Source organism: Myotis myotis, unplaced genomic scaffold (assembly GCF_014108235.1).
Source record: "Myotis myotis isolate mMyoMyo1 unplaced genomic scaffold, mMyoMyo1.p scaffold_m19_p_48, whole genome shotgun sequence".
NCBI classification, from domain to species: domain Eukaryota; kingdom Metazoa; phylum Chordata; class Mammalia; order Chiroptera; family Vespertilionidae; genus Myotis; species Myotis myotis.
Genome location: NW_023416355.1, coordinates 521,827 through 653,101, shown reverse-complemented (window position 1 = coordinate 653,101; position 131,275 = coordinate 521,827). Strand labels below are relative to the sequence as shown.

Below are 131,275 nucleotides of genomic sequence, written 5' to 3'. Positions count from 1 at the left end.
CGTGAGTGGCTTCGCGAGCGGGAAGAGCTCCGGCTCCGAGACTTGTGTGGCTTCTGGGCGGGGTACTTGCAGTCCTTGGACTTGCGATAGCTCCTCACCTTGGAGCCTTTGTAGGGAGCACCTCGGTGCGCTTGTCTCGGGGGCGAGTCACTCCGGCTCCGCGAACGGCTTTGGGACTTGGACCCCCCAGTAGTCGAGCCGCTATCGCTTTTCCTGTGAAGAACAGCAGCACCAAGCAATGACCAAGTACCCCAAACACCTCACCTCCACACCCTGGGAAGAACACCCACCCGCCAGATGCAGGCCCCTCAGGCACACACCTCCTCTTAGGAGAAGCGGATCGCGATGGGGACCTCGAGTAGCTCTGCTCACGGCTCCCGCTCCGACTCTGACTGCCTCGCCCCTTCGGCAACCTGAGAATAGGGAGCAGCAGTTATAGACCTGCGCTCCACCAACCCCCACGGCCACTGGGGCACCCAGGCACTCACCCGTTCACCGGGCTGTCCGCCTTGGCTTTCTTCACACCCTCTGGTTTCCTCTTGGTGGTCTTCACGGAGAGTGGGGAAGCCTTGTTCCCTTTACCTTCTTTGGGAGATTCCGCTAGAACCAAATACAAGAAGTTAAGACCTGACATTCAGAAAACCATTGTTACAAAACAGGTTAGCAGAGCAATGTGACGCCACCTCGATGGAACGCAAGGAGACACATGCGAACGGTAACTTCCTGCTCCCAGCCCGGGACCCAGGACCTGAACATGCACTGGAGAGGCAGAAGGGCTGCCTGTTGGGCGCAGCTCCCCACGGGGACTGGCAAAGGCGTCGTGCTAACGCTAGGGCCTGACGACATAGTGCAGGGCTCCCGATCTCTACACCTGGGTCAGCTGGGTAAACAAAAACGTTTTGGACAGCCCGTCCGCAGCCCTTGCAATGACAGTAAACCGAGGAAAGCCAATCCCTTGAGGAGTCCTGTCTCATCTCCAAGGTCACCAAGTGTCCGTGGCAGACCGATGTCTGAGGGGCTCAGACACGTCTGCAGGAAGGAGGGTCGCCCTGTAGGAAGCAGACTCACCGGGCTTCGGGGCAGGCGAGAACCCTGAGGTGCTGTCCAGGGCAGGGGTGCTGCCGGGCAGCAGGCCCCTGGCTTGCGCCTTTGCCTCGTCCATGGCGTGCTTCCTCTTTTCCACCTCACTTTCCAGGTATGTCAGGTCAACCTGGAAGAGCCAAGATCCATCCATTCAGAAACAGGTGCTTCTAGTCACACACAAACATGTATGTTACATGAAAAACACACAGAACCACCTTTTTCCGAGCGTAAAGCTGCAGGGTCTTTAAGCAGATTTCTTGAATCTCTTCTTCAGTTGCTCCAAACAAAAGAAACCAATGGGGACGATTGGGCAGAGGAATCTGAAAACAAATGCTACTGGTTATGCTTGTCCTCACGCCAACAAGGTGCTCAGCGCAGTCAAGCCACCCTGCTGGTCACCACAAGCACAATCTGAACCCGACAGCTCAGCGTTCTGGAGGCTGGAGAAGGGCCTGGGGGCGCAGCACTGACCTCCAGTGTCCGGGCTGCAAGGTAAATGCAGGCACAGGCGATGCTCTCGGGCTGGAACCTCACAAACACGTCTGTGCGAAGGCTGTCATTCATGTAATTCCTGAAACCAAGTGTAGGAAGAATTGCAACACCCCGGCAACCCAGGACACCCATCGGCCTTATCTAGGGAGGCCACTGCTCCTCTAAGGAGCCTACTGCTAGGACAGGAGATACAGTCCTGTGACTCTTGAGTTCAGGGAAAAAACGTTCTAACTGCTTTCTCTGAACACAGGACAGTTAGATGGGGAAATTGTTGGCAAAAATTTTTTTAAGCTGGCTGAATGTCAATCGGTGTTGCTATGAAAGAGAACCAACTTTAACTTTACTTTTCCCTCTCAACTTTGGCCTGCTCTCATGCAAAGCACAATGCCTCAGAAAGAAAACAGGGGTGAGAAAGTACTTGGTTAAAGAAATCTAAGCGCTCAGAATCCGTAGTGCAGAGAAACATGCAAACTCAATGGACTGCCGAGCACGGAGCCACCAGGCTTTTCCGAGACCAGCCATCCTCTTGCGTTCCTCTTCCTTCAAGAGGTGTCCACAGCCTGGCCCTCCTTCTTCCACGAGGGAGTCCGCTCGGAAAGGGAGCATGGCCCTGGGAGCATGGGAACAGCATGCCGAGGAGGGCTCAGTGCCTGAGGGCAGTCCTCTTCTCAGGCTTATCCAAGAACCATTTCCAAACTGTCCCATTTCAACAAGGAGTCTTAAAATGAATATTCATAAAATCAGACAAGAGCATCAAAATACTACAATTTCACCATAATCAGTACATTTAAAAACTTTATCATAGAAAACAGAGAAATACAAAAATAACTTGCATTTTTAAAAGGTAACATTTTAAAATTGGCTACATTTAACATTTTCTTTCATATGTATTTTCTAAGATTTAACAGAGCAAAATCTGACCTCATATGAAACTTTATAATATTGCACACACAAGGATTAATTTCATGAGAAAACAGTTGAACAGTCATACAGTCACTGCTCCCAACATACCCCAATATGACAAGCCTGAGTCAAGCTGCATCCACAGGCGAGCCAAATCCTGCTGTGATTTGCCTGATCTCCCCCCACCCCCACCCCCACCCCCACTCCCACCCCCACCCAGGTATCGTTGCTCCCAAGCCCTGGAGAAGGCGACAGACAAATCCACTCCAAGGTTTCTCAAGCTCTGCGCGTGCCGACGGGCGGCACCAGGAGGTGACCGAGAACAAGTGTGAGGGCACCGAGACCCGGGAACCAGAGCATTGCAAATGAACAGTTCAAACATTTTATACACATAACCATCGAGAAGTTTTCTGGTCTTAATAAAACATTTTCAATACTCAAATAGTGATGATAATATTAACCTATTAACTTTTAAGTCCTAAAAACAAAACAAATCCCTCAAACATATACTTAAGCTGATTGCTACATTTGAAATGTTACAATATAAAGTGCCCGTGGGATCATCTAAAGATGCATTACCTTTACGCAGCTGCTGAAAAGGGCAGCCCTAGAACCTGCAGAAATGATGCCATAATCCCATACTCAAGTCCCAGTTCCCATCAGCCAATTCTTACAGCTTTCCATAGATTTTTCTCAAAGACGGGTATTGCATCTTTAGTGCACAGGTAGGTACAGCAGTTTTAAAGGGACAAAATTCAAGTCAAGACAGTTATCAAGTCTAATCAATACAATTACCAAAGCACAACAGAGGGTTAACAAGAAGCGCAACCATCAGAACCACAGCAGCGTCGGCCAGCACTAGACTATCGTGAGCATACCACCATCTAGGCCAGCCTTCGGCGGAGCCTGCCCGGGAGTGGCTGAGGACGGCCGCTGTCCCTGCACCGAAGCGCTTGGGCAGCAGAGGAGAGGTCTTAGTCACTTACCCTCAGAGGCTCCCCTTTGATTGAAAGAGTACAGAAAAGAAAAGTCAAAACAGGTTCTCTTGGACACAGCACAGCACCAGACAATTCAGGCAGCAAAATATGACCCTTATAGACTTAACTCTGTGGGAAAAACTCACAAAACACCCAGCACTACCCTGTGACTTCAGGCTTCATTTCTAACATATGCATTAAAACCAGTCCCCAGATTGTATACGAACTTTACACCCCTTCTCCCACAGGACTCTTTAGTGGAGACAGCTGGGAGCAACTGCACAGGAGATCAGGACTAAGTAAGACTCCGCCCGCACCCGTGGCAAAGATCCCGGTCTACAGCCCCCACAGGAAGCCTACCGACTGCTCTCGGGGGTCAGGGGCAGGTGTGGGCCACCTTACCGTTACACCAGTGCCTGATATTTGGGAGGCTGGTTGGAATTTACATGGCAGGAACACTGGGCACTCAGACAACTCCAGCCCACAGCCACGTCATGGGACCGACTACCCACTGCCCAAGTGCCTTAAATCCACATATTCCTGCCTGCCCCGCTGGTCTCATAAAACAAGGAAAATCAACTCACCATGAGGTCTGGACCAGGTGTTGGTTACGCTCACACTCTAACACCTGAAGGTACATAACGATTATCTGGAAGATACGGGTCAGGCAGTTATTACCAAGAACCTTGGAATCCAGATCTCAGATCTTGAGGGCGCCCATGCAGCAAGGAAGTCTCCTGCTAGATCCCAGGGTGGCTCCTGGTCACGCCCCGTGGACAGCTCAGCGGGAGGGCTTTTTGCTGACATCTCCCTGCCTTTGCACCAGGCAGCAAGAAAGCACAAAGCCCAACCTGCACCCACAGGGCAGGCCTTGTTGTTCACACGTGACACCAGCCTGCCCTCAACAGCTCTGTGCCCCATCACCAACTTACACAAAACACGGTGTGAAAATACTTCCAGCAAATGAAGAAAAGCTCGTAAATCTATGGCAATTGACTGAGATTTTGAATTAATGCCAGAAAGTCAAATAAAAAAGAGTATGAGGAAGCCCACCAATAAAAAGGGGATGAAAAAGATGCAAATAGCAATATTTTTTTAAACAAGTTTTGGGCCCTAGCTGGTTTGGCTCAGTGGATAGAGCGTCGGCCTGCAGAATGAAGGTCCCAGGTTCAATTCATGTCAAGGGCACAGGCCCGGGTTGCAGGCTCGATCCCCAGTAGGGGGCATGCAGGAGGCAGCTGATCAATGATTCTCATCATTGATATTTCTATCTCTCCTCTCTCCCTTAATCTCTGAAAGCAATAAAAACATATTTTTAAAATAGGTTAACTTTTAAAAATAAATAAATAAAACAAGCTTTGGGCCCTGGCTGGGTAGCTCAGTTGGTTAGAGCATTGTCCCAATACCCAAAGGCAGGGGTTTCAGGGCACACACAAGCAGCAACCAACGAATGCGTAAGTAAGGGGAGCAACAGGTCCATTCTCTCTCTCCCTCTCCCTCTAAAATCAATGTCAAAATAAACAACAACAAAACAAAGAAGGAACCAGAATATCCTACAGTAGCCACGCTCCTCAGCTAACACTCCCCGCAAAACGGCTGTTATAAGAGGAGATGAAGCCATTACTAAAGCAACTTCAGAAAATTAGCTGTTGAGACCTGGCCAGGTGGCTCAGTGGTGGGAGGTTGTCCTCCAAACCAAAAGGCTGCAGGTTCCTGATCGCCAGCTGGGGCACATACGGGAGGCAAGCAGTCAATATTTCTCTCTTTCTCTCACTAAAATCTTTTTCTTTTTTTAAATATATATTTTATTGATTTTTTACAGAGAGGAAAGGAGAGGGCTAGAGAGCCAGAATCATCGATGAGAGAGAAACATCAATCAGCTGCCTCCCGCACAGTCCCTACTGGGGATGTGCCTGCAACCAAGGCACATGCCCTTGACCGGAATCGAACCCGGGACCTCTCGGTCCGCAGGCCGATGCTCTATCCCCTTAGCCAAACTGGTCAGGGCAAAATCTTTTTTTTTTTCAAAAACGTATCAAGTGAGGACTAAAAAACAATTGTTGAAAAAGAAAAAGGTAAACGGACAGGTGCCATTTTTACAACTTCATCACTATTCCTGAAAGACCAAAAAGGCCACTCCCAAAGCTCTGAGAAACACCTCCTGAGGTGAGCAGGTAACACGAGAGGCTGATGGTAAGGAGCACTTTCAGGTGACGGACAGAACGGAGAGCCCCGCAGGGACACATCCACTCGTCCCCGAGGCCCCGGGGCCCAGACCCACCTTGTGCGGGTGCTTCACGTGGACGCAGAAGCCCAGCTCCTTGAGAACCCGTCTCTCTGCCTTTATGATCTGGTTCTTCAGGTTAACATACTCTTGATCCAGCAGGAGCGGCGCCGGTTTCCTACAGACACCGCACAGCGGAGAGCGTGTCAAACAGGACAAGGCTTTCAAATCCTGTGCCCCCCCCCCCCCCCGCCCCCGGGAATGTACTATAAACACCCAGAACAGACGCGGCAAGTTCCCGTCCTTCGACCACAAGGTCTTCCTACAGCGCCAGCGCCAACCCCCTCAGCAGCCTCCCGTCCCCACCGCGCGGCCAGCGGCTCAGGCCTCCCGCACCGGGGCCATGCTCTCCGGCTGCAGGGACAGGGGCCTGTGATGAGGGTGAACGAGCCAAAGGACGCACCACCTTGATTACTGCTGCTGTTTAAATACATTTTATCGATTGCAGAGAGAGGACGGGAGACAGAGCGATAGACGCATCAGTGATGAGGACTGGCTGCCGCCTGCACGCTCCCTACTGGGTGGCGCCCACAACCCAGGCAAGTGCCCAGATGGGGATGGAGCCGTGACCTCCAGATCCACAGGCCCAGGCTCAACCACTGAGCCACAGGCTGAAGCACAACCTTTAGAAGCCGGGCTGGTTCCCTAAGGACTTCCATCAGCTTCAGGAAACCGGGAACCCCACCCAGCAACCTGGAGGCCAGTGCCCTCTGAACATGCTCCCTAAACACATTCGGCAGCTGTAGGGGACCCCGGGGCACGGGACCCCTTCTGGCCACGCGGCTAAAAACCTCACACCCTGGCCCTAGCCAGCTTGGCTGAGTGGACAGAGCATCGGCCTGCAGACCAAGGGTCCCGGGTTCGATCCCCGTCAAGGGCGCGGACCTCAGGTGCATCCCTGGCCCAGGGCGTGCAGGAGGCAACCATGAATGTGTCTCTCACTCGCTCGCGCTCTTCCCTCTCTAAAGACCAAGGGGAGCCATCCTCGGGTGGGGACCAACAGCAAAAGCAAACACCCCCGCCCTGGGTTCTGCTTCAGGAACGTGTCCCTTACAACCGCGAGGCGGCGGCGGGCAGGGCAGGTGCGACTCACTTCTTCTCCCGCAGCTGCCGGAGGCGGTGGAAGACGTTCATGACATCCCGGATCCGCCGCGGAGCCTCCTCGATCTTGGAGGCCAGGTGCACGCAGGCCATCGACACGTGCTGAACGGCAACAGCAGGTGTTTGCGCCAGAGCCCGGCCTCCAGCGGCTCCAGGGCGAGGAGAGCCCCGAGCGGGCGCCCCAGGAAGAGGCCCCGGGGTCGGGGCGAGGGGCTTCCCGACCCCCCAGGGCGGCGCTGCCCCCCCCCCCCCCCACGGTTCAGGGGAACCGGGCGGAACCCCTACCTCCATGGAATGCTTCACAAAGGACTTGGTGTAGAAGAAGCGCTGGAACAGCACCTGCCCCGTCGCCATGGCCACCTGGAAGACACAACGGGTGCCGTCGCTTGAAACGCGCACGATCCGAGATCCGCAGGGCCCGGGCGGAGCAGAAAAACACACGTTCAACACGTCCACGGGCCTGCGCGTCGGCTGCCTCGCCTCCCTCAGCGCCTGCGGCGAGCCGGTGGCGGTGGCGCTGGGACCGGCCCGGAGCGGCGACAGGACCAGGGTCGGGGGTCGGCACGGGCCCGGCCCCTCCGCCAACAAAGGCCCGGCCGCCTCCCCGCGCCGGCGCGGCGGTTACCTCGGGCCAGGCTCGCGGCGGCGCCTCACCTGCGGCAGGCGGAGCAGGATGCCGGCCGCCTGGATGAGCTCGCAGCCCACGACGCGGAGATCGGTCTCCGTGCCGGTGTCGAGCCCACTCGACATGGATGGCGTGAAGCGGAGCTTGTCGTCGGGCAGGAGACAATTCTCCAAGGTGATGAGCACCCCGGAGTACAGCCGGTCCCCGATCAGCACGCCCTGCGACCCGGGGCCTGGGCCCGCCGAGCCCGGGGTCCCGGCCGCCGCTGCTGCAGGGGCCGCTGGTCCCTGGGCCCCGGCCACGGCCGTCGCAGCCGCTGTCGCCGCCGCCGCCGCCGCCATTTTGTGCCGCCGACTCTTCTTCGGGCCTCTGCCCGGCAGGGCGGCTCCTCGCGACGTTTACGTCCGCGACCGCCCAGCCCTGCCGCGTGTCATTGGCTGGGCCTTCGGGCGGCCCGGCGACCCTTTGCCACTATTGGCTAGGAGACCTGCCTGTCAGCGTCGTGCCCGAAGCCGGAACCCGGCGAGGGCGGGGGGTGGGGGCCTGCTCCTTACCCAGGGGGCCCCGCGGTGCCCGGAAGAGGCTGCGGTCTGGGCCTTAACCCGGAAGCACTCGCTGCAGGTTTCGCCATGGGCCTTCCCGGCGGAACTGCCTCTTCCTCACCAACTCGGGAGGTCGGGAGCCCGCGTTGCAGCCCGAAGACTTCTTGGGGGCCCGGTTGTTCCCGAAGGGGTTTGCGGGCACCGGAAGGCATTGGATGAGGGCCCTGGCTGCGGGCGGTGTGGCTCGGCGGGACGACACCTCCACCAGGGCACGCACCGGGGTCCGCGGCTGCTCTTCCGCTGTGGGCTGCGATCCCGAGCCTGGCGGGACCCCCTGGCGGGCCCCTGGGGGGTGTTTGAGGGTGTCAACATTTAGGTCAGAAAGGGGAGGGGAAGACACAACGGGTGCCGTCGGCGCGGGTGGGGCTCTCGCACCCCTGTCGCCGGGAGGACCCAGCCCCACGGTGGTGACGGGCCCCTGCCCGTAACTTCCCCTTCCGCTCTCGACGGTACTTCGCCCATTTTCCTCCGGACGGAAACCTCCACTTGGCCGGCCTTGACGACACATTTCGGGTTGCAACCTCCCACTCCCCTCCTTACGTCCGGTATATTTGGGGCTCATCCGGGACCCAGAGAAAACCCTTGTCCCCGTAGCTCCAGGTCGGGTGAGCGGGCAGGTGCGGCGCCCACAGGGCCAGCGAAGCTCCGTTTTCCTCCTCGGCTCGGAGCTAAAGGGAAGGTTCTCCCGGACCCGACTTCCCGCCTTTGTGTTGTGAAGCTTTCTGGGTTTTGTTCTTAGAGGGCTCTTGTGTTCTGTTTGCCTGAGTTAACACGTGGCGGCTGGCGTTGTCACTACTCTCCAGTTCTTGGTGAGCCCAGGGTTTGGGGTGCATATAATAGGTCACCAGAGTTCTTGCCCTCAGAATGGAGCCAAAGACAGAACAGAACAGAATTGACTTCACGGGGAAGAGGGTGTAGCTGGAAACACCGAACTCCATGTTTCTCCAAAGCCCATGGCACCCCAAGGAAATGCATCGTGGGCAGGGGCTGTGGTAAAGGCCTCGGACTTCATCCTACCAGCAGTGGAAGCTCTGCGGACTGAAGGGTCCCAGGTTTGATTCCGGTCAAGGGCATGTACCTTGGTTGCGGGCACATCCCCAGTAGGGGGTGTGCAGGAGGCAGCTGATTGAGGTTTCTCTCTCATCGATGTTTCTAACCCTCTGTCCCTCTCCCTTTGTAAGAAATCAATAATATATATTTTTAAAATTATATTTATACTAGAGGCCTGGTGCACAAAAATTCATGCATGGGGGGAGGGTGTCTCTCAGAACGGCTTGCCCCCTCTCACAGCCCGGGAGCCGTCGGGGGATGTCCTACTGACGGCTTAGGCCTGCTCCCCATGGGATAAAGGCAGCTCCTCCACAGCAGTGCTTTGTGCTCACACCACACCAAATCCCATCCCCCCACTGCTGCTGCCGCCACTACTGGCTGCAGCAGCTGCAAGACCTGAGCCCCGCCCTCGTAGCTGATGGGGCTCAGGGCTGTCTGAGCCCTGGGCCTCACAGCCGCTGTGGCTTTGTCTGGCTGGACTTCCAGATGGACGCCCAGAAGACATCTGCCCTAATTAGCATATTGTGCTTTTATTAGTATAGATTTAAAAAAGGTAAATATATTAAAAAAAAAAAGGCCCTAGCCGGTTTGGCTCAGTGGTTAGAGCGTCAGCCTGCGGACTCAAGGGTCCCAGGTTCGATTCCGGTCAAGGGCATGTACCTTGGTTGCAGGCACATCCCCAGTAGGGGGTGTGCAGGAGGCAGCTGATCGATGTTTCCCATCGATGTTTCTAACTCTCTATCCCTCTCCCTTCCTCTCTGTAAACAATCAATTAAAATATATTAAAAAAAAAAAAGTGAAGACAGTCCTGCCATTTTTGCTCAGTGGTTAGAGCATCAGCCCATGGACCAAAGGGTCAAGGGTTTGATTCTCAGTTGCAGGTTCAATCCCTGCCTCTGTCGGAGCGAGGAACCAACCAATCAATGGAAAATATATCTCACTTCTTGGGTAAGGATTTTAAAAAAAAAGTGGGGAAAAATGCAGGAGTCACCAGCAAGCAGTGGATGCTGCTTCGGGCCGGCAGAGCCCTGGAGGGGAGTGAGGGAAGGGGAGTGCATGGTCCTGTGGGGTCCAGGGCTGACAGTATCATTGGATAGGGTTCCAGGCGATGGCTCTGATGAGAGCCATTGGGGCCAATGCACACGGGCCAGAGGTGGCGACCAGAGTGGGACTGAGGAAGAACATGCCCCACAAGGGGAGTGGTCTCGGCACAGAGGCTGAGGCTGAGCCTGGAACCAGCTCCCAGAAGGCGAAGGCCTGGCCCTGAGCAGGTGGGGCACAGCCTGCATCTCCCATGGGATGGTGTGCGGGATGATGGGGGAGGGGCCAGGGCTGGCACAGCTGCTGTGAAGTATCAGTGGGGTGAGCATGCTGAGAACTTATTCCTGGGCTTGCCTCTGGACTCAAGTGGCGTATTTGGGGGAGAGGTCTTCCCAGGTGATCACCCATCCTTAAGGGCTAAAGTGAGTGGGACCAGAAGAGCCCCCTTGCCTGCTGCCCCTCCTGGCCTGGGGAACAAGGGAGACAGCAGGGAAACAGGCTGGCACAGGGTCCATGCTGGGAAGGCAGGAAGGAAGGATAGAGGGCGAAGGCAAGCATAGGTAGTCAGCGGGCTGGGGGCCTGTGTGCTGGATGGGCACCAGGGTCAGACTTCAGAGTCCTGGTGCAAACACCTCACTTTCAGGAGAGGATCCAAGGTTCCCAGAGGAAGGCAGATGCTTAACTGACCCCTCACCCTGGCAGCCTCTCCCACCACATGGAGGGAGAGCACAGAGGTGTCTGCTTGATGCCAGAGGACACAGTGAAAACGCTGACCAGCACACAAGCTTTATTGACACAATCTACAAGCGGCCGCTGGTCTGTCCCAAGGAGGACAGACAGGCCTTTCCTTGACTGAAATGTCAAGTAACACAACTGCAAGTCAAACCTAACACGTTCCTGGCCAAGGATTCTCGCCCGTTTTCACGATGGTCATGGGGAACGCCTTTTCCTACGACGCCGCTGCAGAGGCTGCTGCAGAAGGCCCCTCAGTGGTACTGCACCACTCTGGAAAATATGCCTTCAGGCTCCTTCCCGTCCCCCAAGGCGGCGGCAAATCCTTCCTCTCGCCTCCTTCTGGCCAAAGCAGCCAAGGATTTAAAAGTCTTTGGTTCATAGATGGCCAGATCGGCCAGCACTTTCCGGTTGAGCTCCACCTGGCACTGTGGAGAGAAGCAGAGCCAGTTTCAGCGTCAGAAACGCGTTTCTCTGCAGCAGAAGAGCGTGTGCTGAGCTCCTAGTCCCAGCGCGTGAGCTGGATCCGCTCCTAGGAGCGTGTCTGCCTTCAAAGGACACCGTGTTTGGGGAGGCGAGAGAGGAGGAGGGGGAGAGGGAGGGGAGAGGGAAATCCCTCCCAGCAGGACGCTGGAGGACGAATGTGGACAAGGAAGGGAGGGCTTCCCTGCAGGAGGTGATGGAGAGGAGGCTGGCATCCAGTCCTGATGCCAGAAAACCAAGGATCCTGTTTAGGGTCAGTGATCGTCACCCAGACAGGCGACGACTGTGGGCCTGGGGTAAGCCTTGACGTCAGTTCAGAAGAGGAAATGACAACTCCCATTTACAAACGATGAAATGACACAAAGAGAGGAAGCAGGGACCCACCCTGGCATTCCCAATTCCCACCGGACAGCCAAACCAAGTCGCCGGTCAAGTCAACCTGCAGGCGACTTCAGAAAACTGAGCCCCGGCTGGTGTGGCTTAGTTGGCTGGGCATTGTCCTGTGCCGTGCACCGAAAGGTTGCCAGTCTGACTCCTAGTCCCTTCACAGCCTAAGTGGTGGGCTCGATCCCCAGTAGGGGGCAGGCAGAAGGCTGCCCATCAATGTTCCACTTTCACATTTAGGCCTCTCTCTCCCTCTCCCTTCCTCTCTCTCTCTCTCATAAATCAATAAGCGGGGGATGGGGGGCGGGGGCGAGTGTGGTTCTATGCACCAAAAGGTTGCCAGTTTGATTCCTGGTCAGGGCATGTGCCTGGGTGGTGGGCTCAATCCTCAGTAGGGAATGTGCAGAAGGCTGCCAATCAATGATTCTCATCATTGATGTTTCTATCTATCTCTCCCTCTTCCTTCCTCTCTGAAATCAATAATATTTTTTTTTTAATGGAAAAAATACCCTCAGGTGAGGATTAACCAAAGTAAAGTAATAAAAAGCTTTAAAAAAAGTACCAAAAACAGAAACTGGTACAAGATAGAAGCACAACACCCAACCCCTCAGAAAATAGCATAAAAACCAAACAGAACAATTACCAAGGTTTTGTGACACTTTACCCTCTTCAAGACATTTTCCCTCCAGACAGTACTAGTGGCCTGCGGGATCAGGCTGAAACCGGCTCTCCGACATCCCCACCCCCAGGGGGTTCCCAAATTATGAGATGACACAGGCCAGGCCGAGGGGCCCGCCCGGTACACGATGGGGGCCAGGGAGGGACACGGGAGGACGGCCTCAGGGCGTGTCCAGCCCGCCTCGCCCAGTCCCAATCAGCTGGACCCCAGCAGCAAGCTAACCCACCGGTTGGAGCGTCTGCCCCCTGGAGGTCAGTGCTCGTCATAGCGAGCAGTTGAGCAGCCTTAGCATATCATTAGCATGTTACACTTTGGTTGACTGGAGGACTGGACACTTAGCATATTAAGCTTTTATTATACAGGATGAGTTTCAACTCTCTCTGCTGCCTCATCAGAGCAAAACACTGTGAAATTAAACTTTAAAGTTAAAGCCAAGTGTTTCTGCCCTTTTTCCTGGATGGAGAAATGGGTATTTGTGTCTTGCCTATTTCCAATTCTACCACCAGCAGGACAAGGGCAAAGCTAACATGGGGAGTCCCTGAACTGACAGGACTCCACCCAGATAACGAACCAGCGTTCAGGTGCTAATACTGCGCTGCCAGGCTGTGGGGTCACGCCAGCTGGACCGGTTTCCGCAGACATTCCACATCGCAACAGGACCACGTCCTCAACCATACCTTAATTAAATTGCCAACGAACGCTGGGTAATGCAGGCCGTGCTCCTGGGAGGCAGCTGTGATTCGATTAATCCAGAGCTGAAATAAGAAAACATTGAGATGCTTAAGAACCAATTGTAGCCCTAGTTGGTGTGGCTCAGTGGATAGAGCGTTGGCCTGCAGACTGAAGGGTCCCGGATTTGATTCCAGTGAAGGGCAAGTACCTAGGTCGCAGATGTTTCTGTCTCCCTGCCCCCCTCTTTAAAAATCAACGGAAAAACATCCGAGGGTGAGGATCAACAACAAAAAATAACTAATTAGCCGTAACCGGTTTGGCTCAGTGGATAGAGCGTCGGCCTGCAGACTGAAGGGTCCCAGGTTCGATTCCGGTCAAGGGCATATGCCTTGGTTGTGGGCGCATCCCCAGTAGGGAGTGTGCAGGAGGCAGCTGATTGATGTTTCTCTCTCATCGATGTTTCTAACTCTCTATCTCTCTCCCTTCCTCTCTGTAAAAAATCAATAAAATATATTTTAAAAAATAAATAAATAACTAATTGTGCGTTGCGCCCACACCTCCACGGGGGAGCCAGTGGCGGAAACGCTCCTGAATGGATCTGTTCCGTCAAACGGAAGCAGAGGCTCTCTCAGGCCACCCTTTACTCCAGGGGTCCTCAAACTAAGGCCCGCGGACCACATGCAAATACAAAGATTGTATTTGTTCCCGTTTTGTTTTTTTTACTTCAAAATAAGATATGTGCAGTGTGCATAGGAATTTGTTCATAGATTTTTTTTTAAACTATAGTCCGGCCCTCCAACGGTCTGAGGGACAGTGAACTGGCCCCTGTTTAAAAAGTTTGAGGACCCCTGCTTTACTCGGTGTGAAGGCTCGGGTCCTTCCTTCCCAGCTCAGTGGTGCTCAAGTCTGTGCATCAGAATTGGCCCGGGCTTGTCAGACGCAGGGCCGGGCCACCTCCAGTGCTGCTGCTGCAGGTGCACGCGGGGCCTGAGGCTCTACGCTTCCACCAAGTTCCCACCGGACGCTGCTGCTGTCCGGGAGGGAGCGGCCGGGGCGGAGGGAGCGGGGACCGGGCCACAGGGACCCAGTCGGCTGGGTTCGCCTTCCTAACGAGTGGGGTGGGACGGGAAGCCCCGCGGGGCGGCAGGTGGAGGGGAGCTGAGGAGCGGACACAGGGGGCGGGTTGGGCGGAGCGGGGACCCTGGCCACCGGGTCCCGCGGGGTTTGGGGTGAGAGGCGTGAGAAGAGAGAAACAAAGGCCTGGAGAACGGTGCTGAGGTTTCGGCCTCGGCGGCAGGGGGACGGGGTCTGGCCGAAGCCGCCGTCGGTCCCGCGAGAGCGGAGGGCGGGGGCCAGGCCCCTCTGCCCGCGGTGACACGGCGCCCGAGCCGCGATGGACGCCGGGCCCCGGGCCCCCGGCTCACCGTCCTCAGGATGCCCCTCTTCCGTCTCCGGGCTTTCGTGCATTTCACAAACGCTCTGATCACAGCCCGGACGGCCAGCCGGTAGCAGCGGTTCTTCCTCCCCCGGAAGTGCTGGGTCAAAAAAACGGGAGAGGAGGGTTACCGGCGGGGTCCGCGGGCTCCCGGGCGCGCTGGGGCGCGGGGCGGGCGCGGCCAACTCACCCGCGCGTGCTTCAGCACCTCCTGCACCCGCCAGTAGCGGTCGGTGACGCGGCTCCGCAGCCAGAGCTGCGTGGTGAGGAAGACCATGGTGCCCAGCAGGCGTCCCCGCTGAAAGACGCCCGCGCCGCGCTGCCGAGTGCTTCCGGGTCAGCGGCCCGCCGGGCACTTCCGGGGCACCGCGCATGCTCCCCGGCCCTACCGCCGCCCCGCCTTCGTGCGCATGCTCGGTGCGGCGGGCCCCCGGTGCGCGCGCAGCCTCCTGGGGTCTCCCTCCCCTTCCTCCCCCGCGACTGGGTGTGGGCGTGGACTCCCGCGGTGGGGGCGGTGGAGAAGCAAGAGTCTACCAGCGGTTCTCAACCTGTGGGTCGCGACCCCTTTGGCGGTGGAATGACCCTTTCTCAGGGGTTGCCTCAGACCATCCTGCATATCAGATATTTACATGACGATTCATAACAGGAGCAACATTACAGTTACGAAGTAGCAACGAAAATAATGTTATGGTTGGGTCACAACATGAGGAACTGTATTTAAAGGGCCAGAAGGTTGAGAACCACTATATTAGACCATCCGCCACAAGCGGGGCTGCCGTGTGCCCTGCGGAGGTTGAAGGGCCGGTGCAGGCCCAGGAGCCCCGGCCATGGGCGGGAATCTGCAGGGCACCAAGGCCACGTGTTGTTTGGTTTCATCCCATGAATACCCAGAACGGGTGGGTCCAGGGACATCCACCCATGGGGACAGGGCATGAGGGGCGCGGGGAGTGGCAGCCAGGGACAGGGTTACCTGTGGAGTGATGACACGTTCTGGGTAGTGGGGGCGGTTGCATAAACTGTGAAAGTCCTAAACGCCATAACATTGGACCCTTTGAAATGCTTAAACTGGTAAACTTTGCATTCTGAGTATTTTACCACAAAAAATAGGGGGCAAAAGAGTAAGTGCAATTTAATTTAATAAAAGAGAAACATGCAAATTGACTGCACCTCCAATATGCCCCAAGCCATGCCCACCAGCCAATCAGAGCGACCATATGTAAATTAACCCAACCAAGATGGCAGCAGGTAGCCATGGAGCTGGAGTAAGCAGGAGGCTTGGTTGCCCCGGTGATGGAGGAAGCCAAGCTTCCCGCTTGCCCTGGCCTGCTGTGGACTCAGCTCAAGGCAACAAAGTTTCAATTATAGAAGACAAATAAATCCCAGATACCTGCTTCCAGCCAGCCTCCACTGGGAGCTTGGATAGCTGGGGGTTGAGGCCAGCCTGCAAACAGCCATCAGCCCCTCACCCAGGCTGGCCACAACCTCATGGGGTGAGGGTCCCCTCTGGGGGGCTTGGCCAGCCTGCAAACAGCCATCAGCCACTCACCCAGGCTGGCCACAACCTCATGGGGTGAGGGTCCCCTCTGGGGGGCTTGGCCAGCCTGCAAACAGCCATCAGCCACTCACCCAGGCTGGCCACAACCTCATGGGGTGAGGGTCCCCTCTGGGGGGCTTGGCCAGCCTGCAAACAGCCATCAGCCCCTCACCCAGGCTGGCCACAACCTCATGGGGTGAGGGTCCCCTCTGGGGGGCTTGGCCAGCCTGCAAACAGCCATCAGCCCCTCACCCAGGCTGGCCAGGCGCCCCAGTGGGGACCCCTACCCTGAAGTGGCTGTGGCCAGCGTGCAAACAGCCATCAGCCCTTCACCCAGGCTGGCCAGGTACCCTAGTGGGACCCCCACCCTGATCTGGGACACCCTTCAGGGCAAAACAGCTGGCCCCCACCCATGCACCAGGCCTCTAATAATCCTACATAATAAAAGGATAATATGCAAATTGACCCTAACAGCAGAACGACTGGAAATAACTGGTCACTATGACACACATTGACCACCAGGAGGCAGACACTCGATGCAGGAGCTGCCCCCTGGTGGTCAGTGCACTCCCACAGGAGGAGCTCTGCTCAGCCACAAGCCAGGCTGACGGCTGCCAGTACAGCGGTGGTGGTGGGAGCCTCTCCTGCCTCCTCAGCAGCGCTAAGGATGTCCGACTGCAGCTTAGGCCTGCTCCCCACTGGCAAGTAGACATCCCGCAAGGGCTCCCGGGCTGCCAGAGGGATGTCTGACTGCCAGCTTAGGCCCGATCTCCTGGGGAGCGGACCTAAGCCAGCAGGTGGTCATCCCCCGAGGGGTCCCAGACTGCGAGAGGGCACAGGCCAGGCTGAAGGACCGCCCCCAAGTGCACAAATTTTTGTGCACTGGGTCTCTAGTTTCTTTATAATGTTTTTTTTGGATGTAATTTTAAATTCAAGGAAAGTTGCAACACTATCTGAAAGAATTCTATAATACATTCTCCCCAAATGCACCAACTGCTTACATTTTGTTCCATTTCTTTCCTTTTTAAAAAATATTTTTTTATCGATTTCAGAGAGGAAGGGAGACGGGGAGAGAGAGAGAGAGAAACATCAATGATGAAAATCATTGATTAGCTGAGTCTGAAATCTGGGCATGTGCCCTAATTGGGAATTGAACTGGCGACCTCTTGGTTCCTGGATTGAAGCTCAACTGCTTTGAATAAAGGCAATGACTTTTATTAGGGTACAGGGGTCGACAGTCGGAGACAGCTGTCTGTTTCAACTGTTTGGGGTGGGGGGTGGGGTTTCATTTATGGAGATGGCTGAGTGGCAACAGGGAGAGATTTTTATTACTTACACTAGAGGCCCAGTGCATGAAATTCATGCACGGGGGTAGGGGGGTTGTGTCCCTCAGTCCAGTTTGCACCCTCTCCAATTTGGGACCCCTTGAGGGATGTCCAACTGCCCGTTTAGGCCCGATCCCACCAAACAGGCAGTCGGACTTCCCTCTTATAATCCAGGACTGCTGGCTCCCAACCACTCCCCTGCCTGCCTGCTTGATTGCCCCTAACCGCTTCTGCCTGCCAGCCTGATTACCCCCTAACTACTCCCCTGCCAGCCTGATCGACGCCTAACTGCTCCCCTGCTGGCCCGATTGCCCCCAACTGCCCTCCCTTGCAGGCCTGGTCCCCCCCCAACTGCCCTCCCTTGAAGGCCTGGTCCCCCCCAACTGCCCTCCCCTCTAGTCCCAGGTCCCCCCCAACTGTCCTCCCCTACAGGCCTGGTGCCCCCCAACTGCCCTCCTCTGCCGGCCCGGTCACCCCTAACTGCCCTCCCCTGCTGGCCATCTTGTGGCGGTCATCTTTGACCACATGGGGGCAGCCATTTTGTGTTGGAGTGATGGTCAATTTGCACATTACTCTTTTATTAGATAGGATGTCCTGAGTGGAGGGGACATGCCAGGGGCCGTTGCGCCACAGGGAGACCAGTATCAGTGAGGAGGCAGGAGTGGGGAAGGGGGCTTCAGGCTAGAGCCTTTACTGGGGCTCCAGCAGGAAAGGCAACACAGGGGAGGGAAACCTCTTGGGACTGGCTTGTTGGATCATCCCTGGGGGCCTTGCTGCATAGGAGCCACCTCTAGCTGTCTGGTGCCTGGCCCAGGTGACCTGGGGTGGGGAATATTAGTGGGTGTGTGGGCTCTGGATCGCAGGGGAGCTGTAAACGACTGTGGCCAGGGGTTCAGCCCTGACATGAATGGATGCAAATCCACAAATGCCAAATCAAAGATAGCACAGTAAGAGCACCCCCAGAGACAGAGAGAGCTGAGGGTGACACCCCCACCGTGGACAGACAAAGGGCAGGCCATCAGGCTGTGGTCACATCTACGGCCATGAGTCAGTGTCTACCAGAGAACGTGAAGAAGGCTGGGACTGCGGAGGCGGTGCGCCCCTGGGAGTCAGTGGGGCAGTCCCAGATCAGGCCAGAGGCCCATTGCTGGGCTCGAGCCACTGTCCGCTTCTGTTCCAGGAACTCCTCTCTGTCCTCCCCTCCACCCAGGCAGGCCTCAGCTCAGAAGAGGGAATCCTGGCACACTCCCAAGGCTGTGGGAGCCAGGAGCCTCCCATCCTGTGCTGTATGGCTCAGGCCCCCCGAGCTGTGTGCCCCTGGCAGTCATTCTTGGTTTTTTAATCTACTTTTATTGATTTCAGAGAGGAGAGGAGAGGGAGAAGGATAGAAATATCAGTGATGAGAGAAAATCACTGATCGGCTGTCTCCTGCACACCCCACACTGGGGATCAAGCCCCCAACCCCGGGCATGTGCCCTGACCAGGAATCGAACCGTGTCCTCCTGGTTCTTGGTCGATGCTGAACCACTGAGCCACACCAGCCGGACCTAGCAGTCATTCTGCTCTCTGCAAAGGGGAGGTTGTGCCTGGGCCATGCCCTCTTCTGCCACTTGGTCCTGGGTCACCTCACCCCACTGCGTTCTCAGGGCAGGGCTAGCCCCTCGGCTCAGCAAAAGCTTGGCGGTGGGGCCGTGGCCACGCTCCACAGCGAGGTGCAGGGGTGTTGCGTGGAGCCAGCCAGCAGCGTTGACCTGTGCGCCCCTGTCCAGGAGATGGCTGGCGACTTCCACATGGCCGCTCCGAGCTGCGTGGTGCAGGGGTGTGAGGCCCAGTGCATCTTGAGCATCCACCTCCGCTCCCCGGGCTGCCAGCAGCTGGACGGCAGGCAGGTGTCCGCCAGCGGCAGCCCGGTGGAGTGCAGAGCGTCCGTGCCTGTCCCTGAGGCTGGGATCCGCCCCGTGGTCAAGCAGTGTCTCCATATCCTGGAAGAGGAGGGGAGGACAAGGCAGGGGCCGCCCTGCCATTTGCCTGGCCCCACCTCATCTGGCCCGGGTCGCCTCACGGCCTCCTTCTTGGCCCTGCTTCCCATCTGGTAAGTGTGCCAGCCCCTGTAGGTGCCCGGAGGGCTCTGCTTAGGGACTAACACGTGTCCCCCTCACTGTCCTTAGATACCATTCGCCACCTGGCCCAGCGCCATGGGTCCGTGGGTGAACGATGACCTATGAACCAGGAGGTCAGGGTTCAATGCCTGGGTTGTGGGCTCGATCCCCAGTGTGGGGCGTGCAGGAGGCAGCCCATCAGTGATTCTCTCTCATCATTGATGTTTCTAGCTCTCTCTCCCTTCTTCTCTGAAATCAATAAAATATATATATAATTTTTTTTTTAAATCCTCACCCGAGGATATTTTGCCATTAATTTTTAGAGAGAGTGGAAGACAGGGGGAAAGACAGAAACATCGATGCATCAATTGGCTTGCCTCCTGCACGAGCCCTGACCAGGGACCAGGCCCCAGGGGGAGCCTGCAACCAAGGTACCTGCTCTTGATCGGAATCGAACCCAGGACCCTATGGTCCACAGGCCTACGCTCTATCCACTGAGCCACACCGGCCGGGGCAATAAAAACGTGTTTAGAATAAAGTTGGGGCGCCCGGCCAGGGTCCTCCCCAGTCCTCCCTGAGGTGGTCACAAACCGGAAGCAAACTCCAGGCTGCACTCAGACCCCAGACCCTCCGGGCTCCTCCCCCATCCTCGGCCCTGAAGCCTCCCCCTGCCCCAGGCGTCCACTCGGTCCGCGCCCTCCCCGCACGCACCGGGGCGCATGGAACAGCCAGCCCCTGGGGCGAAGGCCGCTTCCCCACACCGCCCGGCCCTGTCCATCGCGGGTGAGGCCGGCACGTACCTGCCCGCGGCCCGAACCCGCAGCGATGCTCAGCGCGGTGGCCCCCGCGCCGTCCCGGGCGTCCACGTGCGCGCCCGCCGCCAGGAGCAGGCGCAGCGCCTCCGCCCGCCGGGCCGCGGCCGCCACGAGCAGGGCGCCGTCCAGGCCCGCGCCGCGCGAGGCCAGCAGCTCCAGCACCGGCAGCCGCCCGCCCGCAGCCGCCCACTGCGCCGCCGTCCAGCCGCGCGCGTCCGCCGCCTCGGCGCCCGGGCCTGGCGCGCCCAGCAGGAGCCCGGCCAGCAGCGTGCGGCCCCGCGCGGCCGCCTCGTGCAGCGGCGTGAGCCCGGCCCCCGAACGCGCCGCCGCCGGGGCCCCGCGCCGCAGCAGCAGCTCCGCCACCCGCGAGCGCCCGCGCCAGGCGGCCTCGTGCAGCGGCGTGCGCCCCGCAAGGTCGGCGGCCCCCACCTGCGCCCCGCGCTGCAGCAGGAGCCGCACCAGGGGCGCGTGGCCGCGCAGCACCGCCAGATGCAGCGGGGTCCTCCCCGCGCTGTCCCTGTGGGCGTGGGGGCTGCGTGGGCGAGCGTGGGGCGGCCGGGGAGCAAGACCCCGTCCTGCCCAGCCCGGTGGGGGGCCCTGCCCTCCCACCCAGGTCAGCGAAGGGACCCACGAGGGAACCCCCTACATCCTGGCCCGATGCCCGCACCCCTCCCTGCGCTCCAGGGGCTCACCTCTCCTCCACGCTGGCCCCCTGCCGCAGCAGCTGGGTTGCGAGGCCTAAGTGACCCCTCCACGCAGCCTGCAGCAAGCGCCCCCAGGCCTGCGGGACACCGGGCCCCTCTGCCCCTGTTCCCAGGGCCTCCTCTGAGCCCAGCTCTATCCACCTGAGTTCCTGCTCGGCTCCTGCCTCTGGGAGGTCCTGCTGCCCGGGCTCTGAGCGCCCAGGACTCACCTGGGAAGGAAAGGAATCCTGTGTGGACGCTGGAGGCTGAGCCAGTCCCAGCCCACCTGTCCCCAGGCCAGCATGCCCCCCCCCCATCTTCTCCCCGGGGAACCAGGCCACCAGCTAGGCTTGGCTCTCAGTTACCCCCGGAGGGAGCCTGTCCAGGGACTCGGGGGGCCTCTCCATGCGGGTCCTGGCCCAGCCACAGCGTGCTGAGTGGGCCCCTCAAGAAACTCCTCCTGAAGGTGTGAAGGTGGGGTGTGGGCTCCGGAGGGCTGGAGGCTAGAGCTGCAGTTGCTGTGTGTGGGAGGGGGGGGGGGGGGAGCTGCCTCCTGCTGCCTCTGGGCCCAGTGAAGGGCCACTCTCCACACTGTTTATCCAGAAACTTAAGGAGAGGCCCTGCCTGGCGGCCACAGCTCCCTCCCCCCAGCACCCTCCTCCCCTGCCAACTGCCGGGGCCCCCCCCCCCCTCCCAGACAAAGGCCAGGCAAGCAGGAGCACGCCCGTGGACTGAGCTCCTCCAAGGAGCACAGCCTCTGATGTGCCAGGACTTGCCTCCCACCCCCCCGCCCCCCCGCAGGTACCCACATGCCTTCCCCTGGGCCCCTCCCTCAGGCCCTGCCCCTCACCCCCTCCTGTGCTGCTGAACAAGACCACCCACCTCGGGGCTGGAGCTTTGCCTCCTGCCTGATTCCAGGAGGTGGACAGGATGAAGTGGGACCCTTCAAGCCAGGCGACCTGGGTGAAGGCATCTGGGGTAGGAATCGCCTGGAGATGTGGAGGCAGGCAGGTCAGTGGAGGCTGTGATGGCAGACTGCTGGGCAGGAGAGGGAGGGAGCCAGGCTATGGGAGCATTTAAACTATATTTTTATTGTTTTCAGAGAGGAAGGGAGAGAGAGAGAAACATCAATTATGAGAGAGAATCATGGATCGGCTGCCTCCTGCACGCCCCACACTGGGGACTGAGCCCTGAACCTGGGCATGTGCCCTGACCAGAAATCAAACCGTGACCTCCTGGTTCAGAGGTCGACACTCAATCACTGAGCCACATGGGCCGGGCAAGGGAGCATTTTTATGACAGGGGACTAGAAGCATCTGGAACTGGTGCTGCAGGAAGGGGCCTGAGTGAGGCCAGCAGGATGGGTCACTTTGATTCTGGTGCCTAGGGCAGAGTGGGCCCGGTGGGGGCTGGCCCTGCCTTCCCATCCAGGGAAGGCCACCTATGCAGGGTCCTGACGGGAGAAGGAAGTGCTCCAGCTGCTCTGTGACTGTCCACCAGGAGGCAGCACAGCTTTGGGGCTGTTGCTCCTACCCCAGCCCCCACCCTCAGGCTCCCAGGGATGAGGTGTCATGTGGGCCCTGTCCTGCCTCCCCACCCCCAAGAGGAGCAACAGAGTCTTGCCCCTCCCCCACCTCCCTAGAGAGTAGCCCTTGCAGGTACCGGGTCCCCAGGATGGGTCTCCAGCCACATGGTCCCTCCCCCGTGATGCCTAGTCACTCTGCTCAGATGTCACCTCCCCAGAGGGGCCCGCCAGCCTGACCCCGGATCTGACCCTGTTTTATTTTCTTCTGAGCACTTATCACTCCATGAAAGAATCTTTTATTTTAAACTAGAGGCCCGGTGCATGAAATTCGTGCACAGGTAGGGTCCCTAGGCCTGGCCAGTGATCAGGGCTGATCTGTGGGGCAACCGGCGGGGCGATAGGGGGGCCCCTGCTGGCACCTGCCTTGGCTGGCCTGGGGCCTGCGGGCTGCGGGCAGCTCCTGCATTGAGCGCCTGCCCCCTGGTGGTCAGTGTGGGTCATAGCGACCCATCGTTCTGCTGTTTGGTCAATTTGCATATTAGGCTTTTATTATACAGGATACCTGCCTTCCTCTCCCAGGAAAAAAGCCCCATGTGGGCACGTCACCCAGGCTGGCAGGTTCAGGCCCTGATGAAGCTGGCACTCTGGTCTGGGTGGGTTCAGACACTTCACTGCGCGAGTGGCCAGAAAAAGCAAGGGCAGCAAAGGTGTCCTCTGTCTGTGTCCCTGTCCCACAAGGTCACACCGAAAAGAGCCGGCCAGCCCGGCGGGGCTCAGTGGTTGAACGTCGACCTATGAACCAGGAGGTCAGGGTTCAATTCCCAGTCAGGGCACATGCCTGGGTTGCAGGCTCAGTCCCCAGGGGCGTGCAGGAGGCAGCTGATCCATGATTCTCTCTCATCATTGATGTTTCTATCTCCCTCTCCCTTCCTCTCTGAAATCAATTTAAAAAAATGTATTTTAAAAAAAGAACAGGCCAGCCCTGACTGGTTTGGCTCAGTGGATAGAGCGTCGGCCTGCAGACTGAGGGGTCCGGGGTTCGGTTCCGGTCAGGGGCATGTACCTTGGTTGCGGGCATGTACCTTGGTTGCGGGCACGTCCCCAGTGTGTGTGGGGGGGGGATGCGAGAGACAGCTGATCAATGTTTCTCTCTCATCGATATTTCTAATTCTCTATCCCTCTCCCTTCCTCTCTGCAAAAAAAATCAATAAAATGTATTTTTAAAAAAGAAAGAATGAGCCAGATCATGGGCCACACCAGGGGGAGGGAGCGGAGAGAGTGCGCCCTGTTGTTGAGGGTCCATTACTTGCTGCCTGGGGCCCAGCGGGCCGTCCCATACCCGGTCGGAGCCGGGGGAGCCTGGGAGTGCCTCCTGGCAGCCTCCCCACGCTCCGCCACGGCCTCTGTGGGCTCATGCAAGGCCGGCCAGGGCCATTTGCAGCATTTCTAACCCCACAGTCACTGTCTGACGAAATGGGTAGTTACTGTAAGACCCTGAGAGTGTGAGCCGTGCTTGTGCCTGGGGGCAGGGCGTGGCATGAGCTTCTGGGGAGCTGCTGTTGTCCTGACGGGGCCTGTGGCAGGCAGCCTGTGTTCCTCGATGGTGCCCCCACGGTCGGCCACCTCCCCACTCTAAGGCGTCTGAAGGGAGATGGGGAGCCTGGAGGCCTGGCACAGGAAAGCAGAAAAGTTGGCAGGGCAAGGTGGCTGCGGAGGCGGGAAAGGGGGATGTCGGCGCCCGATGCCTGTGGTCTCCGGTTCAGCTCACAGACAGCCTGCTCACTGGCTTAGGTGTCTGCTGGTTATGCGAGGGGACCCTGGGGTTCTGGGAGGCGGTGGGAGTATGTTAGTGATGTTTGGGGACATTCGTTGGGGATTTGGGGGAGGGCAGGGGGTGCTTCTTCTCCACTTGAAATTATGGAATCCAGCCCTAGCCGGTTTGGCTCCTTGGATAGAGCATCGGCCTGCGGACCGACGGGGCCCGGGTTCGATTCTGGTCAAAGGCAGGTGCCTCGGTGTGTGCAGGAGGCAACCAATCAATGTGTTTCTCTCGCAGCGATATTTCTCTCTGTCTTTCCCTCTCTCTTCCACTCTCCCTAAAAGTCGATGGAAAAATATCCTCGGGTCAGGATTTAAAAAAATAAAGAAAGGACGGAATCTGTGGTCCCAGTTTCCTGGAGGGACTGGACTCCGGCAGGAGGACACCTGCCGTGGTGGCTGCTGTCGCTGTGAGCCTCTGTGTTCAAGGTCCCACGCGTCCTCTCACGGGACTAGGGTGCAGGCACCCAGCGTCTTCCATGTTTACTGAGGCTGAGAGGGGCCAGGTTGGGAATGAAGGGACCAGCAGGAACCAGGGCCGGGAAGTGGGGTACCTGGAGACCCCCCCCACCCCCCCACCCCCCCCCCCCGCTCCTGATGGGGCAGTTATCATAGCCAAGACCTATGAAATGACGTCATTGGGGGAGGGGCTGCAGGGGGAGGGCGGGACCAGAAGGGAGGAGGGCCCCAGTGCCACGCCACAGGGTCAGCTGTGCAAGTCCTGAGCAAAGCACAGCACACAGGAGCTGGCCACAGAGGCGGGCCAGGGCCGGAGCTGCAGGCGCCTGGCAGAGAGAGGCCCAGCCTGGCGGTGGGGAAACTGAGGCAGCGGTGCGGCCCTGGAGACGGCTGGTCAGGGCTGGACCTTCCTGGCCCAAGGTTCTGCCTCAGTTGGGTCTCTGGTTGCCGAGGTCTGAGAAGGGGTCGGACCTGAGCACCCAGGGCTGACCCCGGGGTCTCAGTTGCTGTCTGACCACTGCTGGGACCCCACCAGGCCCGCTGCCTGTGAGAGCATGAGTGAGCAGGAGAGGGAGACGGAGGAGGATGAGGGAGGGGGCCCTTCAGACATGGCACCCATGCTGCCCCGAAGGCGCCCGGACCACAGGGCTGGACCACCCACCCTGGGGCTGCCCGGCCGGATGCTGGCTGGGCTCCTGCTCCACCTGCTGCTGCCCGGGACCCTGTTCCTGCTGGTGCTGATGCCGGCAGCCGCCATCATCTACCTGGGATTCCTGTGCCACTCCAGGGTGAGCCGGGCCCTCTGGGGGAGGAGGGGAGGCGCTGGCTGGGCCTCCCGGGGAGTGGGGTCCTGTGGAAGCTCAGGGCACTGGGCCTGAGGGTGAATCGTCCCCCTTGTCGCCAGAGACATGTGTGCCCCTCCCCGGAGAGCCCTTCTCCTGCCAGCCCCTCCCCCACTGGCCACAGCAGAAGGGCCTTTGTTCCCACTATGGGGACAGCTCTCTCCCTCCCCTGAGGCCCCCAGCCTTGTACCAGGGGCCACCAGGGCCTGAGCAGCTGGGCAGGGTGGGAGGAGGAGAGGGCTCCAGGAAGAGAAGATGATGTCTGATTTCACCAGTCCACAGCCCCTCCCCCGCCACACCCACACAGCCCCTGGCAGAACCCTCCTGCCCTGGGCTGGGTTCCCCATGTGCAGTGGGCTGTGGCTTGGTCCAGGGCAGGGAGGGTGTAGGCAGATGGGCCCCTGTGCCCCCTTTCTATAGGCCTAAGGCAAGGAAGGGCGACCGGACGGGGGTCGCTAAAGAGAAGGTGGCACCAGCTGTGACACCCACAGGCTGGGGCTCCTGGTCAGGTGCCAGCAGAGAGAAGGGTCATGGGGAGCAGTGGGCTGGGGAAGCGGGGGTCGGGCAACAGCGGGAGGGGGGGGGATTCTTTGAGTCTCCGCCCAAGAGATCGCTACTCGGGCCGTTTACTGCGTGGACTCCGGTGAATGGGTTCCTGATCTCTGTTCCTTGACGGAGAAATGACAGGCCCTCAGCAGGGACTCCACTAGGCCTCAGGCCCCGCCCCTCGCCCCGCCCCGCCCCTGGCAGTATGCTCCCCAGGCCCCGCCCCGTCCCGTCCCGTCCCCCTGCTGCCTGGCCCCGCCCAGTCAACCCAGGACCCGCCCACCCACCCAGACCAACCCCTCCCCCTGCTGCCTGGCCCCGCCCCGCCCCATCCTGGCCCCGCCCCGCCCCGTCCACCTGCGGTCTGGCCCCGCCCACCCAGACCAGCCCCGCCCCCTGCTGCCTGGCCCCGCCCCGCCCCATCCTGGCCCCGCCCCGTCCCGTCCACCTGCTGCCTGGCCCCGCCCAGTCAACCCAGGACCCGCCCACCCACCCAGACCAACCCTTCCCCCTGCTGCCTGGCCCCGCCCCGCCCCATCCTGGCCCCGCCCCGTCCCGTCCACCTGCGGCCTGGCCCCGCCCCGCCCCTTCCTGGCCCCGCCCCGTCCCATCCACCTGCGGCCAGGCCCCGCCCCGCCCCATCCTGGCCCCGCCCCGTCCCGTCCACCTGCGGCCTGGCCCCGCCCCGCCCCATCCTGGCCCCGCCCCGCCCCGTCCACCTGCGGTCTGGCCCCGCCCCCCCAGACCAGCCCCGCCCCCTGCTGCCTGGCCCCGCCCCGCCCCATCCTGGCCCCGCCCCGTCCCGTCCACCTGCGGCCTGGCCCCGCCCAGTCAACCCAGGGCCCGCCCACCCACCCAGACCCGCCCCTCCCCTTGCTGCCTGGCCCCGCCCTCCCCGCCCCATACAGGCCCCGCCCCCACCCCTGATGCTTGGCCCCGCCCAGCCCCTCCAGGCCCCGCCCCTCCTGAGCTCCCGCCCCGCCCCCAGGTCCACCCGGCGCCCAGCCCCACGTGCCGCGCGCTGCTCACGGACCGCGGCTCTGCGACGCTCATCGTGCTGGGCTTCCTCTCGCTGCCTCTGCTGCTGGTGTTCGCCTCGGCCGCCCGCGCCCGCTTGGCCCGGCGCCTCCGCCCGCTGCTGCCGTCCCCCATTTGGACCCGCGGACCTGGTCGCCATCCAGGCTCCAGCGACGGGGAACGGGAGGAACGCCACCCTGATGGAGAGGAGCAGCTCTGCGCCTGGGTGTGACCCCAGCGGCCCTCCAAAGGACCCGAGACCTCCAAATCCCGGGAGGCCCCCGAACCTCCACATCCTTCGTGACCCCCATAAGTTGGCCCCAGGCCTGCGAGCGCGTGGTCTGCGCCCAGATCCGGCTGGGAAATCGCGGGCATTGCATGCCTCGGGCTCCGGCGCGGTGCTCCGAGCGGCCGCGAGATGGCACTCGACTCCCCGGGACTGGGGTCAGCCCTCCCCACCCACCGCCGCCGGCACCCTCGCTGGCAGCCCTGCCGCACAGGCTGTGCCCCCTCGAGGAGGCGGGGTGGCTCTCAGAGAGGGGCGCGTGGCCGGGCTCGAGAAAGGCGGCCTCCTGGCTTCTGCCACTGGCTGCCCTGGCCGGGCCCTGTGGCCCCGTGACTGGTCAGCCAGGGCCTCCCGCCAGTTTCAGAGGAGGTGAGACCCCCACGGTCCACCAGAGCGCGTGCTTCCAGGAGTCAGCGATGGCCAAGCCCTGCCAGGGCCTGCAAGGCCCAGCCTGTGCCCAGGTTAGAGCTCAAACTGAGACCACGGTCCGGCTCAGCCTGAGACCAGGGTTAGAGCTCGGCCAGTGCCCAGGGTTAGCATCTTCTATTACTATTATTTTACACTTTGTCCTTTATTTGGAATGGTTCCTTTAATATATGACCCTGACCCTTGGCCATGGCCCTTGATACAAACTAGGGTACACATTTTTTTTTTTTGAAAAACAAATATGACAAGTGAGACAGCCCTTATGATTCGTCAGAGCAGGCTCACTGAAGTGGTAGTTTTCTGGCAATAAATGTGTCCTTGAAGTTCTTTCCCTTTGATTCCTAGAACCACCTTCATTTCCTCCTTTCCTGAAACTCTTTTGTTCAGTTCCTCCTGGAACGCCTGGAGGAGCAGCAGCACTCTGCCCACGACTCCGGGGTGGGCGTTCAGATGGGCACCCAGTAAGGGCGCAGCCTGTTCTCCCTGGGTGACGTTAAGGTCCTCAGGGTCTGCTGCATTCTGCCCTGTGCTTTGAGCTTGTTCCTAGTTGCGGCTCTGTTTTTGATGACCTATCCGGCGTCACGGTGTTTCCCGTGCCTGGGGATCAGATAGTTCCTCGTTCTGGAGAATCCTCAGCCGGTATCCCGAGAGCTCTGCCTGTCACTCACTGTACATGTTCTCTCCTTTGACCTCGATGTCAGTTCATCTCTCTTGTATTTTTTTTCAAATATATTTTTATTATTGATTTCAGAGAGGAAGGGAGAGGGAGAGAGAGATAGAAACATCAATGATGAGAGTCACCAATCGGCTGCCTCCTGCACGACCCCCCACTGGGGATCCAGCCCACAACCCGGGCATGTGTCCTTAACCGGAATCGAACCTGGGACCCTTCAGTTCGCAGGCTGATGCTCTATCCACTGAGCCACACCAGTTAGGGCTCTCTTGTACTTTTAAAAAATATTTTTTTTATTGATTTCAGAGAGGAAGGGAGAGGGAGAGATAGAAACAGAAACATCGCCGAAACCGGTTTGGCTCAGTGGATAGAGCGTCGGCCTGCGGACTGAAGGGTCCCAGGTTCGATTCCGGTCAGGGGCATGTACCTGGGTTGCGGGTACATCCCCAGTAGGAGATGTGCAGGAGGCAGCTGATCGGTGTTTCTCTCTCATCGATGTTTCTAACTTTCTATCTCTCTCCCTTCCTCTCTGTGAAAAATCAATAAAATATATTTAAAAAAAAAAAAAAAAGAAACATCAATGATGAGAGAGAATCATGGATCGGCTGCCTCCTGCACGCCCCACACTGGGGATGGAGCCCGCAACCCAGGCGTGTGCCCTGACCGGGGAATCAAACCGTGACCTCCTGGTTCACGGGTTGACGCTCAGCTCCTGAGCCACACCGGCCGGGCTCTCTTGTATTTTCCATCTCCGTGTCTCTCTGTTGCCTCTGGGCAATTCCTCCAGCGCCCTCTTCCCGCTCAGACTCACTGGCTGTGTCTAATCTGCCGATACACTCATCCGTTTAATTCTAAATGACTATTCCTAAAAGTTGCGCTTGCTTCCTTTTGAAGTCTGATCGCTTTTGATGGTCCCTTGGTGGCATGCTTGCTCAACTTCTGGGTTCCAGCTTCGGTCTGTTAGACAGCTGGCAGCCACGTTACAGCCTGTACCTAGCCATGCCGTGTGCTGGTCTTCGGGCTCTACCTTTGTTATGTGTTGTTTCTGCTGCCGCTTCCCTCCAGGGAGGACTCCCTCTGGGCGGCAGGGCCAGCTGGGCCGGTCAGGGTCCCGGTTGGTGGCCCCTGTGCAGTGCCACCCCGGCTCTCCAGCTTCAGGGTGGCTCTCCCGCCCTGTGTCCAGAGAACACGCTGCTTCCCCACTTGTTTTCCTGCATCGTCCTGGGTCTGCTCCCTTTTCTCCTGTTTATCCACTTGCAGTGTTTAATTCTGGAGGGACCTCGGGGATATTTACTTCCTTGTAAGCCCAGCAGTGTATTAAAAATGTGCACTTGTTGTCATCCGTCCAGGGTCTGGTGGTAGCCGAAAGGCCTTTTAAAGGATGGAGCGCACCACACTGCCAGCTGGACTCCGCCTGTGACCAGCAGGGTCAGGCCCCAGAGACCGGGGCTCGCGGTTCAGGCTGTGACCAGAGTCAGGGCTCATTCCGTGGCCTTGAGCGGAGCCCGCTGAGGCTGGCCCGGGTCCAGCAGGAGTCCTCGGGGGGGTTCCAATTGTCTGTGCGCAGCTCTGATGCGGTTCCCAGTCAGACAGGAGCCTGGCCGGCCGCCCGGCTGCCAGAACTTCCCCTGGTCCAAGGCCGCCTTCCTTCCCCTCCTGCCCGGGCTGGGCTGGCGCTGGCCAGGCGGCCAGGAGGAAGACTCTCCTGAGGATAGGCCTGGCCCTGGAGTCACCAAACAACAGCTGGGCCTGGGGGGTGGGGAGCTCAGCTGCCTGAGCCTGGGCTTCCTAAGATGGGTCTCAGTGTCCCAGGCCAGCCCTGAGCCCCAGGGAAGTCTTGCCTCAGCCCCCGTTCTGCCCCACCCGCTCACAAAAGACACCCGTGAGGGGCTGTGAGCGTTCACACGGTCTCGGGCTCTGCTTTTTAAAAAATATATATATTTCTTTGCTTTTTTAGAGAGAGTGGAAGGGAGGGGATAGAGAGATAGAAACACGGTAAGAGAGAAATATCATTGATCGGCTGCCTCCTGCACGCCCCCCACAGGGGATCGAGTCCACAGCCTGGGCATGTGCCCTGACTGGGAATCCATCCGGGGCCTCTTGGCTCCTGGCTCGATGCTCAACCACTGAGCCACGCCGGCCGGGATAGGGGTCTGCTTTTAGAGGGCCAGCTGTCAGGGACATTGGGCACTGGGTGCTGGGGGCCGAGGGCTGGCCCACCAGAGGGAACCAGAAACAGGCCCCGGGCCTGGGGAAGGCTGAGGAGACCATGGTCTCTTCTTTATCCGCCACCATTTAGGTTCCTGGTAAGGGGCTGGGGGGGGGGAGCGGGGGGGGGAGGAGGGGGGCTGGGCTAAGGGGAGGGAAGGTCCTGCCTCCAGCACAAGGCTCCCCCTCCTCAAGGCCCGTCATTCAAACAACCTGTCCTGCCCTTCAATCCCTCTGCCCAGGCAGGACCAACCCCATCTGAATCCCAGAGAGCTCTGCCTCTAACCCAGGGGTGGGCAAACTTTTTGACTCGAGGGCCACACTGGGTTCTTAAACTGGACCGGAGGGCCGGAACAAAAGCATGGATGGAGTGTTTGTGTGAACTAATAGAAATTCAAAGTAAACATCATTACATAAAAGGGTATGGTCTTTTTTTTTTTTAGTTTTATTCATTTCAAGCGGGCCGTAGTTTGCCCACGGCTGCTCTAACCCTTTGCCCAGCACGGTGCCCATGACAGAAGCCTCTCTTTCAGGGTCTCAGCCCCCCAGGCCGAGCCCCCAGCCTCTGCTCCCCTCCTCCCCCCATGAAAACTACTTCAGCCCAGCCGGTGTGGCTGAGTGGTTGAGTGTTGACTTATGAAGCAGGAGGTCACAGCTCGATGCCTGGTCAGGGCACCTGCCCAGGTTGTGGGCTTGGTGCGGAGGGGGGGCCTTGCAGAAAGCAGCCGAACGATGATTCTCTCTTATTGTCGATGTTTCTCTCTTCCTCTCCCTTCCTCTTTGAAATAAATAAAAACACACTTAAAAACAAAAAACAAAAACCCTTCATCCCCACCCAATGCCCCTCAACCCATCCAGGGGCCCAAACTCCACGGGAAGCAAGTGCTCTGCTCCTGGATGGGGCAGGGAGGAGGCCCCTCTGGGACAAGCAAGCTCTTTCCCCACCCAGGTGCCCCTGCCCTGGCTGTGGACGCCTCCACACACCTGTGTGTGTGCGTGTGCACGCATCTGTGCATTGTGTGTGAGTGTGTGTGTGTGTGTGTGTGTGTGTGCATGTTCTGGCTTGTGCCCATGCAAATCTATCCCATCCGCCTCCCCTCACACCCTGAGCTGGGAGATGGGAGCTATTGTCTCGACCCCACAGGGTGGAGACTGTGCAAGATTCCCTGACCTGCCCAAGGTCATGTATTCATGCACAAAGCATTTCCGGGGACCGAGGCGTTGGCAGGCACACCCTCAGACAGCTGAGGCGCGGCCAGGAGGGGTCTGGGACGGGCCAGTTCTGTCCTTCCAGCTTGCATCCAGGTATGAGCCCTACCCTCACCCAGGCATGTGGGCCAGGCAAGGGGTGCTGTGCAGGAAGTGAGCTGGGGTGGGTGGGCTGGGTAGAGTGGGGAGGGACACACTGCCTTCTGCCCGCATGGTGCCTCTGGCTGCTCTAATAATGAAATAGACATGAGACACAGGAGCAATAGAAAATACCCAGATTCGAGACACGCGTGTGCATGAGAAGCCTGCATACGTGCGAGTCAGACCCCACATGCACGAGAGGATCAGAGGCAGAAACGAACGTGGGCATATAAGGCATGCTGAGCCGGCTGGCTTGGCTCAGCGGTTGAGCGTCGACCTCTGAACCAGGAGGTCAGGGCACATGCCCAGGTTGTGGGCTTGGTCCCCAGTGTGGGGCGTGCAGGAAGCAGCAGATCCATAAATCTCTCTCATCGTGGATGTCGCTATCTCACTCTCCCTCTCCCTTCCTCTCTGAATTCAATAAAAACATATTAAAAACACACACGCTTCCTGAGTTAGGGACAAGATAGTGCTGGGCGTCAGGGCCTGGCAGGATGAGAAGAGCGGGTGCTGGGTCAACAGAGACTTGCTCTGCCTACAGATGGGCAGAGGCTACGCTGACCACAGCTCACTCTGGGCGAGGCCCCGGCTCAGTTCCCCGGGCAGTGAAGGGAGGGGCCCAGGTTCCCCTTGAGCCTGAGGCTGCAGGTGCCTTTAGCTCAACACAGTCTGTGTGCCTCGGAGGCGCATCGTGGGGTGCATTGGTCGGGACCCCCTCAGTAGTCACAGGCAGAGTCTGGCGCTGGCTCTGAGGTCTAAGGCCCTGCCCGCTGGGCCCCACTCCCACCTCTGGGGAGTCCCTCCCTGCTCTCTCCTTCCCCAGGCAAGCCTGTCTGGACCCTGCCTGGGGCAGGGGCAGGGGCAGGGGCAGGGGCAGGGTGTGGGGGTCACCTCCCTGTAATAGAAGGTTCCAGCAGAGGGAACCAAAGCGGGGGTGCGGGGGGTGGGGCACCCTGCACAGGCTGAAAACCCAGGAGCCTCTGGATGCCTGCCTTCCTCTCTGCGCTCACCCTTGCCCAGTAGGCCCTACCTCTGGCAGCGGCTCACCAGGCATCTCCTTGGAGGCCTCCCACCAGCCCCACCCTCCCCTGGGCCCTGGCCTGCCCCGTGAAGGCCCTGCACCCCTTGCCCTCCATTTCTGCCCCCCAGCCCTCCTTCCTGCTCTCACACACCTGCCTGCCCCAACCCCAGGGCCTTAGCACTTCCCGTAGCTCCGGCCTCCGGGTCTGACACGGCCGCCCCCCCCAGCGGGAATTTTTGCAGGCACGCCACTGCTTGTCCCCCTTCCAACCCGGAGGTGCTGGGAGGACAGGGACGGTGCCCAGTCCTTGCGTGTCCCTGTTTGTAGGCGGCGGGAACGGCGCCAGGAGTTAGGCCTGTGGAGTCAGGCCGGACCTGGTACTTGAGTTCTGGCTCCGAAAGACTTCAGAACCAAGACTCAAACTGTGAGAGAACATTTATTTGGGAAATCAAAGAGGTAAAAGAAGTAATTTTTAGAAAAAATGGGCTTAGGAAACAACTTACAGAGGTAAAGGAGTCGTGAGGAGGGGAAAGGTAATGTGCCTGAGGGAAGGGGAGAGAAAGGGAAAGGCAGGGGTGGGGTCCTCTGTCCTAAGGACTTGGGGGTGGGGGACGTTAGGGGAGGCCCTGGGGAAGATCTCAGCAGAACACTCAGCAGCCTTCCAGGGGTGGCCTTTCGGGTCCGGTCTCCACGGAGTGCCGGGCGGGCCCCAGGGCCGGGGTCATCACCAGCGTGACGGGTCCTGGGCTTGGCCTTGGGCTTGCTTGTCTGATGTTGCTGCTTTTCTGGGCCTGGAGCTGAAATGCAACTGAGGCCTCTTGGGTGCAAAGGTCAGGGGGTCCAACGGCAGGACACAAGGCCAGTGTGTGCTGGGGGGGCGGGGGGGAGAGGTCACTTGGGGGCGAGGATGTGCACACCTGTCCGTGACTGTCTGCCCCGGTGGCCTCTGAACCTGGCCCCACGTCCTCCCTCCGCTCCTGTCTGCAACTGCCGACCACATCCCCATGCAGAACCTGCCCGTGGCCTGGCTCAGCACCGAGGATGGGTGAACGCAGATGGGGGTGCCCACCCCATGCTCTGGCTGCCCACCCCGCCAGGCAGGGGGACGGAGTTGGGGTCAGTCTAGAGCAGTGATGGCGAACCTTCTGAGCTCGGCGTGTCAGCATTTTGAAAAACCCTAACTTCACTCTGGCGCCGTGTCACATGTAGAAATTTTTTTATATTTGCAACCATAGTAAAACAAAGACTTATATTTTTGGTATTTACTTTATATATTTAAATGCCATTTAACAAAGAAAAATCAACCAAAAAAAATGAGTTCTCGTGTCACCTCTGACACACGTGTCATAGGTTCGCCATCACTGATCTAGGGCCACAGGGAGCAAGGCTGGGCTCCTGGGGAGTGAGAGGCTGGGACCTGCAGACCACGGGGAGGTCCTCAGGCCCTGGCCTGTCCCAGACCACGGACAGGCAGGTGGAGTCTAGAAGAATGTGTGGGTGGGGCAGCTGGGTGGGCTTGGGAGGGGCCTCTGGGCCCTGCTGCTCTCAGCGGCTGCTCCCTGGGCCCCACGGTCCCACTCACTGGTGTGGGGTGAGGTCAGGGGGCCTTGGCTGGCCCCACACCCCAGATCCAGGCCCAGGGCAGCCACCCCCCCTTTGCTGTCTCTATCCCCACCTCGTATGTGTGGGTAGATACAGCAACCGTGATAAACAGCTCAAGGGGGGCACCCCTACAGGGTGGGGCAGCGCCCAGGCCCATCTGCCCAGCAGAGCGCCCTAGGCTGGGGTCAGGGGTGAGGTCAGAGGCCCCGGGAGCTGCCCTTTTCCTTGGGGTCAACATGACCACAGCGCGCTGGGCACAAAAGGCCCTTCTTCTCCCCAGAGGCCTGGACTGTGCGGAGGAGGGAGGCTGTCCGACCGACTGGGAGGGGGCAGGGCGGGCGGCGCCGGCAGAGCAGTGGCCCTGGGTTCCCGGAACCCTGTCCACCTGCCTGTGGGCAGACGGGGTGGGCCAGCTCTGGGAAGTGATGCATGGAGCTCCCGGCTGGGCCAAGGCCATGACATCAGGACTGAGCAGGGCTGGGCTCCAGGCAGGGGAGGCCTGGGGGCCAGGGCCTGCTGGTCTCAGAGCCTCTGATTTCTCTGCCCCTCCGGCCCCAGGCCGCCCGCCTCAGAGAGGAGCCTTCCGGGCCATTCTATTTGTGCTTCCTCCGGCGTCTGCCCTAACCCTGACCACCGACACCCCTGGCTGACCCCTCGCTCCCTGGAGACTCTGTCTGGCCCTGTCTCCCCAGGGCAGGGGTGGGGGCTGCAGGACACAGAAGTGAGACTCGGGGCCAGGGAGCAGGGCCGAGGGGGAGGCAGGGGAGTCTCGGGGCTCAGGCGAGAACTCGACGTGAGCAGACTTGACCCCGGCCAAGCTGAGGAGGAGGTCTGGGCGGGGGCTGGGTAGCGGCCCTGGCGGAGGGCACCTGAGGCAGAGGCTGGAGGAAGGAGGGCAGCTGCTTCCTTGAGGGCTTGAGCCACAGCCAAGAAGACCCGCTCAGATTTTCCAGGAGGGACGGAAACTTCCCCGTCAGCCCTCAGGGCAGGCCTGGCTGCGAGGGCAGGTCCACCCGCTGGCAGGAGTGGGGGACCAGTGGGGAAGCCACTGCCTTGCCACAGGGGGCCCCCATTACAGCCCAGCTCCCTGACCCCAGCAGGTGGGTGCCCAGGGAAATGGAGGATGAACCAAGAAGGGCCTGTATGTGTCTGCATGGGGTGCCACCCCCGGGGCCCCAGGCCTCAGGCCTCCAGCTGTGGCTGCCGCCTGGCCCTGGTCTCCACTCCCGGTCCCATCTCCACAGCCACCTGGTGAGCCTCCCGTGCCGGAGAGCTGGGGGCCAAGCCGGGCTCCTCCGGGCAGCAGCACAGCCTGGACTTCGGGGACCCCAGCCCCCAGCTCCCCTCCTGGGGCCCAGGCGGAAGCACCCGGCAGCCTCCGGTCCCCGCCGAGGCCTGAGGTCCGTGGAGCTGAGCCAGCACGGCCACTGCCAAGATTCCCCGGGAGGGGTGGGTGGGGGCGGCGGGGACACAGCTCTCTTTCTGCTCCTGCCCTGGCTGCTCCTCTGGCTCAGGCTCGGCCGAAGCGCTTCCTTTTTTAGGCAAAGTGGTGCTCGGCCTGTCTGCCGCCTTCTCACCTGCCAGAGGGAGGAAGGAAACCATTGAGTCCCATCCGTCTTCCTCACAGAGCAGCCCTGGGAGGTGGGGAGGGAGGGGACATCCTGGAAGAGTTGCCCTGGGGGACCTGTGCCCCTGCCCCACGGGGAGGAGCGGCTGGGAGAGGGAACCCTCACAGGAAGGCGTCTGAGGAGTGAGGGGTCAGGGCTCTCCCGCCCAGGGGGCACTGCCTCACCCCAGCTAAGGAGAGGGGGCAACAGGGGGGTGCTGGGGGTCTGTCCTTGGGCGTGGAGTCTGACCTCAGCCCAGGCCCTAGGCCCCCCATCGGGCAGGGTGCGTGGGGACAGCAATAGGCCGCATGGTCACCCTGGACAGGGCCTGAACAGCCACCCCCAGCTCCCAGACCTCTTCCTCCAAGAAGCCAGGGGGGTGGGGCTTTTGTGTCCCCCAAGAAGCCCACGTGCTATGTCCAATGGCCTGTGTCCTTTGTAAGTTCAGCGCTTGCAATCCCTGTGGGTCGGTCCTTGGAGACACGTGTCCCAGCCCCCAGACACCTCCCCCTGCCCCAGCCCTGTAACCCAGTGGGGGCCAGGGCGGGGGGGGGGGGGGGGGGGAGGCGGGGACCTTGTTGGGGCACGTTGTTCTTGGTGTCACTCCCACCCCCACCGCCCTGGGTCCTCTTGGGCCCGGCTCCAGGGACTCCCAGCACCGCGGAGACCTGGGCAGTGGGCCTGGGATGACCCAACTTGGGGGCCCCCTGTCTGCTCCTGGCTGGGAGCAGGGGGCAGGGCGGACCCCCTGGTCTCCGGCCAGCCGTAAAGGAAGGCCGCGGTGTCTGTGCGCGAACATGCCCACGAGTGCGCGGCCCGGTCCCTCGGTGCGCGCGCCTCCCCCGCCGAGTGCGCGCATCGGGGCGGGGCCTTTGGGGGCGGGTCCCGGTCCGGCCAGTGCGGGGACGCGCGGTGCCGCCCAGGAGCGAGCCAGCGAGGGGCTGGCGGAGTCCGAGCGCCCGGTCCGCTGCGCGGGATGCTGCCCTGGACGGCGCTCAGCCTGGCCCTGAGCCTGGCGCTGGCGTGGGCGCGGAGCGGCGCGGAACGCGGTGAGTGCGGGGCGCGGGGCCGGACTCGGGCGCCCCCTCCATCCCCCCCGGCCCCACGCGGCCCGCGCTCTCCTCCCGCGGCCGTGGGGCGGGGGCGGCCGGCAGGGCACCCCACCCACCTGCGGCGGACGGACCCAGACGCCCCAGGAGACTCGACCGAGCGCGGGGACGTGGAGGCCGCCATCTGCCCGGTCGGCATCTCCACGGGATCGAGGGGCCTGGATGAGAGGGGGAGGTGTCTGTCCAGGAGGCTGCCCCGGCCTCAGTTTCCCTCTCCTTGGAATGACCCTTCGTAGAGAGATGACAAGCAGGTTGGAGTCGCCCCACCGAATTAGGGAAACCTGAGGCCCCAGGGCCCAAACCAGAACCAAGACACCCCAGTCCCCGTCTGCCCATGGCCCAAGGGTGGAGGGGCCCATGTGTCCCCCGCTCCAGGGGTGAGGGGAGGAAGGGGCGGCCGGGAGGCGCTGGTGGGACCTCAGGCTGCTGCAGCAGGTAACTCGCTTCCGGGGTCCAGATGGAGCAGGGGCTGGGGGCCCGGGGAGGGGTGACATCATCTGTAAGTGGGGTTAGAACTGCAGCCCGGCCATCTGGGCTGTGGGCGGGCCTGCGATCAGTGCTGTCTCCCCATCTCTCCCCTCCTCCCCAGCCTTCCTCTTCTGAGCTGCTTTGCAACCCCCCTCCTGCCCCCGCCATGTCCCACCTGCTGCCTTACCTGGAGGCTGACCTGTGAGGCTGAAGACAAGCCTGAGGGAGCAGCCCCTGACCACCCTGCCCGTCCACTCGCCCCTCCTGAGCTGGGCCAGGACCCATGGCTCCTGCCTGTTTGCAGTTAGCCGTGGGGGCTTGGAGGGGCCGGCTTTGCTTTACAGATGAGATAGGAGCCCAGAGAGTGTCCCAGGGACATGGCCAGGGTGCAGAGCGGGACCCCTGAGACTTGGACCCCTCTGCCCCTGGGGATGCCACCCCAGGACCTTGGCGGGGGGGGGGGGGGGCTGAGCAGGCTTTCAGGCCTCCTGGGGTGAAGCTCCGGCTGGGGGAGCTGCCGTGGGTGTGGGGCTGCCTGGAGTCCCCACCCGGGCTGAACCCTCCCCCTCTCCCCTAGGGCCCCGGGCAGCAGCCCCCCAGGGGGACCTGCTCTTTCTGCTGGACAGCTCAGCCAGCGTGACTCATTATGAGTTCTCCCGGGTCCGGGAGTTCCTGGGGCAGCTGGCAGCCCCACTGCCCCTGGGCCCCGGGGCTGTTCGTGCCAGCCTGGTGCACGTCAGCAGCCGGCCCCACTCGGAGTTCCCCTTCGGCCAGCACAGCTCCGGGGCCGCCGTCCAGGACGCCATCCTCGCCGCTGCCCAGCTCATGGGCAACACCAACACGGGCCTGGCGCTGGCGTACGCCAAGGAGCAGCTGTTTGCCGAGGCTGCGGGGGCCCGGCCGGGGGTCCCCAAGGTGCTGGTGTGGGTGACCGACGGCGGCTCCAGCGACCCCGTGGGGCCCCCCATGCAGGAGCTGAAGGACCTGGGCGTCACCGTCTTCATCGTCAGCACCGGCCGGGGCAACCGCCTGGAGCTGTCGGCCGCTGCCTCGGCCCCTGCGGAGAAGCACCTGCACTTCGTCGACGTGGACGACCTGCCCATCATCGCCCGGGAGCTGAGGGGCTCCATCCTCGGTAGGTGGGCGGGCAGGGGCGGGCTGGGGGTGGCCAGAGCCCAGCCAGAGAGCTGGGGTGGGATTTTAAAATATGTACATTTTTTTATTGATTTCAGAGAGGAAGGGAGAGAGAGGGAGAGAGAAACATCAATGTTGAGAGAGAATCATTGATCCATGGATCGGCTGCCTCCTGCATGCTCCCCACTGGGGACTGAGCCTACCACCCGGGCATGTGTCCTGACCAGGAATCAAACCGTGACCTCCTGGTTCCTAGGTCGGCAACCAACCACTGAGCCGTGGAGGGATGAGGGCAGGCCTGTGTGAACATCTCCACGTGGGGCTCTCTGAGGGGCCCAGCCCCTTGGAGGAGGCCCCGGGGAGTGGGGGGCCCGGTGTGGACCCAGGGGCTGCGCTGGTGGGGTGTGGCTGAGTGAAGAGGAAGAGAAAGGGGCTGCCAAGCCTGAGGGCTGTGCGGGGGGCCGCAGGTACTCCTGTACCTGAGCCAGGGCCCACCATGTCTGGAGCTGGGAGTCAAGTCAGGAGGGGCCGGGACCGCCTCCTTTGGGCTCTGCTTGACCCCAGTGCCCCCAGGGTGAGGACAGCTGGAGGGTTTTCAGCAGGTTCCTTAGCAGGTTAGCAGCTCCTTCTGGACCCCTGATCCCGCCAAACCGCAGAGGGGGTGGGGCTGGAAATGAAGGGCCTGGTCGCTGGCTCGGCCTCCGTAGCCACTGAAAAATGCCACTAACCCCAGGGTTCTGCCCAAGTCTCCGCCTGTGGGTTAATCATCCACCCGAAACCAGAAGAGGTTGGCCTGTGGGTTGCAGGGGGACTGGGTGCCTCTGAGACTTTCCTTCCGGGGACACCTGGCCCCTGGTTGCCCCAGGTCAACCACTCCACTGGCTGAGCCTGGAGGCTGCAGGGCAGCCAGGAGTGTGGGGTGGGGGGCTCCTGGGAAGGGAGTGGGTCTCTGTGTGGGGGATGGCGGGGGGGTGAGTGCCAGGCTGGCAGTAAGGCCCCAGCATCAGAGGAGGAAGCCACAGGATCAGGATCGTGACAGGCTGAACCCTGCCCAGACACGAATCCCCGCACCCGCCAGCTCCGGCCCAGATGGCTCAGGAGGAACGCTCCGTCCTCCGTCAGGGATCCCACTCTGGGGTGACATTCCTCTGGGGGCCTGAGGCAGGCAGCCTGCCCCCCTGTCCGGCTGCTCTTGTCACATCCTCAGCACCCCTCGGGGCGTCCCCTGGTGGCCCCCCATCTCCTGGCTGCACCATGGGCCCCTTTGCCTTGACTACCCAGAACTAAACTGACCCCAGGCCCTGGGTCTCTCTGGCTGGGGGGAGGGGCGGGACAGGGAGGGGAGCTCTCTGTTCTCAGACACCACCTGGGGCCCTGTCACCTTTCAGGGGCCCTTGTCCAGGCCTAGATAGCGTCCCAGCGGGCTGGGGCCGGGGCCGGGGCTGGGGCCGGTGGGATGAGGCAGGGAAGCTCCTGATGGGGCCAGAAGTGGGGGGCTGCATTCCTGTCTCCCCCCAGCCCTGTCCCGGGTTTGCATATTCTTCGCATCTGCTGGGCGTGGTGAGCCTGGCCTGGCTCCCCAGCATTCCTGTTCCTCGCGTCTCCCTGGTGGGGGCCCCCACCCCAGGCCTCTGTCTCCTGGTTCCCGGAGTGGGCAGTTCGGCCCGCGCCTGGGGGAGGGAGCAGGTGGCCTGGCGTCCCTGACCCCCCGCCCGCCCGCCCGCCCCCACCCCCTCCCCGCAGACGCCATGCAGCCGCGGCAGCAGCTCCGCGCCTCTGAGGTCACATCCAGCGGCTTCCGCCTGGCCTGGCCGCCCCTGCTGACCGCCGACTCGGGCTATTACGTGTTGGAACTGGCACCCAGCGCGGAGCCGGCCGCCGCGCGACGCCAGCAGCTGCCGGGCAACGCCACCGGCTGGACCTGGGCCGGCCTGGACCCGGACACGGACTACCACGTGGCGCTGCTGCCCGAGTCCAACCTGCACCCCGTGGGGCCGCAGCACCTGCGCGTGCGCACGCTGCCGGGTGAGGCGGGGGCGCGCGGCCCGGGGCGGGGGCGCGGGGCGCGGGGTCGGAGCGGGCGGCAGGGGCCGGGGGCGCGGCCCCCCACTGACGCGCGCTTCCCCCGCAGAGGAGGCCGGGCCGGAGCGCATCGTCATCTCGCACGTGCGGCCGAGCAGCCTGCGCGTGAGCTGGGCCCCGGCCGGCGCGCTCCGCTACCACGTGCAGGTCGGGCCGCTGCGGGGCGGCGCGGCGCAGCGCGTGGAGGTGCCCGCGGGCCGCAACGGCACCGCCCTGCAGGGCCTGGCGCCGGGCACCGCCTACCTGGTCACCGTGACGGCGGCCTTCCGCTCGGGCCGCGAGCGGGCGCTGTCCGCCAAGGCCTGCACCCCCGACAGCGAGCGCAGCCGTGCCCCGCGCCCCCCGCCGCCGCCGGGGCCCGGGGGCCGGGGGCCGTGACCGGGACGCCCGCGCAGCCCAGGGCCCCTTCTCCCGACCCCGGTGCGGGAGGCGCCCACCGCCGGACCCAGGGTCTCGTTCCGGGGGCTTGGGGGTGCAGACTCGGCCTTTGCGCGCGGCGATCCCGCGTGACCGACCCCCAGTCCTCGTTCCGCGGCCGGAGCCCGACTCCAGGGCCAGACCCTCGGCTGCAGCGACCCTTCCCTGCCCGCCCGGCGCGGGGCCCTCGGTCGTGTCCTTGGGGCTGGAGTCAGCGGGGAGATGGAGGGGGAGTCTGGGCGCGGGGTGAGACCATCAGACCCGGGACAGGCCCGGCCCAGGACCAAGGGCGGTGGGCCGGGTGGGCCTCCCACTGTGAGAAGGGCCAGTGGTCCAGCTGGCCACTCAGGTCCGGGATGTGGCTAGAAGGTGGAGGGGGGGCGGGGTCCGGCCAGGTCCCCACAAGCTTCCAGGAGGAGACAGGACCCGCCAAGGGCGGGGAAGAGTGTTTGGAGGTGCGGTCAGAGGTCAGCGGCTGGAGGGTGGACAGGTGCCCTTCGCCAGGAGGCCACCCAGCTGCAGGGCAGTGCCTGCCCGCCCCTGGGCCCAGCACAGGGAGGCCGGAGCTGGCATTCGGGACCCTGGAGACAGCACTGGCAGGGAGCCTCCTCTTGCTTCTGATGGGGTCCTCCAGGCTGGGGGGGTCAGCAAGGTCCCCCGGGGAAGCACCCCAGCGATTCTCTGCCTCTTCGGACAGCGCCCTCCTCTGTCATTACTCACCCTCGGGGGCCCCAGGCCAGTCCCAAGGGCAGGCAGCGCTGCTGTCCCGGCCGCCAGGCCCCTGATCCTCTGCCTCTTCCCCACTAACATCCCACACCTTCAAGTACAGATTAAACCGGATGTAACCGGAGTCCTGCAGTCTCTCTCCTTAGATACTTCACTCTTCGCCGCACCCAGCCCCTCAGAGGTCCTGGTGGACGGGGCCTTCGGTGACCCCTCTGCACCCCTGTTCAGAGAGCCCCAGCCCGTCCTGTGGGCGCGGATTCCGCGGTTGGGATGGGAGCACCCGCTGGAATGCCAGGGATTGGCTCTCCAGGGGGCTTCCACCCACCTCGGCCTTCTGCCCTCTCCTGGGGCGGCTGTGCCCTTTCTGGCTTCTTGCTCCAACCAAGCTCTGCAGGGTTGAGAGGTGGTCTCCGGGTCTGGCCAGTGTTTTCAGGTTGGCGGTGTGCATGTGCCTGTGTGTGTGCACGCGCGTGTGCATGTGCGTGTGTGTGCCTGTGTGTGTGCATGTGCCTGTGCTGTGTGTGCCTATGCGTGCATGTGCCTGTGTGTGTGTCCGTGCGTGCCTGTGTGCGTGCCTGTGTGTGCGTGTGTGCGTGTGCCTGTGTGTGTGTGCGTGCCTGTGTGCGCGTGTGCGTGTGCCTGTGTGTGTGTGTGCATGTGCGAGCCTTCCCTCTCCAAGCATCACATGCCCCTGCCCAGGCATGGAGACCCCATCACCCACTCATCAGTGTGCCTGTCGTGGGGCAGCCCAGGGTTGCCCTCTGTGATGATGGCAGGAGAGACAATGGCCCCCGCCCCTCCCTCCAGCCCTGGCTGTGTGAGCCGATTGGGAAGGGGGGCTGAGGGGGTGGGTCCAAGGCCCTGGGGACAGAGGGCCATGCCTGGCCAGGCCAGACTTGGTCCGGGGCCCTGTGTCAGGTGGGTGTTGCCCAACCCCTTAAATCTGGCCCGGGGAGCCCTGTGGGACCGTGGCTGTGTGCCCTGCGGTTTCTGCGTCCACTCTGCCTAGTGGTCAGCAGGCAGTGGGCATCAGAACTCCTGTGACCTCCGCAGCTGCCCTGTTCTGAGGCTGGTGGGTGTGAGCAGCAGGGGCCCAGGGCCCCAAGCAGCCAGGGGGACCCTACCCCAGCCGGGCCTGTGCCTTAGGCCCGATCTGCCCCTGAGGGTCAGAATCCCCCCCGTGCAAGCTCGAGTCCCCCATGCTGATCCTCCCAGGTGCTCATGGGTCCAAGACCACGGGCCACCGAGAGCCCCCTTCCGCACGGAGCCCCTGCCCGCCAGCTGGGCCTTGGGGAAGGGCGTGGTCACCCACTCGAGACAAGCTGAGTGGTGAGCTCCTTCCCCCGAAACAAGCCTGCGACCCCCAGGGAGGGCAGAGGCTGAAGACACGGCCACACCCCCCGGAAGGGGCCCGGGTTCCCCTCGTCGAGGCTGGATGCTGAGGCCCAAGGAGGGAGCCCCACTCCCATCTCCCTGCCAAAGGCGGCCTCTCCTGGGCCCTTATCTCGGAAGCACTGCCCTTTCTGTGCATCGTCCCAGGCGGTTCTTACAGGTCTCTGAGTCGGGGCCACAGCTGGGAGCAATCTGGAGGCAACAGCTTTGTCCCGGTTCCTCCCCTCCCCTGACACGCAGGCCCGGACCCCTCTGTCCCCCGGGGCCCACGCCTGCCAGGACTGACACCCTCCACGCACGTCAGGCAGCTATGAGCGTCCCGCACGTCCGTGGAGGCTGTGACGCACACGGCAGGCAGGCGTCTGCAGGGCCCGCGTGGGCCGAGCTGCGAGGGCCCTGCCACTGGGACGGGACCCCAAGGGGAGGCTCCTTTGGCGCATGGGGCACCCGCATGAGTGCTGTTCGCACAGCTGTGCCCATTCTGCGGACGTCCCCAGTTGGATGAGCGATCCGGGCGCTCACAGGGGCTGCACGTCCGTTCGTCCTCCGTGGGGCCTTCCCCGCTGCCCAGGGCTCGCGTGTGGCTGGGGAATGGCTCTCCAGCTTGTGAACTCTTTTAAAAAATTTAAACAAAACCAAAAACAGAGTAGAGTAGAAACCTGCTGCCTCCTGCACGCCCCCTACTGGGGATCAAGCCCAACAAACCCAGGCATGTGCTCTTGACGGAAATTGAACCTGGGACCCTTCAGTCCGCAGGAGAGCGCTCTAACCATTGAGTCACTGGCAGGGCCAGCTCGTCAGCTCTTGGACAAAAGCCGTCTGTGAGGAGACCAGAAAGCATTTGGGGTCTGGAGCCCCCGGCCTCGGCCAGTGAAGTGTCCACCAGTGGGAGGTGCAGCCAGCACAGGACTCCCTCCAGCGGGAGCCATTTCCACGGCGACAGCCCCAGGCCAGTTGCGAGTCCGCAGCCTCCTGCTGGGGAGAGGGGACAGTTCAGGAAAACCAAGTGCACAGTGGTGTCCCCGCTGCTTTTTTCTCTGGGATGAAAAAGTGTGTCCCAACATCCATGAAAACAAACAAGACGCCAGTGGAAGTCGTACCTGCTCCTAGAAGTGAGGGTGCTGAGGTGGGGGCTCGGGGAGACGCTGTCCCGGGCAGGGGGGCTCCTGACCCCATTCTCTGGAAGGGCTGAGATCGTCTGGGCAGGGCTAGGGTTCCCCGGGGCGACCCCGTCCACTGTGTTCTCATTAAAACACCTGCCGCTGCCCTCCCCAGTGGGGCTCAGTGGTTGGCATCGACCTATGAACCAGGAGGCCACCGTTCAATTCCTGGTCAGGGCCCATGTGTGGGGGGCGTGCAGGAGGCAGCCTATCAATGGTTCTCTCTCATCGTTGATGTTTCTATTCTCTCTCTCCCTCTCCCTTCCTCTCTGAAGTCAATAAAAATATATTTGAAAAACAAAGCAAAACACAGGGACTCCTGGGAGTTCCTTCTAATGTTCCCGTAAATAGAAGCATAAATAGAATCAGGCAAGTTTTTGCCTTTATAACTGCTCTGTGGCCTTACAGCTTTAACAAACCCAATGAAAACTCCCTCTGTTCCACATCCATCCTTTATGTCTAGAGATAAAACCTATTCATTTCCTTTAAAAGAATATTTTTATTGATTTTAGAGAAGAAGGGGGGGGGTGAGAGAGGAGAGGAGAGAGAGAGAGAGAGAGAGAGAGAGAGAGAGAGAGAGAGAGAGAGAGAAACATCAAAGATGAGAATCATGGATCGGCTGCCTCCTGCACGCCCCCCACTGGGAATCGAGCCCATAACCCAGGCCTGTGCCCTGACAGGGAATCTAACTGTGGCCTCCTGGCTCACAGGTCAGCGCCCAACCACTGAGCCACGCTGGCGGGCAAATCTATTCCCTTTCAAGGTAGAGTTTACATGTCCATCCTCCTAAATCCACGTTTGAGGAATCATCTCTCAACTGATTTTGGGTTGAGGCCCTCCATCGGTGCACGGAACCAGATCTAAGGTTGGCGTTCCTCACCTGGTCAAGCCCTGCTCATCTCCTCAGGCCAGTTAGACGTGGGCTCCTCCGCAGTTCTGTGTCAGTAAAGCAGGGTGCGGCCCCGGCTGGTGCGGCTCAGGTGGTTGAGCATCGTGTTGTGCACCGAAAGGCCGCCGGTTCCGTTCCAGGTCAGGGCACATGCCCGGGTTGGGGTTCGTTCCCCAGTACGGGAGGCAGCAGACTGATATCTCTCCCTCCCTCCTTTCCTCTTCCTCGCTTTCTAAAATCAATAAAAACACATTTAAAAATATATTTTTATTGATTTCAGAGAGAAAGGGAGAGATAGAAATCCATGATGAGAGAGAATCATTAATCGGCTGCTTCCTGCACACCCCATACTGGGGATCGAACCCGCAACCCAGGAATGTGCCCTAGACCGGAATCGAACCCGGGACCCTTTGGTCCACAGGCCGATGCTCCATGCACTGGGCCAAACTGGCCAGGACAAAACATATTTTTTAAAAGGTGTGGAATTAGCCCTAACCGGTTTGGCTCAGTGGATAGAGCGTCGGCCTGCGGACTCAATGGTTCCAGGTTCGATTCCGGTCAAGGGCATGTACCTGGGTTGCGGGCACATCCCCAGTAGGGGGTGTGCAGGAGGCAGCTGATCGATGTTTCTCTCTCATCGATGTTTCTAACTCTCTATCCCTCTCCCTTCCTCTCTGTAAAAAATCAATAAAATATATTGAAAAAAAATAAAATAAAAGGTGTGGAATTAGCGGATCAATGAAGACCTGTTTTCTCCTCATGCCCATTAGGTGAGGGACTCCGCGTTTAAGGAGACAGACTTCTGCACAGGGGCGGCCCTGGGGGACACCAGGCAGGGGGGTCTGCAGCCCTGGAGCTGGGAAGTCCTGGGCGGGAGTGCAGGGGCCTGGAGCTGGAGTGGAAGGCCGCAGGTCTGGTGTGCTGCGCAGACCCTGGAGGTCTGGCCAGGTTCGGGACACAGAAACCATGCCTGGGCTCCCAAGGCAGCGGGGCCCCCTCTCTGGACCCAAAGTCAGGCCTGAGGCCAAGCTGTCCACCTGCATCTTTTTTTAAAATATATGTTTTTGATGATTTCAGAGAGGAAGGGAGGAGAGAGAGAAACATCAATGATGAGAATCATTGATTGGCTGCCTCCTGCGGGCCCCACACTAGGGGTCCAGCCCACAACCCAGGCAGGTGCCCCGACCGCCTGGGAATCGAACCGTGACCTCCTAGTTCAAAGGTCGACGCTCAACCACTGAGCCAAGCCGGCTGGGCTGAGACTGACCTCTTAAATGTAGAGCTACATTCTCCGTTATTCCTTATTCTATAAAGTACACCGGCTTGCCAAACGCAGGCCTGCGAATGGAGCTGGAGAGGGGCCCGGGGCCAGGCCTGTGTGGGCAGGAGCGTGGGCCTTTTACCCACTTTCCTCCTTGTCCACCAAGCCCTGCCAGGCCGCTGGGGGAGGCATGCTTTGTGGCTGGCCCATGGAAACCTTGAGGATGGCCACTAGGGGGCATCGGGCTGGAAAACTCATTGGGTTTTTTCTTCCGTGGATGGGGGAGATCGCAGAACTGTCCTCGAATTCCCCCCCCCCACACACACCTTTTTGTTAAATTCAGGCTGACAGTTGTTTTCCGTCTAGTGGGGAAACTGACAAAACGTAATTCCAGGAACTCAACCAGTTCTGTAAGGAAAGGACGAAGGGACAACTTGGACCTTGGCCCAAAGGCGAACTTTGCTACCTTGGGACACTGTGGGTCCTAGAGCAACGCTGGCCTGTCTGTGTCCACCCTTCTCTCCCTCTGTCCCAGGGGGGTCCTGCCTGCCCCTTTGGACGTCCCCAGGGAGAAATCCTCACCCGTCTGTGACCGGGAGCCGGGACTCTAGGCTCTCCTGCAGGGAGGGTGGCCTCTGGCGCTGCTCTGCCCCTGCCTGCTTCTCTGGTGGGAGCTCTCTGTCCCCGCCCTGGTGAGCCGCTTCAGAGCGACACAGAGGGTCACCCAGCCACGGACACTGCTTCCCTGAGACAGTGAGAGGGCCCGGAGGGCCTTTCTCCAGTCTGGCCCTTCACCCGGGGAGAGGGGAGACGGGCCTGGGACCGACCTGCTCCTGCCCTTTTATCTCGGCATTGAGTACATGCCCCAGGGCCTGCCCGCCATTGCAGGCCCCATCCCCTCTGCCCCAGCTGGCGCTGTGCCGGGGCCAGGAGGCCACGGGCTGTGGGATCAATGCCTGCCTGCTGCAGTGGGAGGGGCTGCTAGGCCCTGGGAGCTGCCAACATAAGAAACATTCAAACCTGTGAAGAGTTTTTGTGAGTTTATTTGAGCCAAACTGTCAATTGTCAGGAAGCAGAATCTCAAAGAATTAAGATAATGCTCCAGAGAATGGCGGTTTTCCACCTATTTTTATACATTACAATGCGTTATGTAAGTGAGTTACATGAAATCCATTGGTGATAGGTTAGGGGGGCGGGAGAAAGCAAAGCTGGGAAACCCCGGGGATTGGATAAAAAGTAAAATGATAGAAACATGCTTCTTTTATACAGATGGGTACAGGGTAGTTCACAGTCAACAATTAACACGAAAACAATAACAAGGAGGAAATTTGCCACCCGGGCCATTTGGTGTGCCCTGAGGGACGGAAAAGGGGTGACATTCCACAGGTGTGTTATCTTAGATGCAAAAAGACAATAGGTTTAGTAAAGAGAGAAGTTGATCTTTGTTAAGGAAGATACTGGCCTAGAACATGACTGCCCACTACAAACTGCTTTTACTTTAAAAGTTTTTTTTGTTGTTTTTTTTTAAAATATATTTTATTGATTTTTTACAGAGAGGAAGGGAGAGGGATAGAGAGTTAGAAACATCGACCAGCCGCCTCCTGCACACCTCCTACTGGGGATGTGCCCCCAACCAAGGTACATGCCCTTGACTGGAATCGAACCCGGGACCTTTCAGTCCACAGGCCGATGCTCTATCCACTGAGCCAAACCGGTCTGGCTAGTTTAAAAGTTTTAATACCAGACCATCCTCTGTGGTTACTTTAGGTCTCTGAGTTTGCAAGGCCTCTATGCAGGCCTCCCCTGAGTTAGTCAGGTCAGCACGTGGCCCCTTTTCCTCCAGTGTCAGGCTCCCCCTCCCCAACCCCAAACGCCCTGGGTGGGGTTTTCCCCCACAGGTCAGCGGTCTCACACAGGTTCTCTATCTCTGTCTCTCTTTTTATTTTATTTTACTAGAGGCCCGGTGCATGGATTCGTGCACTGGTGGGGTCCCTCGGCCTGGCCTGCAGGGATTGGGCTGAAACTGGCTCTCCGACATCCCCAGAGGGGTCCTAGATTGTGAGAGGGCAGTTCTCAGGTGATGCACCCCAGAATCAACCTCCCTCTTCTCTGGTTCATTGCACATCATAGCTACCGGTTGGAGCATCTGCCCCCTGGTGGTCATTGTGTGTCATAGCTACTGGCTAGTCAACCAGTAGCTTAGGCTTTTATGTATATAGATAATTTTTTTAAAATATTTTTTTTATTTCAGAGAGGAAGAGAGAGAGAGAGAGAGAGGGAGAGAGAGAGAAATCAATGATGAGAGAGAATCATCAATTGGCTGCCTCCTGCATGGCCCACACGGGATCACACCCACAAACCCGGCAAGTGCCCTGACCAGGAACTGAACCTTGACCTCCTGGTTCCTAGGTTGATGCTCAACCACTGAGCCACGTCAGCGGGCTATCTCTGTCTCTTTTTAAGAACATGTTTTTATGATTTTAGAGAGAGGAAAGGAGAGGGATAAGAGACAGAAACAGGGACATGACAATGAAACACCCATGGGCTGCCTCTTGCATGCCCTCCACTGTGGGTAGAGCCCGCGATTGGGCATGTGCCCTACCTCCCTGCGTGGGTGATGCTTAACCAGAGAGCCAGGCCCGCTGGCTCCCACAGGCGTCCTCTCCCAGCCTCTCCGGTCCTGGCGCACATCAAGATCCACCACCGGCCCTATCCGGTTTGGCTCAGTGGATAGAGCATCGGCCTGTGGACAGAAGGGTCCTGGGTCCGATTGCGGGGTACAGGGGGCAGCCAACAGTGATCTCTCTCATCACTGATGTTTCTATCTCTTTCACCCTTTCCATTCCGCTCTGAAATAAATAAAAATATATTTTTTAAAAAAGAAAAAGATCCACCACCGCTCCCTCCCCACCTGCCTCTCCGCCCGCCGCGGAGTCAGGAACTCTGCAGGCGCCCATAGCAACGGGACACGCCGTTGCTATCAGAACGGACGCCGTTTCCTTCGGCACGCACGCTTCCCCCTACAATGAATTATGTCCCCGACCGGACCCCGTAACCAGGCACCTCCTCCCGTCCTCAGTCGGCCCGCCCCAGAGCCAGCTCAGGCAATCGCGTTGCCAGTGCCGATGACGTCACGGTCCGCGCGGCCAATCCGAGGGCCGCGCGGTCCAGGTCCTCAGGCGCTTCCGTCGCCCGGGGAGGAGTGGGCGTGCGTCGCGCCTGCGCCGTGGCTCTGACCGTCGGCTCCAGGCGCGTGGAAGCTACTAGGAGCCGCGCGCGTGCGTCCGCTCGGTCCAGGTCCTGGCGGCGGCGGCACGCGGCGCTCGCGGGCCATGTCCTGGCTCTTCGGCATCAAGGGCCCCAAGGGCGAAGGCGAGGGACCCCCGCTGTCCCTGCCGCCCGTGCAGCCCGGGGCCGAGGGAGGCGGGGACCGCGGCGCGGGAGACCGGCCGGGGCCCAAGGACAAATGGAGCAACTTCGACCCGACGGGCCTGGAGCGCGCGGCCAAGGCGGCGCGGGAGCTGGAGCACTCGCGTGAGTGCGGCGGGGGCGGGGGCGGGGGCGGGGGCGAGGCCGGGCGGGGGCTGCTCCACGGAGGGCCGGTCCACGAGTCCCCGGGCAGCGGGCACCGGCGGCCTCTAGCCCCGCGGGCGTCGGAGCGATAGGGATGCACGTGGCTGTCGGGGGTCCTGCCTGTCAGACGGACACGGGCCTCCGGGGTGGGTCAGCCCAGCTCGCGCGCGTGCAGGGCGGCTCGGGCTCCTGTCGCCCTTGGCGCCGTCCCGGCTGCCACGTGCCCTTCGGGCGAGGAGACCAGCGCCGAGCGGCCTCCCGCGGTGACAGGTCGCGTGGGGCAGGTTCCGGCCGGGCCTGGAGTCCGGTCCCCGCAGTCCCCGCCCGGGCCGGCGCTCCTTCCCCTCTGGCTGCCTCCGCGTGGGTCGGCCGAGGCGTGGTCCGATCGGGGTGGCTGCTAGCAGGTTTCTGCATAAGAGGAGAAGCATGGCTGAGGGCCATTGGTTTCATTTCATTTTCTTTTTAAAATACTTTTGTTGACTTCAGAGAAGTGGCGAGAGGGAGAGAGAGAGAGAGAGAGAGAGAGAGAGAGAGAGAGATAGAGAGATAGAGAGAGAGAAACATCTCTGATGGGAGAGAATCATGGATCGGCTGCCTCCTGCACGCGCCCCACTGGGGATCAGCCGGCAGCCGGGCCTGTGCCCTGACCTCCTGGTTCATAGGTCCACCCTCAGCCACCGAGCCCCGCCGCCGGGCTCAGGAGGCCACAGCGGAGGATTGGGGTCCGTTAGCCTGCAGGTAGGCGAGGTCTGAACAGCCGCAGGGCAGACAGCCCTGGCCCAGCCGGTGACCTGCTGACCAGGCCCTCCAGGCATCAGAGTCCCTAGGCCCACACCCTCCCCAGCTCCTCTTTCTCCTGTGCCTCCGGACGTAGTGCGAGTGTGTAAGAGCCTGGGACGCAGAAGGCGCTGAATAAACATTGGTTGAAAGAACGTAAAGGCTCTCAAACGTTTGTTTAAGCAGCGGGGCCCTGTGTTCCGAGGAGGCCCAGAGAGCAGCCTGTGAACAGGTAGAAGCGGAGCCTCCCGGGCAAAGGCCTCGGGCTGCCTGGCTCTGGGATGGGAGAGGCTCAGTCCAAACACCTAGGCTTTGGGGCGGGGCCAGGGCAGCCGCTGTGCCTGGGACACGCCCCCGGCAGCGAGCGGTACTGTGCTTTCTAGGTAATTCCAAGCATCAGGCTGAGCTGGGAAACCGGGGCTGGCCTCTGAGCATTGGGGTGCTGCAGACTTCTTGATAAGGCTTCGCTGGGGGACGCCTTTCTGCCCCAGCTCCTGGGGGGGTTGCACCCGCTCACCACGTCCAGAACGTCAACGTTTTCCTGCTTTTAGAAGCTGAGCCCTGGCTGTTGGCTCCCCAGCTCCGTGCAGTTACGTGGACCGTGCGAGGGGCCGGCTGCAGGGCCTCCCTCCTGCCTGCTCCTGCCTCTGAGTTGCTCCCACGTCTCCTGCCCCAGAACACTCTCCGCCTGGGTCCCCAGGGGCTGTCTGCTCTCCCGCCACCGAGCCCTCTCCAGGCGGCGTGTCCTCGGGGGCCACCACCTGGAGCTGCGGTCCCCCCACCAGTCTCCACACCCAGCGACTGTCCCAGATGTGGGCTCTGCCCCCTTTTTGTTCCTGCCACCCTTTCTGGCCTCTGCCACCCAGCAGGAGAGGATTCACCCTGGCCGCCCGCCCCTTCCTGTCCCCAAGGCCTTCCCTGTGCCTCACGCCCCTGTCTCCCAGGTCCCTGCTGCAGCCTGTCCTCCCCAGACACCCGGCTCTCACTCAGGCCACCAGGTCCCTGCTGCAGCCTGTCCTCCCCAGACACCCGGCTCTCACTCAGGCCGTAGCCTCTCTCTCGGCCCCTGGAGCCGTCCTCAGTGCTCCTCGCAGCGGGGCGGCCGCCTTGCGCCTCCAGGTCCCTGGTGCGCCCTGGTGTCCCAGGTCTCCGCCCTCGGAGGCCAGAGCAGCACCTTTGGCCTTGAGCTGCCTGGGAGCGCCAGCCCACCTGCCTGTGCACTGCAGGAGGGGGTGCCTGAAGGAGCACCTGCCTGTGTGGCTGCTGCTTGATGCTCTGGAGCACACGGCTCCTGGGGCAGAAAGATGTCAAGGTGAAGAACTGTTGCTGTTGGCACTGAAACCGTAGCCTGTGATCAGCGAGCGACAGGGTGCCAGGCCTGTGCTGAGCTGTTAGCCTGCTTTCTCATTTCTCGCCTCCAGGGGTCAGTTGGGTGGGTGGGGGACTCTATGTGCTCCAGTGTCAGCTGAGGTGCTCAGAGCTGAACCTGGCTTGCCAGAGGTCACAGGAGGAAGCCGCGTGGCTGGGGTTCGGTCCCAGCGTGGTAAGCCCGGCATCCACGTTCTGTCTTGTGCTCTCGGCTCCCCTGCCGTCAGAGTCACTTGTTAAAGGGGCTCCTGTGGTCGGCTCAGCCTTTGGCTTCGTGGCGTCCCATGCTCACCAGCGGGCTGGGGCCCTGGGGCCCTTGTGCTGCCTCAGAGGGGTCCTGGCAGTGGGGCTCCAGGAGGCCCTTGCCCAGCTCGGACTCCATGCCAAACCGCGGGTCCTTGGGCCCATGCAGACGCCCGGCTCCCACCACGTCTGTCCTATGTGTGGGCTGTGCTCACAGTGGCGGTTGAACTCAAAAAACCCCAAACTCTAAACTGACGTTATGCGCAGTCGGAGAGCCCTGTACGGCCCGAGTCGCCCTCCCGTCTGGCGGCTTCCCAACCGCCCAGATAGAAACTTACGTCTGCAGCCGACAGTTGGCTGAATCTGCGGAAGAGAAACCCAGGGGTACTGAGAACCGACTGTTTACCGAGAAAAACAGCGTGTGCGTGGACCCGCGAAGCCCAAACCCACGGAGTTCAGGGGTCAGCCGAGCTGTGCTTGGGGGACTTCCTCAGCCCAGGGGGAGCAGGAGTTGGTTTCCTTTCCAGAACCCAGACATAGACAGGTGTGACCTCCACCTTAGCGAGGAGGCAGGTGGACGGTGTCAGAGCCCCTGTGTTCACGCACCCGCTCTGGGAAGAGCCGCCTCCCGGGCTCACGGCTCATTTCTAGTCTAATTCTCATCCACCTTCTTTTTTTTTTTTTAATATATTTTTTATTGATTAAGATATTACATATGTGTCCTTGTCCCCACGTTACCCTCTACCCCCCACCCCCCCCACCCCCGCTCATGCCCTCACCCCCCCGTTGTCCATGTCCATTGATTAGGCCTATATGCTTGCATATAAGTCCTTTGGTTGATCTTTCCCCCTTACCCCCACCCTCCCCTACCTTCCCTCCAAGTCCCGACAGTCCAATCAATGCCTCTCCGTCTCTGGATCAGTCCTTGTTCATCAGCTTATGTTGTTCATTATATTCCACAAATGAGTGAGATCATGTGGTATTTATCCGCTCTCCAGTTCCATCCATGCTGTGGCAAATGGTAAGAGTTCCTTTTTCTTCTTCCTCTTCTTAAAGAATACCTTTCAGCATTTCATATAATGCTGGTTTGGTGGTGATGAACTCCTTTAGCTTTTTCTTATCTGTGAAGCTCTTTATCTGACCTTCAATTCTGAATGATAGCTTTGCTGGATAAAGTAATCTTGGTTGCAGGTTCTTGCTATTCATCACTTTGAATATTTCTTGCCAGTCTCTTCTGGCCTGCATGGTTTCTGTTGAGAAATCAGCTGACAGTCGTATGGGTACTCCCTTGTAGGTAACTGAGTTTCTTTCTCTTGCTGCTTTTAAGATTCTCTCTTTATCTTTTGCTCTTGGCATTTTAATTATGATGTGTCTTGGTGTGGTCCTCCTTGGATTCCTTTTGTTTGGGGTTCTCTGCGCTTCCTGGACTTGTAAGTCCATTTCTTTCACCAGGTAGGGGAAGTTTTCTGTCATTATTTCTTCAAAAAGGTTTTCAATATCTTGCCCTCTCTCTCCTTCTGGTACCCCTATAATTCTGATGTTGGTACGCTTGACGTTGTCCCAGAGGTTCCTTACACTATCTTCATATTTTTGGAATCTCTTTTCTTTTTTCTTTTTCGGTTGGGTATTTTTTGTTTCTTTGTATTTCAAATCTTTGACTTGATTCTTGGGATCCTCTTGTCTGCTGCTGGATCTCTGTAAATTATTCTTTATTTCAGTCAGTGTATGCTTAATTTCTAGTTGGTCCTTTTTCATGTCCTCCATGGTCTCCCTATACTTATTGAGGGATTCATTAAATTTATCGGCGGTTTCCATAAAATTCTTGAAAAACCTTATAAACGTGGCCTTAAACTCTATATCCAATCGTTTGCTTTCCTCCATTTCTGCCATTTGTGACCTGTTTCTTTGTCTCCGCATTTTGGCAGCTTCCCTGTGTTGATAGAGTGGCCCTGTGCGCCAGGTGTCCTGTAGGGCCCAGTAGCTCAGCCTCCCCAGTTACCTGGGGTGGACACTCTTGGTGCACTCTTGGTGCCTTGGTTGTTGTAGAATCACTGGGAGGAATTGACCTCCAGGCCAATTGGCTGTGAGAATCAGCTGTGTCTAAAGTGGGAGAACTTCTGTGCTGAAGACACCCTTCTGGGGCAAGACTTGCTTCAGTGGGGCTTTGGTGCTCACTGAGTCTGCTCCCTGAGTGCGTCCCTTATGGATCTGAGGAGTTGCAGTCTGGATGGACCCCCTCTGACCACTGGGTACAGTGGCTCCTGGATCTAAGGAGGTGCTAATTCAGCCTCTGCCTGAGGCCACACAGCAGGAGCCACGAAGAGGCTCAGCTGTGAAGCAATGCAAGCCGCTGCGGGGCCTTGGGCCTTCTCTTGGAAGTTCCAGGTCTGCCTGGTTCGGCTGCAGTTAGGTACATTCACATGCAAAAGCCTCTGCCGCAGCCTGGGTGGGGCGGGGTCTCAGGGAGTCAGAGGGCGGAGAAAGCGGCCATGGCCGATTCTCCGCCCGGAGTCGTGCGTCTCAGTGTTCCGGTAACGGCTGCAAGCACCTCTGAGGGAAAGCCGCCCTCAAGTTCGCTCGCTGCCCGACAGACCAGCTTCTCCCCGTATGAGACCTGGGTCCCCAGAGACTTCCCGGAACCGGAGTTCAGAGCCGTGGGGAGTTTGTGATTCAAAAAGACAGCCGCGTCCTCAGGCGCCACCCCCTTTCCTCGCGCGCGCGCACCGCCGTACCTCTGCACTTCACCTCCGCAGCGCCTCTGGCTCTCAGCGTGCTTTTCTTTCCTTCTAGTTGTGGAATTTACACTCAGCCAGCCTTCCTGTTGTTCTGGGTGATGTTTGCTCAGTCCTTTGGGGTAATTTTCAATTGTTGTGTGAGGCGATAATTTCCCAGTGTTTACCTATGCCGCCATCTTAGTTGCTCCTCCTCATCCACCTTCTTGCCTGCATGTGCTTGATGGCAGTTCCGTCACCTGTTGGAGGCCTAAGAGAAATGTACGGCCCGTGAGAAACAAAGGACATTGGCTGCGGGCTTGCTTTTGGTTTCATTGGGAAAGGACCGTGTGTTGACCTCAGGGGGCGAGGTCCGCCTTCTGATGGAACCCTCCGGAATGTGGTGGCCCCGGGGGACGAGCCCTCGCAGGAGGTGGGGGTGGAGCAGACATAGGCGACAGTCCCTGACCAGGAGGAGGGTGGGCGAGCTGTGGTCTCCCTGACAGCCTCTCGGCAGCGTGGACTCACCTGGCACCCACGTGTCCTAAGGCCCGGCTCCCGCACTCCTCCGCAGGGCACGCCAAGGAGGCGCTGAGCCTGGCCCAGATGCAGGAGCAGACACTGCAGCTGGAGCAGCAGTCCAAGCTCAAGGTGAGTGGTGGGCTGGTGCTGCCAGGCCGGCCGTGGCCGAAGGGAGAGGAGGTGCCCAGGAGAGGGGTGAGCTCCCGCAGCAGGACCTGTGCCCAGACCTGTCCACTCCGAGCACACGGGGTCCAGCAGGGGGGAAGGGGGGTGGGAGGGGCTTGTCAGGAGTGGGAGCCTCAGCGCTGTGTGTCCGCAGGAGTACGAAGCCGCCGTGGAGCAGCTGAAGAGCGAGCAGATCCGCGTGCAGGCTGAGGAGCGCAGGAAGACGCTGAGCGAGGAGACGCGGCAGCACCAGGCCGTAAGGGCTGCAGGGCCACCCAGGCACCTGGAGGCCTGGGGACCGGGAGGGGGCTGTGGGGCGCCATGGTCCCACATGCGGTCTGGGTCTCTTGTTGACCCTTGAGGACCTGGGGTGGCCTTGCACAGCCCCTAAAGCCCGCGGACCCCTCCGTACTGAGTGTCCGCGCACGTGTCCTTGCAGACAGCCTGCGTGGGGCTCGTGGCTTCTTGGGGCTCCGGTGCTCAGTCGGGTCTGGGGCCACAGGTTGGTTGCAGGTCTCCCCCCAGCTTCCCCAGCTGCGCTGTGTTCACACTGCTCTCTCCCTCCCCAGAGGGCCCAGTACCAGGACAAGCTGGCCCGGCAGCGCTACGACGACCAGCTGAGGCAGCAGGTGAGTCGGCGCCCTGCAGGCGGGAGAGCCTGGTCCTGCTGGTGGGGGACCGAGGCCAGGGCTGTGGACGTGAGGGTTGTGCTGGTTCTGGGGGAGCTGTAGTTGGACTCCCGCACGTGCACACCCATGCCCCGTGGCTCCTGCCACACTGTGCCCCACGGCCTCCACACGCTCTGCAGCCTCCATGCGGCGTTCCGTGGCCTCCACGGCAGAGGCAGGCTCCAGCTGCTCTTAGGTTTCAACCAGGTGGCACGTGACTGGGAACCTGGCTGAAGTGACAGGTTCATGAGGGGCAGTTTCAAATGTTTGTGCCTCTTGTGAGCATTATAGCTTTAAATTTTTAAAATATATATATTTTTTATTGATTTCAGAGAGAGAGAAACATCAACAATGAGAATCATTGATCCGCTGCCTCCGAGCCTGCAATCCACCCGGGCATGTGCCCTGACCGGGAATCGAACCATGACCTCCTGGTTCCTAGGTCACTGCTCAGGCACTGAGCCATGCCAGCTGGGCTATAGCTTTTAAATTTAATGAGCAGAACCCAGAGTGTTTTATGGACACCCGTGACCCCGTGGCCAAGCTGTGCCAGGGGTGGGGGCTCCTGGCCCTGGCCCCTGGGCACCTGCATGTCCAGCCATGTTCAGGCCTGCCTGCCCGGGCTGTGGATGGTGCAGCCCCAGGAGGTCAGCCCCTGGGCGCGTGCGTGTCCTGATGTTGAAAGCTTTTCCTTTTTCTTGTGGCTTCTCAGCAACTTCTCAACGAGGAGAATCTACGGAAGCAGGAGGAGTCGGTGCAGAAGCAGGAGGCCATGAGGCGAGGTAGAGTGGTCAGCTCGCCGGGCGGTGGGGCCCGAGAATGGCTCGTGGGCAGGCGGGGGGTCGGCGCTGCTTGAGGCACTTGGAGCCCCAGTGGGGCTTCCTGAGACCGCGGGGGTCTCTGCTTGAGCCGGCTTTAAAGTGGAAACTTCACCCAGGCTGGGCATCCAGGTTGGTCTTCTCTGCCCGGCACCCAGGGCCTCACATGACTTACTCCTGTGAGAAGTGTCTGGGCCTCAGGTCTGCATCCCGGGCTCCTCTGTCGAGGACCTGCCCGCCGGAGGGCCGGGACCCCAGGCCTGGGGCTGAGTGCGCTCCCTGCCTCCCGTGCAGCCACCGTGGAGCGGGAGATGGAGCTGCGGCACAAGAACGAGATGCTGCGGGTGGAGGCCGAGGCTCGGGCGCGGGCCAAGGCCGAGCGTGAGAACGCGGACATCATCCGGGAGCAGATCCGCCTGCGGGCCGCCGAGCGCCGCCAGACCATCCTGGAGTCCATCAGGTGAGGCCGCCCTGGTCCCGGGCAGCCTGTGCTCGCACGCTGACGGGAGACTGCCTGTCAGGCCCTTGCTCTCTCTCTGGCCACGTGCACGGGCCTGTCCCTCCTGCTCACACCAGTGCCTCCCCGACAGGACGGCTGGCACCCTGTTTGGCGAAGGATTCCGGGGCTTTGTGACCGACTGGGACAAGGTGACCGCCACGGTAAGCACCACTGCCACTGTGGGGCCTGGGCACCTTGCTGGGCCCCGGGCCTGCCCTGCAAGGTGGCGGCTGGTCCTCCCACTGCCCCCACCCAGCTCCTGGCACAGGGTGGCAAGGTGGTGAGGGCGTGGTGGCAATGGGGGGCATCACTTGCCTCCTTCCTGCCGCAGGTGGCTGGGCTGACGCTGCTGGCTGTCGGGATCTACTCCGCCAAGAACGCCACGCTGGTGGCCGGGCGGTACATCGAGGCGCGGCTGGGGAAGCCGTCCCTGGTGCGGGAGACCTCCCGAATCTCACTGCTAGAGGCGCTGCGGCACCCCCTGCAGGTAAGGGCTTGGCTGTCGGGGGACCAGTCCTCCTGGCGCTGTGTCCTGCCCATTCCTGGCCTGACAGCCAAGCTCCCGTGTCCTCCTCCCTCCATCTCCCCACGTACCTCCCCCTCCTGCATGCTGGATTTGCTCTAGGTTTGTCCTCGCTGTGTCCCTGGAGGTCTGTCGGCGCCGGCACAGGGGAGCGGGGGTCCTTGGGGTGGGGGAGCCTCATCCAGTCGGCTCAGTCCCCTGAGGTCGCCTCTGGGTGTTCACAGCAGCTGGGGCTCCCCTGTGCCCTTTTTCTGTAAGAGAAGTTGCTGGAAGTCATGGTGTTGCTGCCTCACCTCCATCCCCCCCACCCCTCCCCCGGAAGTGTTCTTCCCGTCCAGCGTGGATCCCGAGGCCTGTCCTCCCCGGGCTCTGATCTTTGTATCTGTCACGATGTGGGTGATGGAGAAAAGAGAGGTCAACAGCGACCTGTCCGTCACCCAGACCAGCAACACGGACAGCTGGTCAGTCAGCCTTCTGAGCGCTGGCCCGTGTCCTGAGCGTGGGCCCGCAGGGCTGTCCTTGTGGCTGTAGCGCTTGGTGGCTGCCCCAGGGCTGCATTCATGACCCTGACCCCGGCTCCCCTGCAGGTCAGCAGGCGGCTGCTCAGCAAGCCTCAGGACGCGCTGGAGGGAGTGGTCCTCAGTGTGAGTGGGCGGGGCTGGGCAGAGGCGGGTAGGGGGCACTGCCTGGCGAACCCGCCCTGGGATCAGCTGCCTCTTATGCTGCCTGGGTGCCTGGGAGGGACAGACTGACTGGGCAGGGAGCATCCCTCTAACCAGTTGCTTGTCCCCTGGTAGCCCAGCCTGGAGGCCCGAGTGCGGGACATCGCCATAGCGACGCGGAACACCAAGAAGAACCACAGCCTATACAGGAACGTGCTGATGTATGGGCCGCCCGGGACGGGCAAGACGCTGTTTGCCAAGGTGAGAGGCGGCCCATCCCCTAGTGGCGCCTGCCTGGGGCCTGGATGCCATGGGCAGGGGGCAGGGGGTGGACCTTGTCTGCTTTACAGGAAGGAAAAACTGCTTGCCCCGCCCACCCCAACCCCTATTTGCGCCTCCCCGTCCCCTGCCCCTGCTTTCCCCTCTTCCCGCCTCCGCACCCCACCCTCAGCCTCTACCGTCTCCCCAGAAACTGGCGCTGCACTCAGGCATGGACTACGCCATCATGACGGGCGGGGACGTGGCCCCCATGGGGCGGGACGGCGTGACTGCGGTGCACAAGGTCTTTGACTGGGCCAGCACCAGCCGGCGAGGGTGAGCGGCACCTCCTGGCGGCCTGGTTCCTAGCGGCCCCTGGCTGTCTGGGAAGGAAGGGGTCAGGGACTTCCTGCAGCCAGTCCTGCTGCCCTGGTGCCCAGGTGCCCAGGTAGTCCGGCAGCACCGTTCAGGGGACATTCGCCCCGTGCGACTCCCGGCGGCCGGGGCTCACAGGAGCCTCTTGGTGCCGGTGGGTGTTTAATTCAGGGCCAGGTTCTGGCCGCTTTCTCCTGGTGCTGGCACTTGGCACGCCCCGGGGCGAGGTCTGGGTCCCAAAGCTGCTGCGGGCGCGTGGGGTGGGGGCTCCTGAGCACCGGCCATCCCAGGGGCCACGCAATGGGAGGCCCCTCCCTCAGGCAGCCCCTCCCCCCACAGCCTCCTCCTGTTTGTGGACGAAGCAGATGCCTTCCTCAGGAAGCGAGCCACCGTGAGTGTTCTGGAAGCTTCTGGGTGGTGTATTCAGTGGCTTGGGCTACAGCTGTGCTTTCGGGAGGGTCGTGCCTGAGGGCGGCCAGGCCTGCTCCTCAGCTGAGCTTTGCTAAATATTGTTGGACAAGCGGAAGCATCCCTGGCGCTTCTTGGAATCTTCTTGATCAAGTTCAGGTCATAGGCGCCACCGGGAGGAGCAGACACTGCCTTCCACAGGCAGCTCCGCCCAGCTGCTCAGCCAGCCTGGGGCCTGACCCGGCTTCTCTCTGCAGGAGAAGATCAGCGAGGACCTCAGGGCAACCCTGAATGCCTTCCTGCACCGCACGGGCCAGCACAGCAGCAAGTGAGGCGCCTGCAGCTTGGGCTCCGCACAGAGCGCTTGCCGCATCAGCCCACCTGGTCCTCCGCGCCGCCCACTGGGGAGCCGGGCACGGCCTGTTCATGCTGCTGCAGGGCGGGGCAGGGGTAGGGCAGCGCTGCCGACCCAGTGCCCGCGGTGCCCACGTGTCTCCCGCTCTGGGACGTCCCGTGTCCCTTGTGCGGTGTGTCTAGGAAACACTGAGAAAATTTGCTGGGGTGTCTGGGCAGCGGCCCCACAGCTGGGTCCCCTGGGGCGCAGATGCCCCGAGAGTGGGCTGGCCCCTTTTCAGTCCCCTAGTCACACTCTTCTGCATCGGCGTGGCCCTCCTGCCCCGCCCCCCCAACTGGTCACACGGGGCGCCCAGCCCTGCTGGTGGGCATGTCCCTCACAGGCTGTGGCTGCGACCCCGGAGAGGTGGCTGTCCCTGTGAGCTGGCCTCGGCTCAGCCAAACCCTGGCCCTGAGCCCCGGCCTCCTGGTCGGAGGGCAGGGGGCTGTCTCAGACCTGGAGTCTGTCCCTCACAGCAAGGCTTATCCAGCCTCCCCCTGGGCCGTCGGCCAGAGATGCATGGGGTGGGGCAGGGGCAGATCTGCTGGAGGGAGGGTGGACTACAGGGGCCAGTGCTGGGTCTTAAAAAGCCCAGCCCGAATCTGCTAGCCGGGGGCAGGAGGTGGGCAGGATGGGCAGGTGGAGAGGGAGCAATGGGTCGATAGAAGTGGAATCTGCTAGAAAACCACTGGGAGGGTTGGCCTGCGCCCCAGCTGTGAGCACGCGGCTCTGGAGCCCTCAGCTCCTGCTTCTGTCGCTGCAGGTTCATGCTGGTCCTGGCCAGCAACCAGCCCGAGCAGTTCGACTGGGCCATCAATGACCGCATCGACGAGATGGTCAGCTTTGAGCTGCCGCAGCGGGAGGAGCGGGAGCGCCTGGTGAGGATGTATTTTGACAAGTATGTTCTTAAACCAGCCACAGAAGGAAAGCAGTAAGTGTCCTGGAGCCGCCGGTGCTCCCTGCCCTCTCGCTGGCGTCCTCCCAGCAGGGCCTTGGCCCCCAGACTGACCTCTGACCCCTAACGTGTGGCTTCACGAGGGGCTCAGGGCGGGTCATGTGCGACTTTGTCCCTCCCTGGAGGCCCTGCCACCCCCCTGTCCACCTGCCCTCTCCCGTCCACCTGCCCCCTCCCGTCCATCTGTCACTCCTTGTCCACATGCTGGGTCCCCATGTCCCTGTCCAGCTCTATGCCGGGTCTTGGAGTTGACAGCCCATCCTTTTCTGATACACAAAGTGCCTTAAGGAGGCAGATCCAGGCCGCAGTCAGGCCTGGGTGGTGAGGGCTGTGGTGGGCGGTTGCAGACCTAGAGCATCGCTCTGACACCTCCATCCACTGCACCCTGACTCCCAGGAGCCCGGGGCCCTTTGCCAGCATGCAGCAGGCCCGCCTCTGCAAAGCCCGTGTGGGGGTGGCGCCCTCCACACTGTCCAGGCCACGCTCACTCGCCGCGGTGCCTGGCGTGCTCCAGATAAGCAGAGCCCGGCTATTTTAACCGTCTCCAGGGGACGGGTCTCGGCAGCTCTGACCCGAATCCCTCCGTGCTGGCAGCAGGGAGAGCGGCCTCTGTTCCAGACGGACTGTGCCCACTGCCACCCTTGTGCCTGCCCCCCAGCTCCTCCTCCCTTTGCCCCCAGCATCCCGGCCGCATGGGTGGGTTTCTGAGGCTTTTGCCATGAGTGTCTGAGTGGTGCTCCTGGCCCTTCAGCCAGACCCGCCTGGGGAGGCTCGGTGCACGTGAGATGGCGGGAGCTTCACTCCGGTTGAGGCGTTGCTCCCTCCCTCTGATTTCTGCTGCTCTGCCGGTTCCCCAGTTCACCCTGACGCAGCTTCAGATGCTCTGCAGCCTGGGGCTGGGCAGGGCTGGCAGAGAAGGAAGGACATGGTCCCTGGCCCCAGGGGACAGTGGGGCCCCTCCTCGTTTCTCAGCACGGCACTGCCCCTGCAGCAAGCATGCCCCACTGTCCGCACCCCAGCCCCTGCCTGGACCCTCTCGGGCTCCAAGAGGAGAGGAAGTGCCACCAGGGCAGGAAGGCCAGCTGTGCCCTGCCCGGGGGTCCCTGCACAGCCTCCTGCCCCGAGTCCCGCCCTCCCTCGGGAGGGTCATGGGGCCCTCACAGGCCTCTGGTCCTGCTGGGAGTCGGGGCCCCGGGGTCATGTGGGACCCTCTTCGCAGGCGCTTGAAGCTGGCCCAGTTTGACTATGGGAAGAAGTGCTCCGAGATTGCACACCTGACCGAGGGCATGTCGGGCCGGGAGATCTCCCAGCTGGCTGTGGCCTGGCAGGTGAGTGGGCAGGCACCCCCTCCGCCTCTGAGGCATCCCAGCAGCCGCTCCCTGGGTGCCCCATCCTGTAGGCATCTGCTCCTTGGCTGCCCAGCAGGAAAACACCGGCTCTTGCATCTGACAGCCTGACCACCAGAAATTCAGAAATGCTTTTAAATGACTATTTTATTCACTAAGTACCTGTCTACTTCAGTTTGAAGTGTGGCTCAGATATGCAGGGGCTGCATTAGAATGAGCTGGGTTATGCTGCTGTAACAAATAGCCCCAGGTTGCAAACTTGTATCCTGTGGGCCAGTTGGCTCTGCTCTGGGCCTGTGACGGTGCCTGGAGGACAGATGTCTTAGCTCGGGATGCAGTAAGTGTGCTCATCACAGGAGTGGCAGGGGCAGCCCAGGCCGGGCACAGAGCAAGGTGAGCAAAAATGCCTGGTCAGGTGATGGGACTCGCTCTCGATGCCCCACATTGGCCGAGGCTGCTGGGGCAGCTGGACTGGCTCAGGACCCTGCTTGGTGGACACCCATTGCTGTCCACTCAGCAGGCTCAGTCAGAGCCACAGGCTGGTGACAGGAAGCAGGTAGGGTCCTGTGTCATCTGGGAGGGGGTGACCTGCTTGGCAGCTGAAGAGTGGACCACCCTGGGCCTGATTACCAAAACTTTGGTGACCCCACCCAGGTGCCTGCCCCCGTTTGGGGGGGGGAGCCCTGGGCACTGGGAGCAGAGTGGCCGGGCAGTGGCCTGGCTCTCAATGGTCCCTGTTTCTGGAAGGACTGTTTGCAGGTGGTGGGGGTCCTGTGGGGCAGGCCCCGTGGACCACAGTTGCTCAGTGTTCGGGGGCAGTTGGGCCTGGCGGGGCCACTCACCCCATCAGAATTGCTGGGGCTCCTGCCGCCCCTCCATGTCGAGAGGAACTATCCCCCGAATAGCCTGTGGTGGTTCTGTGGTCTGTGCCCTGGCAAAGGGCAGCTCTGCTGTCAGAAGCAAGGCCCTCAGTTCCGCAGGGAGGCTGGGCTGCTTCCCAAACTCGCCTGGGGCTGCCTAATTTTAGAAAGTCACTGAGAAACTCAGGGAGTGCGACCAGGCCGGGGCCAGGCGGGCGGCGCAGGGACGGCACCAAGTCCGGGCTGCAGATCACCTGTGAGCAGGCGTGAGTGGGCACGTGTGTGTGCTGGAGGCAAGGTGTGTGCCATCAGCGGGTAGGAGTGTGTGTTCTGCCCAGGGAGGATGTTGGCCAGCCATCCCCTGGCAAACTGCACCACGACTTGGATCCCACCTGCCCCCAGCCTGAAGGAGGACATCTCCGAGAAACAGGCTCATGGTGGGGAAGCAGCATGGAGGGTGGGCCGGCCAGGCTGTGTTGTTCGGGGCCTGGCCCTGGCCCTGCCTACAGGGTGATGGGCCTGGTGCCTGGGGGTCCCCATGCAGGCAGCTCTGGGCCCCTGCCCTGCCTCAGTGCTCTCTCTCCCTGCCAGGCCATGGCATATGCCTCCGAGGACGGGGTCCTCACCGAGGCCATGATGGACGCCAGGGTCCAGGACGCCATCCAGCAGCACCGGCAGAAGATGCAGTGGGTGAAGGCCGAGCGAGCCAGGCCCGAGGGCAGCCAGCCCCCGCCCCCGAGTGCACAGACGGAGTGAGCTGGGCCTGAACCCGGGGACCCCGGGCGCACTGGCTGGGCAGCACCAGGTGCCAGGTGTCCCGGAGTAGTGGGTGCTGCACAGCCCCGCGCCTCCCCAGGGTTTCCGTCTTCCTCTGGTCAGGCCAGGGCAGCATTCCAGCCTCTGCTGCGGACAGCTGCGGCTCTGGTGTCTGATGGGAACCTGCCCTCCACGCAGTGGTTGTGGCTGGAGAGCCTCAGGCTAGGGCCACGCCTGGGACGTGTGTCTCCAGCCAGGCCCAGAGCAGGGGGAAGGCAGGTCCCTGGCATCTGGCTGCTGAGGCTGTGACCTGCAGGGGGCGGAGCTGGACCTTGCGGGGCCCAACCAGACCAGAACCCGGCCAGGACTGAGCGGAGCAGACCCTGTGGTGCCCTGCACACCGCTTTGTGCCCTTGGGTACCTGGTGGATCTGCACCCGAGACCCCCGACCTGCTGGGGCGCTGCCCCGGCCCAGATGGCCTGCAGCCCTGCCTCTCCTGGAGCTGGGTGTTTCTGTCAGAATCTAATAAAAAACTGACAAGTACTTCGGTGCATCTCCTGGCTGGTGAGGGGCGGGGCTGGAGGGGTCACGTGAAAGAAGAGGCAGAGGCTGGAGCTTTCCGGAGAATTTACTGACCAGCAGGGGCGGGGGTCACAGTGAGGCGCCGACCAGGGATGCCCTGGGCAGGGTGGCCGCACTCGCCACAGCGGGGCTCAGGGGCCTTATTGCTGCTGGGCCGGGGCCTCCCACCCCTCGCTGGGGCCCGCGGACGCACACGCCCCATGCACATGCTCCCGTGTGCAGACGTGGGTGCGGCCGGGGTCCGACCCCCTTCCCAGCCCAGACCCTTTCCCGGCTTCCCCTCCGCCAGGACGGAGAGAAGACAGCCGGCTCGGATGTGGGTAACAGACGTGGTCCCTGGCCAGGCGCAGGGCGTGGGGCCCGCCCCCCAAGCGCCCACACCCTGCCTGGCCCTGGAGACCGGGGTCCTGCCCCCAGACCGGCCCCACCCCGACCCCTTTATAAAAAGAAGAGACAGCACCTTCCGCTGGACACACCCGGCGGCCGGGGCACCCTGGCTCAGGCGGCCGTCCAGTCCGGTGTTCGTGGGCACGGTGGCCAGCGGCCCCCAGAGTCCTGCGCGCGGCCTAAAGGTGCCGCGGGCTCGGGTGGCCGTTGTGGTAGAGTTTCTGCTTCACGTGCACCATGTTCCCGGCCGCCTCCTCGAAGGGCCTGTGCGGCCGTCGGCCCAACTCCCGCAGGTTGCACAGCTTGGGCAGCCAGGTCCACGAGCCATCTGCTGGGCGTGGTCAGCGTCCGGTCAGGGCGGGGCGGCCCGACGCGGGGGACGGGGCGTAACCAGGGAATGACTTTGGAGGGCGCTTGGCTTGAGCTCGGTCTGGGTGAGCATGGCCAGGGGCGTGGCTTTGGTTGTGGGCGTGGTCTAGGGGACTGTGGGCGGGGCTGTGATCCGAGGGGCGTGGTCTCCGAGGGCGGGGCGGTCCGGGCGCGAGGGCCCCAGCGTGGGGGCGTGGTCTGTGGGTGGGGATGCGTTGTGGGCGTGGCGGGGCGTGGTCTGGGTGAACTGGACGAGGCCAGGCGCTTGGGGGAGGAGCCTGGGGCGGGGCGGGCGGCACTCACCGTAGCGCCGGCCGGCCCTCCAGGCGCGCACGGCGCAGTGCAGGACGCCGTCCATCCACACCAGGAACCAGCTGATGCAGAAGCCGAGGAGCAGCCCCAGCATGAGGTCGATCTCCTGCTTGGTGACGTTGTCCGTCACGAAGTAGTTCTCGGAGGCGTCCACCACCGACTGGTCCCCGTCGTACGGGATCACGTAGTGGATGTGGTGCCTGGGGGCGGGGCGGCAGGGCGGGCTGGCACCTCTCCCGCGGGGCCGCCTGGGGCTGCCTGCTGGGGCCTCTGAAGCAGCCCTGGTGGGGTCTGAGGTCCGGAGGGCCCGCGGACCGCCCAGGGCCCCGGTCCCCAGGGGGAGGCTGCCCGTAGGGTGGGGGGTGCAAGACCAGTGGTCGTCAGCGTGAAGTCCAGTCCGGGGCGTCTGCCCACACTGCACCCCCCACCTCTGCCCGGCCTGGGCTGGTGGCTGACCCTGACGGGGTCACGGGCCAGTGCAGGTGGGCCAGTGGTTCCAGGGTGGAGGCCCAGGGCAGGTGTCCCGCTCTGAGGGCAGGTTCAGAGCCCACCTGCCGGACAGGTGCTGACCGCTCCTCTGGGACCGCCCCTCTGGCCTCTCCCTAAGGCGACACTCACTAGCCCTTTCGGCAGCTTCCATCCGGGCACAGCGAGTGGCCACCCCCTTCTCCGTCCTTGAGTCTCTGTCCAGAACCCCTCCCTTCCTCCCCTCTCCCGGGTGCACCCTGGCCTACGCCCTGCGTGGATCTGTAAGTCCTTGGGCCGCTCCGCTGCTCTCAATGGTCGATGGAACTGTCTGGGCTTCTCAGCCCGTGGCCCCTCCTCTGCATCCGGCACCCACCAGGGCCTGTGCATGGCTCTCGGCCTCCCCTGCCTCCACTGGCCAGACTCAGGCTCCTGAACCCCCCAGGCCCTCGCTTGCCCCCGAGGCCACATTACACGCTCCTCACACGTCTCATCAAGCCTCAGAGCTGCCTGGATACCGCCTCCTCCAGGGAGTCCTCTGGCCCCGTGACACCAGGTGCAGTGGCTCTGCCCAGGAGGGTGGACTCTGGGCTGGCCCCACCCTCACCCCCTCACTGTTAAGAGAGCCTAGGAGCCCTGGCCGGTTTGGCTCAGTGGATAGAGCGTCGGCCTGCGGACTCAGGGGTCCCAGGTTCGATTTTGGTCAAGGGCCTGTACCTTGGTTGTGGGCACATCCCCAGTAAGGAGTGTGCAGGAGGCAGCTGATCAATGTTTCTCTCTCATCGATGTTTAATCTCTTTCCCTCTCCCTTCCTCTCTAAAAAAAATCAATTAAAAAAAATCAATAAAAATGAGTGAACGCCTAGGAGCCAAGGCACAGTGGGGTCCATGCACCCTCAGCCCCCAGTCATCTTTGTCCCCGGCTCCTACAGACCCTCCTCTTGCCAGGCAGTGCAGGGGCCACCTGGGGTCCTCCTGCCCAGGGGGCCACCTCTCCAGGCCCACCCCTCTCCGAGTCCCTTTGTTGGCTTCGCCAACTCTCCATCCCCACCCCCCAGAGTCCCTGCCGCCCCATATGGCTGCTCTGAGCTCCAGCTGCCTGCCTGGCGTCTCCATGTGGGATCTACAGACACCTCAAACTCACACCTAAAAATAGCTCCTCCCTCCCAGAACCTGCTCCTCCCGGCGTCCCTCCAGTTAGATGCTGACACCTCCGCCTGGTCTTCCTGGAGACGGGTTCCTCCTTCCCCCACACTTTCCTATGCTCCCCACCCCCCAAAGAGACCGCTGACCTCAGGCCCTGCTGCACCAACACTGGCCACATGGGGTGCCTTCCTCCCCAGGTTCAGGGGAGTCCTGTCTCCTCACACCCTCTCCTGCTCCTCCTGGGGACCCCTGTGCACAGCAGCCCACAGGGCAGGGCCCCCATCCCCCCGCCCTCGGTCAGTCAGCAAGAACTGGCTGACACCTCGTAGCCATTGCTCATCTGATCAGTTTGTCAATAGCCATTAGGAATCATCAATGGGTGATGGAGCCCTAGCCGGCTTGGCTCAGCGGATAGAGCATCGGCCCGCGGACTGGAGGGTCTCAGGTTTGAGTCCGGTCAGGGCACCTACCTCCATTGCAGGCTCAATCCCCCGGCCTCAGTTGGGGCACGTGCAGGAGGCAACCAATCAATGTGTCTCTTTCACATTGATGTTTCTCTCTCTCTCTCTGTCTCTCCCCCTCCCTTCCACTCTCTAAAAATCAATGGAAAAAAATATCCTCAGGTGAGGATGAACAACAACAGAAAGTGATGGAAACGAATGATCACCACCTAGAATGTGCAGCAGCTTCCAGGCCCCTGAGAGGACGCCCCTCACGAGCCGTTAGCAGTCCCATCACCCAGGCACCCCAAGCCTCAGGGTGCTGATACTGAACATCACCACCCTCTTCTGCCTCCCCAGCCTCCTGGGCCTAGGACCTCTGGTGGGTCCTCAAAGGACAACTGCTTCTGACCCCTGGACACGCTGCTGGGCAGGGCAGGACTTGTCAAAGGCTGGGCCACCACAGGAGCCAGACATGCCCCTGGTGCTCTGCAAGGAGGAGGCCAGGCCCAACCACCTGGGAGGCTCAGGACCCCAGAGGCTGGAGGCACAGTCTGTGCCCCCATCACTGTCCTGGCACCAGCAACTCTCCCCCTGTGCTCTGCCCGCTCCTTCCTCCAATGCAGGCCCCTGGGGACAGGGCTCAGGTCTCCCATGTACACACGTATTTCTATGATGGGAACATACATGGGTCCTACCTGGACCATGCATGCTGCATGTGTTTACCTGAGGTCCAATGCATGTTGTGTATACACGCCGGCCACATGCACAGGACATGGCGTATATACCGTGGACTTGGCCCATGAGGTCCGCATGTGTGCATGTGTATGCTTGCCCAGGCACAAGCATGGTGCATGTCACATGGAGATGCACATGCATGTGGCTTTGCACAGAGCCACCTTCTCTGTGGGCGCCGGGGCACATGCATGGATGTGTGTGCACAGACACCACCTGCTGGCACGCACACTGGAGTATGAATGTACATACATGTCCTCTGCATAAAACTTCCCGCAAGGCATGTAGAAGGCATACACGTACGTGCACGCTTATTCTTGTATAGGGTGTGTACACACATGGGTAGAGTCCATTGTGGCAATGCGTGTACATGGCATATACACAAATACTCCATGTGCAAAACTATGCAGGCAGTCACTGGGCCCACATGGAGCACACTGGTCGCTGTATATTGTATCATATACATGTACTGGGCATACACATGTATGTTGTCAATAAACAAGTATATGTTGTACACCATGTCATGTATGTAGTGATGTGTACAAAGCACACACATGTGGACACAAGCATGCAGAAACATTCTTAAGTTCATAGGTGGCTTTCCACAGACACGCTAACCTGTGCACACAAGCCCAGCTGTGCATACCCCATGGACATCTGTTTACATGAGCCCACATGTACTCTGGACACTGCATATGAATCACACACACACCCTGTGCAAATAGACTCTGAAAGCACATCCTGTCCGGCCTCAGTGTGAGGTCACCGGCCCAGAGAGGCTGGTCACAATGCAGCAGCCCACACACATGTAAAATGTGTGTTACCCGTGTTGTGCACACCACAGTCCCAGGGGGGCTCCAGGTCACCCCAGTTCATACCACTCACAGCCCTGGCCGCCCCAGGCAGGAACTCAGGGGTCTCTGGGAGAGTGTGGCCACCAGGAAACCTCTGGGAGGTTCCTGGCCAGCACAGGTGAGGGCTGCTTGCACTGCTGTCTCCACCTGCTCCCAGGCCCAGTTCTGCTTCCACACACCGGTCGGCACCCACGGGCAGGGAGCATGCGGAGTGAGGCCTGAGGCCACCTGCCTCTCCCCAGGCCCACCACGTGTGCACACGTCGGGAGCAGGCGTCCAGGTCAGGAGTGAAGAGCACGGGTTCTGGGGTTCATGCCCCTATCTCTCGCTAGCTGCGTGACCCCCGTCCGCTTTCTCACTGACTCCAGCCCGAGGGTGTCCTGTGGGGTGAGGGTGTGCATGCGGACATGCGTGTGTGCTGCGTACCCACATGTATATGCACAGACGGTACACACACTCGCGTCTCATGAGATGTTTATTTCGTACATGGACGTACAGACATGCATGGCCCGGAGGGCGCCGTCATTACATGTGCACGGGATGCGGGTCACAGTGGGTGGTGTGGCCTGGGCTCTCCAAGCTGAGTGACCTTGAGTAAGCTCCACCCCTGCCTCAGTTCCTCCTCTGCACAGTGAGGGGGTGGGCCCGGCCCACCTTGAGCGGCAGCACCTCCCTGTACCTGGCTCCCAGGAAAGTTCATGGACACCGTGCAGGGTCCAGGGCAGAGGCTGGTGTGCTCCGTGGGCACAGCCCTGGGCAGGATCCCTCCCGGACACCAGGCTGGGCTGCTGCTTCCTTGGCCTCCGGGCCCTGGACCAGGAGGCCTGGGGCCTGTTCTGCCCATCACCCTCTCTGTGAAGGCGTTTTGGGAGGGGGTTCTAACTGACCCAGGCACGCAACCCCCTCCAGAACTCCACTGGCCAACCTCCAGGTGCCTGCAGGCGGCTGGACAGCCCTTCCCCCGCTGGACCTGGTGCCGGATTCAGCGGCCCCATGGGCCTAGCGCGGCCCTTCGCAGGCCTGTTCGGGCTCCCGCACGCCAGTGGGCCCTGAGTCCCATACATGTGAGATCACGCGTGAGCCCCGCCGGGCACAGACTCACCGGCCACAGTTGCAGTGGCAGACGCGGTCCTCGCCCCGCAGGTGCGGGAGGATGTAGTTGTGGAATCGGTCCAGCAGCGCGTTCATGTCCATCAAGCACGCGATGGCCTGGAAGAGCCCATGACCGGTCAGACCCAGGAGCAGCCGGCCGGTGTCCGGGTGGGGGTGGGGCGCTGGGGACCGGGGAGCGCAGGCCGGGGATGGGGGTGCTGAGAGCAGCCCAGGATGGGGAGCAGGCTGGGCAGGGGGAGCGCAGGCTGGGGATGGGGGTGCTGAGGGCAGCCCAGGATGGGGAGCAGGCTGGGCAGGGGGAGCGCAGGCCGCGCGGCCGGTAAACAAGGCGCGGGAGGGGGAGGCGGCCGGCGGCGCGCGGGCGCGGGAGGCAGGCGCGGGTGGGGGAGCGGGCGCGCGGGAAGCCCCTCCGCTCACCATCACGATCGACGCCCCCAGAATCATGAAGATCATGGTGTTCGCGCTCATGGACATCGGGCGGGGCCGGGCCGGGCCGGAGCGCCGCCCCCCGGCCCCGGCGCCCCCCCGGCCCCGGCCCGATGCTGAGCCCCCGGCGCCTCCGCAGAGGTCAGCGCGCCGCGCACCCACCGCCGTGGGCCGGGTAAGAGGCGCGCGTCCGGAGCGCGGGGCAGGGGACTCGGTTGCTTCGGGGTCGTCCAGCCGCCGGGCCACCGTGCTTGCTGCGCTCCGCTCCGCCCTCGGCCCTGCCTCCCTCCCGTCCTCGCTCCGCGCGCTTCGGCCCCCTCTCCCTGCGCGCCCGCCTCCGGGAGGGACCACGCGGCCGCCCCGCCCCGCCCCCTACCCCTCCCTGGGGCATCTGGTCAGTACGGGGCCCTGGTCGCCTGCCCAGCAGCTCTGGAGCCCAGCGCACGTCCCGACCCCAGTGGCGATCCAGGGCCCCGGGCGCAGCTCCCTCCCCATTTGTCAGGGGAAGTATCTGAGCAGCCCAGGCGCCCAGCCCTCCGTGGGGAGGCCGGCAGGGTCGCTGGGGAGCTGCCGGGATGTCACTCCAAAGCCTTGGCCACAGGGCCCAGGACAGCTGAGCAAAAGCCTGAGAATGCCCCCCTCCCCCGGCTGGGGCAGCGCCAGCCTCGGCCTGGCTTCCCGAGGGTCAGTCTCCGGCACCGGACTGGGCAGCCTGGGAGCTCCCTGATGCTGGGGCCTGGGGAGGCTTCCGAGTCCACCCTCCCCCACAGCCCAGGACACGTGGCTGCACTGCCTGCACCACCCCACCCCCCGCAGGACCCAGCTTTTCCTCTGCATGAACCAGGAGGGTCACTGGGAAGCCGGGCTACTTGGGGGGGGGGGGGGGTGTCAATGGTGGGGGGCAGGTGCCGTAGGGAGTAGGGCCCCATTCTGCCAGCAGCCCCCGTGGCCGCAGAAACCCTTGGGTGCCGGGAAGCCGGGCCCTGGACTGTAGCCACAGAGCCCAGCAGAGAACCCCTAAGTGACCATCGGGGGGCATGTCGGGCACCCAGCTCTGCCTCCTCCAGAGGGACCTGTGCGGGGCCAGAGAGACGGGCCAAGCTCAGGACAAAGCAGAGGCGGCAGCAGCTGCTCACTGGACACCTGCAGGCTCTCTCCCAGGTGTCTGACCGCCCAGCCAGGTCAGGGAGGGAACACAGAATGGCAGGCAGACATGGCTTTGCTTAAAGAAAAACACTTTAATTTCACACTAGTAACGAGGGTGGGACACCGAACTTGACAGCTGTGGGGCCAAACTATGTACAGCGCAGGGGCCATCCCTGGGCAGCAGCCCTCGGGGTCAGAACGGGTGGGAAGGAACGAGTATTAACAACAGGCAGCGCAGAGGCCGTCGGGCGGGTGGCGCCGGCTCAGTAGAAGCAGACGGTGTGCAGGAAGGTGCGGCCACTCTTCTCCTCGAACTCCTGCAGCAGCTCCTCGATCTCGTTCTCCATGTCCTCCGTGTGCTGGATCTACGGGCAGAGAGGCGTCTGAGCGGGAGGAGGGGAGTGGGGTGAGGGTCCGAGGCCCCAGCAGCCCCGCAGGTGCTGACCGTGCTTCCCACTCCTCATGCCGGGTGGCCCCAGGCCCTCCCCTGGGAGCGCGCAAAGGGAAGGGGCTGGGCTCTGAAACCAGGGCCTGCTGTCCAGTGTGTCCAGTGTTGCATGGAGCCCGGCCGGCTGGCTCAGCGGTTGAGCGTCGCCCTATGAACCAGGAGCTCAGGGTTCAATTCCCGGTCAGGGCACATGTCCGGGCTGGGGGCTTGATCCCCAGTGTGGGGTGTGCAGGAAGCAGCCAATCAACGGTTCTCTCTCATCATTGATGTTTCTCTCTCTCCCTCTTCCTTCCTCTCTGAATCAATAAAAAATATATTTAAAAAATGGAAAAAAAGTCACATGGATTGCAGCTACGGACCCTCACTCAACGGACACCGGGCACAGAAGGGCAGTCCCTTTCCCCCGAGTGGGGGCGCACCGTCCCATGCAGGGTGCGTGGCAGCATCTGTGGCCTCTCCCCACCGGCTGCCACCAACGTCCCTCCCAGTTGTGAGACCACAAGTGTGCAAACACGGTCAGGCGCCCCGGTGGACAACCACTGCCCTGAAAAGCGTAGGTGCTGCCAGGGGTCAGCCTGGGTGGCCAGCTGGACTGCAGCCAAGGCCTCTGAAGAGCGCCCCCCCCCCCAATAATTCAGCTTCAGCCGGGGTGACCCCAGCCACACGTGTAACCTCGGGGACATGTCTTCCCCCTGCAGCCTTTTCTCGTGCGTGACGGCCGGATCATGGGCACAATTGCTGGAGCTTCAGCAGCCACACTGGACCATGAGGCACACTGGGAATGGAAGCTGTGCTGGGTCCCTCAGAGCAAACCAGCAGGGCCCACCTATCTCTAGACTTCTTGGTTAAACTTTAAAAAAAAAATACTAACCCAAGGATGTTTTTCCCATTGATTTTTGTGTTAAAAAAATATATTTTTATTTTATTTCATAGAGGAAGGGAGAAGGAGAGATACATCAACGATGAGAGAGAACCATTGATCAGCTGCCTCCTGCATGTCCCCCTATTGGGGATCAAGCCTGCAACCTGAGCACATGCCCTTGCCTGGAATCGAACCTGGGACCCTTCAGTCCGCGGGCTGACACTCTATCCACTGAGCCATACCAGCCTGGTTCCAATGATTTATAGATACAGTGGAAGGGAGGGGAGGAGGGGCAAGAGAAAAAGAGAGGAACCATTGACGTGAGACACTCTGATGGGCCGCCTCCCACAGCTGGGGATCAAACCTGGGACCCCTGGGGCGCAGACCGATGCTCCTGCCATGTGTTTCTTCCTGTTTCTGTCACTCACGCCAGCTCACCGAGACCCAGGCACCAGGGGCAGAGCCAGGGCTGTGGGCTCCTCCGTGCTCGGTGCTTTTGTCACGCGTAAGAGAAACACTTTGCTCTGAGCACAGCTGCGGAGGCTGCACAAGCCCTGGCTTTCCACACAAGGGAGGTAGGTGCCCAGGGCCACAGGGGCCGGCTGCCGGAAGGACGAGTGAAGGGGTGTAGAGCCAGCCCCTGGGGCCCTTTGACACCTTGACACACGGCAGCTTCATGGCAGCGAGACCCCCGCAACCACTGCCTTCTGTCAGCTTCACACGCAGGCGAACTGCCCAGAGCCAGCTATGGACTCTCACACCGTGGGCTCCCTCAGGTGCAGGGCCTGGGTCTGGACCCTGAGCACCGCCGCCCGTCCCCAGGTGCCGGCGCAGCCAGAGCAGGCCAGGCGGGCGGATACTCACGCACTGGCACAGCTCGCAGATGAGGAAGGCCCCCAGCGTGGCCTCCTCGTGGTTGTCCTGGATGTCCACGTTGATCACGTGCACTGGCTGGCAGGTCTCCTGCTCCCTGGAATTCAGATCTAAGGGGACAGAAACGGCACGACGTCACCTGCCCTGGCCGAGCACCAAACCTCCTCCTCAAAATGCTGTGATCCAGTGAACACCAGGCCCCACCTCACCCCTCGCCTGTCCTGGGAGAAGCACTCAGCAGGCTCTGCCCTGAACATGACGGGCCAAAGCCCCTTGCCAGGCCCTCCCGGCCGGCTGTGGGCCCCCTGGGGCCGGGGAGAGGGGGAGGATGAGGGACGAATGGCACAAGCAGGCACAGGGCCGGGGCTCACCTTCCACCACCTGGTCGTACACCCTCTCCTCGCAGGTGAGGATCAGGTCGAACAGGTCTCTGCAGTTCTGGAACCGCTCTGGCCGGGGCTTGATCCGCTTGTTCCTGTCCAACATGTGCAAGATGCCGTTCTGCGTGTAGCTGGGCACGGGGTTAAGGAACTTTATTTACTTTATTTTTTGGTTAATCCTCACCAAATGATCTTTTCCCATTGATTTTTAGAGAGTGGAAGGGTAGGGGAGAAACAGAGAGAGAGAGAGACGTCCAGGTGGGAGGCTGGGTCCTGGGATCGAGTCTGCAACAAAAGCACGTGCCCTTCAGTCCAAGGGCCAACGTTCCATCCACGGAGCCCCGCCAGCCAGGACTTCAGGGGAGACGTCATGAACTCAGCTGCGCGGTGTCTGCACAGGCAGAGCTGCCAGGCTCCACGGGCAGGAGCGCCCAGGCCTTGCAGAGGACAAGGCAAACGGCGGCCCTGTCCTGATGGGCGTCAGGACCTGCCCACCTCAGCCGGCCAGGCCACAGCTTCCAGACCAACAGGTTCCAGAAGTGGAGACCTGAGGCAGCCACCTCCAGCCACCGTTCTCGCCGACCCACCAGCTGCCCGACTCGCCCCGCAGCAGCTTTGCTCACGCCGACCCAACCGTCAGCAAGGACACGGCTGACCGTAAAGCCACCCAGCCTGGCTCAGCAACAGCCATGCAATCCCAGAAACCGGGCAGCAAAAAGGGAAGGTGCCGGGATCACTACAGACAGAGTGAAAGGGGCCCCCCCACATGAGGTCCACGCCAAGCAGGTGACCCCTGAGCTGGAGGCCCTCCTTGGGGGTCCTCCAGACAGGGTCACACCCTCACCCAACACAGTGACCGTGTGTTCTTGGGGCCCCAGGGAGAGGGTGTGGCCTGTAAGGGTCATTCCGGACCACTGGAAAGATGCATCTCGTTAACTCCATTTTAGAGGTACAGACTGGCTGATGCGGGAATTCTGAGTGACACATTCAATGTCTCCCAGACAATTTATTTAAATCAGCTCAGATTACTCACAATACATTTCCTCCCTTCCTTTCATAATGTATTTAAGTGGTTTATCGAACAGTTTTAACTTAAAACGACGCTAGACTGTTAGCCATGGTGTTCTGGCTCCTGACACTTTCCAGCTAAGTTAGTGAAGCCAGCGACCTGCAGCTTTGCCACCCAGCCCCACCCCACGGGCTCGGCACGAGGCTGAGGTTCAGCCTGTGGTCAGCCCCTCCCCTGCCCCCCTGCCACCCAACCAGCCCGGCCCTCGGGAAAGGACCACCAGCGCTCAGGTCTGGGTGATGTCACAGGAGGGTGAGGCTCGTTGGCGAACCAGACCCCGGCCCATATTGGCGGGACAGGGAAGTAAAACAGTGGCCTTTCGGGACTATTTTCTGGCAAATTCCAAGGATGTATGGCCTGCGCAGAGCCAAGCAGGACCAAGGGCAGGAGGTGCCCGCGCCAGCCCTTGAGCAGGAAACCACAACCCACCTGCCTTCATTCCCAGAGACCCAGAGCCTCTCGAACCCCCACTTCAGGCCACAAGGGGCAGGAGGGGGATGGGGATGAACTGAGCCTGCCACCTGGACGAAGCCCCAATCAGAGCAAAGCTGGGGCCAGAGGGAGGGGCTGTGAGGGGCGAGCTGCTGGGAGCAGCAGACCCCAGGCCCTTTGTCAGAGGGAAAAGCGTCCACAGCCCAGGAGGCCTCCTGCTGAGCAGGGCTCCGTGTGCAGCGCGTGCCCCTCACGCAGCCCCGAACCCAAGGGCACACCTGGGAGCAGCAGGCACAGGGGGCCGGAGGCCCAGAGCGGCACTGGGAAGCAGGAGGACAGGGCTGACCCCCTCCCTGAGCGAGTGAGCACCCCCCCCCCCCCCCCCAGCACAGGTGCCCCTGTGGCCGGCGGGCAGGACGGGCCTGGCTGGGCCTCCCCTGCAGTGACTCCGTGTGAAACAGGAGCTGCGGTTCCAGAGCTCAGCCTGGGGGACACCTCGGCGGCTTCCTTCCCAGGCCCAGGAGAGAGGACAGAGCAGGTGGGCCCTGGCTCTGAGGGACACCTGCTGAGGGCACGGAGCGGGCAGGAGCACCTGCACCCAGGCCCTGAGGGCCCTTCTGCTTCTCCGTGGCCATCCCTGGAAGCTGCTGGTGCTCACGGTGCAGGGCTCCCAGCTGCGTGGGAGCAGGAGGGCGTGGGCAGCGGGAGCTGGGGGTCAGGCCAGAGACCCCTGTGGGCGCTCGGCTCAAAGCAGAGAGAGCAAGGGAATGTGCCGCAGGAACCCGAGAAAGACCAGGCCGTAGCAGCAGGGCTCCCCCCCTGCCCTCACCGAGGCCCTGATGATGGGCAGGGGCCTGCCATGCCCCCCTGCCCCGCTCCCCAAGTCCCAGTCCTGGGTGGACAGAGCACTTCCCAAGGGCAGGAAGGGAGCACAGTGGGGAGCATGACAAGCGGGTAGGAAGACTCCCTCCAACCTCAGGAAGGGGCAGGGAGGCCGGGGCAGGGACAGCCCTGACCCCAAGCCAGGCAGCACCCCTGGACAGGGCAGGAGTGCAGCCCCCCACGCTCCCTCCTAACCACCAGGGCCCAGAACCTTCACCCCCCCCCCCCCCCCGGTGGGGTCATCTGCTCAAGTCCAGGCTGGACGGGTTGTGGTCGTGGTCGTGCTCTGCTGACAGGATGCTCAGAGCTGCTTCACAGAGGCTTGCTCAGAGCCCAGGACGCCCTGGCCGACACCGACTTCTCTCCGCCCCCAGATGCTGCCACACCCAGCTCAGGGGTCCCCACTTTGTACCTCAGCCTGGGAGGTGACCCCAAATCCTCTGTGGCTGACACTCCCTAAGGGTGGGCCATGTCAGGGAGCCAGCTCTGCACTGGGACCCTGTCACCCAATTTAACTTCTAATCTTAAACTTGATCAAACAAATGTCAGGCACAAACTCTCAAGTGGGGCCCAAGTTTCCTGGGGGGGGGGGGTCCTCAAAGGCACTGTGGCTCAGAAGTGCCCACGGGAACACCCTCCCCAGGGCTCAGGCAGGGCCCTGGGACCACCAAGGCGGTCACAGCAGGTCCAGCTGCACTGGGCTGGGGTGACACTGCAGACTAAGCTGTGCCTGCCCAGCTCAGGCACACTCTCCCTGGAATGGGTCCAGCGCCCGCCCCCCCCCTGCCCCCCCTTGTTTCGAGGGCAGGAGGGCCCTGTGCCACGGGGAAGCCCAGGGCCATGTCCCAATTCCACAGCCACCAGGAGGAGCAGCCCCAGCCAGGAGGTCCGACTCCTGGCCAGTGACCCCTTCTCTGGTGTCTCCACATCCCCTCTGACCCCTGCCTGGTGGGTGTGCCCGTCCAGGGACCCCTCCCCTGCAGCTGGAGCTACTTGGGCACCCAGGGGACAGGCGGTTCCTCAGCAGGGAAGCTGCCCAGCCCATCTCGGGAACAGCTCACTTAGATTTTATGATGCAGTGGCAACATGTCTGCCTTTACCTGTGACCAGCCCCAACTGAATGGGGCAGTGGCCCAACGAGCTCTGGACTTGAGGGCCAGGTGGGCTGGCACCCCTGGTTGCTCAGCCTGGCATCTCCCTCAGGACCCCTCTTTGAACCCCCTCAGAAAGTTTTCCCTGCCATGGGAGGAGGGCCGCACCCCTGAAATCCCATACCCATCCTCCAACGCCAGTTAGAGCCACGGCCATGGCCACCTGGAGCTCAGATGCAGCACAGGCTTAAGGGGCCACATGTGGGAACCATTGCAAAGCACACCCAGTAGGACCAGGGTGAGGAGTGGCTGCCACCCTCTCCTTTCCAATCCTCCCACGACCCAGAGAAGCAACCCACCCTCTCCCATCGCGGATACAGGTGACATCCCCAAGGCCTGTTGCATCCTACATTTTCCTGGCAAAGCGTGGAGTCAGCACGGATACAAGACGTTTCCCATGACCACAGGCCAGGCCCAGCGGCTGCTGGCCAGGTAGGTGCATCCTGGAGCCCATCCCCCACTGGAGGGCCGGCACCAGGGCAGGAGCCTGTGGGGAGCCCTTGGCACATGGGGGAGAGAGAGGAAGAACGGCCAAGAGCAGCTTTAAGCTGGAGAACCTCCCAAAGGGCTGTGGGGCCAGCTGGGAGCCTCAAACCACACTCAGAACCGCTCAACAAAAGCTTTCGAGCAGCACTTTTTATATTAATAAATTCAAACTCATTTCCTAATCAAAGCAATTTCTGCAAAGCATGTAGGCTGCACAAGTGAGAGCGTGGGAACCCCAGTCCACTCGAAGAGGCGCTGCCCTGATGCCCTGAGACGAGGGCGGCCAGCTCTGCCGGGTCTGCAATGGCCCCACCCCCTGGCTTTAGGTCAGGTGACCCACTTTCAACACACCTGGTGTGTGTGTGTGTTGGGGGGAGACCAGGTCCACCCCTTAGGCCCGGGCGAGTATGCACAGTGAGCATGGCCAGGGCACCGCAGATGTCCAGACCCCCAAGTGACCCTTGGCTTCACCTCATTCACCCCAGCCTTTGGCTCTGCTCAGCTTGTTAAATAAACAAACATCATTTAAAAAAACAATGTAAACACAGAGCTGCCGACCAGGGTGAAACGCGACAGGGAGAGCCCAATGCTGCCCGTGCAGGCGCCAGACGCCAGCACAGTGAGCCCGGCCTGGAGGGCGGACCAGGCAGCTGTTCCCACCCACCAAGCACAGCACGAGAAAGCAGGCCAGCTGGGAACACGTCTGACGAGACCCGAAGAAGTTTCTGGAGCAGCCCAGTGGCTGCAGCTACAGTGATGGTGCGGGGGCCTCAGAGAGGACGGGCCCCTCTCGAGCGCTGTGCCCACTAACCGCACACCCAGCACGGAGGTCAGGAGGCTGTGGGATATACAGTGCGAAAAATCATTTTTATTTTTAGCTTTTACCCCCCGATAAGAAAGAAGTACACAGTGAAGTGGTGGGTACACACACAAGTTAAGCCAGGGCCTAAACGACAATGAGACTGAGATGGAGAAGCATAAAGTGACTATGACGGGAGATCGGGAGGCAGAGGTGCTGGACACAGGCTCCTGCGCCATCTACACGCACGTGGACAGGCTCCGGGAAGGGGTTACATTAGAATTTCAAATCCATGTTTAGGGACAACTGGTCACGTGTTCAAAGCCCACTAACATGTTTAGAGGCAGGCTTTCACTTGCTTTTTAAGGCAAGTGGGTTTGTAATTTACAAAGCCGCTATCCACCGAAAGGTTTCAAACAGCCCAGAGCCTCCTGACAGACCAGCCCCTCCTCCCGGGCCCGCGGCGTCCGCGCAGCTCCAGGCTGGCCATTCCACACTAGAAGCAGGCGACCGTCTTTCCACCAAAGGCTCCCCAAGGACGCTCCTGGCTCAGCCGGGCTCCTCAGCAGGAGCTGGGGCTCTTGGGAGGAAGCTCAAGTGTGGAAAATGACCCCCCGGAGCTACACGAGTGCCCACAGGAAACACTACGTTTAAGCCACTCTGTATTCATGTGAACTCGTGGCAAAGGGAAGAAAATTTAAGGTCAAGGGGGAAAATGTGCACTTAAAAACCAACAGTTGGAGGCCAAAGATGTCATCAAGCAATACTTCAAATGCAAGAAATGGAACAAACTTGGCATTTGTTTCTCAAAAAGAAAAAAGACCGTCCGATGCACACTACAACATGGACAACCTCAAACCCCGCTGGTGTGAGCAGCGGCCAGGAGACCATGCGTCATGTCTCCAGCTGTAGACCGCCAGAAGAGGGGCACCCACTGAGAGGGTGGGCAGTGCAGGGCTGGGAGAGCTGGGACGGAAACAATGTCCTGGAAGCTGCCAAGACGGCGGCACAGCCCTGGGAGACGCACGGAAGCCACGGGCTGCCCTTTGGATGGACAAACTGCACACACCACAGACCACCCTTTTCGAGTTCCCTCGTTAACGCAACTCAGAGGAGATTTCGTCTGGAGGGTCAGGTGAACTCGGGTTTCCTGAACTATTAGTAAACAATCCCCAAAAGGAGAATGGTAACGAAACTGTGACTAACCTAATTCCTGCTCCTGCTGGTGGAGAAAACCACACCAGCTATTTAATCAAGTCCTTTGCTCCTAATGGGACAACTGGCCAAACCTTACTGAGGCCAGTCCTTGCGAATACCATGACGCCAGTGCACGCAGGGACCTGAGGCCTGGCTGCACTGGGCAGATGCAGGCCGCCTCCAGAACCTGTCACTCTCTCCATGGAAAAGTCATTTGCCAGCCCTGGCCGGCGTGTCTCAGTGGTTGAGAGCATCAGCCTGCACACCGAAGTGTCTCAATTCCCGGTCAAGGGCATGTACCTGGACTACAGATTCCATCCCCGGCTCCGGTCAGGGTGGGTGTGGGAGGCAACCAATCAATGCGTCTCTTTCTCTCCCCCTCACTCTCTCTAAAAATCAATGGGAAAAATATCCTTGGGTGAGGATCAACAACAAAGAAAATTCATTTGCCCCATGTTACAGCTTAAAACAGCAGTTCTCAACCTGTGGGTCACGACCCCTTTGGGGGTCGAACAACTTTTCACAGGGGTCGCCTAAGACCATCAGAAAACACACACATAATTACATATTGTTTTTGTGATTAATCACTATGCTTTAATTATGTTCAATGTGTAACAATGAAGTTGGGGGTCACCACAACATGAGCAACTGTATTAAAGGGTCATGGCATTAGGAAGGTTGAGAACCACTGTCTTAAAATATTTTTCTAGCTTTCTACTGGTTACTAGAGGCCCGGTGCACAAAATTCATGCATGGGTGTGTGTCCGTCCCTCAGCCCAGCCTGCACCCTCTCCAATCTGGGACCCCTCTCATAATCCAGGACTACTGGCTCCCATCCGCTCGCCTGCCTGCCTGCCCTCTAACCACTCCCCTGCTGGTCCGGTCCCTCCCAACTGCCCTCCCCTGCTGGCCTGGTCCCCACACAAGTGCCTTCCTCTGCTGGCCTGGTCCCCCCCCCCAACTGCCCTCCTCTGCTGGCCCGGTCCCCTCCCCAAGTGCCCTCCCCTGCTGGCCTGGTGCCCCACAAGTGCCCTCCTCTGCTGGCCTGGTCCCCCCCAAGTGCTCTCCCCTGCAGGCCATCTTGTGTCCACATGGGGGCGGCCATCTTGTGTGTTGGAGTGATGGTCAATTTGCATATTCTGCTTTATTATATACGATAACCGCCACTTCTGCAAACACCAACCAGGCATCCTGTCCCAGGCACGGGGCTTAGCTCTTAGCTGCACAAATCAGGAGCAAATGAGTAAGCAAGCAAATCGCTAGCCCCTGAGCTGGATGCTGGTTCCATCACTCATCAAGGATCCCCTTGCGTACGTACTGCCAGGGCGACCCACTGATGCCCCTCCCCTCCCTCACTCTGGGCGTCTGCAGTGTTTAGTGACCCCTGGAGCAGATACTCTCCATTACTGGGCAAGGGCTGCACTTGGGTCACTCTAAGCACCAAGCACAAGGTTGTTCTGCCCCTCCCCCACCCTCCAGGAGACAGAACTTCCACCCACGGGAAGTCAATCAAGCAATGAAGGTGTCCTGTCCCCGCCACATGCCCAGCTTTGTGGGGCAATCAAGAGGGGAGGGGCTTTCCTACACAGGGTGGGTCGCCAGGAGACAAGTACTGTTGGTGACAGTGGGCACAGCACCCCCCCACCCCCCGTTTCCTGACATGGCAGAGGCACGCACGGGGCGGGCTTGCACACGCGCGCGCGTGCGCAGTTGTCTTTGGAACAGATGCTTCAGGGGGGACACCGACTTCTGAAAAGTGGGTTCTGCTCCTGTTGAACTATCAGGGACATGCACATCACCCTCCTGCTCAGAGTCCCTCTGGATTTCGTCTTTTAAAAATGTGTCAGCTGCCGGCCGCTGTGAAAGGGCCTCTGTGAGCACTGAGGGAGTGTGCAAGCACACCACCCCGTTCTCGCTGCTCCTGTGGGTGTGAGCTTAAACGTGAACGCTGCTGACAGAATATCTTCAGAACCAGCCAGGGTCTCACGATAAGCTCCAAGCACATGGAGGCCTGGGGCTAAAACCCAGCACTTTCCAGGAAAAAGGGACCCTGGTTAACGCTGCTGTCAGGCTAAGGGCAGCCTCAGCTCCAAGGACTGGGAGACTGTCCTGAGGCTGCTCCTCGGCCAGCCAGCGCCCGGCCTCCCCTCCTGGCCCAAGAACGTGAGCAGAGCATGCCGAAACCGGTTTGGCTCAGTGGATAGAGCGTCGGCCTGCGGACTGAAGGGTCCCAGGTTCGATTCTGGTCAAGGGCATGTACCTGGGTTGCGGGCACATCCCCAGTGGGAGATGTGCAGGAGGCAGCTGATCGATGTTTCTCTCTCATCGATGTTTCTAACTCTCTATCCCTCTCCCTTCCTCTCTGTAAAAAATCAATAAAATATATATTAAAAAAAAAAAAAAAGAATGTGAGCAGAGCAGTTGCTCCAACATGGAGGGAGCACACAAGTGAGGACTCACCACTGGAAACACTCAGGGAGCTTCCCCCAATGCAGGCTCTGCCTGGGGTTGTGAGAAAGGGCCCGAGAACAGGCACTGCCCCAGTTGCGAGGGCTCCCGCCCGCCCAGCACGCAACCTGGGGGACTGGCTCCAGGTGCCACCCAGACCCCCAAGGCCCACTGCAGTACCGACAGGAAGTGCCTGTTTCTGCCCCAGTGCCCCCGCCCACATCTACCTGGAGCCTGGCAGCAGCAGGGGCTCACACACCAGCTACAAGACCTCCGGGCCACTCCGGCTAACGAATCTAGATGGACAGAGAACACCTGTGGCCTATTAACTCCTGTGCCAACATGAAGACCAAGCGTTCCATTTGGTGCTACATCCCTTTCACCCGAATTCAGCTGGGTTCCACCCTGAGAACTACACGTCACGCATTGACGGCAGAAGCCCAGGAGTCCACAGCAGCACAGGGTGGTAGGTGCCTGGTCAAAACCCCAGCAGCGATCACCTTAACCACACACCGCTCGGTGCCATGTTCACAACACTATATTTAAGAAGTACCTTCCCCTTAAAAACCACGTGAGGACAGAGTGAGCAGATGCCACCTGCAAGCTAAGGAGAGCGGCCCCCGAGAGCCCAACTCTGCCCACACCTTGACGTGGGTTTCTGCCCTCAACGGTGAGAAAATAAATGTGCTATTTAAGCTGAAAAACAAAGCACAAAACCCTTTCTTTCGTGAGTCTGAGGGAGCAGAGCCAGCCTGTTGCCTGTGCCTGATGCAAAGCAAAGTTCCTTCAAATTGTCACTTACTATCAGGCTTCCTTTGCTCACAACGAGGCCTTTCATGGATCTGACCTTCCAGAGACTTCACCAGAGGTGGGTGCGGCAGCCGGCCGGTGTGGGCCAGTGCACGCCCACCGGCACACGCCTGCCTGCCCAGGAAAGCCGGCGGCCCTGCAGTGAGAAAAGCACCAGAGCCTGCGGTTCCCTCCCCTTCTCATCGTGTGATACCATGGCCTTGTCACCACGGACTGCCCGTGTCTGTCTGCGTGCCCTACGTGTCCACGGCCCCAGGGTGCTGACCCTCGCACTGCCCAAGCAGCACCAGAAACGCACTTAGTTCTCTGAGCTGAGAAGACTCAGCACAGCACCCAGCGGCGGCCACGATCCCCCCGCCTCCCAGACGCCCGCCGTGGGTCGGCACGATGCCTGCGCCACAGACCACCACACTGGGGTCTTGAAAAGGGGGACCCGCTGGGATACAGCTCCTTGTCTTTCCTAAGGAGATCGTTGTACATCTGATCATATGTCGTTTTGAAATCATAAACGTTGGGCTTGTCGGGCGCTGGCCCTGGGAGCTTCACGTGAGTCCCTGTTCCGAAGGACCGGACACTGAATCCCCGTTTGCTGAAAGACACAAAGGAGACAAAGATCACAGCTGGGTTAAGTCAGACACGGACCCTGCAAGCAAGGGGCATGCGGTGGGAGCAAACAAATGAGTACCCCTGTTGGTATTCGCGAGCATGCTTTTAAATACTGAACTTTAAGTACTTTATTCAAATTTTAGAGAGTCATGTAGCCTGTTACACAAAAACCGGATGAAACTGAAAATAACGGAGACGCAGGGCTGCCTGCCACGCCGGTTCTCTCCCACAACACGCTCGCACCTCCAGCGGGGCCCAGTGCGCAGCGGGCATGACAAATGGCTGCTAGATGAACGGGACACAGGCCGCACTCAGGCGGAGCTGCTGAGTGACTAGGAAGCCTCTGGATGAGGTGCTGGCATCCGAGTGTCCAGCCGTGAAAGCCGGTGTCACCGCCACCCGACCTCTCACTTCTGGGAGCCCCCCGCCCCCCACATGCACCTGCAACCAGCCCCAGAACTGTCAGCAGCGGCGCTCAACCACCCAAGATGGAACCTGCAGGTCCATCCACACAGCAGGGCACTTCCTGCCACTGAGAAAGGGTGAGGGGCAGCACGTGCGCCGAACCCAGAACTGGTCAGAGAACACGGGGAAACAGATGAGTGGCCAACCAACCGAGGGCCAGGCACTCAGCGGTGACATTCCCCACGGGCCGCCACTGCACATCCCGACGGAGAGGGAGGCCAGGCGTAAGGACGTCCGCAAGTGTGTGCTGTGACCAGAGGGCAACAGGCCCAGCCACCAATCAGACTTGCTGACCACCTCTGCACAGTCCCCTCCCTGCCCCTCACCAATCCAGGTAACATACAAGAAAAGGAGTATTTTCTGTCAAAGCCCCAACCAGCCCGACAAGTCACCTCAACCATGGCGGTGGGAACCAGGCAGCGACAGGAACCCACTGCCTGCTCGATCCCCACAGGGGTCATGGTCATCCAGGCTGGCCGCACCTGCTTCTCTGGAGGTCACGTTCCCCTAAGCTGGCCTCCCAGCTGACCACTGCCCCACAGGAACTGCCCCAACAAGCCACTTCCCCTGCAAGTGCCCTAAAGGCGCTGCCAACGCTCCAGCAACCTGGGGCGTTAATGGCTATTTAACCAAGCCTTTCCGCAGAGTGTGAAACCCATCAGCCCGCACGGCTCCCCGAGGGCAGAGGGACTCATGGGAAAGCAGGGCGCCGAGAAGCCCACAAGCACCAGCTCCCCCACCTCTTCACTGGTTCACCCCTAGGGCACCAGGAGCTGCCTCTCTGGCCAGCGGGAGGGATGTGCTGAGACCCACAGCTCCCCAAGGACCGGTGTGGAGCTGAGGCCTGTGCCCAGCAGAAGGCAGGGTCGTCCCTGTGGAGGGAGCAGCCAGGCCTGGGCCTCAACCGCGAGCTGAGGAGCATGTGGGCCGAAGGTGTGCAGTAACCAGGGAGAACACTTGTGGCCAGGAGAGACCCGAAGTGCAAAAGCAGCTGCTCAACACGTACCTGGACCCACGCTGGGTCTGCCTCCAGAGGCCGCTCGTCTTTCACGAGCCCTGCCTCCTGGCGGTCGTGCTAAACGAGTCACGCGAAACCACATCCAGAAACACCGCTCCACTCAGCTGTGCAGACACTGAAACTGAAGGCCTGTGGCGAGCAAGTCTACGGTGCCGTTTTCTTTTCTTTTTTAAATACATTTTTATTGATTTCAGAGAGGAAGGGAGAGGGAGAGAGACAGAAACATCAATGATGAGACTCACTGACTGGCTGCCTCCTGCACGCCCCCTCCTGGGGACCAAGCCCGCAACCCTGGCATGTGTCCCTGACCAGAATTGAACCTGGGACCTTTCAGTCCACAGGCTGACGTTCTATTCCACCGAGCCAAACCAGCCAGGGCTACGGTGCCATTTTCTAGCAGGCTAAGATGATGATTACCACTTTTTAGCAATAAAGTGTTTTTCCTAGTCCTGTGGTCAGCAAACTGCGTCTCGCGAGCCACATGCGGCTCTTTGGCCCTTGAGTGTGGCTCTTCCTAAGCCTTAGGAGTATCCTAATTAAGTTAATAACAATGTACCTACCTATATTGTTTAAGTTTAAAAAATTTGGCTCTCAAAAGAAATTTCAATCGTTGTACTGTTGATATTTGACTCTGTTGACTAATGAGTTTGCCGACCACTATCCTAAGGATGTACATTATTGGTTTAGACCAGGGGTGGGCAAACTTTTTGACTCGAGGGCCACAATGGGTTCTTAAACTGGACCGGAGGCCGGAACAAAAGCATGGATGGAGTGTTTGTGTGAACTAATATAAATTCAAAGTAAACATCATTACATAAAAGGGTACGGTCTTTTTTTTCTTTTTTTTTTTTTAGTTTTATCCATTTCAAACGGGCCGGATCCGGCCCGCAGGCTGTAGTTTGCCCACGGCTGGTTTAGACAGTGCTACTGCACACTTTAACAGACTGCAGTGCAGCGTGCATATCCATGACTTATGTGCACGGGAAAACAAAACACACAGGACCTGAGGGCGTCTGGAATGCACCCTGCAGTGTCTCAGCTGTGATGCAATGAGGTAACTGGATATTCGGGAGAGAATTTTTGGGGTCGAGGCCAGCTGGCGTAGCTCAGTGTCACTGAGCGTCAACCTATAAACCAGGAGATCATGGTTTGATTCCTGATCGGGGCACATGCCTGGGTTGTAGTCTTGATCCCCAGGAGTGTGTGCAGAAGGCAGCCGATCAATGATTCTCATCATTGATGTTTCTGTCTCTCTCTCCCTTCTCTGAAATCAATTAAAAAATATATACTATAAAAAAAGAAAAGAAAAAAGAGTTGCTTAGGCCCTGGCCGGTTAGCTCATTTGGTTAGAACGTTGTCCTGATACACCAAAGTTCAGGTTCAATCCCCAGTCAGGGCAGGAACCAACCAATGAATGCATAAACAAGTGGAACAGCAAATCAATGTCTCTTTCTCTAAAAGCAACAACAAAAAACAAGTAAGGAATGTATTAAAATGAGCCAACTCTTAAAATGAGCCTAAGCACAGCCACACTTGAAATCGCTGACGAACTATCCAGCGAGTCCATCCGAGCCACAGCAAAGGAGTCAGGAAGCCCCAATGGTGACATTTCAAATGTGAAAAACCACCACTTCTCCTGGCAGCAGGTTCACCTGCCAGTTTGATTCGACAGTATTTCCTGAAGCTCACTAGGTGCTGGGACAGGCAGTGGTCAAAACAGACCCATCTCTCTCCTCAGCTCCTGGGGGGGATGAGAACATAAACAAAACATCCAGGACACAGGACAGTGAGGAGCACGTCCAGAGGCTTCTGGAAGACCCCCTAGAGCAGTGGTTTTCAACCTTCCTAATGCCGCGACCCTTTAATACAGCTCATGTTGTGGTGACCCCCAACTTCATTGTTACAAACTGAACGTAATTAAAGCATAGTGAGTAATCACAAAAACAATATGTAATTATATATGTGTTTTCCGATGGCCTTAGGCAACCCCTGTGAAAGGGTCGTTCGACCCCCAAAGGGGTCGCGACCCACAGGTTGGGAACCGCTGCCCTATAGGGCCTTCCCCTCCACCTGATGCAGCTGTCTGGGTCCGACCTGCGGGGATGCCACCTGGCAGGCCTGTCTCCTGCACTCATCGTGTCATGCTGGGTCTGAGGTTTCACTGGGTGTCCAGATGGAACACTCCCCATAGCCCTGACAGTAACTCATCCCCAAGGTAACCGGGCCCAGCCTTCCCCGCGACCGCCCAGACAAGGCTCCTCGCTGGCTGGGTTTCTCTGAGGAACTGCCTGCTGCCATCCTCACCGCCCTCCAGGCTCTGAGATCGTCACCAACCATGTTTAAAAATAAGATGAATGCAGTTTGTTCCTCCCCCAACAAAATGCTCACAAGTGGCAAAGGCTAATTAGCAGCAAAGCCCTGCTTCTTCTAAGCTGGTGCAACGACATAACAGCCCATCCTGCGTGTGACAGCTGTGCCGTGTGACAATCTGTTTCTTACATAAGAGAACCAAGGGCTAGAATAAAATTCCTGACAACAACAGGCTTTGTTTCAACGGTCAACTATTTTCTATGTTAATCTAACCTTCCAGACAAGTGTTTACCAAACACCTTCACAAGTACAAAAATCTTTCATCAAGAACCTATCTGCCCCGGCCAGTGTGGCTCAGTTGGTTGGGGCATGTCCTCTACACCAGAAGGTGGCGGGTTTGATTCCCAGTCAGGACACAAGCAGAAGACAATTGATCGATGTTTCTCTCCCTCTCTTTCCCCCCTCCCTCTCCCTCTAAGATAAACAAAACCTACCCAAGACAATGTTAAATGTGGGGTATAGAATTGTTTCCCTTGCTATCCAGCAACTACAGGGAAAATGCTACCGTTAAGAAGAACACCAGCCAAAGCCGGTTTGGCTCAGCGGATAGAGCATCGGCCTGCGGACTGAAGGGTCCCGGGTTCGATTCCGGTCAGGGGCATGTACCTGGGTTGCGGGCGCTTCCCCAGTGGGGGATGTGCAGGAGGCAGCTGATCGATGTTTCTCTCTCATCGATGTTTCTGACTATCTATCTCTCTCCCTTCCTCTCCGTAAGAAATCAATAAAATATATTAAAAAAAAAAAAAAAAAGAAGAACACCAGAAGAATCCAGAAGAATCGTAAGAGGGTCACTGCTGCAGTGCGAGCACTAACCTACTGGGAAGCATTCCTCTGGCTAAGAGTGAGCCCAGACCTGCCAGCCTCCTGGGAGCACAGCCTGTGGGGACAGTGCCCTCACCACGTCCCCTCCACAGCTAAGTCACTGCTCCTCAGCCCCATCGCTAGCTACGGGACCTCATGCCCACAGAGCACAACCAGCTGCTCCCAAGCTACCTCACCTACAGTCTGCCTGCAACTTCACTGTGAGCCAGCCAGGACTGGGAAGACACACTCTGAAATGTCAACATTTCAATAAAAGTTATGTTCTCACCAGCAAATTGTGGGCCCTAAACACATTCCAATAAACATTTTCTATGATTTCATTTATGATGATCCCACAGGCCAAGAATGAAACGGTGCAGCTTCTAAGCAGATCTGTGCCTTGAACTTGTGACAAATGTGCCATTTAGACTGCCCGGTTGGTGCCCTGCTTGGACACCCTCCTGCCCCGTCTTCTCACAGGCCACCTTGCTCTGCTGGCCACTGGGGGCTCCCCCTCCACACAGCACCAGCACCACCATCATCCATGTGCTTCCTTCCAGCACCAGCAGAAGGCAGTCCCAGGCAGGGACGCACACCGCCGGCTGCACCGGCTCAGGCGCCAGTCCTCATCTGGAAGGGCCAGAGAAGACCCAAATGCAGGGAAGAATGATCAGCTGTCGGGGCTGTTCCCATGCCTGGTCTCCCTGGTTCTGTCTCAATGTTCACCTTCAAACGGAATTCTCCAACCTGTCCTGCTTCTGAAGACAAAAACCATGTAGCCCCTCAGAGCCCATGAAGGTGGACGTGGTCCTCTGCCATTCCCAGGACCCGACTTCAGACCCAGTCACCTTTCCACATCATTTCCAGTTGGCTTCCTTTTTCCTTTTAAGTTCTCCCAGAGCTGAGATATCAAAGATACAGCCACAGAGGCTGCAGGACCCAGCTGACCCATCCTAGTAAGCAGTTTCTGTAAATGTGCTCAGACCAGAGGTTTTGGGCACCTTGAGTGGGAGCACCCTGAGATGTGCCAGGTGTGTGACCACACCACCTCAGGCAGCCTGAGACACGTCCCCTCTGGGAGGAGGTCCGAGCGCCTTCTCTCCCCTTGTGGCTTGGGGCCCACATGATGTGAAGACCTGAGAGCACCATCCAGATCGGAGAACTGCAGGACCTCAGTTGACTGTGGCACCCCCACCTCCACCCCCCGGATCCCTCCTTCAACCCAGGTTTTCCCACCTTGAGTCTTGGTTGTCACATCTACAATGCCCGGGGCCCCTCGGGTCCCTCACAAGCTGGGGCCTCCTGCTCTGGGCGGCGCCTCCTCCCCTGTGCCTGTGAGCATCTAAGGGTGTCCAGACGCAGTCAGATGGGGCTGGGAAAGCACCTGCTAGAGGAGCTCCAGAGACGGGCTCACCTGTTTGTCCCATGTTTGCAGCCCCTGCTCACCTTCCCAAAACCACACAGCCAGGGAGTTGTGACTGAGAACTCAGCCCAGCAACTCATAGAAGTCTGTCTTTAAAATTTGAGCCCTGGCCGGTTTGGCTCAGTGAATAGAGCATTGGCCTGCAGACTGAAGGGTCCCGGGTTCGATTCTGGCCAAGGGCACATGCCTGGGTTGTGGACTCGATCCCCAGTGTGGGGCGTGCCAGGAGGCAGCCAATCAATGATTCTCTCTCATCATTGATGGTTCTATCTCTCTCTCCCTCTCCCTTCCTCTCTGAAATCAATAAAGATATATATTAAAAAAAATAATAATAAAAATAAAATTTGTTTTGAATTGCTACATGTACAATTAGAAATGTAGCTTCCAAAAATCAACATGCCTCTTAACATCTAGGAGGTAGTTTGGAACAAAAAATGAATTGGCTCTATAGAGAAATCTTAACCCACATAGTACAAAGAACAGGAGTCTCTGTGGAAGCATACAGTCTTCCAACACCTTAAAAACCTAATGCCCCCCCCCCACTGGTATTTGAAAAATTTTAGTCTGAAAAGATAAAAATGATCACCCCAGGGAACATTCTGACTAGCTCTAGAAAGTGCCAACACTCATTATCACTTGTATTCGACCTGTCAAAAAAAAAAAAATGCAGTCCAAGCTGATTTCAAGAGGGCAAAAACAAAACAAAACAGGGTTTCACTGATAACTACCTACAGAGTGTGTTCAGGTAACCACATTCTTTTTGATATTTGTTTGTTTTCCTATGCATACTCTTTTGTATTTGTAACCAGACTGCACACAAGTTTCTTGCTGTTTTCCATCTACCACATCATTTTTCTTTGCTTTCCACAAACAACACCTTTAAGGTCTAAATCTCTAAGTCTGACTTTCATAAGCTCTCCTAATTGTAACAGAAACCTTCAATAAGTTTCTGAAGATGCTTTTAAGCCCTGTAAAAAATCCAAATACATAAAGCCGTAAGTACTTTTTCAACAGTGAGAAAGACATGAAAAATTGTTCAATATCAAAGCAATTTAAAAATAAAGGAAGGTGAGATCCACACTTCTGCCCTGGTAGCATGAAAAGATTGTGAGGAAATGAAAATTTTATAAATAGGTATTTTCTGGAAGGCAGTCTGGCAAAAACGTATCAAAATGTAACTCTACCTCTAGGAATTTATGCCAAGGAAATAACCAGAAAATGTGCAGATACTTAGATGGCACAAGGATGTTGACATTGTACGACTGCACAATAGAACAAGAACACTCAAATGTCTATTAATGGGAGACTGGATACAAGTCACCCTGCCCAAGGTCCCAACCACTGGCTGTCACCACAGGAACAGATGTTCAAACTCAAAGCGTCAAAATGAAAGTGACCCTGGAAAAGTTGCTCAGTTGGTTAGAGTGTCGTCCAGACACACCAAGGGCTTGATTCCTGGTCAGGGCACATACAAGAAGCAACCAATGAATGCATAAATAAGCAGAACAACAAATCGATGTTTCTCTCAAATAAATAAGTAATTTAAAAAAACCACAGAAATGAGTACTGCAACCTGAACATGTTCACATGATGTGAAGAGAGGTTACAGAGCTTCGTTTTGATCTCCCTTTAAGTGTATTAGACACAGAAAAATGGTATTTTGAGTGATCTTCATCTTCCATGTTTTCTTCAGTGAGAATTTTGCAAAGATTACTTTTTTAACAAAGGAAAACACTTCCCAAATAGGCATTTTAGAAATTAAAGAGCCATGTCTAAAAGAACCTTACATTCACCACATGAATAACGTGTTACCCTAAACTTACCTCCTTTGTCCTCATTCTGCCCTTGTGATGAGTAAACTCGAAAGACAGTAAACTCGGTAAAAGCACACAAAAGAATTCCTACTCTGGCTTGTTTTGCCCCCCTTTCCACAGGAGACCCAATGCTGTGCTGGCTCCCACCACTATGAACTACTAAGAACTTGCTATCTTTTTATTTTTCATTTTTATTTATTGACTAGGGGCCCAGTGCATGAATTCGCGCACCTTGAAAGGAACTGTGGGCCGCGAGGCTGCGGTAGGCACAGTGATGGGTCTTGGCCCATCCTCCTCACCCCCACCCGGCCCCTCCCGCCACTGCCCCTGGTACCGTCTGCAGGCAGCCCTGCTCCCGTCGACACCCCACACGCTGAGGGCGCTGTCCCCGCTTGCACCTGCTGACAGTGTGGAGTGACTGGGGCCATGCCGGCAGCGGGTGCTAGCCGGGCCAGTGCTGTCAATGGTGCGAGGAGCAGAGGGAGGTGGAGAAGCACCCAGGGGCGATCCGGGCCAGCAGCCACCACTCACACCCGCTAATGGCGCTGAGGGACCAGGACCAACGCCGGGCACTGGCAGCGGGTGCGAGCGGTGGCTCTGGCGCCAGCAGAGGGTGTGAGTGCCAGCTGGGACTGTGGCGTGTGGGAGCAAAGAATTTTCAGTAACCACCAGAGGCTCACCCCAATGACAGCAAGTGGTGCCCCGCCTTGGTCTGGCACCCCCTCTCACCTGCTCCACCATTACCCCCATGGCCAATGTCTGCCATGTTCTGCACACACCCCCTGGTGGTCAGTGCACATCATAGCGACCGGTTGTTTGGTTGTTCCTATTGTTCCACCGTTTGTTCTATTTGCATATTAGCGTTTTATTATATAGGATGTTAGAGAGAGGGGTAGGGAGGGGGGATTGTGTATCGATCTGTTGTTCCACTTATTTCTGCACTTGGCCTTGGATTCTTGTGTGTGCCCTGACCTGGATCAAACCCACAGCCTTGGTGTTATCTGGCTGACGCTCTAACCAACTGAGCTCCCGGGGCCAGCCCAGGGCATCAGACAAGCATGACTTTGAAACCGATTTCACTCACAAAGTTGCTGCAAGTAATTTTTTAAACTTTTTCTTTTCTAAGATCTCATCCCAACTTTATTACACAAATACTTAGTAGCAGGACTTAAACAAAGGATCACCAGCCAGAACCAGCAGGATGAGGTGGTCTCCACAGCACCTGTTATTATAATTAAAAACATTAAATATCAGTTCCCTTGAGTAGTTTTCCAGGGGTGTGAACGCTGCATTCTTCTGCTTAAATTTACCCAATTTTGCCGAAACGGGTTTGGCTCGGTGGCTAGAGAGTCGGCCTGCGGACTGAAGGGTCCCAGGTTCGATTCCGGTCAAGGGCATGTACCTGGGTTGCGGGCACATCCCCCATGGGGGGTGTGCAAGAGGCAGCTGATCGATGTTTCTCTATCATCGACGTTTCTAACTCTCTATCTCTCCCCCTTCCTCTCTGTAAAAAATCAATAAAATATATTTTAAAAAAATAACAAATAAAAAAATAAATAAATTTACCCAATTTTTAATGACTGGAGACATAATGCAGTTGGGGGGTGAGACCCAGCACAATGTAACTCCAGCATATGTCTAGTTTTAAAATAACTTTACAGTTTAAAAATAACCTGCACATAGACTTCTCAGGTTCAAAGCGAGTGATAACACGCTACCCAAAAATGGCATCCCGTGAATACTGCGGACGGGCCGCCGATGTTGGTTGGGAGGCGTCAAGCTCCTCCTTAGCAGATCATGGCCACGGGACCCTGCCCGCCTCAGCAGGGAAACCCGAGTGCGGGGGCCCCGCTCTCCCCAAGTCACCCGGGGCTCAGGCAGGGCGGGTCACAGCAGCCAGCTCTGCGGTGCTTCACATCCGCACACAGGGGCGCCGGGAGCGAAGGCAGTTCCCACTGTGCTTTACTGTCACAATAATGCGAGTGACCGAGGGGAAAACTCTGTCAGGCAAGAATAAACTCTCACTAAAGACACCAGGGCCCCCGAGGAGGAGTTCCGCTAAAATATCACGCGAGGCGCCCACTCCACTGCCCTCCGGAGACGCCGGGGCCTTTCAATCGGGTTGGGGAGGGTTTCTGACTCGAGACTTGAACGTGTGGCTAGAAGCAAACACACAAATTCCTGACGTTGACAACACGGCTGTTTCCCTATTTTTTTTAAAAGCCTCTTCCTGTGCTGAGGTCACGTCCCGCAGGCTTCCCAACAGGTGGTAAGTGACGCTTCGCCCTGGACCCTAAGCCGGCGTCTGGGCCAGACAGGCCCCCCATTTTCCGATGCGCCGAAGGGCGTGCCAGGCGGGCGGGCCGAGCACCAGCCTCCGGGTCTCCCAGGAGCTCTGCGGTTCCGGGGGCGCGGGAACGTTTTCACTTCGAACCTGGATTTCCCCGCGATGCTGAGCACACGTGGGCGCACCGCGCGGCCGACCGCGCCCTGTCCACCCCTCGCAGAGCTCGGCCACCGGAGTCCAAGAGCCCGGGCCGGGCAGCCCCCCGCGCTTCCTTCAGGGACCGCCCGGCCCCGGACGCGCCGGGGAGAGCAGAGGCAGCCTTCGCCCAGCTCGGGCCGGAGGGACGGCGGACCGGCCGGGGACGGGGCGCGCGGGGCCAGGGCGGAGGCCCACCTACCTAAGGATGTTGTGCGCCTCCATGCTCCGGTTCTGGTTGCTCGAGCAGACCACCGCCACCCGCAGCGGCGACGACGGCATGGCGGTGGCCTCACCGTCCGCTCCCTCCGGCTCGGGACTCCCACCCAGGCGCGGCTCTTCCGCGCGACCAAGATGGCGGCCGCGGCTCCCGGAAGTCATGACGCCAAGCGGCGGCGCCGACGACGTACCGCGTCGGGACGCGCGGCGCGGAAGAGTACCCGGCGTCCAGCAGGCCTCCCCGCGCGGTCTGGAGCCGGGCAGCGGGCGGAGGGAGGCCCACCAACGGGCGCCGGGCGGGCGAGCTCGCCTCTGCTCCGAGGGGGCGCAGCCGAAGCCCGCGTTCCTCACAGGAGCTGCCCACCGACCGCGTCGGCGTGCTGACGTCACAACGCCGCGCCGCCGTCGCCGAGAGTGACGCGAGGCGTCGCGAACGTCCCGCCGCTGTCGCCGGCAGTGACGCCACGCCGGCCCAGACAGGCGTGGGAGGTGGCTGGGCGCGACCCGGCGCCTGTCCGGGCGACTCTACGCGCCCCAGAATCCCCTGGGGCCCCGGGTTCTCCCTCGCTCCCGCGTCGCCGGGAGAAGCCCGCAGGGACGGCTCTGGGGTCGGGACGCAGCTCCACGTGCTTGGTGGCTGGCCCTGCTCTTAACTTCCTCTTCCGCTCTCGGATGTCCTTCCTCCATTTTCTTCCGGGCGGAAACCTCTACCGGGCTGGCGGTGGCTGCTCCTACAGGCTTGCTTTTTTTTCTTTTTTTAACCCCTAAATAAATCCTTTTTGCTGAATGAACACCTGGCCGACTGTTTACTTACTTCCGGCCTATTTGGGGCCCCTTGTCCCGGTCGCTCCAGGTCGGGTGAGCAGGCATAGCGGCGTCCACCGGGCCGGCTGAGCTCCGTGCTCCTCCTCGGCTCGGAGCTGACGGGTAAGTCCTCCCGGACCCGACCTCCCGCCGTGTGTCCTGAAGCTCTGCAGCCCTTATCCGGGACCTGGGGAGTTTTCGGGGTTTTGTCTTTTTTCTTTTTTCCTGTTAGAAGGCCGTGTTTGTCGGGCTCTCAGTTGACACGTTGGCCTGACCCCCGGGGGGCCGGGCTGTGTCTTGGGCGGGTTCTTCGTGCTGGTGGTTGTCAGTCCGCTTCCGTCTGGACGCAGACGGTCCCAGTGACCCTGTCGCTCAGCCACTGGCCAGGCGCGGAGGACGGCGGTAATGTTTGCTCTGAAACAGGCCAGGACCATCCCTGCCTCCTGCCAGGTGCCGGGTCCTGGGCTGTGACCTGCACCCGGGAATGGTCCCGAACCAGCACCGTGACTCCTCCGCGCTGCCCGGTGTTGGGCCCAGTACCTGCCCGGTGGTGCCAGGACCCACTCATCTCGCTGCCACTCAGGGCACGCGGCCCGTGCGCGTGGTTTCCCCTAATAAAACCCACCAGTGTCGGACTGCAGGGCAGCCGCCTCCTCGGGTCTCCCCCGGACCTCTGCTCTCGGAGGCGGGTGCTCAGTGGCAGGGCCCCCCGGGTCTGCATGCCCTGACCGCAGGCTCCCCCTCCGGAACTGGCTGTTGGGCCCTCGGCTTTCCCTCTGTGACCAGGCTGTGCTCAGCGGGACTGGCCGGTACTGAGCCTGCAGGTTGCTTGAGCCGATGTAGCCCGTCTGGGCCCTTGTTCCAGAGAAAAGTCTACGGTCTCAGTTATCTGAATATTTTCAAGGTCTCCCTCCTGCGCGGACCCCGGCTGAATTTATGTTTAAAAACCACCGTCCCTCCTCATGCGCATTTCTAACTGAATGGACGATGTGACCAAAAGTAATTGAGGTTCTCAGTAGTTATGGGAAACATTTGAGATTCCAAAACTTAACTTTTTTTTTTTAATATATTTTATTGATTTTTTACAGAGAGGAAAGGAGAGGAATAGAGAGAAACATCGATCAGCTGCCTCCTGCACATCTCCCACTGGGGATGTACCCGCAACCCAGGTACATGCCCTTGACCGGAATCGAACCTGGGACCTTTCAGTCTGCAGGCCGACGCTCTATCCCCTGAGCCAAACCGGTTAGGGCAAAACTTAACTTTTTAAAAAAATATATTTTTATTGATTTCGGAGAGGAAGGGAGGGAGAGAGAGAGAGAAACATCAATGATGACCCTAGCTCTGTGGTCGGCAAACTGCGGCTTGCGAGCCACATGCGCCTCTTTGGCCTCTTGAGTGTGGCTCTTCCTAAGCCTTAGGAGGACCCTAATTAAGTTAATAACAATGTACCTACCTACATAGTTTAAGTTTAAAAAATCTGGCTCTCAAAAGAAATTTCAATTGTTGTACTGTTGATATTTGGCTCTGTTGCCAACCACTGCCCTAGCTGGTTTGGTTCAGTGGATAGAGTGTTGGCCTGCGGACTAAAGGGTCCCGGGTTCAATTCCAGTCACGGGCACATGCCCAGGTTGCAGGCTCAGTCTCCAATGGGGGACATGCAGAAAGCAGCCAATCCGTGATTCTCTCTCTCTCCCTCTACCTTCCTCTCTGAAATAAAAAATAAAAATTAAGAAAGAAAGAAAGAAACATCAATGATAAGAGAGAATCATTGATTGGCTGTGTTCTGCACACCCCACACTGGGGATTGAGCCCCAAACCCGGGCATGTGCCCTGACTGGGAATCGAACCGTGACCTCCTGGTTCATAGGTCAACGCTTCACCACTGAGAGTCATGCTGGCCGAGCATCCACGCCTTTTTTAAAACTTAATTGGACAACCACAGCTCTGAAATTGCCAAATGGAACACCTATTTTGAGTGGCATTTTGAGGCTTCCAAACATTACCAGGAATCTGCAGTTGCCTCTTCGCCTAATAGTTTTAGAATTAACTGAAGCCAACCAGCTTCTGAAGAAAGAAGACGGCTTCAGAAGCCGCCTGTTCCTTGTTCCTGTGCCGGCTTGCCTTCCACCCAGCCTCCTGCCTCCGGCTCTAGTTCCGCCCCTGGTGCCCTCCCCGCCGGACCTCCTCTCACGCCCTCCTCTGAACTATCAGTACTGGACCCTTTAAAGTTAAGCCCTCTGAGGGTCCTAATAAGCCCCGAGCTTCCTATGTCCCCTGGACTATAGACTTCCCTAAGGGGACTGAGCGTCCTCACAGAGCTGCTGACGCGTCTGACATGTTTATTCAAGCCGACCAGCCCGGATCCTCCGCTTCATGTCAGCGGTGTTTGCTGGTCCGTGAAGGCAGGCCCCGCTCGGGATGAGACCTGCTGGATCGCAACGCCCTGAAAGGGGTTTTTAGCAAAATGCTAGGGAAGGTGGTGGGGTCCCCACTGAGCACTTACAGCAGCCTTTCCACAGCCTGTCGATCGGAGCAAAATTCAGACTTGCTCCCCAAGTCAGATGCATATGTGCCTTGTAATTAACTTGATTTTAAGGAAAAGTCTGGTCTTCCCTCAGATGTTGAAGTCACTCCAGTAGCCTTTACCTCTGTGCTTACTAAAGGCTGAACTGGCCCCGCTGGTGTGGTCAGTGGTTGAGTGTCCACCTATGAACCGTGAGGTTGGATTCCTGGTCGGGGAACAAGCCTGGGTCGGGTGGTTGATGCCCACATTGCCTGCTCAGTCCCCAGCAGGGGGCCTGCAGGAGGCAGCCAATCCGTGATTCTCTCTCCCTCTCCCTTCCTCTCTGAAATCAATAAGAAAATATTAAAAAGAAAAAAGCACACAGGTCTGAGGTTATCAAAAGTAAGGATTTCTTTACAACAAAGGACACGGCAAAGTTAGCACATGTACAATATTTAAAGCAGCCAGAGGTGCCTGTCTAGAACTGTGTTTGACACGGCCCCCACTGAGCACATGTAGCTTCCTAAGGTAAACAACATTTACGATGCGCCCTCGCTGGCTCAGCTCCGTGGGTAGAGCGTCGGCCTGCGGACTGAAAGGTCCCAGGTTCGATTCTGGTCAAGGGCATGTACCTTGGTTGTGGGCACATCTCCAGTAGGAGGTGTGCAGGAGGCAGCTGATCGATGTTTCTCTCTCATCGATGTTTCTAACTATCTCTTTCCCTTCCTCTCAGTAAAAAATCAATAAAATATATTTTTTAAAAAATTCACTAGCGGCAGCCTTAATCCAGTGAGCGGTATCTTTATAAGAGGAAGGAGGCCGTTCGGACAGAGGCAGAGGAGATGCTCGGACGAGAGGGACCGTGGGCTCTGCACCCTTGGACACTGGAGCGATGTGTCCCCAGGCCAAGGACCCAAGGTTGCCAGCAGGTCCCGAAGGTGGCAAGGGGCACGAAGCAGCTTTCCCTGCAGAGCCTCCAGCCGGTCCCCACCCTGCCGCCTGTGAGAACACGTTCCTCGTGTCTTCAGCCTCCTAGTTTGTTGGTAATTCCGTACAGCGGCCCTCAGAAACTTACAGCGTAGATGAGGACAGTCCCAGAAAGGCCTGTGGCACGGTGCTGATCCAGAATACTCAAGGAACTCTTGAAAATCAAGAGGGAAAAGTCACCGCAATGCAAAAACGTACAGAAGACCTGAATAAGCAGCGTGTCCCAGGGGACACGAGAGGGACGAAGAGAACAGGACGCCACGCCCAACCTCGCGGTAACTAGAGAAAAGCAAATCCGAATAATACTGGGTTTCTGCTACACAGCCAACGGATGGGCGGGAGCTGGAGAACGGAATGCTGCCGGTGCTCATGGGAAATGGAGGGGTGCCCACTGCCTTAGCCACGAAGAACGAACTGGCAGTATTGGCAGAAGGAAGTCGGCACACCCCCGAGACCCATCGTCCCCCACCACGGGAAATCCTCGAGAGGGTCCCTGAGGACGGTGGAGGGTCTTCATGGAACGCCTTGATAATAGTGCAGCTGCCTGTGTCCTCCCGGCGTGAGGACACGTGCGTGCGGAGGAGGGGCACGCGGGAAACCCCAGCCAGGGCACAGGGAAGGAAGCGTTTGTGTGCACGGCGACGTGGAGGCTCAGAGATGTGGCAAGAGCCCAGGCTGGTGTGGCTCTGTTGGGTGGGTGTTGTTTCACGCACCAGAAGGTTGCCATTCTGATTCCCGGTCAGGGCCCATGCCCAGGTTGCAGGCTCCGTCCCCAGGAGGGGGCGTGCAGAAGTGATGTTTCACTCTCACATTGATGTTTCTCTCCTCCCTTCTTCTCGCTCTAAAAATCAATAAAACAATCTTTTTAGCCCTAACCGGTTTCACTCAGTGTTTAGAGCATCGGCCTGTGGTCTCAAGGGTCCCGGGTTCGATTCCGGTCAAGGGCATGTACCTTGGTTGCGGGCACATCCCCAGTAGGGGGTGTGCAGGAGGCAACTGATGGATGTTTCTCTCTCATCGATGTTTCTAACTCTCTATCCCTCTCCCTTCTTCTCTGTAAAAAATCAATAAAATATATTTTTAAAATCCTTTAAAAAATAAAAAGATGTGGTATCAAGGGAAGATTAGCAACACGACGTTTGAGGTAAATGGTAAAACATGGATGTAAGGATGCATCAGAATGACTGCTGATGGGGAAGAAGGGAACAGCAGGGGAGAATCTGTCAGACAAGAATCCAAGCGAGGAGGACAGACACTGGGCCAAGGAAGGAGGAGACGGGGTAGGGGTGGGGTGGGTGGCACATCCCATCCCAGACAGGGAGGCCTTGTAGTAACATCCCGACGGCAGAGCTGGGAAGTTAGGGCGCTATCGCCGCCCACCACACCCGACCTAGGAGCTCAGGCAAATGCTCTGTGTTGTATGAGACAGGACAGGGTGGCGGTCGCATCCCTCAGACTTACTATCAGAAAAAAAAAGATAAGCATAGTAATCTCTCTTTTTTAAAAAAAATATTTTTATTGATTTCAGAGAGGACGGGATAGAGAAAAACATCAATGATGAGAGAATCATTGATCGGCTGCCTCCTGCACGCCACCCACTGGGGATCAAACCCACAACCCAAGTGTGTGCCCCAACTGGGAATTGAACCGTGATCTCTTGGTTCATAGGCTGATGCTCAACCACTGAGCCATGCTGGCTGGTTAACATCTCTACAGATAAGGCACGCCAGAAAGAAACTCAGAAAATCCAAAAATTTTAACGGGATATTTCATCGGGAGCTAAACGGAGTTAGAGAAATGGTAAAAGTTATGACAGAGCATCCTGCATTAGAAATGGGGAAGGTTTTTTTTTTTTTACTGAGATCATTGGAAAAAATGAAGATTTGAAAGACCACTGGTAGCCTGGCTGGCGTGGCTCAATGATTGAGCGTTGACCTATGAACCAAAAGGTCACGGTTCGGTTCCCGATCAGGGCACATACCCAGGTTGTGGGCTTGATCCCCAGTGTGGGGCGTACAGGAGACAGCTGATGGATGATTCTCTGATCATTGATGTTTCTCTCTCTCTCTCCCTCTCATTTCCTCTCTGAAATCAATAAAAATATATTTTTCTAAAAAAGACCACTGGTACAACTTAGGAATAAAGGACAGATTTCTAAAAAAGGATAAGACGTAGGCGTAACAGGAGGCGTCCGTCATGTGTTCACAGAATGATTGAGGGTCACCCTGTTGATAAGTGAGGAGCCTGCCGTGGATAAGGTTGGGGTGAGCAGGGAGTCTGGCCATCGTAGTGGGGATTTCAAGAAGGGCCCCAATAAAAATGTGTGTGTGTGTGTGTGTGTGTGTGTGTGTATACTAAAAAAAAAAAAAGCAGCACAGTAGCATCCCTACAGTAAAGAAGGCACGCCAGAAAGACGCCCAGAACACAGACAAAGACCACTGGTGGCCCGGCTGGTGTGGCTCAGTGGTTGGGCATTGACCTATGAACCAGGAGGTCATGGTTTGATTCCCAGTCAGGGCCCATACCCGGATTGTGGGCTTGTGTGCCCTGTCAGGGCCAGCTTGGGGCCATGTGTCCGTCATGTGATCACATGATGACTGTGGTGAGGAACGTGCCATGGATTAGATTGGGGTGAGCAGGGTGTCTGGCCATCGTAGTGGGGATTTCAAGAAGGGCCCCATGCCTGGAGCTCCAGCAGGTGAGGCGTGGACACAGCCCTGGGGTGTTGGCCTGGAGGGCACTTCAAGTGGCCACATGGACAGCAGTAATGATGGCCCCCGTGGCGGTCTCCCATAGGCCCGTGACCGGGCCCCATTCCTGTCTCCACCTTACAGATGAGGAAACAGGCCCTTCGGTGTTCCTACGCGAGCGGTTATTTCTATCTGTGTCAGAGAATGAGCTTCAGTGTCTGCAGGCACCAGCCAGGCAGGTGAAGCCTCCACCACAGGCCAGGCACCTGGACCCACCCCCAGGGCACAGGAAGCCGGGAGGGTCACAGGTGAGCAGCTGGTGGGGAGGGTCACAGGTGAGCAGCAGGTCACCACCAGCGCAGTCCCAGTGGGAGTGGCCACAGAGAGCAGAGGGAGGAGGGGCTGGGGAGGCTCCCATGGCAGGTGGGGCTGGCGGGGTCTGGACCCGGTGGACCAGAGGGGCTGGGGGTTAGAGCCTGGGAGGATGATGGACCCTGGGAGGAGGGGGTGGTAAGCTTGGGAGCATACGTGTTTGGCTGGCCACCAGGTGCAGGCCGTCTCCCAGGCCCAGCTGACTGCTCTGGGCAGGTGGTGTCTCCAGCCTCCATGAGCCCCTGGCACAGAGCCCTGCACTCCCACCTCTGGAGAAGGCTGCGGGTCAGGGTGACTGGCCTCCCCATTGGCAGCTGGACAGGTTTGTGGGTCTAGCGGGTGGGCTTGAGCTCATAACCAGGGCCCAAGTCAAGTGGAGGGCCAGGAGGGGAAGGAAGGCAGACAGCAGGGAGCCTGACAGGGACTGAGGGGGCTCCCCCTGCCCCCTAAAGAAGACGACACTGAGTGCCCTTCACAGGTGGCCTGAGACAGGCTCGCCAACTGGCTGCTGGAACTGGAACCCTGCCCGCCCCCCCACACACACACATGGCTGCACCCCTCCTCCTCCTCCCCTAGAGGATGAGTCACTCCAGAGCCTGCCCCTGCCCCCCCCCCCCCTTCCTGGCTGGATTTTGCTCCTCAGGGTCACAGCAGCTCCAGGATCTCAAGGATGGACGAGGTGGAGGAGGGCCCAGAGTGAGGGTGGGTGGCGAGCTAGTGCATGTCACACAGGAGCCCCATGGCTACCCTCTGTCCCCCCACCCAGCTCTAGCACTGCATTGGGGGGCAGGTAGGGAGGGGCCCTTCTTAGAGCTCCCAATAGCTGCCTGTCAGCTCCAGTGCTCAGAGCCTGGCTGCTTCTCACTGCAGCAGGTGCCGCCCCCAGCCCCACACCCCGCACTGCAGGGCCAGATGTTTTCCCGTCTGAGGGTGCACAGCCTGCCTGTCTCTGCTTCAAGGGCAGGGGCTGGGCACCCAGCCTGGGGCTGGCCGGACCTGACCAGGCAAAGGCTCCAGGGCTAGCCACTGGGCTGCTGGTGCCGCTCCAGGAGCTGGGAAGAAAGGGCCCAGCTCCCCCCTCCCCCTCCCCCCACCTCCCAAATAAGCACACAAGGCAGTGATTTGAGTCTAAGGACGATGGACGTTTAGACGCTGGCACCAGGCTCACACCTGACCAGCAGCACACCAGGGGCAGGCAGAGCGAAGGCAGAGGTAGGGAGCGGGCACTGTGGGGGCACCAGCCAGCGCCTGGGGTTGCTGGTAGCCGCTGGGGCGAGGGCAAGGGTGAGGAGGATTAGCCACAGTGACTCCAGAAGTGCCAGATCCAGGTGGTCACAGTCAGGGGCTCACGCGGAGGGCTGGCATGCCGCACCCCTCCTGGCACCGGGCACTGCCAGGTGGTCAGCACAGGAAGAAGCCTCGGCGAGGGCACGCGGGTCTGCCCGGAGAGGGGCCTGGCCAGCCTTCCGGCCACAGTGGGTGTGTGGGCAGCAGCATCCCTGGCCGATCCTGGGCTCCCGGCCCCAGCGCAGGAGGAGATGGGGCGTCCTGTCAGTCATGCTGTGGTGGCGGCTTGGGATCCAGACCACAGTGCAAGGTCCAGCTGGGCAAGGCTGGCACCTAGTCTGCCTTCCGGACCAATGCTGCCCCTTCAGACCAGGCCCCTTCTTCCCAGCCATCTGCCCCCACTTACCACAGGATACCACAGGAAGTCCTCATCAGAGGCAGCACTGCAAAACGAAAAGGGGGGCTCCCCGCCTGGAGAACTGCCACCTTCCCCCCAAGGTCAGAGGAACTCACCCCTGAGCAGCTGGAGGCCAGGCCCCACCTGCTGAACCGCATCCTGGCTCCTAGCTGGTCAGACACCCCCGCAGGGACACACCGTGGAGCACTGTTTACGAGGCTCCTGCACAGCTTGAAGGGGGGTACCCACGGGGACTCAGCCCACGCAGCCCAGCCGCCAATCTGGGGGACCACAGATCCCCTTGGACTGCACCGGAGGGGGTGGCTGGGAGACTAAGGCACAAGGCTAACCTAAGCCCACGGGGTGGGGTGGAGGGAGGACAAGGTCCAAGGGGGTCTGGAGCAGCAAAGCGCACAGGAACCAAGCAATGAAGATGGCCTGGGTTTTCCAACTTGGCACAGGCTGGAGGTGCAGGCGACGATCCGGGGTGCCAATGGCTCTGGCTACAAGGCGCTCCATGTCCTGACAGTCCCTACAAAGGCCTCTGGAGAAGGGGAAGGGCCCTGGTTGCGGCCCACACCCCTCCACCAGCCCAAGGGCCAGTCTCCAACTGGATTCTGGGAAGCGGGTAGCTGGCTGGCGAAGTGGTGGGATGACTCCAAGGTCCTGGCGCAGGCCTGCGCCCTCTCCATCTCCAGCGGGCCCTGCGCGGACAGCCTAGGGAGGGAGCAGGAACGGAGGGCAGGGCGGGCAGAGGCCTCGAACGCACGCGCTGGTCGGTAGACAGAGCGCCCGCGGCCGCCTCCAGCTCACGGCTGCCTGCGCAGGCCCGGGCGCCCGAAGGCCGGATGCATGAGGTTCTCCGTGATGTAGGCCACGAGCAGGCAGATGACCACGAGCATGACGCAGATGGAGCCGCCCACCGCCGTCATGGCCACCACGATGTCCCGCATGCCGGCCGGCTCCGCGAAGAACTCCACGCACTCCGTGGGCCCGAAGGCCTCGGCGGCGGCGTGCTCGGCGTGCAGCGGCAGCGGCTGCAGGCACAGGTGGTAGCGCACGCCCTCGTGCACGTCGGGCAGCAGGTAGTCCCGGCAGGAGGCGCCGAGCAGCACGCGCTCGCAGGGGAAGCGCGTGTAGGCGCCGCGCCACGAGCAGTCGAGCATGAAGGCGCGCACGCGGCGCGCCCGGGCCGGCGGCAGGCGCCACTGCACCAACACGCTGCGGTTGCGCAGGACGCTGGCGCGCAGCGAGTGGCCGGCCGCGGTGTGCACCGCGCAGCCGGGCTCCTGGCAGCGGAAGCCGCGCACGGGGCTGCGGAAGCACAGGCGCCCGGCGCCCGCCTCGGCGTCCTCGGGCAGCACCTTGTAGGGGCACCAGGGCGCGTCGGCCGCCGGCTCCCAGCCTGGGGGCGTCGGGGCGGGCGCGGCGCAGGGCGGCGGCCCGCAGGCGGCCAGCAGCAGCAGCAGCAGCAGCGGCAGCGGCAGCGGCGGGGCGCGCATCCTGCCGCGGGGCCTGGCGCAGCGGGACGCGGGCTCACGGGCGCGGGCGGAGGGTCACGCGGGCCGCGCCGCCGCCGCTCCCCGCGCTCGCCCCGCGCGCCGCGCCCTCCGCCGCCGCCGCCCGCTCCGACCCGCTCGTGCGCCCCGTGCGCGCTCGGACCCAGCGCGGCGGCGGAGGCGGGGCCGCCCCACGCCCCGCCCCCCTTAACCCTCGCTGGGCCGTGGCCTGTCGGCCCCTGGAGGGTGGATCTCGAGGGAGAGCGCGCGAGGGAGGTGGGCGTGAGCCCTGGGGGTGGCCACTGCGCTCTCAAGACTCCCAGCCCCGGTGGCGCGCTCGTGGCAGGCTCCGCCCAAGTTCACGGTCCCTCCGCTTCTCGCCGCGTGAGCACACTTCGGCCGGCGCCCCCGCCCCCGCCCCCGCCCCCGCCCGGCTCCCTGAGGCTTTCCCGCGGGCTGTGGTCCCGGGTCGTGGCCGCGAGGGCAGCTCCGCGACTGCTTTAGCGACTGGGACGGGAGGTCGCGGCCCGGAGCGCGCAGGACCCTGGGTCACGCTGCCGGGTCAGACTCGGGTGGGGACCCAAGGTAAGGGTCCCGGCCTGTTGTGGGGGAGGAGGCGAGGACGGAAGCTTTCCTTCGCTCCCAGGGCTGTTCCCCGTTAGAATTGGATGGCGCCGACCGGGAAGGGCGCGATCGATCGATAAGGCTTCCTTTGGTGAAAACTTTTTCACTCTGCGCAGGAGAGAGACAGCTACAGGCGGAGCACCCTCTCCTCTGATAGATCCCGGGGGTAGCCCTCTCGGTGGTCCCGGAAGGGGGTCAGGGCTGGACACCGGGTAACCCCCACCCGCAAGCCCACCTTCTCCCACGCTTGTCTTCAGGGGGTCCCGAGGCTCTACCAGCCGTGGGCAAACTACGGCCCGCGGGCCGGATCCGGCCCGTTTGAAATGAATAAAACTAAAAAAAAAAAGACCGTACCCTTTTATGGAATGATGTTTACTTTGAATTTATATTAGTTCACACAAACACTCCATCCATGCTTTTGTTCCGGCCTCCGGTCCAGTTTAAGAACCCCTTGTGGCCCTCGAGTCAAAAAGTTTGCCCACCCCTGCGAGTCTAGCCGCTCAATCCATCCCTGTCTCGACCTCCGCGTGCTCCAGACAGCCCTCCAGGGCGGAGGGCACAGGGCCTGGCCCGAGTGGACAAAGCAGCACTCAGTTCAGGGAGCGCTCTGGCAGGGAGGTGAGAAGGACTGGGGACCCCTGGGCTCCTGGGCGCTGCTCTCACCCGGGGGAGGGAGAGGAGACGCTCGGTGGCTGCAGTGCTGAGTTACTGGTCCCCAGCTCTGGACAGCCGTGGAGCACCCACTCACCCATGGAGCACCCCACCTCACCCTACCCCCAGCCTCACTAGTTCCTGGTCATTTTCCAAAAAGTCCAGGTCAGCACCAGATCTCAAGGCCTCAGAGCCTGAAGCCAAGGGTCAGGCGCACCGCCCCTCCCGGCTCCGCCCAGCACACCTCCTGACCTAGCCTGGAGGGCCCTGACCCCCAAACCAGGCCTCTGCAGCTTGCGGGGACCCTGAACAGGGCCTCCAGGCCTCAGCACCCAGCTTGGGGGTGAAGGCTTGGAGAGGGAGGCCCTCCCCAGCCCTGCCCCTGGCTCCTCTTTTCTCCTCAAGCAGAGAGGGCCCTGGGCTTGGACCCCTGCCCCAGCTTTCGGGGACTCAGGAGCTCCCCCAGGGAAGCAGAAAGTGATGGTGAGCTAGGGACCCTCCTAACCCCACCCGGAACCCCGCGAGGCGTGGGCCAGCTTGCTCACATCGGCTGCAGTGGGAGCCTGAGACAACTGCAGGTGCTCTGCCTGAGGGGAGGGCACCGTGGGCAGAGCAGGGCAGGTGACAGTGCAGGGGTGGGGCGCGGAGTGAGAAGGGGATTCGGGGGTGGGAGCCCCATGCTCTCCATGCCTTAGAGACGCACGTGGAAGTCATGCGGCAGCACCCTGGGGGCGGACCGCTTTCTTCCCGCGTTCTGAGATCACAAACTTTGCGGCAAGCACTGCCCTGGAACAGACGCTTTCTGCAAACGCACAAAGTGTGGGGTGGGGGGGACCCGTCTGGGTCGCTGGGATCAGCATCCTGGGCGTTCAGGTCGCCTCCGGGGGCGCGCAGCTGCGGGCGGGCGGCGACCGCCACCTGCCGGCCGCGTGGAGCACAGTTCGCCTCGGCTCCTCTTCGCTCTCAGGAATGTCCCGAGGGGTCTTGCCTTTGAAAGTGCAGCAAGAACTCTCCATTTTACAACGCTTTCTGTCCTCTTCGTGCCCTTGGATCGTCTTCTCTCTCTCTCTTTCTTTCTTTCTTTCTTTCTTTCTTTCTTTCTTTCTTCTTTCTCTTTCTTTCTTCTTCTTTTCTTTCTTTCTTTCCCTTCCTTTAGATCTTTTCTTTTTCTTTCTTTTTTCCTCTTCTTTCTTTCTTCTTACTTTCTTTCTTTCTTTTCTTTCTTTCTTCTTTTCTATTTCTTTCTTTATCTCTTTCTTTCTTTCTTTTCTTTTTGTCTTTTCTTCTTTCTCTTTCTATTCTCTTTTCCTTTCTTGTCTCTCTTTCCTTTTCTTTCTTCTTATCTTTTCTCTTTCTTCTTCTTTTCTTTCTTTCTTTCTTTCCTTTCTCTTCTTCGTTTCTTTTCTTCATTATCTTTCCTTTTCTTCTTTCTTGCTTTTTTCTCTTTCTTTCTTTTTCTTATTTTTCTTTTCTTTCTTTTTCTTTTTCTTTCTTCTTGCTTTTCTTTCTTTCGTCTTTTCTGTCTTTTTTTCTTTTCTTTGCTTTTTTTCTTTCTTTCTTTCTTTCTTTTCTTGTCCTTTCTTTTGCTTTCTTTCTTTGTCTTCTTTCTTGTCTTTTCTTTCTTCTTTCTTCTTTCTTTTCTTTTCTTTTCTTTTCTTATTCTCTTCTTTCTCTCTTTTCTTTTCTTATCTTTCTCTTTCTTTCTTTCCCTTTCCTTTCTTTTATCTTCTTCTTTCCTTGTTTTCTTCTTTCTTGCCTTTCTTCTTGCTTTCTTTTTTCTTCTTTCCCTTTCTTTTCTTTTTTGTTTTTTTTTTCTTTCTTCTTTCTCTTCTTCATTCTTTTCTTCTGTCCCTTGTCTTTTCTTATCTTTTCTTTCTTTTTTCTTTCTTTTTTCTTTTTTTTTTTTCTTCTATTCTTTTCTCTTTTCCTGTCTTTCTTTCTTGTCTTTTCGTTCTTGTCTTTCTTCTTTCCTTTCTTTCTTTTCTTCTTTTCTTCTTTCTTTCTTCTTTCATCTTTTTTTCTTTCTCTCTTGTCTTCTTTCTTCTTTTCTTTCTCTTTCTTTTTCTCTTCTTTTCGTTTCATTCTTTCTTTCTTACTTTTACTTCCTTCATCTTTTCTTTCTTTTCTTTCTTTCTTATTGCTTTTCTTTCTTTTTTCTTTTCTGTCTTTTTTTCTTTTCTTTGCTCTTTTTTCTTTCTTTCTTTCTTTCTTTACTTGTCCTTTCTTTTTCTTTCTTTGCTTTCCTTTCTTTCGCGTTCTTTTTTTCTTTTTCTTGCCTTTTCTTTCTTCTTTCTTTTTTCTTTTCTTTTTCTTTCTTTTTCTTTCTTTTCTTTCTATCTTTTCTTTTCTTTCTTTTAAATTCTTTCATTTGCTTTTCTTATTCTTTTTCTTTCTTATCTTTTTCTTATCTTTTCTTTCTTTTTTTCTTTCTTTTCTTCTTTCTTTTCTTTCTTTCTTATCTTCTTTTTCGTTCTGTCCCTTATCTTTTCTTATCTTTTCTTTCTTTTTTCTTTCTCTTTTTCTTTCTTTTCTTTCTTCTTTCTTTTCTTTCTTTTGTCTTTGCTTTCTTGCCTTTTCTTTCTTTTCTTTCTTCTTTCTTACTTTCTTTTCTTTCTTTTCTTTCTTTCTTTCTTTCTTTCTTTCTTTCTTTCGTTTCTTTCTTTTTTTCTTATTCTTTCTTTCTTTCTTCCTTTTCTTTTTTTCTTTCCTTCTTTCTTTCTTTCGTTTCTCTCTCTTTTCTTTCTTTCGTTTCTTTCTTTCTTTCTTTCTTTCTTTTCTTTTCTTTCTTTCTTTCTTTTCTTTCCTTTCTTTCTTTCTTTCTTTCTTTCTTTCTTTCTTTCTTTCTTTCTTTCTACAGAGAGGAAGGGAGAGGGATAGAGAGTTAGAAACATCGATGAGAGAGAAACATCGATCGGCTGCCTCCTGCACACCCCGCATTGGGGATGTGCCTGCAACCCAGGTACATGCCCTTGACCGGAATCGAACCTGGGACCCTTCAGTCCGCAGGCCGACGCTCTACCCACTGAGCCAAACCAGCTAGTAGGGCCATCTTCTCTCTTTCTTATCAATCGGTGCTGCCTCAGCCTTTTGCAAGTTGCAAAGAGTTCCAGTTTCTGGCCTCTGGCGTTGCCTGTGACGATTCAGCCAGACAAAGATGCCTGGCTTTGGGCTCTGTCCTTCCTGGATTTGAGGTTCAGGTGTGTAGGAGGTCTTCCCAGTCTGGAGGCCCAAGAGCACATGTCCCCCGGGCCCCAGTACTTAAGCGGCTTGTTGTATGTATTTATCTGTTTATTCTGCACCTAAGTTTGGGTCCCAGAGACATGTTTCCAGGAAAGGCAGGTGAGACTCCAGCCTGAACAGAGGTCTGGCTGGCAGTCTGAACTCACCCCTGCCTTGGGCAACGCGGCCATGTGTCCAGGCCCTGGCCTTCGACCCTAGGGAGTGTGTGTGTGTGTGTGTGTGTTGGGGGGAGGGGTCCTTTCCCACACTGCTGCCCAGCTGGACGGCCCTGGGTGCGCATGTCTCAGCCCCCCTTCTCGGGGTCCTTATCTGTGAGCCGGGTCGACAGTACCGCCTGGCTGCTCGGGCTGAGTGAGGATTGCCTGTGAAAACACGTGCCTGGTACTTAGCGAGCACTGCAGTGATGCTGTTTATTGAACTTGAGAGGATTACAGACGGAATAGACTGAGAAGAGGGAGGTAAACTGGAAATCTGCACTCTGTGGGTTGGGGCCGGCAGGCTCCCTTCCCGAATCTGGTTCCGGAAGGAAGCCTGGCAGACGGGCACCCTGGGAGGGAAAAGGGCGGCCCTGAGGAAACATTCACCAGGTCGCCCACACCGCCACCGCAGTGGCCTAGGGATGCTGAGCCCTGCGCAGGTGAGCAGGGCGCCCACCCAGCTGTTAAGGGCCGAGACTGCCATTGTCCCCAATGTCCATTCCTCCTTTCTTTCTTAGTGATTTCACCACTAGCTTGCCTGGGTAGGTCGCCTGAAAAACTACACATCCCAGCTTCCCTTGCAGCTGTGTGTGCGCCAAGTTCTGGCCGATGGGATGCCAGTGGTAGATGTATCTCCCAACTCATCCTTCTGGAGTCCCCTGTGGAGTCCCCAGCCCTGGACCACCTCTACCTGAGAGAAGACCCAGCCTCTGTCTTGTTTCAGACACTTTTATTGGAAGGTTTTCTGACACTGTCCGTGGGGCTTGATCCTCCCTAACACAGTGTCTCGCTCTCAGATTGCAACAGGGAAAGAAGGCTCGCCAGACATTCGAGGAAAGCTTCCACCTGGAAGTGGACAGACCAGAGCAAATGGAGAGAAGGAACCGGGATGGGAGAGCCAACACAGAGAGCAGGAGAAAGGCTTTGAAGAATCTATAATTAAACTAAAGTGAGAAAAATGCACGTATGAAGAACGTCTGTGTGTGTGGAATCAGGGAGAGTAAACATGAACTCAGAAAGGGAAGAGATGAGAGCCCGATGTGTGTTTCCAAACCATCCAGCAACTCTCCAGGTCTCAGCAGACACTGACCAGTGTCCTACAATTTAACTAAAACAAATTTGTAGGGGGGTAAGAGATCAACCAAAGGACTTGTATGCATGCATATAAGCATAACCAATGGACATAAGACACTGGGGGATGGGGAGGCTAGGGGACTGTCTAGGGCGGGGGGGAGGGGAATGGACACATATGTAATACCCTTTGTATTACTTTAAGCAATAAAAAAATAAAAAAAAATAAGGGAAAAAAAATAAAACAATCAACAAACGACAAGTGCTGGAGAGGATGTGGAGAAAAAGGAACACTTGTGCACTGCTGGTGGGAATGCAGACTGGTGCAGCCACTATGGAAGACAGTATGGAGTTTCCTTAAAAAACTGAAAATGGAACTCCCATTTGACCCTGTGATCCCACTTCTAGGAATATATCCCAAGAAACCAGAAACACCAATCAGAAAGGATATATGCACCCCTATGTTCATAGCAGCACAATTCACCATAGCTAAGATCTGGAAACAGCCTAAGTGCCCATCAGTAGATGAATGGATTAGAAAACTGTGGTACATCTACACGATGGAATACTATGCTGCTCTAAAAAGGAAGGAACTCTTACCATTTGCAACGTCATGGATGGAACTGGAGAGCATTATGCTAAGTGAAATAAGCCAGTCAATGAAGGAAAAATACCACATGATCTCACTCATTCATGGATAATAGAGACCATTATAAACTTTTGAACAATAATAGATACAGAGGCAGAGCTGCCTCAAACAGATTGTCAAACTGCAGCAGGAAGGCTGGGGAGGGTTGCGGGGCAGGAGGTAGGGGGGTAAGAGATCAACTAAAGGACTTGTATGCATGCATAGAAGCATAACCAGTGGACATAAGACATTGGGGGATAGGGGAGGCTAGGGGACTGTCTAGGGCGGGGGGATAAAATGGACACATATGTAATACCCTTTGTAATACTTTAAGCAATAAAAAAATAAATAAATAAATAAATAAAAAATAAAATAAAACAAATTTGTAGGCCCTGGCGGGGTAGCTCAGTGGGTTAGAGCGTCATCCCAGTACTCCAAGGTTGTGGGGTTCGCCTCTGGTCAGGACACATACTAGAATCAACCAACAAATGCATAACTAAATGTAACGACAAATTGATGTTTTTCTCTCACAAATCAATAACAATTTTTTTTTAACAAAAATGAATTAAGGAGCCCAGTTGGCATGGCTCAGTGATTGAGTGTCGACCTATGAACCAGGAGGTCATGGTTCAATTCCCGGTCAGGGCACATGCCCAGGTTGCGGGCTCGATCCTCAGTGGGGGACATGCAGGAGGCAGCCGATCAATATTCTCTCTCATCATTGATGTTTCTATTCCTCTCTCTTTCTCTTTGAAATCAATAATATATATATACATACATATATATATACATATATATATATATATGTATATATATATGTATTTAAAAAAAACAACTCCCAAGTAGATGGACATGAGCCTCTGGGATGAAAAAGACAACTGTGTGTGTAGATCCATGGGTAGAAAGGTCCACATCGAGGTGTACTGTGACACTTGGCAACACTGAGGATAAAGATAAGATCCTAAACGCTTTCTCAGAGAACAAATATATCCCATACAAATCGTTAGGAATTAGTATGGCTTTAGAGTTTTCAACTGCGGCCCTGGCAGCTGAAGGAAAAAAAAAAACACCACCTGACTTCAAATACCTTGAAGGAAAAGCATTTCCAACCTAGAATTCTATACCCTGCCAAACTATCAGAGTGAGAGTAGAATAAACACACTTCAGATATGGACCCTTCCCAGGAAGCTACTAGAGGTTGACTTCAGTAAAACGAGAGAGCAGACCAAGGAGGGGGTCAGCACAGATTCCAGGAAACGGACTCAGCACAGGGAAAGGCCGAGTCAGCAGGATGACTAGAGAAAGCACAAGATGACAGCTATGCATGGTCTCGGAAGCAATCAGTCTGGATTGGAGTAGGAGGACGTGGCCGGGGGGTGGGGTGGGGGGGCGGGCTCTAGAGAGAGGTCTCCAGGAATTAAATAGAATGTGTCTGAGCCTTTGGAAAATGTTATCAATAGGCGTGTGGCAAAGATGTTAGAGCCTTGGGAAAAAATTAGGTATGAGTTAGTAAAATTCTAGGCATAAGAAAAACACTAAGGCAAAAACAGAAAAGAAAAAAGACCAGGTATTAACTCAAAAGAAAAAGAAATTACTGTGTAAGAACGGAGGCAGGGTTGTATGCAATAACAGGTAGCAGAGCAGCCAGCACCGGACAGGTGATATAATCCTAATGGGTAGGGGGGTCACGTGGCCATGGCGGGGGGGGGGGGGGCGCGGAGGTGGCGGGGTTGTTTGGAGATCAAGTTCTCACTGACTATCTGGAAGTCCACAGAAATGTCTAAACACAAGGGAATAGCAGCTTCTGCTTTAGAAACATGGAGGTTCCTGTCGCAGGAAAAGCCCCAAGAGTTGAAAGGATTGGCCTCTGCGGAGCACACGAGAGACAGTGACTTTTACGATGTCCTCCGTTCTGCGTGAATTAAAGCCCTGCACTGGCGTTACTTTGATTTTACAACAAGAGTTGCCGTGACCACGCCTCATCTCAGCGTCCCAAGGGCCGGGGTGGTCAAAGATGCTGCAGACACCCCGGCATCCGCAGCCTCCGTCTCCCCGGCAACGGAACGCGTCTCCGAACCCTAGAGCGCCACGTAGGGTCGGCGAGGGCGACCCGCCCATCCGTGACGCACTTCCGGTTCAGCCCCCGCCCCAGGGCGGAAGAGCTTGACCCCTGGTCCGCGCGCTGCCCGGATTGGATACTCGGGCTTTGGTCCCCTGGTGCCCAGTTCCGTCCCCGCGCGTGCTCGGCCCTGGTGACCCCGACCCCTTCCCATTCGGGCACACGCCGCTCGGCCCCTGCCCCCGGCGGGCGTGGCGACAGTCCCTGAGGCCACCGCAGTCCTCTGACGTGCGTCCCACGCTGCCCAACGCGAACGCGCCCAGCGTCCGCGGCGGTGCAGAGCCAAGCTGGAGCCCCAGCTCTTCCCGGGGAAGCAGGCCTCTTCCCATCGTTGCGGGACCTGGGGTCCCTCTGTCACCCCTGTCCGCTCGTCCGCAGCTCCCCCAGCAGCCGGAGCGTCAGCGCCGCCGCGGGGCCTCCTGGGAGTTGTGGTTCAGACCCGCCCCCGCTCCCGGCGCCGGCGGGCTGTGGACTACAACTCCCGGCAGGCCGTGCGGCGGCCCCAGGAGCCCGAGCGCTGGGGGCTTCGGCAGCCGCTGCCGGTGGGCGCGGGCGCAGTGACGGGGTGGCCCGGCGGGCCGGTGCTGAGGAGCTGAGGGGCCGCGGGCCGGCCGGCGGCTGACAGACTCCGGCTCCTCAGGTCCCCGAGCTCCCGCCGCGGGACGCAAACTTCCGGGCAAGTGGAGGGGTCGGCGGTGGTGGCCCCGCGGCCGGGGCCGGGGTCAGTCCACCGCCCGGGGCCTGGGCGACTTCCCGAGGAAGGAGATGGAATGACAGGGGGTGGGGCGGCCCCGGGAGGGCGAGGCGGGGTCCGCCTCGGGGTGGGCGCCGGCCCCGTCCTGTCCTGTCCTGTCCTGTCCAGCCCGCCCGGCGCGGCGCCCCCGCTGCCCCCTGCGGGCGGGCGCCGGCGGCCAGGGCGCAGTGCGGGGCCCTGACGTCTGCAGGGCCGCGGCTGCCCGCCCCCCGGCTCCGCTCCAGGCGGCCCCGGACCGCAGGGAGCGCAGCAGGACAGGAGGACCCGGGCGCGGCAGGTGGACAGCGCGCAGCCTGGAGCAGACAGCCCGCCCGCCCGCCCGCCGGGTGCTCGCTGCGCCCTCCCGCCGCCGCCGGGTCGGGGCTGGCGCTGAGCTCCGTGCAGGCGCCCGGGTCTCCACGCATCCGGCTGCAGCCCGGCGGCGGGCGGCGGGTGGCGGGCGGCGGGGGCCTGGCCGGCCGGGCAGGTGCGCTCCCGACCGGCTTGCGGGTGGCCGGCCCGGCTTGGCGCCCGCCCCGCGGAGCCGGAGCGGGTCTGCGGGTGCCATGTCAGGGCGCTGCTTGCTTGTGAGTGTGTGTTGGGGAGGGGCCCGGGGAGGCGGTGCTGATAGATGATCCCCGCCGCCCCCCGCGTCCAGAGCCAATTGAAGAAACAGGCGAAGGTGCCAGACAGACTCCCGGCGGGCGCCGCGTGCGGAGCTTGGCAAACCCGGGCCTGCCCGGCGGGCGCCCTGGCCATTCCTCTGTGGCCTGACTATCGCCATCCCAGCCGCCAGCCGCCGGTGCATTGGCGGGGGCGCGAGCCTCGTCTGCAGGCTTCCACCTGCTGGCGCCACCCTGCCCTTCCTTTGCCCCCCCCCCCCCCGCAGGCCTCACGTGGGTCCGGTCTGGGCCCCCCCTCGCCCCGCCCCCCGCAGCCTGTCCACTGTCTCAGCCAGGCTGCCCCCCGACAGGCGCCTGTTGATCGTCCACCCCGGGCGCTGATTGCAGCAGCAGCAGGGCTAAGGGGTGCAGGGAGAGGGGTGGCTGCCTCTGTCCGCCCAACTCCTGGGCAAATGTGATGACCTTTTTTTTAAAAAAAAGTGGTTTAGCCTCCACAGCTTTTACGTTTTTCCCAGTAGAAGGCTCACAAGTAGGGGAACAGCTCACTTGTACACGGTCCGGCGGCCGGTTTGTAAAGAGCTTTGCCCCCGCAGGCCGGCAGCCGACAGAGCGGACCCAGGCCACTTGTCTGGTTGCGATAAAGGCTGCAACTGGGAAACCGCCTTTAAATATGTATTATGTTTATTTATCTCAGAAACAAAAGGAGAGGGAGACGGAGAGAGACATCCATGATGAGAGAGAATCACCGATCGGCTGCCGCCTCCTCGCCCCCCACTGGGGACCGAGCCGCAACCCGGCCCCTGCCCCCACCGGAATCGAACCGTGACCTCCTGGTTCACAGGTGGACGCTCAGCCACTGCGCACGCCGGTGGGGCTGAAACCACCTTTTCATCCATTTTTCTGCAGGCTGGCTGGCCGGCTGCCGGCTGGGGGGGCTGTGGTCTGTGCTGGCGATCGCTCCCGGTTCCCAATAGGACGTCTTGGTGGCTGAGCAAGTTTGAGGCCCAGGAACTGGAAGCGAAATGTCCGGTTCGCTGGCGCGAGGCCGGTGTGTGTTCTGAGGTGAGTTCCGGTTTTGCTGCAGCACGTCTGTCACACGAGTCCTGACGCCCTGGCAGCCTGCGAGTCGTGGCCGACATTCGCAGCGACAGCCTCTGGGTGGGTTTGGGTGCCTGGCCTGTGGCCTCCGGGGCAGCTGGCCGAGCACAGTGTTTCTGGTAAAGGAAGAAAAAGAAATGACTCTGGGTGAAGTCCCCACTGGATGGGGCCCCCTTCCTGGCCCCTCCCGGCTGCTGACCCTCCGCGCGCACCCTGGTGGGGCCTCCCGAGGTGGGGGGTGAACTCGGACCCCAGGACCCGGTGTCAGGTGGAGTCCAGTTGGCCATGTGCTGGGCTCCGGGGTGGACGGTGATAAAGGCCAGGCAGGGACGTGGGTGGAGGAAAGCGGTGGAGAAGCCTGGAGCGCGCCCGGCTCGCCTCGCGAGGGGCCTCCGGTGCTGTGCTGAGGCGCTTCTGAGGCCGGGGGGCCGGGCGCCCCATCGCTGTGGCAGGTGTGGAGGAGGGGGCAGCGGGCAGGCGTTGCTGGAGGCCCTGCTCAGGCTCCAGGTGATGCCACGCTGAAGCGGAGGGCAGACCCCAAGACCCCAGGGTGGGGTGTGGAGGGGCAGTGACAGAAAGGCTCTCAGGCCGCGGGGGCCCCAGAACAGGACCCTCCTCTGTTCTCCACTGTCCTCAAGGGGTGTTGGTCTGGGCAAAAGAGGTGAGGGGTGGGGGGGACCCACGGTTAGTGCCCCGACCTGGGGTGTCACATGTGGGCTCCCGAGAGGGTCAGCCCTGGGAGGGGGGTGGTTTCCTGGCCGGGGCTGGAGAACTGTCTGCTGAGCTAAAAATACCGGGTGTGAAGACATCAGGTACTGGCCGCAGGCGCCCTGGAAACCCTACCCCGCGGCCCACAGGCAGCCATTCGCCAGCCGAGTGAGGCCTGGCCCTGATTTCACGGGTCCTGCCAGGCCCCCCACCCCACTCTCCATTCTCTGCCCACCCTTGAGGGCAGGGCCCTGCTTGGGTTGCCCCTGCCCCATGGCTTGATGGTCCTGCAGCACATGGCGGGGACCCGGAGGCCAGTAGACAGGCAGGTGTGGCTACCCGCAGGCTGGGGCCGAGCCCCCAGGGCATGCCACCCTGTCTGGCCACAGCACTGGCTAATGGCACTGGGGTCCTTTCCTGCCTGAGTTATTTTTTTAAAAAAATAAATAAATTGTTATTGATTTCAGAGAGGAAAAGAGAGAGAGAGAGAGAAACATCAGTGATGAGAATCATAGATCGGCTGCCTCCTGCACGCCCCCTACCGGGGATCGAGCCCACAACCCGGGCATGTGCCTTGATCAGAATCGAATCCGAGACCCTTCAATCCTCAGGCGGACGCTCTATCCACTGGGCCACACCAGTTAGGCTGTCTGAGTTCTTTCTCTCGGGGTGGGGCCAGTTTCTGGGCTCTGCAGTGGGGAAGCCTCTGCCAGCAGGAGCGTCAGCTGGGCCCAGGCGTCCACCCTTGCCTGTCGCTGTGGAAAGAGGCCGCCCTGTCCAACTGCAGCTCAGCAGGTGCATCGGGCGGGGAGGGTGTGAGGGCCACCCCCAGGCTGGTGCTGCTCAGCCGGAGTCAGAGCGGGCGGCAGCTGCTGGTGGAGGCCCTGAGGCCACATGTGGTGGCCGGCCATGCCCGACTGCCACGGTGGCCGCCCAGGACCCTCCCCCTTGCCTGGTGCTGGCACCAGGCCCAGTCGGAGGTTCTCACGGGTCACTCTTGATGTGGGCCCTTTGGCTGCAGCGGCCTGGGGGCTGTGCTCCTGGCTGGAGCCCGCAGCAGCCTGGGGCCTGGGCGGTCATCTTGGTGGAGATCACAGGGGAGGGCAGGACAGGCGGCAGGGGCGTGGCCCAGGGGGCGAGCTCCGGGCAGACCAGCAGGGAGTGGCTTTTCCGGGGAAAGGCTCCTCATCAGTTGTCGGTCAGAGGGGTTCGTCGTTTTCAAAACGTCCCCCTGTTTGTGGAAGCCCCGGAGGTCCCGGCAGGGGAGGAAGGCGCCCCCACAGGGACCCTGCCCGCGAGGAAGGGGATTGGCTGAGCAGCTCGTACCCCTGAGACTACGAAGGTTCTGTGCTTGGACCCTCAGGCTGCGCACGGACCCAGGACCCTGCCCACCCTGTGCTGGATGCAGGTCTCAGAGTGGGTGGGGCAGAGGGTGGGCCCCTGCTGCTGGCTGGAGCAGGAGTCGGGCAGGGAAGCCTGGCCACTGCCTCTCCTCACTGCCCGTCAGCGGCCTCAGCCGGGAGGTGTTCCCTGAGCTGGCCAGGCCTGGAGGGCCGAGTGTCGGGCTGGGGGTGCCGCAGAGCCAGGCCCGGGAGCAGGGCCGGGGGGCGGGGGATGTGGCCTCCCTCCCTGGACTGGCCTCAGTGCCCAGTGCTGGGCAGTTGCCCGACTGCACCTTGGCTGCACCCAGCCCTGCCCTGGTGCCCACCACGCCTCCCCCTGCAGAGCCCTGACCCCACGTGAGGTCTGCGCACCCCACAGGCACACTCCCCGGAACGGAGTGGTGGCCGCCTCACCTCCCAGGGGCCCCTCAGCCTCTCCTGCAAGTCCCGAGGCTTCTCTCTCAACTGTCTTCCAGGCCTTCGTGTTGCGCAAGAGCCTCTGGAGGTGCGTGTAGTGGGGCACAGGCCACGGTGAGCCCAGCGTTCCCGGTGAGCAGGCATGTATCTACTTGCAGGTCAGGGGTAGCACCTCCCTGGCCCTGGGCCCCCAGGGCCACTCTGCCTCTGCCTCCGCCCCCCCGCCCCCCTCCCCCCTCTAGCGCCTGCATTTGCTTGTCCTGTTGGTGGCCTTTCTGTAAACGGGGCCGTGGCGGGCACACACCGCGAGCAGCGGCCTGGCGACCGGCCCGTGTGGTTTGGCTGTTGGGGGGCCCGCGGTCCAGTGTTTTCTCTGGGGTGTCTGCTCTGCTCGCTGAGGTGGGTGCCCTTTTCACGGGGCAGGTGCGAGCCCTTCGCGGGACGAGCTGACTGCAAACCGGCGGCTGGGCCCTGCCCTTTCAGTCTCTGGTGTCCCCGGGGGCAGCCGTTCTGGCGGCAGCGCCGTCCACCCGTCAGTCACTGCACCGTCTGTTTGCTCCATCAGCTTTGCTGTCTTACCTTCCACTGCTGCCTGGAGCCAAGTCCACGCGATCGTGAACACCCAGCACTGGGCCTCCTAGTGGCCACGTGCTGAGGGGACCTCCCCTGCCAGGTTTGTCCCCTGGTCCCAGGGGTCCACGTCCTCTCCTGGGGGTACCCCCCACCCGAGTCACCACAGGGCGAGTCTCGGGGCAGCTGGAGGGACCCTTCAAGGGGCCCACCCACGCCCAGGACGTGCCACGCCCACCGTCAGGCTGCTCTCCCCGGCTGCCCCCACCCCTCCGTGGGCTACGGGCCTCCTGCGGTCCCCAGCCCGCATGTCCACCACGCTTCTCCCCGCACCCGGCTTTCCCTGGCAGCCCCACTGTGGCCTGAGGGTGCCCTCTGCCTGCAGGTCCCGGAGCAGCGCCGCCCACCATGGACCCAGACCCCCAGGCGGGCGTGCAGGTGGGCATGCGCGTGGTGCGGGGCGTGGACTGGAAGTGGGGCCAGCAGGACGGCGGCGAGGGCGGCGTAGGCACGGTGGTGGAGCTCGGCCGCCATGGCAGCCCCTCGACCCCCGACCGCACCGTGGTCGTCCAGTGGGACCACGGCACCCGCACCAACTACCGCGCGGGCTACCAGGGTGCGCACGACCTGCTGCTCTACGACAACGCCCAGATCGGTGCGTGCGCGGGCCGGGCGGGGGGCGGGGCACGCCCACCCCCCCTGACCCTGCCCCGCCCCCAGGCGTGCGGCACCCCAACATCATCTGTGACTGCTGCAAGAAGCACGGGCTGCGGGGCATGCGCTGGAAGTGCCGCGTCTGTGCGGACTACGACCTGTGCACGCAGTGCTACCTCAACAACAAGCACGACCTGGCGCACGCCTTCGAGCGCTACGAGACGGCCCACTCCCGCCCGTGAGTCTGCGCCCCTGCCGCCAGGCTGACGCGGTGCAGGCGACCCTGGCCAGCGCCTCCGACACCGACAGCCCTCGGCCCAGGGCCGGAGCTGCCTCTGCTCACTTCCCCAGGGGCAGGGCAGGCCTTTCTGGGCCATTTCCCTGAAGAATGGCCGAGTCATGGTCACTCTGGCCTCCGTCCGCTGGGGAAGGCGACCATGTCCACTGAGCAGGTGGTGCCATGGTCCTGGTGCCACCCCCAGAGCCAGGCGTGGCTCCCCAGTGTAGCCATGGCGGGCACTGAGGTGGCCTGTGGCCTGTGTGGCCCTGCAGCCAGCATCCTCTGTGGAGGTCCTGGGCTTGGCAGTGGGCAGCCCACGCTGGGCCAGCCCCAAGGCACACGGGGCAGGAGCTGTGGTCTGGCTGGGAGCCTCTTTGCTGTGATGGGGTTGAGGGGGCGAGATTACGCTGGGGACAAGGCTGCTGGGTTGGGGGCACCCAGAGAGACCGTCCCTGTTCCCTGTGTCCTTGACACTCACACGCCCACATGTGGCCAGAGACAGCACAGGGTCAGCTGTCTGGGCACCTGTGGCCGAGCCTGCATTGCCTTCCTTCATTGCCCATGCTGGCCCTCCCTGGACCAGGCCCTTGGGGGGGCCTGGGGTGCATCGGGGAGGCCCCTGGAGGAACATGGTCAGCAGGCTCCAGGCCGAGTGTGGAGGGTCCAGAACTGCTGGGCCAGCCGTCCTGGGCCCTGGGCGCAGGGAGCGAGGCTGGGCAGGGCAGAGGCCAGTGCCGTCACCGCCACCGTGCATGGCCCAGGTCACACTCTCTTGCAGGGTCACACTGAGTCCCCGCCAGGGCCTCCCAAGGATCCCATTGAGGGGCATCTTCCAGGGGGCCAAGGTGGTGCGGGGCCCCGACTGGGAGTGGGGCTCACAGGACGGTGAGTGGGGTCCAGGTGGGAGGTGGGGGCTGGGCTGGCATTGGCTGTGGCTGGGCCTCGGGGCACGGGCTTAGCCGGCTGGTGGGGCACTGTTTCCAGGAGGGGACGGGAAGCCAGGCCGAGTGGTGGACATCCGTGGCTGGGACGTGGAGACGGGCCGGAGCGTGGCCAGCGTCACGTGGGCCGATGGCACCACCAACGTGTACCGTGTGGGGCACAAGGGCAAGGTGGACCTCAAGTGTGTGGGCGAGGCGGCCGGCGGCTTCTACTACAAGGACCACCTCCCGAGGCTGGGTAAGGGCCGCCCGGCCGTCCGGCCTGGCTGAACCTGTGTGGGGTGGGCTGGGCTGGGGTCTCTGGGGGTGGGCCCGGGGTGTGGGGGTGCCGCCTGAGCTGGGCCTGCGCCTGCCTCCAGGCAAGCCCGCAGAGCTGCAGCGCCGGGTGAGTGCTGACGGCCAGCCCTTCCAGCCCGGGGACAAGGTCACGTGTCTGCTGGACACAGACGTCCTGAGGGAGATGCAGGAAGGCCATGGCGGGTGGAACCCCAGGATGGCGGAGGTGAGCTTCCCCGCCCGCTAGCCCTGTGCCCTCCCCTCCCCCTTCCCTGGACCCCGAGCCACAGCCTCCACGACCGCCACAGTTCCTGGGACAGACCGGCACCGTGCACCGCATCACCGACCGCGGGGACGTGCGCGTGCAGTTCAGCCACGAGACCCGCTGGACCTTCCACCCGGGGGCTCTCACCAAGGTGCATGGGGGGCGGGGCGAGCCCTGTCCATTCCCTCCACACCCCTCCGTGGACCTGCTCATCCCTGAGGAGGAGGAGAGGGCTTAGGGGGTCCAGGTGTGAAGGGACGGAGGAGGGCCAGGAGCAGCGCTGGCAGCTGGGCAGAGCCCGAGGAAGCCACCACAGCTCCACGGGCAGGAGCCACGTGGTGGCTTTACTTTCTCCCGTGCCCGTGGGTGCTGTGTGGGGAGCGTGTGGGATGGTGATGGTACGGGAAGGCCCAAGGACAGAGGGTGGTGCTTGGCCCACGGCTGCGGGCTGGGAAGGGGCACCTCGAAGCAGGACTTCCCAGCTGGGAGGGGGACGTCCACAGATGGGGGCCCTGGGAAGGAGTGGGTGCCAAGGAGGGGGACGTGCTGTCACCAGCTCAGGACCTGAGGGGCCTCCAAGGACGGTGTGTGGGGTCATGAGACAGTTTAGAGCGAGTCACATGCAGGTGAGGGAACAAGGGGCGGTTTATGGGTGGGGAATGGGCCCTGGTCCGTCTCCTGCTCCGGCCCTGCCCCTGGTCATGCTGGGGCCACACCCCACGCCTTCTGCTCTGGCCATGGCCACGCTGCCTGCTCCCCATCTGTGCAGGACAGGCCTGTCCTGGGTGTCCCACCTGCCGAGAGCTGGTTTCTGTCTGGTCTGGATCCGCTGCTGCCTCTTCAGCTGTCACCCTTGGGGCACAGGGACTGAGCTACCCAAGGCTGCCCTGGTCACCAGTGGCCTTGTCCAGCCAGACCCTTTGGTTGTGTTTCTGGTCAGGGATTAGGGTCAAGTTCAGGCTGGCCTATCCTGTGGAGCTTGATGGGGGTGCCTCCGGCTCCACGACCCTGGGCAGCCACATGGTCAGGGCCCCTCACCGGCCTCTCTCTCTCAGCACCACTCCTTCTGGGCGGGCGACGTGGTGCGGGTCATGGACGACCTGGACACGGTGAAGCGGCTGCAGGCTGGGCATGGCGAGTGGACAGATGACATGGCACCTGTGAGGCCCCCGCCCTCCCCTCCCCCCTTCCCTGTCCTCCCTCCCCTCCCCTCCCCTCCTCCCTGTCCTCCCTCACCCCCAGGGAGACTGGCCTGTGACGCCCCCTCTCCTCAGGCCCTGGGCCAAGTCGGGAAGGTGGTGAAGGTTTTCGGAGACGGGAACCTGCGTGTGGCCGTCGGCGGTCAGCTGTGGACCTTCAGCCCCTCTTGCCTGCTGGCCTATCGGCCTGAAGAGGACGCCAACCTGGATGTGGCCGAGCGCGCCCGGGAGAACAAAAGTGCGGGACCCAGCAGCGGCCGCCTGTGTGGGGGGTGCTGCCCTGGCCCCTGCCTCACCTCGCCCCCTGCCCCTCCCCTGCAGGCTCCCTGAGCGTCGTCCTGGACAAGCTTCGAGCCCAGAAGAGCGACCTGGAGCACCCCGGGCGGCTGGTGGTGGAGGCGGCCCTGGGCAGCGTGGCCCGGGCGCTGGACCTGCTGCGGAGACACCCCGAGCAGGCAGGCTCCTGAACCCACCCTTGTCCCAAGCTTGGCCCCCCCCCAGGGTGGGGAGCAGGGGCCAGGAACTGACCAGCAGTGCTCCCGCAGGTGGACAGCAAGAACCAGGGCAGGACGGCCCTGCAGGTGGCTGCCTACCTGGGCCAGGTGGAGCTGCTGCGTCTGCTGCTGCAGGCCCGGGCGGGCGTGGACCTGCCCGATGACCAGGGCAACACGGCTCTGCACTATGCAGCCCTGGGGTGAGGCCTGGCAGCTCGGTGGGGGCGGGGCCCGCAGTTCTGCCAGTGGGCACAGCACCCTCCCGCCTCCTCTCCATCAGGAACCAGCCCGAGGCGGCCCGCTTGCTCCTGGCTGCGGGGTGCCAGCCCAATGCTCTGAACGACACCCGGAGCACAGCACTGCACGTGGCCGTGCAGAGGGGCTTCCTGGAGGTGGTGAGGGCCCTGTGTGAGCTGGGCTGTGACGTCAACCTGCCAGTGAGTGCGGGGTCCCCTGGTCCTATCCCTGGGGTCAAAGGGCCCTGCCGCCAAGTGACCGCTGGCCCACCGACAGGACGCCCAGGCCAACACGCCCCTGCACTATGCCATCTCCGCGGGCGCCGGCGCCAGTGGCATTGTGGAGGTCCTCACGGAGGTGCCGGGCATTGATGTCACCGCCACCAACAGCCAGGGCTTCACCTTGCTGCACCACGCGTCCCTCAAGGGCCACACGCTGTGAGTTTGGGGTGGGCACACAGCCCGGAGCAGGCGCCCACCACGCTGCTGGGCCACTCTGGGAGCCCCCTCCACCCAGACACCTCCCTGCTCCACAGAGCGGTCAGGAGGATCCTGGCCTGGGCGCGGCACCTGGTGGACGCCAAGAAGGAGGATGGCTTCACGGCCGTGCACCTGGCCGCCCTCAACAACCACCGGGAGGTGGCCCAGATTCTCATCCAAGAGGTGAGGACAGAGCCCTCGCTGCCGGGGTGGGAGTTAGGGTCCACGGCGGCCCCAGGCTAAGTCTGTGCCCCCCCCGGCCCCGCCCAGGGCCGCTGTGATGTGAATGTTCGAAACCGTAAGCTCCAGTCCCCGTTGCACCTGGCCGTGCAGCAGGCCCACGTGGGGCTGGTGCCACTGCTGGTGGATGCTGGCTGCAGCGTCAACGCGGAGGACGAGGAGGGCGACACGGCTCTGCATGTGGCCCTGCAGCGGCACCAGCTGCAGCCCCTGGCGGCCGATGGGGCCCGGGGGGACCCGGGGACTCTGCAGCTGCTGTCCAGGGTGAGCAGGTGTGGGGCTGGGGCTGGAAAGGTGGGCCGTGCACCTGGCTGCAGGACCTGAGTGACTGCCCACTCCCTCTGAGGGTGCTTCCTGGGAGCCAGGCCCTGGGGGGGGGGGGTAGCCCCCAGGTCAGCCGTTTGCAGGAGGTGTTTTCTGTCCCCGTCTCCTAGTGTGGCCAGCATCCCTGTGATTCTGTGCCCCTGAGCAGCCTGGAAAGGGGATGGGGGTGTCTCAGCATTCACCCCTCCCTCAGGGGCTTTCCCTGCCGCCTCCCCTCTGCCCCTGCTTGGGGCAGCTGGTGCTCCCTTGAGGCCTGCCAGCCTTTCCAGCCTCTGTCTGCCCCCAGCTTCAGGCCTCGGGCCTCCCAGCCAGCGCAGAACTGACGGTGGGCGCCGCGGTCGCCTGCTTCCTGGCGCTGGAGGGCGCGGACGTGAGCTACGCCAACCACCGCGGCCGCTCCCCGCTGGACTTGGCTGTGGAGGGCCGCGTTCTCAAGGCCCTGCAGGGCTGTGCCCAGCGCTTCCGGTGAGCCGGGGCTGGGCGTGGTGGGCGTGGTGGGGCGGCACCCCGCGGCCTGGGCCCTGTCAAGCCCCCCCCCCTCCACCTGCAGGGAGCGGCAGGCGGGCGGGGGCGCGGCCCCAGGCCCCAGGCCGGTGCTCAGCACCCCCAGCTCTGCGTCCAACCCGCACGTGGCCGTGCCTGCAGGGCCGGAGGCCGCCGAGTGCCTGGTGTGCTCTGAGCTGGCCCTGCTGGTGCTGTTCTCCCCGTGTCAGCACCGCACTGTGTGCGAGGGTGAGTGCGGGCCCCGGGGGCGCGGGGTGAGGAGGAGGAGGAGGGGGCGGCGCGGCCCCGCCCAACGGCGCCCTCCCCCCGCAGAATGCGCGCGCAGGATGAAGAAGTGCATCAGGTGCCAGGTGCTCATCAGCAAGAAGCTGCGGCCAGGTGGGTCGGTGGGCGGGAGGAGCAAACTCGGGTGCCCCCCCTTCCCCTCCCCCCCACCCTCCGGCTCTAACCCCCACGGCCCGCGCCTAATCCCGCCGCAGACGGCACGGAGGTGGCCAGCGCGGCCCTCGCGCCCGGCCCGCCGCGGCAGCTGGTGGAGGAGCTGCAGAGCCGCTACCGGCAGATGGAGGAGCGCATCACCTGCCCCATCTGCATCGACAGCCACATCCGCCTCGTGTTCCAGTGCGGCCACGGCGCCTGCGCGTCCTGCGGCGCCGCCCTCAGCGCCTGTCCCATCTGCCGCCAGCCCATCCGCGACCGCATCCAGATCTTCGTGTAGCCGCGCCCCTCCCTCCTGCTCTGGGGCCACGTCCACCATCGCCCTCGAGAGCCCCCCGCCCCCGTGTTTTATAAAAAGATTCACGAACTTGGCCGCCTGGTGCCTGTCTTTGGGGCGAGGGGCGCGGGCGGGTCTCGGTTCTTCCCGGACAGAAACACCAGCGGTCCCGCCCCACGCCGCTTGGCCCCTCCGCCCCGAGCCCAGCTGTGGCCTGCGCTTCGGCCAGACGTCCGCCTCACGTGTCCTGCCCGTCCCAGGGCTCCTGGGCCCAGACGCCAGCCACAGGCAGAGAAACCTTACGGGTCCAGGCCGCCTCTCGCGACCCCCGGCCCCTCCCCCCTTCCTCCTGGGCGGGTCCTGGAGACGGGCTTGGGCCACAGCAGGGCCGCTTCTTGCTGAGTTCGGGCCCAGGATAAGCAGGGCGGGGGCGGGGCCCGCAGGGTCCAGGAAGAGGAGAGGGCGGGCGCGGGGCGGGAGGGCGGCTTTGTCGGGCAAATACTTAGCCACGCAGAGGGGACGCTGCTCCAGCTGGGCCCGGCGGCAGCGCTTTCCAAGAACCACCCGAGACGCTCCCCCGGAGCCTGGCGGCTGCTCACCAGGCTCTTGGCGCTGACCCCGCTGGCCGGCGCACCACTGTCACTGGGCTCGAGGCCTGGATGGAGAACGGGGAGGGCCCGGACCCTCGGCCTCGTCTGGCCCAGTCCTCCCACCCCTCTGCCAGCCGACAGCCCCCTCCAGCTCCCAGCCCTCTCCTCCCCCCTCAGTCTACGCGCCCCGCCTCCCGGTTCCCCCAGCCGAGGGGCGCCTTTGCCAACACCCTGCCTGGCTGGCCTCACCCGGGCTCAGTCTGAAGGCCGCCCCGTCGAGTCTTCCGGCCTCAGTGTCTCCCACCTCCCACCCAGGACCACTCCGAATTGGGCCCTGCGCCTGGCTCTGCTGGGAGAGAGCCCAATGGGGGATTTCTAGCTCCCTGCAGCCCCTGCCCCTGCGCACCGCACCCCACATCCCTTATGGGGTCCCTCCGCGAGCCTCTACCAGCTCTCGGTGCGACCCCTGCAGATCCCCCCTCTCCTGGCGCCACCCCCAAGCCGCTATCCCGCCTCTCCCCCCTCAGCTGCCCGGACTCACTTGCCACGTCCCTCCCGCGTATCCCCGCCCCTCTCGAGGGGACCCTGCCCGGCCAGCGCCGGCGGGACGTGTCCTGGGCTGGCCTGGTCGGAGGTTCCACGCCTGGGTCTCATTCCGTGTCCAGGGGGTTGGGGATTCCATTGAGGAAAAAACCTCCAGTCACTCAGCCCCAGCCCGTTTGGGGCCCCAACTGACCGTCCCTGCTGGATGCTGAGCCCCTGGCGTCTGTCCCTCCCTGACAGCCGGGTATCTTCTTGCGTCTCTCCCACCCACACCCCCCGCCCCAGCGTCCCCGCCCAGCAGGCCCTGCCCCGGCCACCGATCGGCAGGCCGGGGTCCCGGCGCCAACAGCGGGATGGCCAGCTGGTTCCCTTCAGGGGTGGCCGCCCCCGCCTCCCCACCCCCACGCCGGGGCTGTAATCCGAGCCGCTTCGGCGCCTCCCCCAACTCCTCCCGCGCCTGCGGTCCCCGCAGCCCACGCGCCCGGAGCCCCCACAGCAAGTCCGCAGGCGCCATGGCCCGCGGGGCCTGCGTCCCCTGGGCGTCGTCGGGGGCCCGCGCGCAGGCCGGCTGGTGGGGGGCCGTGCTGGGCGCCCTGTGCCTGCTGCCCGTGCTCCTGCTGCTGGTCCGGCTGGGGGCCCTGCCGGCTGCCCGGCCCGCCTCAAGCGCAGCGCAGGTGAGTCCCTCCCGGCGCCAGGGACAGCGCAGGAGTCCGAGTGTCCTCGCGTCCGCGGCGCCCAGTGGATGGGGGTGGGGGACAGCATCCCTCCAGCTCCGCCTACTCTGACCCGGCTGGTTCTCAAGCCCTTTTCCTTTCGGGCTGTAAAGGCGCTTGGGGTGGAAAATCAGGCAGCGCTCCCCCACCTCCTTCACTCACGCCCGTCTCTTCCTCGCGTTTTGCATCAGGCAGCCCCTGATGCCTCCTCGGAGCACTTGCTTCCTTTGAAGGAAGACGCCGCCGCGCCCCACCCCGCGGGTGTCCTCACCACCCCGGGGCCCGGTCCGCTGCTCCCCCAGGCGCCCCGCAGACGCCGCTACACGCTGACCCCGGCCAGGCTGCGCTGGGACCACTTCAACCTCACATACAGGTGCGACTCTGGCCTGGGGGTGGGGGTGGGGGGCGCGGCAGCAGCCCCGCCGCCAACCCTAACCTTGACCCCCACCCCAGGATCCTCTCCTTCCCGCGGAATCTTCTGAGTCCCAGCGAGACCCGGCGGGGCCTGGCCGCCGCCTTCCGCATGTGGAGTGACGTGTCCCCCTTCAGCTTCCGCGAGGTGGCCCCAGAGCAGCCCAGTGACCTCCGAATAGGTGAGTGCCGCGCCCCCGCCTCCCGCTCCTCGCCCGCCGCCCGCCCCCGCCCCGCCTCAGCCCTGTGCTCCATAGGCTTCTACCCGGCCAACCACACCGACTGCCTGGTGTCCGCGCTGCACCACTGCTTCGACGGCCCCACGGGCGAGCTGGCCCACGCCTTCTTCCCCCCGCACGGCGGCATCCACTTCGACGACAGCGAGTACTGGGTCCTGGGCCCCACGCGCTACAGCTGGAAGAAAGGTGACGGCGGCCGGCCCCCTGGGGGACCCTCCGCACCCTGGGGTCCCGGTGGAGGGCTGGGGGCAGGGCTGGATTTGGGGTGAAGCAGGCAGGGAGGGGGCGGCTGTGAGGAGGCCACAGGCCTGAGTTCCGGGAGTTCTGGGCCTCTAATCCCCACTCCGAGCGGAGCTGAATTCCTGGGGGTGAGCTCACCGCTGCGCGGCCGGCCGGGAACCTCTCATCTGCCCGAGGCTCCTGCCCTGCAGACGGGGGCGCAAGGAAGGGGCCGGGGCGGTGGGCGGCCGGGCCCCAGGCGCTGACCGGCGGGGCCTGCAGGCGTGTGGCTGACCGACCTGGTGCACGTGGCGGCCCACGAGATCGGCCACGCGCTGGGCCTGATGCACTCGCAGCACGGCCGCGCGCTCATGCACCTCAACGCCACGCTGCGCGGCTGGAAGGCACTGTCGCAGGATGAGCTGTGGGGGCTGCACCGGCTCTACGGTGGGTGCCTGCGGCGGCTGCGGGCCGGGGGCGGGCGGGGCGCGGGGCAGGCCCTGAGGCCAGGCCGCCCCCCTGTAGGCTGCCTGGACCGGCTGTTCGTGTGCGCGTCCTGGGCGCGGAGGGGTTTCTGCGACGCCCGCCGGAGGCTCATGAAGAGGTTGTGCCCCAGCAGCTGCGACTTCTGCTACGGTGCGGCCGGTCCCAGCCTGGCCCGGGCGGGGCGGGGCGGGGCGGGGCTGGGCGGGGTGCTGACCGGCCCCTCTCTCCCTCCCTCCCTCCCGCGCAGAGTTCCCCTTCCCCACGGTGGCCGCCACCGCGCCGCCCCCCAGGACCAAAACCCGGCTGGTGTCGGAGGGCAGGAACGTGACCTTCCGCTGCGGCCAGAAGATCCTGCACAAGAAAGGCAAAGTGCAGTGAGTGACCCGGCCGGGGTGAGGGGCGGCGGGCTGGGGTCCCCCCACTCAGCCTCCCCGCCCCCCGCAGCTGGTACAAGGACCAGGAGCCGCTGGAGTCCTCCTACCCCGGGTACCTGGCGCTGGGCGAGGCGCACCTGAGCATCATCGCCAACGCCATCAACGAGGGCACCTACACCTGCGTGGTGCGCCGGCGGCAGCGCGTGCTCACCACCTACTCCTGGCGCGTGCGCGTGCGCCCCTGAGCGCCGGCGCTGATAAAGGTTTTCTCTCTGACGTCTCCGCGCCCTTTCTTGGGGGGTGGGGCCCTCTAGACCTGGCCCCTTAGGATCTGGGGTGCCTGGGGCCAGGCCCAGTCCAGTCAGAGCAGGAGCTGGAGGCAGGGAGAGGCCGTCCCACGTGGGGCCAGAGACCAACCATGTGGTCCCCGACTGTGGGGCCAGGGCCAGCGCAGGGCCAGACACAGCAGCGCTCCCTCCAACATTTCACGGCATCTTGAAAGGTGGAACCACCTCGTACGCAATTCTGCGTGCCCAGCTGAGGGCGCTGGGCTACGGGTGCCCGCTGAGGGCAGGAGGCGC

The 131,275-nt window shown here is 60.3% G+C and overlaps 11 protein-coding genes across 28 annotated transcripts in view; 4 read left to right on the top strand and 7 right to left on the bottom strand.

Moving 5' to 3' along the window:
• CCNL2 (cyclin L2) overlaps positions 1-7,833 on the bottom strand; it is an 8,742-nt gene extending 909 nt beyond the window's left edge. Inside the window, exons 1-11 of one of the 6 annotated variants that reach the window (XM_036307500.1) lie at positions 7,495-7,833; positions 7,126-7,200; positions 6,833-6,942; positions 5,737-5,857; positions 4,040-4,104; positions 1,555-1,654; positions 1,299-1,403; positions 1,069-1,210; positions 489-600; positions 321-413; positions 1-213 (exon numbers count right to left, since the gene is read on the bottom strand). The exon at positions 1-213 is cut by the window's left edge and continues 909 nt beyond it. In XM_036307500.1, the coding sequence (XP_036163393.1) occupies positions 1-213; positions 321-413; positions 489-600; positions 1,069-1,210; positions 1,299-1,403; positions 1,555-1,654; positions 4,040-4,104; positions 5,737-5,857; positions 6,833-6,942; positions 7,126-7,200; positions 7,495-7,806 (1,448 nt within the window). In that variant the 5' untranslated portion in view covers positions 7,807-7,833. Of the gene's footprint in view, positions 214-320; positions 414-488; positions 601-1,068; positions 1,211-1,298; positions 1,404-1,554; positions 1,655-1,704; positions 2,667-2,846; positions 3,479-4,039; positions 4,105-5,736; positions 5,858-6,832; positions 6,943-7,125; positions 7,201-7,494 lie in introns of those variants that run through there. The other 5 variants (XM_036307502.1, XR_004967295.1, XM_036307501.1 and 2 more) reach the window with 5 other exon arrangements.
• A 3,090-nt stretch (positions 7,834-10,923) lies between these two features.
• MRPL20 (mitochondrial ribosomal protein L20) lies at positions 10,924-14,894 on the bottom strand. 2 transcript variants are annotated; one of them, XM_036307522.1, is made up of 4 exons: positions 14,734-14,894; positions 14,533-14,643; positions 13,114-13,191; positions 10,924-11,318 (listed from the first exon to the last, which is right to left on the bottom strand). In XM_036307522.1, the coding sequence occupies exons 1-4, from the start codon at positions 14,818-14,820 to the stop codon at positions 11,145-11,147; spliced, it is 450 nt and encodes a 149-aa protein (XP_036163415.1). In that variant the 5' UTR covers positions 14,821-14,894; the 3' UTR covers positions 10,924-11,144. The 2 variants fall into 2 exon arrangements, with proteins under 2 accessions (XP_036163415.1, XP_036163416.1); XM_036307523.1 differs by lacking the exon at positions 13,114-13,191.
• Positions 14,895-18,826: 3,932 nt separating this feature from the next.
• Positions 18,827-21,520, bottom strand: ANKRD65 (ankyrin repeat domain 65). The gene is made up of 4 exons (XM_036307506.1): positions 21,365-21,520; positions 21,009-21,229; positions 20,302-20,833; positions 18,827-19,384 (listed from the first exon to the last, which is right to left on the bottom strand). Exons 1-4 carry the CDS (start codon positions 21,404-21,406, stop codon positions 18,950-18,952), a joined length of 1,230 nt encoding a protein of 409 aa, XP_036163399.1. The 5' UTR covers positions 21,407-21,520; the 3' UTR covers positions 18,827-18,949.
• A 3,593-nt stretch (positions 21,521-25,113) lies between these two features.
• Positions 25,114-28,245, top strand: TMEM88B (transmembrane protein 88B). Its single transcript, XM_036307521.1, has 2 exons — positions 25,114-25,589; positions 27,178-28,245. The coding sequence occupies exons 1-2, from the start codon at positions 25,356-25,358 to the stop codon at positions 27,436-27,438; spliced, it is 495 nt and encodes a 164-aa protein (XP_036163414.1). The 5' UTR covers positions 25,114-25,355; the 3' UTR covers positions 27,439-28,245.
• Positions 28,246-37,241: 8,996 nt separating this feature from the next.
• On the top strand, positions 37,242-65,442 carry LOC118655579 (ATPase family AAA domain-containing protein 3). 3 transcript variants are annotated; one of them, XM_036307528.1, is made up of 18 exons: positions 37,243-37,428; positions 38,534-39,091; positions 40,834-41,115; positions 56,264-56,340; positions 56,531-56,632; positions 56,946-57,005; positions 57,757-57,826; positions 58,157-58,322; positions 58,453-58,522; positions 58,693-58,848; positions 59,472-59,528; positions 59,682-59,807; positions 60,016-60,140; positions 60,519-60,570; positions 60,845-60,915; positions 61,745-61,912; positions 63,156-63,264; positions 64,734-65,442. In XM_036307528.1, the coding sequence occupies exons 1-18, from the start codon at positions 37,356-37,358 to the stop codon at positions 64,896-64,898; spliced, it is 2,487 nt and encodes an 828-aa protein (XP_036163421.1). In that variant the 5' UTR covers positions 37,243-37,355; the 3' UTR covers positions 64,899-65,442. The 3 variants fall into 3 exon arrangements, with proteins under 3 accessions (XP_036163420.1, XP_036163421.1, XP_036163419.1); XM_036307526.1 differs by lacking the exons at positions 37,243-37,428; positions 38,534-39,091; positions 40,834-41,115 and adding an exon at positions 50,238-50,551; XM_036307527.1 differs by lacking the exons at positions 56,264-56,340; positions 56,531-56,632; positions 56,946-57,005; ... (10 more) ...; positions 63,156-63,264; positions 64,734-65,442 and adding an exon at positions 41,222-42,439 and having other exon boundaries at positions 37,242-37,428.
• A 73-nt stretch (positions 65,443-65,515) lies between these two features.
• On the bottom strand, positions 65,516-72,043 carry TMEM240 (transmembrane protein 240). Its single transcript, XM_036307529.1, has 4 exons — positions 71,719-72,043; positions 71,291-71,397; positions 66,541-66,749; positions 65,516-66,196 (listed from the first exon to the last, which is right to left on the bottom strand). The coding sequence occupies exons 1-4, from the start codon at positions 71,773-71,775 to the stop codon at positions 66,048-66,050; spliced, it is 522 nt and encodes a 173-aa protein (XP_036163422.1). The 5' UTR covers positions 71,776-72,043; the 3' UTR covers positions 65,516-66,047.
• A 902-nt stretch (positions 72,044-72,945) lies between these two features.
• On the bottom strand, positions 72,946-96,266 carry SSU72 (SSU72 homolog, RNA polymerase II CTD phosphatase). The gene is made up of 5 exons (XM_036307445.1): positions 95,892-96,266; positions 85,156-85,299; positions 75,428-75,567; positions 75,048-75,166; positions 72,946-73,238 (listed from the first exon to the last, which is right to left on the bottom strand). The coding sequence occupies exons 1-5, from the start codon at positions 96,068-96,070 to the stop codon at positions 73,137-73,139; spliced, it is 684 nt and encodes a 227-aa protein (XP_036163338.1). The 5' UTR covers positions 96,071-96,266; the 3' UTR covers positions 72,946-73,136.
• Positions 96,267-104,388: 8,122 nt separating this feature from the next.
• Positions 104,389-106,582, bottom strand: FNDC10 (fibronectin type III domain containing 10). The gene has a single exon (XM_036307608.1). The coding sequence runs from the start codon at positions 106,451-106,453 to the stop codon at positions 105,761-105,763; it is 693 nt and encodes a 230-aa protein (XP_036163501.1). The 5' UTR covers positions 106,454-106,582; the 3' UTR covers positions 104,389-105,760.
• A 10,503-nt stretch (positions 106,583-117,085) lies between these two features.
• On the bottom strand, positions 117,086-118,417 carry LOC118655546 (basic proline-rich protein-like). Its single transcript, XM_036307442.1, has 3 exons — positions 118,378-118,417; positions 117,647-117,926; positions 117,086-117,550 (listed from the first exon to the last, which is right to left on the bottom strand). Exons 1-3 carry the CDS (start codon positions 118,415-118,417, stop codon positions 117,172-117,174), a joined length of 699 nt encoding a protein of 232 aa, XP_036163335.1. The 3' UTR covers positions 117,086-117,171.
• Positions 117,260-127,209, top strand: MIB2 (mindbomb E3 ubiquitin protein ligase 2). Of its 9 annotated transcripts, none has more exons than XM_036307584.1 (22): positions 117,275-117,398; positions 119,506-119,550; positions 120,001-120,055; positions 120,507-120,614; positions 120,897-121,166; positions 121,232-121,403; positions 122,224-122,330; positions 122,430-122,624; positions 122,746-122,888; positions 122,971-123,078; positions 123,983-124,087; positions 124,202-124,364; positions 124,448-124,581; positions 124,672-124,820; positions 124,901-125,057; positions 125,134-125,294; positions 125,393-125,519; positions 125,607-125,840; positions 126,187-126,365; positions 126,451-126,632; positions 126,717-126,782; positions 126,884-127,209. In XM_036307584.1, the coding sequence occupies exons 5-22, from the start codon at positions 120,920-120,922 to the stop codon at positions 127,120-127,122; spliced, it is 2,868 nt and encodes a 955-aa protein (XP_036163477.1). In that variant the 5' UTR covers positions 117,275-117,398; positions 119,506-119,550; positions 120,001-120,055; positions 120,507-120,614; positions 120,897-120,919; the 3' UTR covers positions 127,123-127,209. The 9 variants fall into 9 exon arrangements, with proteins under 9 accessions (XP_036163474.1, XP_036163475.1, XP_036163472.1 ...); XM_036307583.1 differs by having other exon boundaries at positions 120,001-120,073; positions 120,365-120,614; XM_036307581.1 differs by lacking the exon at positions 119,506-119,550 and having other exon boundaries at positions 117,260-117,398.
• Positions 127,210-128,308: 1,099 nt separating this feature from the next.
• MMP23B (matrix metallopeptidase 23B) lies at positions 128,309-130,970 on the top strand. Of its 2 annotated transcripts, XM_036307576.1 has the most exons (8): positions 128,311-128,926; positions 129,157-129,338; positions 129,419-129,558; positions 129,634-129,801; positions 130,117-130,281; positions 130,360-130,470; positions 130,568-130,694; positions 130,765-130,970. In XM_036307576.1, exons 1-8 carry the CDS (start codon positions 128,606-128,608, stop codon positions 130,937-130,939), a joined length of 1,389 nt encoding a protein of 462 aa, XP_036163469.1. In that variant the 5' UTR covers positions 128,311-128,605; the 3' UTR covers positions 130,940-130,970. The 2 variants fall into 2 exon arrangements, with proteins under 2 accessions (XP_036163470.1, XP_036163469.1); XM_036307577.1 differs by lacking the exon at positions 130,117-130,281 and having other exon boundaries at positions 128,309-128,926.
• The last annotated feature ends 305 nt before the right edge of the window (positions 130,971-131,275 follow it).

Excerpts from the sequence above, each read along its gene's own strand:
- MRPL20 (XM_036307522.1), bottom strand. The coding sequence starts at position 14,820 with ATGGTCTTCCTCACCACGCAGCTCTGGCTGCGGAGCCGCGTCACCGAC. Across the intron at positions 13,192-14,532 it reads AGAGGGGCATCCTGAGGACG|CTCTGGATTAATCGAATCAC; the intron begins GTGAGCCGGGGG and ends TTCTTATTTCAG. Across the intron at positions 11,319-13,113 it reads TCGTTGGCAATTTAATTAAG|TGCCAGGTGGAGCTCAACCG; the intron begins GTATGGTTGAGG and ends TTCTCTCCACAG.
- ANKRD65 (XM_036307506.1), bottom strand. The coding sequence starts at position 21,406 with ATGGAGAGGCCCCCCGAGTCCCTGGACAGGCTCCCTCCGGGG. Across the intron at positions 21,230-21,364 it reads TGGACAGGCTCCCTCCGGGG|GTGAGTCCTGGGCGCTCAGA; the intron begins GTAACTGAGAGC and ends TTTCCTTCCCAG. Across the intron at positions 20,834-21,008 it reads GGGGCCAGCGTGGAGGAGAG|GGACAGCGCGGGGAGGACCC; the intron begins GTGAGCCCCTGG and ends CCACGCCCACAG.
- TMEM88B (XM_036307521.1), top strand. The coding sequence starts at position 25,356 with ATGAGTGAGCAGGAGAGGGAGACGGAGGAGGATGAGGGAGGGGGCCCT. Across the intron at positions 25,590-27,177 it reads GATTCCTGTGCCACTCCAGG|GTCCACCCGGCGCCCAGCCC; the intron begins GTGAGCCGGGCC and ends CCCCGCCCCCAG.
- LOC118655579 (XM_036307528.1), top strand. The coding sequence starts at position 37,356 with ATGCTGCCCTGGACGGCGCTCAGCCTGGCCCTGAGCCTGGCGCTGGCG. Across the intron at positions 37,429-38,533 it reads GCGGAGCGGCGCGGAACGCG|GGCCCCGGGCAGCAGCCCCC; the intron begins GTGAGTGCGGGG and ends CCTCTCCCCTAG. Across the intron at positions 63,265-64,733 it reads AGCTGGCTGTGGCCTGGCAG|GCCATGGCATATGCCTCCGA; the intron begins GTGAGTGGGCAG and ends TCTCCCTGCCAG.
- TMEM240 (XM_036307529.1), bottom strand. The coding sequence starts at position 71,775 with ATGTCCATGAGCGCGAACACCATGATCTTCATGATTCTGGGGGCGTCG. Across the intron at positions 66,750-71,290 it reads TGCCACTGCAACTGTGGCCG|GCACCACATCCACTACGTGA; the intron begins GTGAGTCTGTGC and ends CCCCGCCCCCAG. Across the intron at positions 66,197-66,540 it reads GAGGGCCGGCCGGCGCTACG|ATGGCTCGTGGACCTGGCTG; the intron begins GTGAGTGCCGCC and ends CACGCCCAGCAG.
- SSU72 (XM_036307445.1), bottom strand. The coding sequence starts at position 96,070 with ATGACTTCCGGGAGCCGCGGCCGCCATCTTGGTCGCGCGGAAGAGCCG. Across the intron at positions 85,300-95,891 it reads GAGGCGCACAACATCCTTAG|CAAACGGGGATTCAGTGTCC; the intron begins GTAGGTGGGCCT and ends TGTGTCTTTCAG. Across the intron at positions 75,167-75,427 it reads GTACGACCAGGTGGTGGAAG|ATCTGAATTCCAGGGAGCAG; the intron begins GTGAGCCCCGGC and ends CTGTCCCCTTAG.
- FNDC10 (XM_036307608.1), bottom strand. The coding sequence starts at position 106,453 with ATGCGCGCCCCGCCGCTGCCGCTGCCGCTGCTGCTGCTGCTGCTGCTG.
- LOC118655546 (XM_036307442.1), bottom strand. The coding sequence starts at position 118,417 with ATGGGGCAGGGGCAACCCAAGCAGGGCCCTGCCCTCAAGG. Across the intron at positions 117,927-118,377 it reads GCAGGGCCCTGCCCTCAAGG|GGCCTCCAGCAACGCCTGCC; the intron begins GTGGGCAGAGAA and ends GAGCCTGAGCAG. Across the intron at positions 117,551-117,646 it reads CCTCGGGAGGCCCCACCAGG|AAACACTGTGCTCGGCCAGC; the intron begins GTGCGCGCGGAG and ends TTCCTTTACCAG.
- MIB2 (XM_036307581.1), top strand. The coding sequence starts at position 120,920 with ATGGACCCAGACCCCCAGGCGGGCGTGCAGGTGGGCATGCGCGTGGTG. Across the intron at positions 121,404-122,223 it reads GAGACGGCCCACTCCCGCCC|GGTCACACTGAGTCCCCGCC; the intron begins GTGAGTCTGCGC and ends ACTCTCTTGCAG. Across the intron at positions 124,582-124,671 it reads TGCGGAGACACCCCGAGCAG|GTGGACAGCAAGAACCAGGG; the intron begins GCAGGCTCCTGA and ends GTGCTCCCGCAG.
- MMP23B (XM_036307576.1), top strand. The coding sequence starts at position 128,606 with ATGGCCAGCTGGTTCCCTTCAGGGGTGGCCGCCCCCGCCTCCCCACCC. Across the intron at positions 129,339-129,418 it reads CACTTCAACCTCACATACAG|GATCCTCTCCTTCCCGCGGA; the intron begins GTGCGACTCTGG and ends CCCCCACCCCAG. Across the intron at positions 130,471-130,567 it reads CAGCTGCGACTTCTGCTACG|AGTTCCCCTTCCCCACGGTG; the intron begins GTGCGGCCGGTC and ends CCTCCCGCGCAG.